Source organism: Aphelocoma coerulescens, chromosome 13, assembly GCF_041296385.1.
Source record: "Aphelocoma coerulescens isolate FSJ_1873_10779 chromosome 13, UR_Acoe_1.0, whole genome shotgun sequence".
Taxonomy (NCBI): Eukaryota; Metazoa; Chordata; class Aves; order Passeriformes; family Corvidae; genus Aphelocoma; species Aphelocoma coerulescens.
In genome coordinates, this window is record NC_091027.1 from 1,284,327 (window position 1) to 1,422,119 (window position 137,793).

A 137,793-nucleotide genomic window follows, 5' to 3' on the forward strand; every position below is an offset into this window, starting at 1 on the left:
ATTTTACAGAGGATCCCCTCCCCAGCCCGGCCAGAGCCGCAGCCGCCTTCACGTGCTGCTGCCTCAGGCGCTGCTCCCGTGCTGGCTCAGGAATGTGATCAAAGCCCGGCTCAGCAGGAATTGTTGCGGGCCTGCTCTGTTTAATCGCTGCCGCTGCGAGCAAAGCTGCCCCTGCTCCTTGAGGGGAGCGCTCGCTGCAGCCCGGGAGGAAAAGAGCCGAGGAGAAGCTGCGCCCTTTGCAGGAGAAGCGCTGGGAGCAGAGGGGAGAGCGGGCAAAGGGAGCGAGAGCAGCGGGGCGGGCGGGGCGGCGTCAGCGGTGATCCCTCCGCGGTTGGGGCCGCATCACAAATAGTCCCTCGGGCGGATCACTCCGCGGTTGGGGGACGCATCACCGCTGATTCCTCCGCGGGCAGGGGCGCATCACAAATAGTCCCTCCGGGGATCACTCCGCGGGCGGTCGAATCACCGCTGATTCCTCCGCGGGCAGGACCGCATCACAAATAGTCCCTCCGGGTGGATCACTCCGCGGTTGGGGACGCATCACCGGTGATTCCTCCGCGGGCAGGACCGCATCACAAATAGTCCCTCCGGGCGGATCACTCCGCGGTTGGGGGACGCATCACCGGTGATCCCTCCGCGGGCAGGACCGCATCACAAATAGTCCCTCCGGGGGATCACTCCGCGGGCGGTCGAATCACCGCTGATTCCTCCGCGGGCAGGACCGCATCACAAATAGTCCCTCGGGCGGATCACTCCGCGGCCAGGGCCGCAGCACCGCGGGTGCCTCCGGCGGATCCCTCTGTTGTAAATGGGATTGTGATGTTGGCTTTTCGCGTGTTACATCATTGTTATGAATGTGAGGTAAAGAAATTCAGCCAAATTAAATTTAATAAAGAAATAGATTTTATTCCGCGGCCACGATGGAGAAAAGCAGCCCCAGCCCCGGGTCGGAGCTGGGTGAACACGCATGGATGGCACTGTTGGAGGGAGCAATTCTTCCTCCTTTTTGAACAAATCACAGGCTAAGGCCAGAATATGAGAACCCTCAGCCCGAAATAGTCCTGATCCTCCTGTTTGGAGTGGAAGGATTCCTCCCCAAGGAGGGTATTGGAGGTGTCTCAGGACTTGTCCAGGCAACACTTGAAACCACTGATACAAGCTTGGCCTTATTTCCCAATCAGGTGTGGTTCTTGGTGTACCTCTTGGATCATTTGGGTTTTCTCAGCACATTAACCCCCAGTTCCCTCTTAAGAGTTACCTTGGTATCACCATGCTTAGATGTTCTAGTCCACTCCTTTTCCAGGAATGCGAAGACCCCCCGTCCTTCCCAAACTGTCACCCAAACTACGGACATTCTACAGCATTACATTACAGAACCTCGGCAAAGCTTTTCTCACATTAAGGAACAGGAAAAAAACCAACATCACAATCCATCCATAACAATGATGGAACATGCGAAAAGCCAACACCACAGTACGTTTACAACAATCCCAGAATCCCAGGATGGTTTGGGCTGGAAGGAGCTTAAAGCCCACCCAGCGCCAGCCCTGCCATGGCAGGGACACCTTCCACTGTCCCAGGCTGCTCCAGCCCCAATGTCCAGCCTGGCCTTGGGCACTGCCAGGGATCCAGGGGCAGCCACAGCTGCTCTGGGCGAATTCTGCCGGGGCCTCCCCCCCCTCCCAGCCAGGAATTCCCAATTCCCAATCTCCCATCCATCGCTGCCCTCTGGCACTGGGGAGCCATTCCCTGTGTCCTGTCTCTCCGTCCCTTGGAAATCCTCTTTCTCCATCTTTTCCTGCGGCCCCTTCAGGCACTGGGCGGCCCCCGCTGGGTCACCCCGAAGCTGCTCCTCTGCCGGCCTGTCCCGGTGTGTCCCGGCCTGTCCCGGTGTGTCCCGGCCTGTCCCGGTGTGTCCCGGTGTTTCCAGGTCTGTCCCGGTCTGTCCCGCTGTTTCCCGGTGTTTCCCGGTCTGTCCCGGTGTTTCCCGCTGTTTCCCGGTGTGTCCCGGTGTTTCCCGGGCTGTCCCGGTTTGTCCCGCTGTTTCCCGGGCTGTCCCGGTGTTTCCCGGTCTGTCCCGGTCTGTCCCGGTGTTTCCCGGCCTGTCCCGGTCTGTCCCGGTGTTTCCCGGTCTGTCCCGCTGTTTCCCGGTGTTTCCCGCTGTGTCCCGGTCTGTCCCGCTGTTTCCCGCTGTTTCCCGGTGTGTTCCCGCTGTTTCCCGCTGTGTCCCGGTCTGTCCCGGTGTCGCTCCCGCGGGTTCCGTGTCCCTCCCGCCGCCGCCAGGGGGCGCCGCGCCCGCGGGAGCGCTCCGCGCGCGCTGCCCACGTGACTCTCCCACCGCCCCGCGGGGAGGGGGGGCCTGACCCGCGCCACGCCCCCTGCGCGCGCGCTCCGCCGGGGTCACGTGGTTCCCCGCGCGTCACGTGATCGGGGCGGCGGCGGCGCGCGGGGGCCGCCGGGAAGCGCCAGGCGGGACCGGGCCGGGATCGGGATCGGGCCCAGCGCAGCCCCGGCCAAGCCGCGGCCCTGCCCGAGCCCTGCGAGCCGCCAGCCCGGCGCCGGCCCGCCATGGACCGCCGGGACCCCTCCGGATCGGCCGCCCGTTTGTGAGCCGCCCCCCCCCCTCCCTCCCTCGGGCCGGGCCCGCCCCGCGCCCCCCCGGCGCTCCGTGACTCGCCGGCGGCTCCTCGGGCCTCATCGTTCGCCGGTGGCGGCAGCCAAGAGATGGTCCGGGCCTAGCGGAGCGACCAGCGCAGGTGAGCGCGGCCGGGCCTGGCCTCCCGCCGGCACCGGGGCAGCGCCGGGGCCGCGCCGTCCCCGCCCCGGGCACTCCCGGCACATCCCGGCACCCCCTGGGCGGCACCGGCGGGCCCGAGGGCGGCATCGGCCGCTCCAGGCGCAGCTCCCGCCGGGACCCGCGGCTTTCCCCGCGCTCGCGCCCCGCTGTGGGGGACACCCCGGGAGGGCGGGGGTCCCTCCCCGGGCAGCGCAACCCGGGGCATTCCCTGGAACGGGGACTCGGGGCGGGCTCGGGGCCGGCGGGGCCGCTGCGCTGCCCTCCCCGCTGATGGGTTGAATCCTGTTCCGGTCATTGGCGTCAGGGCTTTGTTCCTTCCCCTTTGCTCTCCCGGTTTGCGGCCGGAGCCGCTCCGGGATGGAGCGGGCCAGCACCGGCACGGGCTGCGGGGCTCTGGGGGCGGCCGGCGGCTCTGGGCAGCTCCGCGGGGCTGCCGTGCTCGGGGAATTGGCTTCCGCCGGCTGCTGCCGAAGGTCAGCGAGGGAAGAGTCGCGGGTCCGGACACAATCCCGTCCGGACGGAGTGGGTGGCTCTTACGTAAAGCCTCATCCTTGGGGGGGGTTGTGTTGGACTTTGTAAAAGAGCAGTCGCTTAACGTTCCTGGGCTCTGGGCTGACTTTTTTCCTTTTTTGCCATTTTTCGATGAACAAACCAAAGCGAGAAAGTGTTGAGAGGTGTAAGCCGGGTATCGGTGCATTCAGTGCTGTGCCTATGATTCTCTTCTGGAGATGAGCAAGTGGTTCACTGGATTCTGGGGGAGAACTGAGTGCTTCTGCCCAAAGCTCGCTCACAGCCTGGGCAGATGCTGTACAGTGGAAAGGGAAAAGGGGCAGGTGTGGGACCCACTGTCCCCCCGGCTCATCTCTTGCCTTATGACGGCCTTGTTTGGTCATTTTCTCAGGAGTGCCGGTGCTTTGAAGCATTCCCACGTTCCCAGTGCTGGCAGCCAGGCACCCACCTGCCCCTGTGGGACTGCCCAGGCCCTTCCTCAGTGCCACTCTTTGGAATGAGCTGGTTCTGCTGGGGCCTGTGTGTTTATTTGTCACCTGGGCTCCCTCCCAGCTACTGAACTCCTCTCAGGTGTATTCCTAGTTCCTGACATTTCCTTTAAAACTACCGAATTCTTCTCTCAGGTCCCTGGCAAACGGGGCTTTGCAGCCTGGGGGAGTTATTGCAAAACGGGGTCTAGTGAAGTGCTCTGCAGGAGTGGTTGTGCACCTGAGTGGTCATTTAATTGTCTCCTCTAATGAGGGAAACGTGATTAAACTCCCGGTGCTGTGCTGCTGTTGTGTGTCGGCCTCGAGGTGTGAGACAGTCCCGGTGTCACACTGGAGTTGCTCAGTGGCTGTACTTGGACTGGACCAGTGTTGGTCAGGAACAAAAGGGAAAATTTATCTTTTGGCTTTATTAATATCTCGGCTTTATTAATGTGTCAATGTCAATTTTTGTCATTTGCCGCCTCCTGCACAGTGTGTTTGCAGCTCTGTGTGAGAGCAGACTTTCCCCTGTTCGGGAGCGAGACAATCCTGGAATATCCTGAGCCTCGGGGCCGTGCCCATTCCCTGGAGAGCCTGGGCAGTGCCCAGGAGCCTCTGGGGGAAGAGCCTTTCCTGATATCCAACCTAAACCTCCCTGGCACAGCTCCAGCTGCTCCCTGGGTGCTGTCCCTGTCCCAGGGAGCAGAGATCAGAGCTGTAGCCCCCGATGTGTTCTGACCTCACACTTCTCTACCAGAACAAACCCAGGCCCTCAGCAGCTCTTTCATGGTCCTTCCACACCCTTCCCCATCCCCATGTCCCTTCTTTGGATGCTGTCAGCTTTTTCTCTTTTGTATATTGTGGCACCCAGAAGTGCCCCCAGGACTCCAGTACAGTTTAACAGCAATGAAAGAAAACAGTAGATTTCAACTTTGATCTCAAAAGCTGTCTCAGGTCCCTGATACTTCCTCAAAATGTCTTTGCAGTTCTTGCTTTATGACTTCTCTCAAACACTGAGAGAGTGAGACTGAGCCCCTGGGGTCAGTTTCTGTGTGAGAAGCCACACAGCAACCCAGAAAAATAATTTGTATTTATATGTTTAGCATTCTTCCCAGTTCTAGTGAGCTGAACTTGATAAAACATGATAAAACTCCAGTGAAATATGAGTTGGATTTCTAGGACATCTTTTTAGGAAGCTGGAATGTGCAAATGCTTTTGCATGGTTGCGACCCAGCTTTTTAATGAGAAGATGCCACATTTCTATCTGCACAAGCCATAGAGTTTGCTTCCTGGGGGCTTTGTAGGTAAAGAGCTGCAGCAGAAACCTGTCCTGAAGTTCCACTGGCCCATGACAGGGTGGCACTTGCACACCAGTTTCTTCTGTGGCTGCTGGCGGGCGTGTTCTGCCCCAGTGTTTTCCAGCGTGGGTGCTCCCATGTCGGATGTGACTAAGGACATGTGTGACCTGTGCCTTACTGACTGAGACAGCAGCTCCTGGCATCTTCTGATGCCTGGCAGCAGGGCCTCTGTGACCAGGTGATGGTGGAACTGCTGTCATTTTGTCCCCCACTGCATTTTCAGCGCTAAGGAGAAGTGCCAAAGCTGCTCATGACTATTGCTGATGCCTCCCTCCCTTCCCTTCCTGCTCATCCTCTTGGTTTGGGAGTTTTGTGATCATTACTGCTTTTACTCTTTGCTCCAGATCACCAGAAATTTACAGTATTGAGGGCGGAAATACTGAGAGTTGAGTCTTGGGAGCTGAGCCAGGAAAGCAGCACCTCTGCCATGGGCAGATTTGGCACGTGGAGAGAGCTTGGGCAGCTTCCAAGAGGTCCCAGCAATGTGTGTGTGGAGCTGGGAGGAGCATGAGTTGCAGTGTCGTGTTTGGAGTCCCCCTGGGTGAGGATGTAGGAATAGACTGGAGTTTTTGGTGACTGAGGTTTCTTTTCTGTGGCAATAATTGTTCTTGGCCACATAATTTCGGTTTGTTACTCACCTGTGGTTTGTTCTACAGGCCTATTTCCTTTCTCTCCTACTATGGTGTCACAGTTATCTTCAGCAGAGGCTCAGAAATAACTAAACTTGAGATTAGATACTTAAACTTCAGTTTAGAGTAGATAGGCGGAAGAAATCCTTCCCTGTGAGGGTGGGCAGGCCCTGGCACAGGGTGCCCAGAGCAGCTGTGGCTGCCCCTGGATCCCTGGCAGTGCCCAAGGCCAGGCTGGACATTGGGGCTGGGAGCAGCTTGGGACAGTGGGAGGTGTCCCTGCCATGGCAGGGGGTGGCACTGGATGGGCTTTAAGCTCCCTTCCCACCAATACCTTGTCTTCCTTTGCCTTCAGTGTCTGCCTCAGAGTTTGTACCAAAACCAAAGTGAGGTTGGTGTCACCTTCTCTAAACTGGGAGAGCAGATCACTCCAAGCTGTGGGGAGATGGAGAGGCTGTAGGATGGAGAGGGAGCATCTGGAAACGAGTCAAGAAACTTTAACAGATTCCATTTAGCTAGAGCAGGGTTAGATGTATGTGAAATATCTTGCTAACTGTGTTAAACTAAGAAAATAAGCAATCAAGTTCATAGAATTGCAAAACTCAAGATGAAAGAACTCGTGTGGCAGTTATTCTTCTCTTGCAGGATGGTTCCTTCTGTGCAATCACTAATGACTAACGAGACCCTCTGCAGCTTGTGAAATGACAGGGCTGCTGTCAGTGCTTAGGAAATCCAAGTGCACAGCCCCTGCTCCTTCCTTGTCACTGCTCTCGTGAGCGCAGTCAGCCCCAAGTGCTGAAGTTGTGCTGTTCTCTGCCTGTGGCTCTCTCCTGCAGAAATCCAGGTTTATTCTCTTTTTAGCTGCTTGCACTAGATGCCCATATTCCAGCTGAATTAACACTTCCCAGTTTGGAGCAGTGCTGGTGCTCTGAGGTGACCGTGTGCCGTGCTCAGAGCTCGGCGTGGCACAGCTCCCTGGGGCTGGGCCAGTCTCAGACGTGCGGCCAAAATTCCGTGTTCCCTGGAGCTGGGAGGTTGTTTGCCTCATGCACTCATGTCTCATTCGGTGTCTGCCATCTCCCCAGGCTCTCAGACCTTTACTACTCTCCAAGTTTCTTTCTTCAGCTCCATCTTTCAAATGCCTCTTTTCCCTAACTCTGCCATTTCTCCCCAGTGCTTGGAGTTCCTCAGGTTGTCCTGTCTCTTGTTCTTACTTGGTTCATTAATTCTTGCTGATGAATGTAAAACCTGGGTTATTAACTGCCAGTAGCACCAGGTACCAGCAGGAAAAAATATCTCCTTGCACTCCATAGTGTACAAACATGGAATAAGGGAAGTTCTTGCCCTGAAGTCTTGAACTAATTTTCTTCTGTTAACAGCTTATTAAGAGAAATCTTCCTGCTCATCTTTTCATGGAAAACAACACGTCATGAGGCAGCTCAGAGCCCCCTTTTACTGATTTTTTTTTTAAACAGTTCATCTTAGTTTTTATTCATGTCACAACATTTATTGATAAATTTCTTGAATGTGCTGCTTTCATGTTTTATAATTAAACAAATAGAGTGTACTTTTACTAATGTGTAATCCTGTAGTGATCGTGTTTTCCAGGAGAGGCTGTTTTATCATTCCAAATCTCTCCCTATGGATAAGTGTGCTCCTCTGCAGCCCACAGCAGTTTCTCACTGTTTATTCCCAGTGCTAGAACAGTGCTGGGAACACGAAGAGGTAGGAGACAAAAGGCAGGATAATGGTGTGGTTCTCTTCAGTGTGGTTGTTTCTGAAGGATTGATGTTTCCCACATTATTTGCAGTTTCCAGGAGCAGCTTTAAGCTGTTTGTCCTTTGGGCTGGAAACTTTCCTGAGTGTTTCAGCCCAGTGGGTTCCTCACGGAGGGGCAGAAATGAGCCCTGGAATGGTTCCGCTCCTCCTACAGCTCCTGGGGTGGCTGAGGGTTTGGAAGTGTCAGAAAAGGTCTCAAACCAAAGCACATCCCAAAACGTTGAGCTTTTCCAACTCTAACCTTTGCTCTGTGTGGTGTTAAAATGAGAGGGCAGCCAGGTTTTGGTGTCACTTTGTCATCTCCTGGAAGTGGTGCCTCACTGTAGTTGGGTCATACTTCACTTTATTGACAGACATTTTCCAGTTTAAGAAGAAAATAAAGGATGTTTAATTTGCAGAACCAGACATTGGGAAAACAATGTTTGTGACCAGTAACAAGTTAAACTCTTGAGACAGAGGAAACTCCTTCTGCTTGTCCTTAGCTGGGATTCTAAGATTTCACCGAGGTAAATTGTTCCAGAGTAGATATTTCCCTCAACAGTTGGTTCCTGTGGAAATTTCACACCATTGAACAGTCATTCAACTTTTCACTTCATTTTCCTTTGAAATTCCTAATGTTCACTTTCCTTGGTGTGATCCTGTTGAAGGTGTCTGATTTTAAATGAGTATTTGATATTTATATCCGTTGTCTGCTATATTTTTATATAAATTATGCTTCAAAATGCTGTGTACTCGCATGTATTTCCCCATTCATGCTGACATTACTATAAAAGCTCAAACCATAATTGTCCAGATTTGTGCATTCACATGGAGGTTTTTTTGTTTCTGCATTTAATTTAATTTCCAAAAGACGTTAAAGAGATTTCAGTGATGGAAGTGCTTAAATGGTTTTAATCAGGCTTTGATGTGCACAAATCATTAAAGCGAGGAGGATGAAGAGATAAGAGTCCACAATTCCCTTTGTATGGTTTGGCTGCAGAGGAACTCACGGAGGAGGAAGTGTTCAGGAAATCCCAAAGGCGCAGGAGCAGCGACAGGACAAGGGAAAACAGCCTCAAGCTGTGCCAGGGCAGGTTCAGGCTGGATATTGGGAAAATTCCTTCATGGAAAGGGCTGTCCAGCCTTCCACAGGCTGCCCAGGGCAGTGCTGGAGTCCCCATCCCTGGAGGGGTTTGGAGTGTGGAGGTGGCATTTGGGGACTTGGGGCAGTGGGAATGGTTGGACTCAAGGAACTTGGAGGGCTTTTCCAACCTAAACAATTCTATAATTCTGGTTTTCCCACAGAGAAGGGGAACAGCAAACCAAGAAAAGCTACATCAAAATGGGAATTTAGTCTGTGTGATGTCATGCATTTCGTGGGCAGAGGAATAACCAGAGTTTCTGTGGAAAAAAAAAAATAATTTGAGAGCTTTGCCAACCTAACTTTCCAGTGTTGCATTACAATTAGCATAAGCATTTCCTTATTTAAAGATAATTTTAAAATTGTTTGGTCAAAATCCAGATTTGAAAACATGAGCCATTAAGATGGAGATTTCAGAAAATTGAATATGGGAAACAGGTTGAAGAACTTAAAAGAACATGTTGTAACTTTAGCAAGTTGTCCTGTGCTTTGGCATACATTAAATCAACCTAATGAAAATTGCTGAATGAAAAATACTTGATTTTACAAAGATCTCCTAATATTATTGTGTTTTTGTAACTTCAAGAAGCACAAAGATTGTCCAAGAGGAGATTAAATGGATTGAGGTAGTGATATTTTCCCTGTTTCCTGGGGCTTTTTTTATGTTCTGAGTGATCCTCTATGGAACAGAGCTTCCTGATTGTGTGTTTTGAGGAGGTTTTTATATTTTGGGGTGAGGTGTTGTGTGTGTTTGACATTTCCCATTAAATGTCCAGTTCACCTCTGACTGGTGTGGAGCTGCTGGAACCCCCCCTGGCTGTGGGTGAAAAGCACTGTGGCCACTTGGAATATTGGTTTAAATTCCCTGGTGAAGTTAGGGATCTCTAGTTAATCAATTTATTTTTTAATTAATTAATTAGGATTTTATATTAGCCTTCTGATGCCAATAGGATAAATTAGCATCATATTGTAGCATTGATTTGCCGTGGTGGAAACTGGTGTTTGGTGTAGACCAGCCTTTAAAAGATAAAGGGTGAAAAGATTTTCCTGGAGCAATTGCTCGTGCTGAAAGAGCTCCACTAATTACATTTAATGAGCAAAAAACACAGGTAAGGACTTTGCACTGTGACACATTCTTAGCCAATAATTACCAGAAATACGTTTTAATAGGAGAGAGTTTTAACAAGTAGTCTTCAGCTTAAATTTGTTAATCACTAATAACCTCCTAAAAGACAACTTTCTTCGGGTTTTTTCTTCAATTTTTTTTCTTCAGCCTTCTCTTTTTTTTAGTGGAAAAAGTTGCATTATTTCCTGGCCACGTGAAGCAAGGTCCGTGCTGAATTGGCATTCAAAAATGTTTTTGTTTGTTTTTCCTTATTTATTCAGAGGAATGTTCAAATCCATCCAGTCAGGACTTGCTGACAAACTTGATGCTCAAGATGGTCAGAAATGGGTGTGGTTTAATCTTCGTTGTTATTTTAGAGTATGAAATTTGGATCTCATTAGCTGCTCTAGTGGGCTGATTCCTTGCTATACAATTTATTTCAGTGCATTATTCAAATTTTGAAAAATTATTATGTGTGACTCTCACTATAAATAGTGAGTCATACTTTAAAAAAACTTAATTTGAGCTTGTGCTTAGTAGAATTCCATTAATTGAACCCCTAACGAGGGGTGTCCATCAGTGCCTGGTGCCTGCTCAGCTGCAGCTGGTTTGCCCAGCACAGCCTGGGACCTTTAGCAGTTCTCACCATGGAATTTCTGTGGCACTTGGAAGCAGTTTTGGCTCTTCCAGAGACGTTTCCAGGCTCCAGCTCTGACCCAGCTCGGTGTGAAGTGGCCTCTTGCATGAAGGGTTTTGAAACTCAACTAAATTTTGAGACAGCTTTTGCAATGGTTCTTGTGTTTGTCTTTAACTTCGTGCCACAAAAAGCTGAACTTCTTTTTCTGGTGGCAAAACTCACCAAGTCTCACTGGCTGGAAGTGAAATGTGGTGTTAGAATTCTGTGTTATGTAGTTTCATGGCTTTTGGTTTAAGGCCACATCCAGAAAAGTGCAAAAAGTTGTAAGAACTTTGGGGGGGAAAAACCCCAAACAGCATCATTATGGGAAAATATGATGTCATTTATATTAAAAGAGTTTGCACAGCTAAATTAACATTTATCAACTGTTTTCTTGAGGTAAAAGATACTACACTAAATGTGCTGTTACTCAGTGGGGGCAGAAATATTAATGTTTCTCTCAATCTGCTCAGGGGGATTATAAAGTACAGGTGGCATTTAGTAGGTAGGATGAAAGGTGAAAACTTTCCAACTTTTTAAGCAGTGTTTGTTTGGAAGCACAGCACATCAAAGCTGTGGCTTTCCTGCTGCATTTCAGCTTCCCTCTGTAGATGGTTCTGGGCCCTTCCTCTCGCTTCCAAGTTTTTTTGCTTTGCCTGCAAATCTTAAATGCTCCTGTTCCCTAGGTTTTTCCAGAGTTTTTAACTAGTCTGGGCTCTCCTCTTCAGTGTGTTTAAGTTTAAAAAGAAAGTTTGAAGGTACCAGGAAGCATCCCAGGTCTCAGAGCTGTCACATTCTGACAGCAGATTTTAGACAGGTAGGAAACGATGCTGAGTTTGGCAGACTCTTTGCATACAAGTTAGGGCTGAAAACTGGGAGGGAAAATTCCTATTTTCACTTTCCTGATACTCAGAATTGTGGATTTTGTGAAATCTTCAAGCCGTGAAGCAATCCTGAGGCTGCTGCAGCTGCCAGCGGGGAGCACTGGCCCTGTGAGGTTCAAGCCAGCACTCTTGAGCAGATACTGATGGTGATACACTGGTGATCATTTAGAGAACACACGGATGCTGACGTGCATCCACTCCGGTGGGTTTGGTGCTCGCCCTCCAGTTGTTCTGGGAGCAGCCTGGACACAGCTATTTCCCTTTAGGCCTCTCAGTTGTTCTGTGGCTCACCCCGAGTGGTTTCCCACGGTTCTGAGGAGAGTTAAATCATTGAAAGGTGAAGTTTTTAATTTTGGTTGCTCTGCTGAGCTGCTCCCCAGCACCCTTTCCCTCACAACCACGCTGCAGAATTTTTATCTCAAACCCTGGTGTTCAGCTCAGTGAGTGATGCAGCACAATGAGTGAACCTTGGTCACGATGGGAAGTCCAAGATGAATGTCTTGTGAGACAGTGCAGACAGATGATCTTGCACTGAGGCTGGAGGAAGTGACAGTTAAACCAGGGTAAAGTATCTGATAAAATTTTTCTCTTTTTCTGTAGTTGAGATGGGAGAAGGATGTGAACCTCAAATGTGATTTTCCCTTTTGCCTTTTCACTCCTGGTTTAGGTGGCACCTCATTAAATCCTTGTCTGCTATTTCAAATCTTACACAGAGCAGATTTATCAGAGAATTTCTGTCAAGTGAATCTTTTCTTAATCCTAATGCCACAGAGTTCATAGCACTCAAATGTAATGATGTCTTTTATGAAAGTAAATTAATGTGAGGAAGTCAGAATGATAATAGCCAGATTAATGTTAGATGTCTGAATAACTATTGCTTAATAAAATCTAAATGCCAATTGTCTTGGCTTCAAAGTTTAAGCAGATGAACATGTAGGCACAGGAATTGGGTTATTAAGTTTCTGCCCAATTAAAGGGCAGAAATTTGTTGGGAAACTGTACTGGAATATGCTTTGGTTAGCCTGTGTGGACATGAAAGGAGTGCATGGAAAAATGCTGAATTTGTGATGGTCCATCTTTGCACTTGGGGGAATTAAAAACTTTCCCAGCGATGGAGAGTGGAAGGGATGGGGAGGATTGTCCTTGGTGGAGTGGGAGAAGGAACTGGGCTGAAGTTGGCTGAGAAGAGATTTAAGTGGGAAAGAAAAGAGTGTTCCTGGTGGATGGCTGAGCTCGAGGTCAGTCTGCACTGCTGGGCTGCTGGTTTGGTGATCTCCTCAGCTGTGGGGTATCAGGGCAAGGAATATCACTGCCTGGTCAAGAAAGTCCCCTGTTCCTCAGAGTAGTTTTGGTATTGCAGGATGAAGCAAATAGAAATGCAAAGGCTTGGGAAGGCAAAGCTTCACAGCAGCTTCACTTCCCTCTCCTGGCTCGGGCTGGCTCTTGTGGCACGAGTTCACTGAGGCTCCTGTGTCTTACCCGACCAGGAATCCTGACCGGGCGTTGGGGTGGGTGCAGAAAATGACCATTTTAGTGGCTTTGTGGTCTCATGGTGTTAATCCCCGAGGTTCTTCTCCTCTGGGTCGGGGATGGCTCTGTGGCATCACTGTGGGATCTGTGGTGTCTCCCAGGGTGGAGCCTGGGGACAGAGGGACAGTGGGTGGAGGAGTGACCCTCCCTCTACTCCCTGTCCGTGGAGAGAGGAGGAGGGAGCAGGGAGCTGTGCTGTCGCTTCCTAGGCTTTCCTGCTCCTCTCCCATTGCTGAAGAGACAGGACAGGAAGGAGGGACTGATGTCCTTTGAGCAGCTCTGCTCTCTGCAAAGGAAGAGAGTTGGGAATTAATTTCTGTGCTCATCAGGGAGGGGGGACCAGGCTTTTTCCCTCCTGTGTGGTACTTCTGCACAAAAATGAGACATTTAAGATGTGTGGTTGTGCATTTTTAAGGTCCCTTGAGTATTATATCAAACCAGTCTTGTGAATTCTTGGATATAAACAATTTTAAGCTGTTTTAGTAGTGTAATTTAAAAATGGACTTTAAAATGGTTTTAAATGAGCTGCACTGCAAGTGCTGAAGTTACAAATGTCCTCCTTAACTCAGCTTCTAAAATCCACTTGCTGGGGGTTCACTTTCACCTTAGTTCTTTTACCTTACCTTGGCAGGAGGAGAGGAACTGGCTGATTTTTAAGGTCCCTTCCGACCCAAACTCCATTTCTCCCTTGCTTCTGTGTGCTGAATCTCATGCATGATGAATGATGCACCCAGTTCTCATCTGGACTTGTTAAATGAAATGTTACACTTGCAGAGCCTCTTTCTAAAGGATTCCCAAGTCCTTTTCCAGTGGTTAGTGTTGAGTTACAAATGATCACTGTAATTCTTTTATCCACCATCGCCGTGTGTTGGCTTCTCAGGTGGAAGATGCTGGCTGATCCTCAGGTAACCTGATATGTGAGGGATGAAGGGGACTCAGGCAGCTAAAACCGAAGAGCAGGATATAATTACTTGCTCCATCACTTGACTGAGACGCTGGAATTAAGGCCGTGCTCCCACAGAAAGTGCTGTGGAATTTCTCTCAGCTAACGGTGGTGAAGGATTTGTGCTGCTTTGTCTGGGGAGCAGCACAAGTCCAGGCAGATCATGCTTGGTGGGGATTTCTGGGTGCTCCAGAGCTGAGTGGGAAGGAGAAGTGCCTGCAGCAAACTGCTGGCTCTGCCCTCCCTGGGAGTTCTTGTCAAACATTAACCAGACCTGGGCCAACTCAGTTTTTTATTATTTTTATTTAAAGCTCTCCCACCCTCAGTACGGACAAAGGAGTTCCCAGACAGCTCTTGGGGCACTTTATGTTCTCCCTGTTGAATGTGCAGCAGCATTCCTGATGTGAAGGATGGGATAGAAACGTTTGTGTTGTAGGAATGGGAAACATTTGTGCTTCAGTTAGTGGTGAATCACTGATTTATATTTGTGTCCTATTAGCAATAGAATCGCATTTGAATTGTATTCCCAAGAGCTCAAGTGAAACCTTGGAAGGAGGGAGAAGGAGCTGTGGAAAAGTTCATTCTCATCGCAATAGCTGAGTGAGGTGATGGCTCAAGGCTTCCTGTGCAGCCTCACCCTGTGATACCAAGTTACTGGGGTAGAATTTTGGAATCCTGGTGGTATCACAACCTTTCCTTTGGTGGAGCAGATCCCATGTGCACCAAACCAAATCCCCCTCTCTTGGCACAGAGCCTTTGTGTTGTCAGAAGGTGAGGGACAGAAACAGAAAACTCCATGCTTTTGAGAAATTGGCTTTTTTCTCTGTCTGGACAAATACAAAAACTATTAGAATTCTATGTAAGCTCTTGTTTTTAGTTGTGTTCCCTATTTCAGTTATAAAACTCTGAAGATGACTCCGCTGCTTCTGTATTTGCACCATGGTCATCATGGTCATGCACCATTTGCATCGTGGTCATTCTTTAAACCTATCCTGGAGAATCGTCCTGTTTGTGCTTTTTTGGGCAAAGCTCTATTGTTTTAATAGGAAATGTTATATTTTTTTCTGCATTTTTCTTCTTCACCATCACGTAGAAAGTGGACGTTAAGCTGTATGTACACTTCTATAAGTAACTCTGGGTGACACCAGGGCACGTTCCTCTTTGTGTGTCGGTGTTTTTGTGCTAATTTTGTTGTTGCAGGGCAGTTATTTTTCAATGTCTCCCTTTTTAAACAGCTCCTCTGGGAGTGCATTTGTGCTAGCTGACAGAGTAGCATTTTAGGCTCGTGCACATGATTTTAGGGCAGGATTTGTGGTGATGCCCTGATGCACAAGCTGGGAGAAGTGTCCTGTGCCAGCTCCTGAGATGCCCCTTGTTCATGGTAAAAGGAATATTTTAAGTAATTAACAGGCGTCTTTGGATGCAGCATTAAGGCAGCTTCAAGTATTTTTAACTGCCTCCTGAAAACATAATTCCTTATTACAAGCAGACTTTTCAGCTCTTTTTCCCCTTCCTTCTAAGAAAAAAGGGTGAACTCATGGGAGCTGAGCGTGCCCCCGCAGCTGGGTGTGCCCCGCACAGAGCTGGGATCCTGCACGTTCCCTCTGAGTGTGTTTATCCTTCGTGGCCAAATGTTGTCAAACAGAATTGGGGTTTCATCGCAGCCAATTAACCAATTAACTGTTTGATTCCTCTTGCTCATGAAACCAGTTGAGACTGAAGAAGCCCTCGAGTTAAATGAGGGTGTCTTGAAGGAAGTGGAGGTGTTGTAAGCAGGCTTTGAAGACGCACTAATGGCTGGGTGAGGTGTGGCGGGGTCGGATCCCTTTGGATGGGCTGTGTGTGGAGGGTTCCTTGGGCCAACCTTCTCCTTTGATGGTTTTGCCTCACAGTGTCTGGGGAAGATGAAGAGATGCTGCTGGTGCTGAGCTGGAGTGAGGACTTGGGTGCCTGATGTGGTTCAGGGGGGTAAGAAGGGTTTGGCCAAGGTCCTCTTTTAACAGCTTTGCCAGGAAATCTCAGGCAGTGTGGGTATGTTGGTTGGGGTTTATTTTTAGTCTGGAGTTGTGGTCCAAAAGTCCCAGAGCTGGGATGTGCCCCCTGCCCGGAGCTGAGGGAGTGGGAGGTGGGAGGCAGGAGGAGAAGGCAGCACCAATGCTGCCATTTCATACCACAAGTTACACATCCAAGGTGAAGGTCTCTCAAACCAAAGCCACACCCTTGTTGGATTAGGGATGAGCAGAAATACCAGCTGGGATTTAGGAAGAGGTGGGAAGGAGAAATGAAAACTGTGTGTCTGGTCTCGGTGATGCGAGGACGCTCGGCAGTTGATGTGCTCGGGGCGCCTGGAGCAGCAGTGACTGCAGTGCAGTGATTCCTGGTGCTTCAGGAATACACACGGGGAGGTTGGCTCAGGAGTTTCTGTGAATCCCCTGCTGGATTTCCTGCTTGCTTTCAACTCTTCCTATTGAGCTGGAGCAGAGGCGTGAGATGTGAAGGGTTGGTTTGCAGGGAAGTCTCAGACACAGGGACTGTGCAGGGTACAGTGGGACACACTGCAGGAGGAGTGACTCAAACCATGGAGAGCTCAACTTCCTAAAAATGGAAATACTCTGCTTTAGGCCTGTTTTCTAATTTCTTTTTTTAATTTTGGAACTTCTCTTTTCCCAGATGTGGAAACTAAGATGACTTTGGCCCTTGCTGCAGGGACATTGTTCTGGCTCCCTCAGCCGGGCTCTGCTACTCATTCACGCTTTAGCTCACACCTCCTGAGAAAAGGGGAATTTTAGCAGGATCATCTTGTAGGCAACAACTCCTTCATCTTCCCCTTCCAAGTCTGTGCAGGGAGGGAGCAGAGGTGCTGTCCTTGTTCCCAGAGGATGGGGTAGGGGTGATGGGACCACTACATTTTAGTGGATATTAAAGGTTTATTACAACTTCAAGTGTTCTGAAAACTGAACTTCTGCAGTTTCCTACCTGCTGGAGTTACTTACCAGCGGTGCTGATCAGCAGACAGGTCTTGGATATCTGCCTTTCAAAGTACCTCTTCTTGCTTTTCCTGAGCATGGGAACGTTTCCCTTCTGGTAGGCTCGTGGCTGTGGAAGATGTGGGTTTGAATGGGAAGTTGTCTGAAGTACAGAGCTAAGGAAGCCCCGTGAACTTCCTCTATTTACACATTTAATGCTGGTGTGATTTTAATGGCCTCATACAGGTTCAAGGCACTTAAAATAGCTCTGTGTGGAGATTGGATGATTAGATACAAACAAGTCTAACTTGTATCACAGTCAAACTATTTGCTTTAATAAAAAAATGTAAAAGAGTTAAAAAAACCCATACCAAATCCCCATAAATCAAGGTGACTCCCCATGAGGGTGTTTATCATGTACTGTGTTACAAAAGGCTGGGGAGAAGTGGTTAAAAGTGTCATTAACTGGTGTCTTTCTGATGATTAATTTTACATTGACCTGGGCAGGTACAGCCAGATCAGCTCTGGGTTTGCACCAGCTCAGATCTCAAGTGAATCTTTGCTGTAATCTTCCTTTTGTGTGGCAGTGTTGGTACAAATGCTAGGTACTTCAGTCCTAGAGTTACAGGAAATGTTGATGCAATTTTATAAGATGATGCTTGTCTCTGTAAAAAATAGTGAAGGTCTTTGTGAATATTTAAGCCTCTGTTTGGAAAACAGAGATGTAAAACTCTTTGCTAAGATTATAATATTCTGGATGTATAGCTGTATATAATCCTTGATCTTAGTGTATTGGTGGGAATGAACCGTCCAAAACCAGAGCATTCCTATTCCCTGCTTCAAAATTTGCCTTTAATAGTAAATGCCATGGACTCAGACTGTTCCACTTGGCTTTAACTGATCAGTGTCTATAATTAAATCTGATATTTATCTGTGTTGAAATCCTACATATGTAACAAATTGGGCTGCACTCTCAAGAATGAGCTTTTTAAGCCTCAAACTTATAAAACAAGTTTGTCATCAATGCCAGAATGATCCCTGGAGTTTGCTGGCCACATTCCAGTGCCCAGGTCCCTCTCTCAGCCTTGACAGCCACCTCTTGTTACATGAGTTCAGCAGGTTACAGGAGAACTGGAGAAAAAAGTGATTTTTCACATCAAATGTAAGTTGTTGTATTCGTGGGTTTGGTATCAGCACGGAGCTGGGTTGTGCCAGTGCTTGTGCCTTGTTTGCAGTGCAGGGAAATAAAACAAACCTGGTGCCTTAGAAAGAAGCATCTAAGATCTCAGCTTACACCCTGGGTTTAGTCTGCTTTGGGCAGCCTCTGAGCTTTCACTGCTTTCAGAGCAATAGACAAAATGAAGCCAAATGAGGAAGAAATGTAAGAGGTTAAAATGTTATTGAGGTGAAAAGACTCATGTTTTAAAAACTGAGTGATGGGTTGAAGTTTCCTTGTTAAGAATACAGTGGCTGGGTTTGCACGGCTTTCAGAGTCATGCTCTAGCAAATCATTATTTTTAATATTCAGACAGCTGTCTAAAGACATGAAATAATGATTTTCTAAGCAGCCCAACATTTTCATTTTAGATGTAAATTATGTGGAAGAACATCAGTTTCTTTCCTGGAAGCACCTATTTTACTTTGTGCAGATCAGTAAAGAACATTTCTAAATCTCTTGATACAGAGTTCAGCACAAGTTGTGGCTTCCCCATCCCTGGAAGTGTCCCAGGCCAGGCTGGACAGGGCTTGGAGCAGTCTGGGACAGTGGGAGGTGTCCCTGCCCATGGCAGGGGTGGCACTGGATGGGCTTTAAGATCCCTCCCAACCCAAACCGTTCTGGGACTTGATGTTAAAGGAGTTAGTGGCACCTTATTTATCATCTCATTTTGTTTACTCCTTTGTGTCCCTTTATTCTCTTGTTGCAGTTTCAGTCCCAATGCTGTGTCAAGCTCAGAGGGAATCTTTTCCAACTCTTGTGTGTATGTGTTTTGCAAGAATTTGACGTATTTCTTATAACACAAGCAGCAAGACCAAACTGTAAAGGAAAATTTGTTGAGAAGGGGGATTTGCAGGTTTTGAATCTGCATTTTTGCAGTAGGAGGATATGGTCCAAGGCAAAAGGTGCAATATTGCCAGAACTTCCCTGAAATTACTGCTTTGAGTAGAAATGCCTTTTGGGAGTCAGGGAGGGAGAGGGACCTGGAAACCACATCAAAGCTTGAGGTTAGAATATGTTGGAGAATGGGTGCCAAAAAAAGGTATGTCAGCACCAAAAATAACCCTAATCTACAGGAGAAGTTAAGCACTGAATGGGTGGGGGGATGGCAGAACATCTGGGGGAGAGAAGGTATTTTAGAAAAGAATTGGAGATGTTCGGCGTGGGCTGGAACCGAGATGACTCGAGCGGGTGAAGTGGTTTGAAATAGTTACTTGCCTGAGGACTTGGTGGATTTTTTTCAGGGTTTTTTTTTTTTTATTGCTGCATAAAGTTTCCCTGTTAGAAGCCAGCTGTGGGTTGGGGGTTACAGTCCTTTGGAAGCGGCTGAAATTGGGACAGTTTTGAGGAGTTGTGGCCCTCAGGGGGTTCTTAACAGAGCTCATTCTGTGGCCAAACAGGGCCAGGGGCTGCCTGGGAGCACTTGGATCCCTTCTTTGGGCACTCTCATCCATCCCCTGGGCCCTCACATCCCTCCTGTTCCCCTCTGTGATCAGGACTGATCTTTTTGCTTGTAGCAACATGAACCGTGAAGACCGGAATGTGCTGCGTATGAAAGAAAGGGAAAGGCGAAATCAAGAAATTCAGCAGGGTGACGAAGCCTTCCCACCCAACTCTCCTCTCTTTGCTGAACCATACAAAGTGGTGAGTTCCTGCACCTCGGAAAAATGCAGGTTTTATAGCAGAAATCATGTGCAAATTCATATTTCATATTTATTTTTATCCACGTTCTTTTTAAATTCAAGGCTCTTATGGCAACCAAGGGTTTAAGCAGGGCTTGAAAATAAAGCTGGACAGTCACAGCTCCACTGGGATATTTAGAGTGCTTGGGAAGAGGAGGAAGCTTTATAGGGAGTGAGAAAAAGGAAAATAAAACCATCAAATTATTTTCCTTCCTTCACCTTCTGTACAGTGACTCAAAACAATTCAACTGTCCGTTGTGTGATGCCAGATTGCCATTTTGAGGGTGCTTTAGCCTGTTGCTAAACTTTCTAACCTTTCATCAATGCAATCCAGACCTGGATAAGTTCAGGAAGACAATGTTTAAATAGGAAGTTAATTTTAAATGCTAAAAAAAATTTAAATTTAATTTTTAATGTCTGGTATGACAGAATTATCCATGCTAACTAGTACTCCAGTGGTTTGTGTCTGATATTTTAGTTTATTTTGAAGGAGTTGATTCTGTTAGTGATCTTGCACAGCTTTCAGCCTGTGCTGGGTTTCCTTCCAGGTTGCTTTGCTGAACAGAACTGGAAAAAATAACCTAATTCTGGAATAACTAATAAAATATTATTTAAGATTTTAATTACGTAGCTCAAAACTCACTTTGAGAGCAAACCCTTCCCTTGTTGCAATTTCAGCTGGTTTGCAAGAAGTAAATCATGACTGAAAACTCTTCCTTCAGGAGGAAAGTTGAGAAATACCTGGTGGTTTTTTTATTCCTGTCCTCCCATCACTTTCTTGTACTTGATAACGAAATTCCACGTGTGAAGTTAACCAGAGCTGGTTGGGATGCATGAGGGAATGATCCAGGATCCCAGATCTGGAGAACAAAATGGTTATAGAAGAAAGAACCCTTTTAACTGTGTGCAACAAACATTGTGCCAATATAAATACCAATTAAAAATGACTTACGGGGGTGAGGTTAAGTTGATTTTATTTTACTGCTAATTAAAACCTTTTAGGACTGATGCATTCTGTATTAGAGAAATTACAGTCTGTAAGGTGACAGGAGCCATCTGCAGCTTTGGAACTTGCATCCAGCCCAGCAGTGCATTATTTGATTGTTGCTGGTTCAGCTCTTCCTGCTGCTGAATTTTTATTACGTTTCAGGGAGTTAAATAGGTATTATTACATTTTTTTAATATGTTTTAGGGAGTCAAATTGCTGCTTTAAGAACTAAAATTCAGAATTGGAAATGCTGGCAAAGAAAGAGGTGGATTCTAGCTGCAACTCAGGTTAACTGCGGTAGTTACCAGATCATTTAACTGCAAGCGAAGTTGTGATGGGTTCTGAATCCTGATTTTTGTGGCTTGTTGTCCCAGACCAGCAAAGAAGACAAGCTGTCCAGCCGCATCCAGAGCATGCTCGGTAACTATGATGAGATGACGGATCTCATCGGGGACCGGCCGCTCCAGAAGATCGTCGCCATTCCCAAGCCCTCCGTTCCCGCCGCGCCCGATGACAAACCCGCGCCCGGCTTCTTCGGCGAGCAGCGGCACGGCGCGGGCTCGCACCAGAGCAGCAAATGGACCCCGGTGGGGCCGGCCCCCAGCACTTCGGCCCAGTCCCAGAAGCGCTCGGCGGGGCTGGGGGGGCACGGGCAGCGCTCCGGGGGCGGCGCGGGCGGCGCCGGGGCCCGGCACGAGCGCGACTCCTACGGCGGCGGCCGCAAGAAGGGCCAGCACGGCTCGGAGCACTCCAAGGGCCGCTCCGCCAGCCCCGGGAAGCCGCCGGCCGTGTCCTCGCTGGGCTCCGGCCACTCCAGAGCCCACGGCAGCGACCACCACGGCAAGGACCACCAGCGCTCCAAGTCGCCCCGGGATCCCGACCCCAGCTGGGACTCTCCCTCCCGCGTGCCCTCGTTCGCCAGCGGGCAGCACTCGAACCAGTCCTTCCCACCCTCACTAATGTCCAAGTCCAGTTCAATGTTACAGAAACCCACTGCCTACGTCAGGCCGATGGATGGGCAGGAATCCATGGAACCAAAGTTATCCTCGGAACACTACAGCAGCCAGACCCACAGCAGCGGCGTCAACGAGCTGAAGCCCAGCAGCAAAGCGCACCTGACCAAGCTGAAAATTCCTTCTCAGCCACTGGATGTAAGTTGCCGGCTGTGTCCTGCCTTCTTCAATGTAAATCCCCCTGGGCTGGGATTTTCCAGCATCTCCGAAATCCCAATTTGCCTAACCCAAATGGAGTTTTTAGTAAACGCTGTGTTTTTGTTACTCAAAGCACCTTCACCTAAGCTGTATTTTCAGTTGGGAGCATGCAAAAGTAATTATTTTTGTCTTCTGCTTCTTCCATGCAAATACTGGGGTTTTTATTAAATAAAGGCTGAGGCATTCAGAAAGGCTTACTTAACCCTAAGAGGCCAATTTTCATGGAGTATTTCTGTAGTCAGGAGTTAGGGAAATAGTAGGATATCCACAAATATTTTGACATTGTTGTTCCTGGGAGCCGAGTTGACTTAGACTTGTTGATACAATCTGCCTGTATTGGATTTTCTTTTGAAGTGAGTAGCAATTACTAGATGTGATTATTATACCTTCGCACCAAATTGAACAGGATGCACAACTTTTTATCAGTTGTGCTGGATATAAAATCCTGTTGGGTTAACAGCTTTGAGGAGTTTGGTAATTCCCAAATCATTAAGACACAGACTCTGACTCCAGCTCACAAGGAGAGTGCCTTTCCTAGTAATAAAATCTCATTTCATCTCCTGTCTAACTGCTTGAATCATGGTAGCCAGACAAAAGCCCTTGTTCCTGGGATGTCAACAGATAGCAAAGTAAAATCCAGGACACAGGTAAGGAAACCTGAAATTACTTTATTTGTGAAGACTTGCCACATCAGTGCTGATGCCCTGAATCCTGTAGTAGCTTTGCTTCTTTCTGCTTGTGGCAGCCAGGGATGCAGAAGATTCATAGTTTGGTAATTATTGCTGTTCCTGGGATCACTCTGGGATGAGTGTTTTACTTGGGAATGCAGTTTGTCATTCCTGTGCATTCACAGTCCTGCACTTGAATTCAGATATTATCCTGGGGCTGCTTCCAGGAAATGATTGAAAGCTGGGATTCTCTTTGCCCTCTCTACAAGTTTTTAATATCACTGACTGCCTGTGATCACTTTAACTGTCAAGTGAAAAGTAAGAGATTATTATCACAGTTTTATAGATGTCATGTATTTGCTTTTCATAACTGAATGTGACTCATGCCGTAAAAACATGGATCTATCTGATATTAAAATTGATGAAAAGAGTTAGCAAGGGCTGTTTGTGTCTATGTAGAGTCAGTATGAGTCACAATAGGGATTAAAGTTTGTTTTTAACTGTTTGTAGTCCCTGGAAGATTTGGGAGATGTTAATTTTGAGTTTTGATTTGCAGGCATCAGCCTCTGGTGAGGTGAGCTGCGTGGATGAAATCCTCAAAGTAAGTTCTCAGTGCTCTTGTTCATCATTTCTTTGTTGAAAATGCAACCATTCCCAAGGAGGGGGAAGGACTCTGCTGTTCTCAGAGCCTGTCCAAGTGCAGATGGTTGCAGGAGGGCTCTCCAGTGCTTCTCCAGCACTGGGACACTGGGCCAAACTGAGAGCAGAGCTGGGTGTTGCAGTGTGCACATCATCTCCTGGAGATCCTCACTGCATTCCTCCTCCCTGGGAACCAGATCCACCCATTTCTTCCACCAAAATACAGTTTTTAATTTTGATATTGTAGATTACAGTTAATGCTTTGCTGCCCCACAGCAGAACTTTCCCTCTCCCCTACCTGGGTGGTTTTCCCCAGTCCTTTTACCCCTCCTGTGATCCCCGGTCCTATGTCTGCTCTCACAAAAGGATCATCAGGTCCCTCTGGAGCATTTCCATGGCTTATTATTTCCTCTGACCTTCAGTGCTTCATGGGCGTTGGAGATGCTCTCAGAGAATACCAGGCACTTTCATTCCAGCTGCAGGAATTTGATTTCCCCCTTTTCCTCAAACTCTACAGGCTTCTCTTTCCTAGGATTCTTCTTCCCACACACTCTGAAGGGATCAGACTCTGACTTGCACTGCAGTTTATCTTCAGGCCAACCAAGTTGATTGATTTATGCCTTGCTGCTTGTTATTATGTCATAACTCTCTCTTCTTGTGGGTAGCAATTTAACATTCAGGTTTACATGCAAAATCTTTATTGCACATTTGGGAAATTAAGATTTGAATATAAAGCTGAGTGAAGGGTGAGCAGTGAACTGAAAATGGAGAGAATCCAGACTGCAAGATGAAATCTGCTTTATTTTGTTAATAACTTTCCTTTTTGTTTTAGGAGATGACCCACTCCTGGCCTCCTCCACTGACTGCCATCCACACCCCCTGCAAAACTGAACCCTCCAAATTCCCCTTTCCAACCAAGGTCAGTGCTGAATCAAACTGCTGTTGAAAAAGTAACGCCTCTTAAAGATCAGGATTTTGGAACTCTCACATTCAGTTCTGTATAATCTGGGTTTGTTTCAGTGCTTTGTCCCTCTTTATTTTTCTTCACACCACCTGTCAGTAGTGGCCTTATGAAAAATGTCCTTGGTTTTCCTCTGCTTTGCACAGACAGTCTGCAGGGTTATCTGTCATACAACTTGCCTTTTAAATTTTTGTGTGATAAATTCAAGCCTTCAAACTTTTGAAGCTTAAAAATGCCTTTGAGCCCTTTCCCTAACAGGGAAATGCTTTGCACCATTTTGTGTAGAACCACGTGAGTTTCCCCCCATGTAGCAAAACAGAGGCTGAATGGTAAATGCTGAGAAGTTTAAAAGGGCTTTTCTGCATAAACTGAATTTTCCTCTTAGTTTTGAAGTCCATTAATAGTGGTATGAAATCTTTTTACATTTCCAATTACAAAAAAAATTAAGACAGTTTAAGAATCATGTGTTTTGCTGAAGAAATCACTCATTCCAAAAGATCCCCTTCCCAACTTCCTGTGTTCTTAAGGACTGCTGAAGGGTTTAAGCAATTAATTCCAGAGAGAAATCCACCTCTGCTGCTGCTGACAGCACAGGGCACGTGTCCAGGGGAGCTGCTGGAGCTGACACCTCTGAGGAAGGAATTCTCCTGCTGCCTCCCCTGAGGCTGGGCCTGGCAGCTCCAGGGTTCCAGGGCACTGGGAATTGTTTGCCTTGAAGAGCAGCTCTGCAGGATCCTGGAAACCCAGGATAGGCAGGGGAGGCAGCTGTGGGTAAAACCCAGTGTGGGGAGCTGACTCACCCAGGAATTCGTGGTCTGGTTCCTGGGTCTGCTGATTACCAGTAAAAGATTTAACTCAACAACGTGATTTTTCTCCAGACTCAACATCTGATGAATTGGGGTGTTCCACCCCTGACTTGGCAGAGCTTCAGAGTGAAGAAATTGCACTGTTTGTCCTTTAAAAGTTACCTTTGTAGTAACTCAGACCAAGCTCTCTCTGACCAGCTGCTGTTCTAGACACCACTTGCAGCTCTTCATTTCCTGTTTGATCCAAATTGCTCCCCAAAACAGGACATTTGACAGAATAATTTTAAGAAGACTTTCTCACTGAAGTCTCTACTGTCTTCTCTCTAATCCCATTATTTTAAGTGAATGCTTCGACATCACCTTCCCTCAGCCAAAGGTTCCAGTCCCTGTTGGAAGGGCACATCCACAAATCTCCCCCAGACTGTTCTGAGTTCAGGTTCTCATGCTGGCTGGATATCCCAGAGCCAGAGACAGCCCTGTTGTCACCACCTCTGTGTCACCTGTCCCTGTCTCACTGCATTTTGCTTCTCTCCAGTATCAAAAAACAGAGAATTTACCATTCAGTTCTGGGCTTTACTTTGGAAGGCATGCCTAGAAATAAATCCTGTTGTCTGTTTTGCTAGCATTAGATCAATATTAATCTTGCAAATATTACTTTTAGTCAGGGTTTATTTGTGTGTTACATAAAACTGTCAGCCTGGAAATAATTCGTACCTTTTCTTATAAGGAAAGAAATTCCACACCTTTCCTCATCAACAAAGGTCCTTATTCCACTGCTTTGAGTACTCATTCCTGAACCTTTAGGGAGATATTTTCCCTTTGCATTTTGGGCACACGTGGCTGTGGGGCTGCTTGGTTTTAGTTTCCCTGGCACTTGACTGAGTTTGGGAAGAGGAAGGTGTGCAGAAATCCGTGTGGCTGCGACACAGAGGCCACGTAACACTGCTCAGCTCTGGTGATGTTTGAACATAAAAGGTGGCTTGTGGAGCTTTTTGAACCTCTCAACCTGGATTGTGTCTCTTCACCCAGTTTGCAAAAAATTCCATTTATGGCTGCTTTGAGTCTTTTGACTTTTTGCCAGCTTTTTTATTTTGTGGCTGCACATCTTAGCCATGGAACTCTGTCAAATTCTCTCTCTGCATCCAAAGCCTATAATTTCCTCTGCCTTCTCCCCTCTGTCATTCTTGGCAGCAGCAGCAGCTTTGCAGAATTCCAGGGAGTTAGTGAGCCATAGGCTTGTGCAGTCTGGGCCCAGAGCAGAATCCACCAAACAAAACACAACAGTGGTTTACTTTAATCAGCCAGTTCTGGTGGAGGAAAGCTCCTTCTCTTTAATACTGTGCTCCATTTATCACCAGTCATCTGCCGAAGTGTTTCACAGCACTCCCCTTGTGGGCAGAGCTTGGTGTGTTTTTCCTGCTCACATAAAATGAAGCTGCCCTTGGTGGACCACTTGATTTTATTTGTCAGACTCCTGGGATGGGATCACTTCCCCTGTGTGTAGGGAGGGAGTAACTCGAAGGAACCCACACTCCTGACTGGGGCCTCTCTGATGACTATAAATATATCTAATAGTTCCCAGGAAGTCTTTGGATCAGAAGAGAAAGCTCCATGGAAATAGGTCAGGGAAAGTTTTATGGATGCTATGGAAAAATGCAGATTCCTGTGCCTTGATAAAAAATGTTATCCTGTGACCTAACACTCTGATTTTATCCGTGGGCTCACAGTCAGGCACTCCAGAAGCACTGGCAATGTTTATGAATGCTTTGAGCAGCGCAGCTGCTGTGGGGAGGGAAGGGTTGGGTTCCAACAGGGGAGGCCTGGCTGTGCCTGCACCTCTGCAGAGGTGGTTCTGTGCTGCACAGCTGAGGCCAGCAGGATCCCCTCAGCCGTCCCTTCCCTGCTGGAGCACACAAACTTCCTGCTGGGAAGTAAAGATGGGATCTGACCTGAGGTTTCAGGTGTTAACTGGGACTGGGCCCCGTTCCCCACAGCCAGGGCTGTGGGATGGGAGTCCGGCCCCGCCGCCTCCCGTCCAGCTGGAGAATTCCTCTCTCCTGGTCTTTTGTCAGAGGTTTTGTTTCCTGCTCCAGTGTCTTCCCTGTGTAACGTCAGTCCATTAGACTTTGCTTTAAAGGGTTTCCTTCCTTTCAGTTGTTTGCAATTTCTTTCTGAAGCAGACCTTTAGAAGCTGCTGCTCTAAATAACCTGGGAGTTGAAAGTAGGGCTTTTTGTTTTAATCTCTGAGTTTCTTAAAGGAATACATATCCCGTAGATGGCAAGGGAGTTGGAAAAAGTTGCGCATCGAGCCATAACACCTCATTAAAGTGCACTTAGCTGAGAGCCAGTGCTCTGCCTCTGAAATGGGAAGTTGACTCAAGCAAGGAATTAGGCAGGTGTGTTCTGCAGAATTCCCAATCCATGTGCTGCTGGAAGGGGTGCCAGTTCCCCATCCCATGCTCCCCCAGTGCTGTGGCTCTGAAAATGTGGAGTTTGTGGCCTTTGTTTCTTTTTTCACTCAGTTTGTTGGTTTGGCTGAGCTGCCAGTGGCAAAAAGCAACCAGGGATTCACACCTGCCTCCTCCTACCTGTGTAAATGATAAAAAATGGATTTATTTTGAAGGAAGTGTGGCTGTTGCTTTCTGCTGAAGTCACAAGACTTCTCTCCATCTTTGCTTTGCTCTTTAATTTTTTTAGATTATTTTTATTGTCCCTTCCTTTCAGTTAGTAAAGATCAGAGGTACTTGAAATACCTCCCAAGGAAATCTCCTTATGAAGTTCCCCATCCACAAAATTCTTGTTCAATGCATTGTTCCATTTTTGAAATACAAAGCTGAGGGAAATTGAAAGCATCTCAAGGGTGCTTTGCTGTGTAAAGCTTTCGTGTGTTTAAAAACTTCCTTCTGTAAATTGCCTCTGTAACCACTGCCTGGCACTGGCTTGGTGTGAGGGAAAACCAGGTCACAGGTGTACCAGGAAAAATGGAATTCATTGTTGAATTGTAGTTCTGGTTTGCCATTGCCAGAGCATGTAAGTAAAATGCGTGTAAAGAACTAGAAATTAAAAATACTGGACTCGATTTGTTTTTCTGGGGCCGTCATTGTCCTCATTTTAAAATGAGGTCAGGAAGGTCCTATTTTAAACAGGCACTCAAGCCTGGAAGGGGGTTTGCAGTGGCTCAGTAGCCTCTGTGTGTTTGTTAAAACAATGGTTTAGGATTTCAAAAAAGTTCATAATCTGCTGTGTCTTGGGAGTCAGAATTGGGGTTTCTGGAATGGGAATACTGAGGGTGATACAAGTGCTAAAATTTGCAAGGCTTTGTCTTTCCTGGCTGGTTTTATAGTAGACTGGGAAGGAATTGTTCCCTGGGAGGGTGGGCAGGCCCTGGCACAGGGTGCCCAGAGCAGCTGTGGCTGCCCCTGGATCCCTGGCAGTGCCCAAGGCCAGGCTGGACATTGGGGCTGGGAGCAGCCTGGGACAGTGGGAGGTGTCCCTGCCCTTGGCAGGGGTGGCACTGGATGGGCTTTAAGGTCCCTTCCAGCCCAACCCATCCTGTGAATCTATAATGTCATCTTTTACTGGCTTTTGTCTGATCTCCTGGAGATTTGGCTGTTCCAGGCTGGAATGCTGTGCTGCCTGCCCAGGCTGGGATTACCAGGGACCCACATGGAGCCTTTGGGGCAGAGTGTGCAGAGCTGGTCACAGTTTAAACCTTACCTTGCCCCCAAAGCTCCTTTGTGGCTGAGAGTATTTTTTGTTGAAAGGTTTTCCCTGTTCCCATTGCTGTGTGTGCCTGGAGAAGGAAAATGACGAGAAAAGAGTTGGAAAGAAAACACTTCAAACAGCAGCAGAGTTTGTGTGTGTATAATGAGCATAAACAAACATCCTGAACAGTTCCTCTCCATCCTAAACACAGAGGAGGAGGGGATTTAGGGAAGTCACACAGGGATTTGAGACTTTCAGCCCTGATGTGCCCTTGGGAACAGCAGGAAGTGGCTGAGGAAGAGGAGTGTGACAGTTTCCTCACCTGGGCTGCCCCTGGGCCCAGAGAAGAATCCCTTTTTTTTGCTTGTTGTTATTTTTTCCCCTTTTCCAGAGATTAAGTGTCATCCATTAGGTAGAAGGAATACCTTCCTTACAGCCTGCTTTTTAGTACCTTAAAATTTCCATTGAAAAAAACCCACTTGTGATCTTTTATTCCCCCAGGAGTCCCAGCAGTCCAGTTTTGGCACTGGAGAACAGAGTGAGTACATGAAACTTCCTGGAATGTGTTGAATGCTTTTGTTGCCATTCGGTGTTCTCAGCATCTCCTCAGATGTCAGGGGTTTTAGGAAATGAGGTTTTCCAGACTGGTCACAGGATGGAGTCTGACTTCAAATTTTCTCTGCTTTCTCAAGTTTTAAGCTATTAAACAGTTGCTTGATTTTTTTTTTGCATTTCTTGGTCAGATCTTGGGAGTTATCACTGAGTTGGAAGGGTGGTATGTTCTAGAAAAAAAAAAAGTGTTTTTAATTGATCTAATTCTTCACAAAATGCCTCTATGTTTAACTGAATTGAAAATAACTGAGTATTAAGCCAAAACACTTTAAAAAACCCAACTCTCTGCTCAGGGACATATTAGAAACCAAAATAGTGCTTTTGCTTTTATTTCAATAGAAAAAGCACATGGCAGTTTCACTGCTCATTTTCACTTTGCTATTTTAAAATCAAGAGAGAGAACTGGTCAAGAACTTCTATCATGTGCTATTATCCTTGAATTTCTTGCACTTTTGGACTTTAGACAAAAGCATCTTTTATTTCTTATAACTGTGTCATTATTTTGAATGTTACTGAAATGAACACAAAACTCGGGTAAATACCAGGTAAAATTGAATTAAATTTGTGCTGTTACCTTCCCAAAGTCCCTCCACTCCCTCTTGAAGTGATTAAACAGCTTAAATAGTAAAAGAAGAATGGTTTATTCTTAGATATTCACAAGCAGCTTAATCTGAACACCTGATACAGTGGGGAATTAAGGAAACAAATTGAAGCTTAATTCCATAATGCTAAACCATAGGCTCACGTTATAGGAGCAGCTGGACTTTGGGTGTGGAAAAGAAGAGCCAAGGTTAATTAAACACAGAGCCAGTTTCCTGTGTCTGTTTGGATTTTCTGGAGAGCTTTTAACAGCCTCAGTTCTTGCTTTTGTTGAGCTGCACTCAGTTATTTACCAGAATTAAAGAAAAGAGAAGGGAAAAAAGCCCAAACTGAAAAGCAGACTTAATCAGGATGTATTCCTGCTGTCAGAATTGGTGTGTGAGCTGGATTTTGGGATGTGGAGGTTCTCATCCATCAGCAGCTGTGTGGGGATGCTGGAGCAGTCAGAGCTCAGCAGATGGATCTGTATCCCATATCCTGCATGTAAAAGGCAATAGTTTCATCTTGGTAGGAGCAGAACAGTTTTTCACAGCATTAATAACAAATTATTGTTGTATTGGTTTAGACAGCAATGATTTAAATGATTTCTCTATTTTCTTGATTAAATTATTTGCTGTATTTGGTGTTTTGCCTCTGTATTCCCTCACTCCCTCAGCCTGGGGGAGGTTGTACCTGGTGTTACCTGGGTGCTGCTCCCTCCTGTCCCCTCCCATGGCCTTGCTTTATCCATCCCTGCATCCTTGTGGCAGCTTTGGGGTGATTTCTCCTGCTGTGCCTGAGTTTTCAGCTGTGCTTTCTTTTCTTCTCCTAGAACGATACAATCCCTCATCCAAAACATCCAATGGTCATCAATCCAAATCGTAAGTGGCTGCTGAGATAACATTGCACAAACAATAGTGGGATTTTAAGAGATTTAGGAAATAGTGTTTGCTAGAGTGTGGCAGTTCTTGCACAGACACTCCAGCATCCTTCTCCTTGGCTGGCAGGAAAAGGGGATCATATCCCAGCACGTTTTTTGGGACAATAAACCCAATACTGCTCACTGGAGTGAGTAAAAAATGCCCCAAGCTGCCTTTCTGCTCCTGTGTTTTCCTGTTAGCTGCCAGGAGAGGAGCAGGAGTTTGGACCTTGGAATTGGCCTGGGAACCAGAAAGGGATCAGCAGGACAGGATGGGATGGGACCTAACAGGCCTTGCAGAGCTGTCAGCTGGAGGTTGCACAAACTCAGGATGAGGAAAGGTTTTATATTGGAGGAGACAGAAAACCGGGTCTGGGATCTTGTGAGGTTTGTTCTGCTCAGTCTTTCACTCCCTGACAAACATTTTGCACACAGACTCAGCAGCACAGAAAAACCCAAAGGCAGCTGGAATGTTCTGCATGGCTGCAGTCCATCTTCCAGACTTAAAAATCAATGATACGCAGTTAAAAGATTGTTTCCAAATAAGTATGCCCATAAAAATAAATATTTACCAGCTGATTGTACATTAATGAGGGTTGTAGACTCTGAAAACTGACTCTGGGTTAGTGATATTCCTCAGGTAACTTTTGTTGGGATGCGCTCACAGGATTCAGCCTGGGGCTTCTGCCACAGAATTGGCAAGATGGAAAAGCACCTTACCTAGGGGAAAGAAATAAAACAGAAGAAACCCCCTTTCATTCATAGAAACTTACAGTCAGTGTCCCAAACCCAGGCAGTTTAGGAAGGTGCTGAGAGGGAACTGTGCTGTTCCCAGAGCTGGGAATGGGAGAACCCCTGAGAACAAGAGGCAGCACTGGACACCTGCTGAGCTGGGATGCAGGAGAAGGAAGTTTAAGTGATGTTTACTGTGACAATACAACTTCAAATATTTTATTTTTTAAAAAGTGATTATCATCTGGTAAAGAAAACCCTTAAAAGGAGATAAATGCATCCTTTGTAAAATGATAGCAGTGACCAATAGTTCAGGAATGAGCTCCTAGATGTTGATGTTCCTGTTCAGATCATCGGTAGAGCAGCTCACTGTGAAACTCAGGAGAGTCACACTTCTAATCCTTTCTCATTTTCTCTCTGCAGATGTGAATCGAACCAGACAGAGTAAGATGTTTTATTCTTATAATCAAATGTTTCCCAATAATCACAAAGGCCCTGTACCCTGCTGTGTGTTTTCACTGTGCTCGTGTATTCTCAGTCTTGTGAAACTGTGTGTGTGACTACCAGCAGTAATTATGGCTTTGAATAATAATAATTAATAATGGCTTAGGACAGTTGCACTGCTGCCACGAGACAGGAAGCAGCCACTGGGGTTGGCTTTCTTTATTCCATTTCAAACACAATTCTTGGCCATTGTGTGTGAGAAGTTGAACATTTACCAGTTACCTCCTCCCACACCAGTAAATTGTGTCAAATTTCCTTTCTAAATTTAACAGAATGGACTCAGGAGCCAAAGTACCTGAATCCTCATTCTTCTCTGAAGAATGACTCAACTCGCCATTCTTAACCATGAAACCTGTGAGTGGTGTCTGGTGGCTCTCACCCACGCAGCCTCTGCAGGATAAACAGTGCCATGTTGAAATCCAGCAGAATGCTTTGGAAATAATTAAAGTACTTGGAAAAACTTGTCTCACTTTCTCCCTTTTCCCTTAGTATGTTGAAAGATGACTTAAAACTTAGCAGTAGTGAAGACAGCGATGGAGAGCAGGTATGTTCCTTGAATCACTTCCCAAAAAACACTGCACCCATCCGTGGGCCAGCCCCAGGCAGGGATCAGTGGCCCAGCAGCAAACTGGGCAGCTTGGCAGATCTGTGATTAAGAAATTGAAATCTAATGGAATGTTTTTAGACAAACCTCAGGTATTCCTAAATGTAATCATGGGGGAAAATTAAAGATAAACCCCTCTGTGTTCTACCATCCCACTACAGAGCTCATGGTGTGAACATCAGTGTGCGTTGGTGCCCTGGGACTGTTTGGGGTGACAGAGGACTGTATCTGTCCCTGAGAGTACAGCTGCACCTCTATTTTTATCCAAAACTCTCTTTTTTACTCTTTTCAGGATTAACTTTGTGCAGCTTCTTCCAGACTGGCACTTCACATGCTAAATAAAAATAGAATGTTTGTGCTGCCCAGTAACCCTCACTGCTCTGGGGTTTCTTTTACTCCTGTTCCAAGTTCTGGTACTTGGTTTTCTTCAGGTGGAAACATGGAGATAATACATTTACTTGGTTAATTCCAGGTACCCTGGGCACCTCAGGAGAATCATTGTGAAATGCTGATTCAAAAATTCAGAATATTAATTAGTGGTAGAAATGGGAACTCTCAAAACTGTAGTCAAAATACAGAGATTTGTGCTGAAAACTTGGAGAAAATAACTCTGCTTTTCTTTCTGTGTAAGGAAAATGCAGATAAATTCAAACTACTGCAAATAACAAATTTTTAAAAATCAAGGGTTCTAAATCAATGTTTTGCAACTTAATGGTATATACAAGCCTAAAATAGCTTCTAGAAGCTTCACACTCTTGTTTTTAATTGCAGGACTGCGATAAGACAGTGCCAAGGAGCACACCTGGAAGGTAGGAATTCCTGGGGGATTGCAGCATAGGCAGCACAGTGGGGATACTCAGCCCAGTCAGCACTCCTGGCTTGGTCTCACTGCCAAAATTCATCTTTGTCCTTTGGCTTGTACTAAAGAAAAAGGTGATGAGAATTTAATCAGTGATTAAATAATATAATACTAAATATATCCTGCAAATGAGACTGACCACTTTGGGAAGGGGCAGCACCCAGAGGCTGTTTGTTTCCAGGCTGAACCGCGTTCACTTACGCTGAATTTTCTCGTGAATGGTGATTAAAATGTTACATTTTGTTTCTTCTAATGAAAGGATTTTAAGGATGTACTTGTGCCTCACGTAATGCTTGGTTCCCCTCCTTTTTGTTGCAGTAATTCTGAGCCTTCCCAGCACAACAGTGAAGGAGCAGATAACTCCAGGGATGACTCGAGCAGCCACAGCGGCTCCGAGAGCAGCTCCGGCTCCGACTCGGAGAGCGAGAGCAGCTCCAGTGACAGCGAGGCCAACGAGCCATCCCAGAGTGCATCCCCCGAGGTAGGGCTGCCAGGGCCTGCCCTTCAGCAGCTTGGCTCTCATCCTGACATTGACAGCACAAAAGTTCAATAAATTCTCACATTGGTGAAAGAAAATAGACCAACCAGCATGGGCTCGCTCGCTGTCAGGCTGGGCTGTTCTGCTGCAGTCCCTGTGGTGGATGTGACAATTCTCTAGATAAGCCCACACTGGATGTTTGATTTGAGGTGGTTTTTACCACCAGTTGTCTGTTGGAGAGCAGAGTTGGATACGGTATCAGAGCCCTAAAACATGATGGCATCAAATATTGCCTGTTGATAGCAGCTGCTCTAGACAGAGGGAAAACTTGTATTACTTGTGCCTGTATTTCATTTATTTATCTCAGGTTTTGGGTGTTACCTGGTGCTTTGGTGTGCAACATCCTACAGCTGCCACAGGGAAAAGATGGAAGAAATGGGAAATATTTTATCTAACTCTTGTTTTTCGCTTTGTTTTTAGCCAGAGCCACCGCCCACAAACAAGTGGCAATTGGATAACTGGTTGAACAAAGTTAATTCCCATAAAGTGTCACCAGCTTCTTCCGTGGACAGCAATATCCCTTCTTCCCAAGGCTACAAGAAAGAGGGACGGGATCAGGGTACAGGGAGTGGGTACACTGATCAAGGTGGATCCAAGGATTCCATTTCTTCTACGCCAGGGAGAGATTCCAAACCCACCCAGAAGGGCTCGGAGAGCAGTCGTGGGAGGCAGAAATCACCTGCCCAGAGCGACAGCTCGACTCAGAGGAGGACTGTAGGCAAAAAACAGCCCAAGAAAGCAGAAAAGACATCTGTGGAAGAGCCCAGAGGAGGTCTTAAAATAGAAAGTGAAACCCCAGTAGACATGGCAACAAATATCCCTTCAAACAGGCACAAGGCAGCCACCAAAGGCTCCAGGAAACCCAATATAAAGAAGGAGCCCAAGTCTTCCCCTCGGCCTACAACAGAGAAAAAGAAATACAAGGCTTCAAGCAAATCTGCCCAGAAATCCAGGGAATTCATCGAAACAGATACCTCATCCTCTGATTCAGATGAAAATGAGAGTCTGCCTCCTTCCTCACAAACACCCAAATACTCTGAGAGCAATAGGACTCCTGTTAAATCTTCCATGGAGGAGGATGACAGCTTTTTTCGGCAAAGAATGTTCTCTCCTATGGAAGAGAAAGAGCTTCTGTCCCCACTGAGTGATCCTGATGAAAGGTACCCACTCATTGTGAAGATTGACCTGAGCCTCTTATCCAGGATACCAGGGAAGCCTTACAAGGACGCCGACGCTGCCAAGACAGAGAAGAAGAGCGCTCCGGAGAAACACGCCCGGGAATCCCAGAAGCAGCCCTCGGACAAGAGCTCCACAAAAGGCAAAAGGAAACACAAGCAGGTGAGGACTCTGGAGACATTTCCCTGTTTTCTCAGCCCTCAGAGCATTGACTACCCCAAAATCCAGGTCACGCCGCAGGGTAGGGACTGCGCCGTGCAGGAGTGGCTTTGCTGCCTTGTGTAGAGCCGCTGGATCATCCCCGTGCTTTTCCAGGAGAGACTGTTGGGATTTTCCTTTGGAAACACTTGTAGGAGTGTCAGCCCTGTAGCCAGAGCTCAGGGAGGTCACAGATCCTGTGCCCCTGAGCTCTGCATCCAGCCCTCTCCTGCCTCCCTGGAACCAGCCCCTGGTGCTCTGCAGGCCAGCTCAGGCAGCTGATCCAAAGGAAAATCCACCTGGAAAAAGCCCCAAAAGTCAGTTTTCAGCTGGATCAGCTCCCTGAGCCATGGAATTGCCTGTTGCTAGGATAAGGGATGAGGCAGGACTGGGCCTAGGGCATGGCAGCAGCAGAAAACATCTCAGGTGCTGCTTTACTGAGAGCAGGGGGTCTCTCCATAATAATAATTAATCTTTTCCAAAAAAGCATTTCACATCTTTCCAACTAGAAGTAAAAAGCAGGAATGGCTGGGGGGCAGTAAAATGGGCAGGAGGAGTCAGTGGGGGAACTGAATAGAGGGAATACTCGTGGAGGGGGGAGTGTGAGAAGTCAATGCTGGTGTAATTTTAAACTGCTTTTTGAAAGCTCAGCAAGGGACACTCTGTATAAAGGGCAAACCTGGAGCTGTCAGATGGGCTCAGAGATCCAGGGAGTCTGGTTTCCATGAATTTAGGGCTGTGAGGCCCTGGGGCAGGGATTCAAAAATCCCTGTGCTGCTCTGGATGTCATTCTGAAAATTCCCCTTTGCCATGTCAAAGGGATCTGACAGCAGTTGGGAGACTTTGTTGATATCTGCAGTCCCAGGATTCTGGGACATCATTCCCAGAGTCATTTGAGGAGGTGGGTCATTGCAGTTACACCAGTTTCCTACTGAGCAACCAAAGTAAACTTGATCACTTGCTGAAGTCAGTGTCATGCAGGAGCCCTGACATGTAACTGCAAACAGATTTATCCTGTGCTCTTCCTAAGATTCCTCTTTTGTCTGGGTAGGGAAATGAAGCGAGAGAATGAGCTGCTTTTGTCAAATGGGAATAACTCTGAGCAGTACAGTGAACAATTACCTTTTGTAGGTGTTACTGTATAACTCCTGCTGTTCCTGGGAATGCACTCACATGTTCCAGTGGGCCTGAATTCCTGGACTTCTCTCTCTTTGGTCACTTTTGCCTTTCCCCACACATTTGGAATTACAGCGTTAAAGATCTGTGCTCTCACATCCAAACCACAAAGCTTTGGCAAGACCAGTTAAATTTAGGCCTTATCCCAGGAAATGGTGGTGGTTAAATGTTGTGAAGCCTCAGGTCACTCTGATGCTTCCTGAGAGGATGGAAACCTGTGTGGGGCAAGGACAGGACCCCTTCCCCAGCCCTGCAGTTTTAGGTTTGTGCTCCAAGCACAAGTGGCACCACTTGATTTTCTACATTTCCTGGGTTTCCTTGCTCACAATTCTCAGGTTTCAGCATCAGTAACAAACCAAAGCCTTTGGGGTTTGTTACCAAATGTTTTATTCTGTGAGGCCCCATTTTCCCCTCTTACTGTATTGTTCCCTCCAGTGCTTGATGAAGACAGCATAGAAATTTACCTTCAAGACCCTGTGACTTGAGGATTAAGTTGATATAAATACCTACTCTTCAACATCTCTGAGCTGACTTAAATAGATTGATTAGATTTTTACCCTTTCCTGGCATTCATCAGACACCTCTTTAGACCCTAGACATCAAATCTGTACCCTGATCCTGCCAAAGCCTTTGGCAGGTTTTCCTGGGATTTCATGCTGATAATTTATCTGTGCTGAAATGAACAACTTGGCTGTTGCTGATTTTATCAGGCTGCCATTTAGTAGCCAGACTGGGATTTTAATTTTGTTCCAATAGCAGGGTCTGGTAAGGGTTTGCTAAGGATGAGCTGCTGCAGACCATGGTTTTGGGGTCTGTATTTAACTGTGAAACACCTGCTGAATGATGTCTCTCAATGTGAAATATTACACATCAGGGATGTGTAAATGTGGATTTTTGCTGGATGTTTTTCTCCTTTGCTTTGCTCAGAACGAGGATGAAAACAGAGCCAGTGAAAGCAAGAAAACGAAACTGGAAGAAAAAGCTCCCTCAGGACACAAGAATTCCAGCAGCAGGGAGTGAGTATCTGCTTTTCCCAGCACTGAGGGTCATGGAGAGGATGGTGTTTGTCTTCCCCCTCTTCTGCTCTCTCCCACCCCAAGTTTTCCTCAAATAATTGGTAAAATTTCATTTTTTTCTTATCCTTCAAACAAATTTACTTCAGAGCTTCTACAAGCAATTGGTGGAAATGAATTTCCATCCCCAAAAACACTGGCCAAGGACAATTGTGCTCCTTAACAAAGTGAGGTGACCCCTCCTGTGAAGGGAATATTTCCTTCCTGGTTTTCTCTAATACACAGTGGGGCTTGGGTTTGGTCTAGAAATCAAAATCTCTGCTTTTAAATTAACCCCATCTGGTAATTCTCTATTTAGCAAGTTTTAAACTGGGAATAAATTCCTGAACTGGCTTTCTTTGGGAAGCTGATGGCATTGAGCTCTGGATCCATGGATTTAGCCTCCCATCTCCTTGGTTTATTAGTGCAAGAAAAGTGTGAGCAATACAGAATTAGCAGCTCAGTACCATTGTTTAGTATGTTATTTCTGCATTCGCCACACTCTTTGCAACACCTGTTATGCCTTTATTTGATTTGATTAATCCACAGGAAAGATTACGTTTTTTCCACTGCTTAAAACTGGTGCAATTGTGTCATGGAAAATATTCCTGTCCAGTGAGCAATTGCCAGATTGCAAAGCTGTGAGAAGCTGCAGCACTTTGGGTGCTACAACTCTTGTTTGGCCGTTCTGAATTAAACAGTGTCTTACTGTTTGTTAGGAAACAGCTGTAGAATGAATGGATACATTTCTAGTTTGCTTTTTTACCTGATATTTGATTTTTTTTTTCTGGTATTTGCTTGGTTGCACTTGGTTGCCAGTGCAGTTCTCTGAAGGACATTTAATTAAATGAAACTGTGATTTTCTAGCCATAATGTGTAGAAATAATACTGATGGGAAGGCAGGAACAGCCAACAGCATCCCTCAGCAGCCAGGTGAGAGTGTCCTGAAAGGCTGTGCTGGGGAAGTTTCCCATTCCCTGGGTTCCAGAGGTTTATCTGGAGCATCTTTCCCTGGAGCTGTTGGCTGGCTGCTGTGCACAGACAGCCTGGCGCTGGCATTGGCTCCCACTGCTGAAATTGGGAGGGTTTGGGGTGGTTTTTCTACAGAGCTGGTGCAGGGGTGTGGTTTTATGGTTAGAACTTGTCTGGTTTTGCCTGTGTTTTCAGGTCAGAACAAATAGAATGGGGAAAACAAGTTCAGTCTGGCTTTGGAGAAACCTATTCACTGAGAGGATTCTTCTGCTTTTCTCCAAAGCTGGGTCTGACAGTAAAAATCTTGGGGGGATGAAAGGTGTTTAGTTTAAGATTTAAAAATCAAACTTCTGTGCATTGTTTTTTTGGGGTTGTTTTTGTTTGGTTTAGTTTTGGTTTTGTTTGTAAAGGCAAGAAACCCAAACCCTGAGTTTGTTCCTCTTTTCCAGGTCTTCAAAGCCAAGTGCTGTTAAAGAAAAGGATTTGCTGCCCTCCCCTGCTGCCCCAGCCCTGCAGAAGGATTCCAAGCAGGAACATGGCTCCAGGAAGAGAACAGTCAGTCAATCCTCATCCCTAAAATCCAGCAGCAACCCAGGCAAGGAGAGCAGCAGTGGCAGCAAGAGCAGCTCCTCTTCCAAGCAGAAGAAGACAGAGGGGAAGGGGTCCAGCAGTGCCAAGGAAGCCAAGGTAAAGGACTGGTTCTGTCCTGATCTTGTCTTTGCTTTTTAGTTTGATCTAAACATCCATTTGCAGTTCAGTTTAAAATACCATTAGTTTGAGATGCACATTGTTTCCTGTCACAGAGCTCAAGTGCCTTGGAAGGCCTTAAATGAGGAGACAACTTGGAGAGAGTGTGGAATAGGAATGCTTATCCTGCCAAATTCCTGTGTTAATGGAGGAATGGGTTTAGTCATCCCCTGGTGACTGGTGCTGCCTGTTTATTGTTGAAGTGGTTCATAAGAACATCACTCGAAAGCTGTCTGCACACTGGAAATGGAGCTGGGAGGCTGCTCTTGTCTCCTCAGAGCAGATACACAACTTGGCCTGGTTTTTAAGGAGAGCAGGAGCTCAGTCCATGCTCAGTGCTGGGATGGGAAGCTCTGGCTCTCATTTTATGACATTGTAGAAAGATTATTTCAGTTCCAGCTCCACAATTTACAGAGCTCTCTGTGGCTGGAGAGGAGAAAACATGGATGGTTATGGAGGTGGTGCAGAAAATGGTTTGTAAGAGATTTTGGTTGGGAAGATCAATGTGATGGAATTTTAAAATATAAATGTCCCCAAGCCAGCTGTTAATCTGTGATACCTTTGTTGTTTTATACTTCAGGTGTGCTTACTCATGCTTTTCTCAGAGGAGTAACTGCTCCTGTGGGGTTTTTTCAAGGCAAAGAAAGAGAGAGTGTTGTTGATCCTCCTCATCTCTGCTAGAGTAGAAAAACAGGATTTAGAAACAGTGCCAGGGGAGGTGGAGGGAGGCATTTCCTGTGCCTGGGTATGTCTGGAAAGCCTTGGCTGCATCCTCCCCCCTGCAGTGAGGAGCCCCAGCCCAGCCCTGTGGGAGCCTCCTGGGAGCCGAGTTCTTCCCGGTGCTCCAGGGCGGCTCCGGCACCTGCAGCCTGTCCTTCCTACACGGAAAGGGGGAAGCCACGGGGGAATTCATCCAACAAATGCTCTTCTTGTAATCATGGCATGGGTTTCCCTTTCAGGAAAAGATCCTGAACAATTCCTCCAGCTGCCCTCCTGCCTCTGCTCAGGCCGCGGAAAGTGCGAAGTCGAGGAGAGCCAAGCTCGTTTTTGATGATAGGTGAGGACAGAAAATTCCCTTTCCATCTGGGGGGCTCTGGATCTCGAGCACAGGCAGCTCCCCATAGAGGAGAGTTGGCATTTTGCTCCACAGAAGGTGTTAACACACCAGCTCTTTGTCAAAGAAAATACCTTGAAAAGAAAATAAAACAAATATTTCACCATCTTGTGCAGACTTGAGGTTTCAGTTGGGCCAGTTCAGATCTCAGCTGGATCTGAAAGCACTTCTTTAAAATCCCTTTCCAGATGAAATTCTGTTTGCACCTGAAATAACTTTCTGGTTAAGAACTTGCTTGAAATACTGTTTGAATTACCTGAAACTAGAGAACTAACTAGAAACTACTTTTAACAATTTTGTCATAGTAGTTAGCTAATTTAACACATTCCTTTAAACAGTTTTATCAGTGTAGCTTGAGTTAGAACAGAAAAAGCTCTGAAATGTGGCAATGTTAAGAAGCTCCAGTCATAAAAGGCCGTGTTAAGTGGGTGGCTCCAGTCCCTAAATCTGTGTCCTCTCTTGCAGGACTTACTCAGCTGATCATTATTTGCAGGAAGCAAAGAAGCTGAAGCATAATGCAGATGCTTTGGTGAGTGGATCTCCAATGCCCACCCAGTGTGTGCCCCTGATCCAGGGGTTATTTGCTGCCTTTGCCATTCTCCTGCCCTTCTGTGCTGGAATTTCCTTGCCCTTCTCTGCTTTCTGTTCCTGAGCTGTTCCTCCCTCCCCGCAGTCGGACAGGTTCGAGAAGGCCGTGTACTACCTGGATGCTGTCGTGTCCTTCATTGAGTGTGGGAATGCATTGGAGAAAAATGCTCAGGAATCCAAGTCCCCGTTCCCTATGTATTCAGAAACTGTGGAATTAATCAAGTAAGCTTTGCAGAGCTCCTGCAGGGGCGGGTGGGCGGGGGGAGCTCTGGGAATCAGAGCTTCGAGGTGTATGAAAGTTTTACCTCCAGCTTTTGAGATCTGTTGTCATTCCCAGTAGCACTGCAGCAGTGACCAGTTCATTCCAGTTGCTGGGGTTTAAAGCATTTCCAGGAAGGTTGAGGTGGATTCTGCTGAGGCTCTTGAAGTCCCTCTACAATGAGTAACCCACAAGGAGCAAAATTATTCTGGTTACTGCTGAGTCAATGTTTTATTCAGGGCTAAGAGATGTTCGTGAAACAGTGGAGACAGCTGAAACTGGAAATTCTGAGAACATGAGTGTTTTGTGAATGATAAATGAAAGTAGTTTTTGTTTAGGGGCTGATCTGCTGCCTTTCTCTGCAGATACACTATGAAACTGAAGAATTACCTGGCCCCGGATGCGACGGCTGCAGACAAAAGGCTGGCAGTGCTTTGGTGAGTGTGCTGGGACTTCCTACAGTGCCCTCGTGCATTTCACACCTTTTATCTACACAAAATGCTGTTTGACACTGAGCTCTTGGCTGTTCCTGAACCAAACACAGCAGATTCCCACTTGGCTGTACACAAAGGTGAAGCTGTGTCTGACTGCTGTGAGTGGGGATGTTGCCAGCAAGGGCCAAGGCCTTGAAACATTGAAGAGTGACAGCAGAAGGTGCATCCTGAGCACTGAGCCAGGGATCAATCAGACTGGGACTGGCTGTGGGGACTGCCAGGAGCCCTGAGGCTGAGGGAGTGGCTGCAGAAGCTGGAGAGGACCAGAACCCTTTGGCTCAGGGGAGGAAGAGGGAAGGCCCTGGGAGAGGCTCAGGGTGTCCTGGCACAGGTGAACAATAAATGAACCCTTGTCTAGGAAGTCACTGGGTGGTGTCTCCCAAGCCCAGCAGCAGCAGCATCACTGAGAATTCCAGTTCCAGGCTGAGGCCCACGGAGCTGTTCCAGTTCCCTTCAGAATTTCAAGGTGGTTGTGGATATTTGGGTTGAGTTACAGCTTGAGAGATGAGCTGGCAGAGAGAACAACATTAAGAACACAGCTGTTGGATCTTTGAAAGTCACTGAGTTGAGATAAACCTGACATTGGTTTTTATCCTGTCTTTGGGCAGCCTACGGTGCCAAGCTCTGCTGTACCTGAGGCTTTTCAAACTGAAAAAGGAAAGTGCATTGAAATACTCAAAAACTCTGACTGAACATCTGAAGGTAATTGCATCTGTATTTCCTTAGAACATTAAAGCCTAATGGTATGAAAGCTCTACATCACTTAAAGTTCCCAAATCCAATTTTCAGACTGCTGCATGTGAACACCTGTTTAGAACTGGACTTGCAGGTGTATTAAAGCTGGGCAGAGCTTTAATAACCATAACCCTGCTGGTCCTGGCATGACAACTCTTTATTAATTTGATCTTCTTTAATAAATGCTGTAGGCTTCAAGGAGAAGGTTGTTTGCAGTGGGATGCTGGCTGGGTTTAGGTAAATTCCTCATGAATTTATCTAAATTTCTGTGCAGCAGATTCTGAAGCTTCCAGCTCTCAATGCTGAGAGGAAACAGGCTCATCACATTCCCAGTCTCTCAGATTTGGGATATCTTTAATTGTTCAATGCCAGTGATAACAGATTCTTTCTATTAAAGGGCTGAAAAAACTGAAGTGTTCCCATAAGGGGCAATGGACTACTCCAATACTTATTTGTTTTGCTAAAATAATCCCTTAACTTTTGTCTTAGCCATCAGTAAAAAAGGATATTTCCCCAAATTTCAGTTTACTGTGATATTACTGAGACCATTACGTGAAAGTACAACTACAACAAATAATTTGGTCAAAAAGAACCAATTAAACAACCAGCTAAAATGTACCTCATGAAAGCATAAACACAAATCAGGTGAAATGTGTCTTTTTCCCCACACAGAATTGCTACAATAATTCTCAAGCACCATCACCTGGTATGGGAAGGTGAGTGGTAAAAGCTGTTTTCTTTATTTGTCAACTCACATTTTTCCTGTGTGCTCGGGGAGCTCAGGGAGCAGCTTTTAGGGTAATTTGGTGTGGATTTTGATCCGTTTTTGTGTAATTATCAGGAGGTGCTGCAGCTCTGCTGGGTTTGTCAGGCCAAAAAAAGGGGCAGTGTGCCACAAGTCACCTATCCCAGGGGGTTTTGGTGTTCAGTTTAATGCTTCTCCCCCCAAACCAGAGCTTTAGTAGTGCTGCAAGGCCAGAGGTTACAAGTATTTGCAGGGTTCTCTGTTCCATAGTTTAGCAGTTACTTCTGCTCTTTTAAACCCAATAATGGACCTCTGATAAATTATTCAATGAGTTTAAGGAGGGCACTTCAGATTTCCATTGTGTTAGCTGCAGTAATGTTATATAATGCAATATTCTGGCACTGGAGTTACCAGCTAGCTGTAATTTTTTTGTTCTTACTCTTTAAGGTTCATTCAAACAATAAATTTAAGATTTTTTTGAACTAAGAGATGCTGAGGTTTGGTAATTAGGTTTTGCAAGCTATAAATAATTGTTGGAGGATCCTCAGCAGTTCCCAGCTTGAGATTTTCATTTGTTATAGGGCAAATCCTGATTTTTGGTGTGTAAAGTGGGAGTGTTTTCCCATCCCACACGCTGAGTGTGGGCAGAGGGATCTTAGGGGACATCTCAGAGCATGATGTGTCTAAAGCTGGTGCATTTCTGCCTTTCCAATTCCATCTTCCCCTCCGGGCGAGCAGCAAACCTGTCGGGATGCCATCTCCAGTCTCTCCAAAGCTGTCTCCAGGGAATTCAGGAAATTACTCTTCCGGGGCAGCCAACCCTTCAGGGAGCGGGTCCTCGGTGACGATCCCGCAGCGCATCCATCAGATGGCTGCCAGCTACGTCCAGGTCACCTCCAACTTCCTCTATGCCACTGAAATCTGGGAACAAGCAGAACAGCTCTCGAGAGAACAGAAAGGTAAGGGCTGCCTCAGGGGGATTGAAACCTCCAGAGAGGGCTGGAACACTCTCAGGCTTTGATTTTGTTGATGGTGCCCTGGGTGCTGAACCTCTGCAAAATCGGGGGGAAAGTGATACCTTGGATTGCAGGGATACCCCAGGCTGGGTGTTGTGGTTGTCAAGGTGGTGCTGGAGTTGTGACATAAAAATCTTTGTTGTGTTTCCTGTAAAATGTTCAGAGGAGGAGGAACTTGGTGCATTTCCCTTTCTGAAATTCTTTCATGAAGACTTCTTAATGAAGTTTGGCCGTGCTTTATTTATTTTCAACTAGCGAAATAAGAGTTTTAGAGGAGAACCAAGAATTTTGGCAATGGTTGAATTGTTTCCAAGCAATCTTGTGCAGAAGAGTAAAGAGATGGATTAGGAAGGACCTTTCTCCTTGACTCCCCCCATTGCGCCACCTCTCCTCACTCCCCTTTCTCTCCACCCCAGCGACTCACGCTGGGAACTGGAGCTTGATGTGGTTACAGATGTGCTCCTTTAACTTGTGTTTGTGCTGTTTTAGAGTTCTTTGCTGAACTGGACAAGGTGATGGGGCCCCTGGTGTTTAACACGAGCATCATGACGGAGCTGGTGCGTTACACCCGGCAGGGCCTGCACTGGCTGCGCCTCGACGCCAAGTGAGGAACCCAACCCAGCCCATTCTTCAGCTGCCTCTGATTCCTCTCCACAACACTGTGTCATGTCAATAAGGAAGACTGCCATAACACATTGCTTAGTTGACACTAAGAGCAAGGAATGCTTTCCCATGTCTCCCATCCTCATCTGTGTTTGTGTTTAACCCCAAATCAGCTGGTTCATGGACTTCTTCAGTATTCCCGGTTTAAGTTATTTAAATATTTGAAAATTATGCTACATAAAAGTTGTAGTTTTGCTGATCTGTCATGGATAGATCATTGGAATTCCAGTCACAATACATGAATAGTCAGTTTAAATCCTATTTATTTTAATTTTTTTAATTTTAATTTTGAAAAGCCCCATTTGGGGCTGATTTTAGCTATTTCTTCTTCCCTAAATTTCCCCTTTTGAGTACTTAGAAATTAAACCTAGACACTTTATTTAAGTACTTCGTGAGCTTTGTTACTCTGTAATGTCTTGTGGTGGTAGAGCCTGTAAAAGGAACTAGGGTTGATAGGTTCTAACGAGTAGGGACACCATACTTCTCATGCCTAATGCCTATGAGTCAACTAATAAATGACAACTACAGATTTATTATTGCAGAATTTGTACTAAATAGAAAAGTTCCAGATATTCTTCTACGTATTGAGATACTTCATTTAAATGAATTATAAAGAAATTTATATGGAAAAATATTTAGCTGGATCTGCCTTGGATTGTTTCCAAGGCAGCTTCAAGCCATCGATTAACACTATAACAATCACAAAACATTACAGTAATTTGCATTTAATGTAACATCCAGGTAATGGTGTAGGAATGACCTTCAGTCCGATGGGTGCGATGCAAACAGGAAAGGCTTTGGAAAAGGACAATCTCGTGCTTTTTTGCATCTCTTCATTTCAAATACCTTTTGTTTCTGTGCTTGTCACTTTTTGACAGTTACGAAGTCGGGGAACTTTGTGGTTCCAAACCCAAGAGTAGTTCAATTCCTACCAGAACCGTCATTTGCATCTTTTCCATTGACTGAGAAACCAGGAATCTTTAGTAGAACTCGAGGTCCATTTTGTCCTCTTAGGGTCTGCTGGGTGATGGACACTACAGGCTGGCAGTGCAGCAGCCACCGTGGGGTGGGAGCAGAGCTGCTCCTGCAGGAAGCACTGTTCTGTGCAGGATGGATGACAAACTTGGCTTTACCCCGTGCTGATGAAGGTCCCATTTGTGTCACATAATGTCCACTCCCGAGGGGCCACTGGGTGCCACAGAGGGCTGCTGGAGCTGCAGGTGGCCCCTCTCCGAGTGCAAACCAAAGTACCTTTCCACGTGAGGTGCTTGTCTGAGTTAAAGGTTTCAAATGCTACTGCTTTCAGTATTGCTTAGTGCCCCCAACATGTCTGGTGTGCCTTATGCCTTACTTTTAGATGAAGATTTTATGAACTGTTTACAAGATGTTTTACAGCAGGACCAGGTATACTGTATGCAGTGGTCTTCTGCAGTACTTGGGTAAAATTCCATTTCCTTTTTCAAAGTCTCGGTGTCTGTCACACAAACTGACTCATCGCGGTGGTCTCCTTCCCCAGAGTCCAACTCTGAATCCTTTGGAGTGAGATTGTGGAATGCTGCTTTGTTTTCTCTCCCATTGAACCCTTTATTCTGTACCAGATATGAACGTGCATGTTCAGGAAAATTATTGCACTAAATTTTTTGTGTAGGTGTAGTTAAGTGCCAAAATCACGGCAACCTCGAGAGAAGGAATAGAATTCTACGCTCCTTAGTACTGCAGTATGTCCTATGGGCTTTAAGAGTTTAGAAGTTTTGCAAATTAGTAACCTACTACAAGGTAGCTGCATCTTCGTAGAGCTTCCTTTGCGTCCCAGCGTGTTTTGTACTTCCAGAAAAGCTTTGCTACGTCCGGATTGATAAACGGGGAACAGACCTGGGGCTCTCCCTGACTCGACTCTTCAGGTCTGTCGGAGCATCCTTTTTATGGAATCACTGTGCAAGGTCACCTTTCTGTTAGTCTTTGCTGTTGGAGACAGAACTCTGTACCCTCAAACTCCCCGCCGTGGGCATGGGACACTGTCAGCCGTGTTTCCTTTCCTCCTCTGAAGTGCCTCGCACACCTCTGACGCTGAGAAATCCCTTGGTAGAAGTTGCATTCATGGGTGGGTTTGTGTGTAGTGCTGCACTAGCCAGCGTGGCTGTTCTTGGCTTGCTCCTTTGTGCACAGTCACCATTGCTGTCAGCAGGAATGGTCTCATCTCGGGGAATTTTTTTTCCTTAACTAGAGTCCCACAAATACCTTTTGGTGTCACGCGAAATTGGCCTCTTGAAAACGCATCGCTTATCCCTAGAGCAGTGGATCTTAGAAATTGGCTTCAAACAACCAGAAGGCTTTTTTTGCATTGTGTCAAAATGTGGACCTGAGCTGGTTGGAAGTGTCCCAGCTGAAGGGTGAGCTCCATGGTGGAATATCCTCTGGAGTGCTGTCCCAGGTGTTGTGTCTGTGCGGGGCATCCGCAGGGGGCTTGGGGATGGATAGGAAATGCCTTGTGCAGCTGGGGCTGGTGCAAACAGATCAGTTCAAACCTCACAATTCCAGAAGCATATCTTAATTTGGGATTGACCCTTGTTTCCAAGAGGAAAGTTCTGTACTTGATCAGATTTTATAGCCAAAACAAAAAAAGAAATACATCCTAGGCTTCCATCCCTCTGCCAAAGTAGGAGGGCTCTGTCCCTGTCCTTGGCAGCCCCCAGCACCACAGAGGGAGTGCAGGTCACAGGAGTGACTAAGGAGGGACTCCCCAATCTTGGCTTCCCAGATGATTCCCTGGATGGGGAATACGTATCAATACATATCAAGACTGTAATTTTAATTCCCTTGCTGATCATGGCCCCAGTTGGTGAATCTTAAAAATGGCTCAATCAGACTAGGCTTGCTCAGCTATCTGTGCTGTTTGACTTTGCTCTCAGACTTGCAGGTTCCAGGTGATAAAGGTGCAAACCATTTCTAATTCCAAACAAATCTTCAGGACACCAGAGTAAACCAGCCCAAGAGTTTTGTTTTGATTTGAATCTCAGCCATAAAGCAGAGCAGATGGACGGCTCTCCTTGGCTTCGATGGCAGTATGCAATTTGTATTGTATGTGTCTTTTAATATATATGTATATATATATGACTCAGTCTGTCCAAAGTATATGTTATACTTGTTTTTAGATTATGGTGCAACTGACTATATTGATATATTATTTATTGAGTGCTGAGTCACCATCTTATTGGTGATAAATATTGCATATTATCCAGGAGTGCAATGTATATTCCTTTAGATTGCTGAGGCTTGATTGCTGTGGTAACAAAAAATGCCCTGAAATGTATTTATGAATGGCCCCAACACACAGAGTCAGAATTTATGGGAATGATGTAGCACTTGCCTGGGGCAAGTAAAATAAAGCCGTAGGCAGAGAATTATGGAGTTTGCCCAAAAGGCAAACTGCTGGAAAGAGAGAGAAACTACCTTTGCTGTATTTAATGTCATTTTCTGAACAGATTTTTGCTGTCACTGCAGTGTTTCTATTGAGGCAGATCCACAAGGGCCTGAGCAAGTCAAGTTTGAATTACCCATTGGGGAGTAAACAGCTTCCAAATTCTTACCTTCCCAACAAATCCTTGGGTCAGGGTTGAAATTTCTCCCTCTGATATGTCAGGGTTCTGGAAAACCCCTATTCCCGAGCAATGAGGTCAGTGCTGGGCATCCCGAAGGACAGGGAGGAGACAGAGCTTTGCTCGCCAACGCACCCAGATCCAGAGCTGTTCCAGGAGGGGTTTCCCAAGCAGGAAGTGTCAGTGGGAATCGTGGTGTGTCCGAGTGTGTGAGGGTTGGTCTGTGGTGCCCTTGGGGAGGGAAGGGGCAGCGGTGCCCCCGGTGCCGCTCCCGGCCGGGCTCCCCTCGGCAGCTCCGGCTCAGCCCCCGGATCCGCTGTGGGAGCAATTCCAGCTGCTGTGGCAGCTCCAGGGAGCTGGGCTGGCGCTGTGGCCCTGCTTCCCCTGTTTTAATTCCACCTGGGAATTTAATTCCCCGTGGCAGTGTACCCATCCCTGGGGCAGTCTCTCTCCCTCTCCCGGGACGCGGCTCCTGGCGCTGCCTTGGCATTCCACATCCCAAACTCTACTCCCAGGACCAGGCATGACTTTCCAAGCACAGTTCCTGACATTTGTATGTGGTCCCCCTTTTAAATTGTTTTAAAAAAATTTTGTATATGGAGGATAAAGTGCTTATATATTTATTAAAAATCCTTTATCTTATTTCAAATTATTATTTGGTGAAGAAGGGGTTTTTCTTTTGGGGGAGGGTTGGGGAGGGGAGGTAACTTTTAACCTGTCACTTATAAATGAAGCCCTGATTAATCCTACAGAAAGGTACTATTAGTAACTAATGGGATGTCTCTGTTTTATGCTTTGTACATGACAAATCCATGTGTTACATTTTGTTTTCTATCAAAAGATTTGGGCATCTGTCTTCAACCAAAACCGGAAAAAAAAATAAACAAACTGTGATTTTATTTGTTGCAATACATTTGAAATTTCAAAGGGTACTTTGGGGCTCAAAATTAGGATTTCTAAGTCAGTATGTGCATTTCACGTAATAAAGCTGTTAATGGTGAGCAAAGTATTATATACTAACTAGATTTTTTCCACATCTGTATAGTATATTCTATGTATTTTGTGGTATTGAGATTATAGAAAGTTTAGTGTCTGAAACATGCGTTTAATGTGTATTTTTAAACAAATTTATGGCAATTAAAATATTTGGAGAAAAGGGTATCACATTTCAATTTGTAAAGATCTTTTTAACTACTGTGTCATTAAAATGCTTTGTACAATGCAAAACTGTAACTGGAGAAACTAAGTTTAATAAATATCAAATAGATTTTCTGTATTAAACTTCCAACCCCCTGCGCTTGTATCTGTTTTGTGGGGCCTTCTCCTCCCTGGAAAGGCATTTTTAGGCAGAATTTTCTTTCCTTGATCCTATTGCTCTGTGAAACAAAAGAAAAGTAGCATTCGATGTGTGTGTCCAGACTTGACTTTTTTTTTTTTTCTGTCTTTCAGCCTCCAAGTCGACATCCAGCAGATCAAAACAGCATTTTGAGCAATTTATTTTAAGACAGGAGATAAGGTCAGTGGCAAAAGTCAGTCTAGGACATATATTTTCAGTAAATTTGATTAGAAGTAATTAGAAGTAAATAGTTTTCCACTTATCACTGGATATATTGGGATATTGGAACTGCTATCAGTATTATCAGTTTGCCTCCCTCTTTCTAACAGGCCTTTATCTGAGGGCTGATAAGAGCTGGATTGGGAGGAGATTGGGAGGATCTACTTCATGCTCTTGCCAGGTGGAAGGATAAGTGTCCAAAGTCTGGCTGGAGCTGAGCCCCAGCTCTGTGCTCACCGTCCACTTTGCTCGAGATACAAGGAAACCAAGCTGCTTTACTGAATATATATTTTAATTCACACCTTCAAATAAATAATAGGAAGCATTACAAAAAAACCAAACGAGCAGGAGATGCAGAGCCCTTTTATTGAGCTTGGCCAGAGGCCTCCTGAGGCGTGGCTGTGGGAGGAGATGCTCTCGAGCTCTTTGAAGTCCTTTTATCAGCACATGTGACAGAAATATTAAATACTCTGATTGCTCGAGGCCCTTCCAGCTCCTCAGCAGTCAATAAATACATCCCAAGTGCGTGGAGCATGGTCAGCAGTAACAGTGCAGCCTCTGGCTTGGTGCCAGCTCACGCCGAGGCCGTGGAGAGGAGGCAGCGGTTTTTCCTGGAAAAAAAAATCCTTCATGAGGCCCTGAGGGCTGGGGCTGCCCCTGCCAGGCTCAGCCCGGGGGCCCAGGTACCGCTCTGTGCCCCTGTGCCAGCAGTGCTGGTTTCAGGCACACTGTGTTCCCCTCAGCTATTCAGTCCTGATTCAGTTCTGGTCTTTGCTGCTGCCCAGGGCTGTAGGCTCATTGCAGTGAAGGGATGGGGAACAGCTGCAGTGCTGTCCATGGGCTCCTTTCTGGCTGTGCCTCCTGGAGCTGCTGTTCCAGCTCAGCTCTGGGTCAGCAGAACCCGGGGATGCATTTCAAACACAGCATAACAGCCCAACCACCCTGTCCTATTTACTTACTTACCCTATTTATTTATAATATAAAATAAACTTATTTAGAATGATATTCATTAATAATAGGATATAGTTACACATTACTGCTATTCACATATAGTAGAAAATGACTGTTTTCTATCCTGTCTCTGAGTGCTGGTGTATGTGTACAGCAGGTGCCACACAAAATCACCTTTCAGTAATTAAGTGATAATTTTAACTAATCAATTTAACTCTATGTAGTTGGACAATTTGCTCGTGTCTAGTGAGAACTAAATAGCTTTTTATATTGTAGTTGTTTTTTAAACTATGAGCTTAAACAATCACCTTAAAGTGATTAATTTAGGGTAAGATATTAATACAGGCTTTTTCACTTTTCATTAGTACATGCTTTAAAAGGAAGGATTAATGGTGTAAGGTCTGTAAGTTGCCCAAAAGCTGTCTGGAGCCCTCTGTTCCCTTTGCCCAGCCAGGTTATTTGGGGTTGCAGTGAAAGGACAGGGGCTGGCACTCAGGAGACCTGGACTCTGCTCTGTTTGCTCTGCTTACTAAAGAGTCTGAGTCTGTTGCCCCATCCCTATTCCTGGTATCTTTTTTTATGCACAGAGTGACCTCTGGATCCCGTTCGGATGAGCCCAGGTGGGAAGTTCCTCTCCATCCCAGCACGCTGAGCGTGGTTACCTGCAGAGCATGGTGAGGCACTCGCTGTTGTCCCTGCACGAGGCTCCGATGGGTCTCAGGGACACCCCTCTCCAGAAGGGCGTCATCCGCCGCTGCCGGGGACTGCGGGGCTGGCTGTGGGGCTGGCTCAGGGACAGGGACACGCCGTGGGTCTGAAACAGAGCAGGGTGCCTGTCAGGATGCGTGGCAGCTGCAGCGCTTCTTTGTTCTGCTGCTGAGGTCAACAGACTTCATTTTAAGTGAAGCACTTGAAATCTCACTGGTTTTCAGATCACAGCACCCTCTGGTAAAGCGTTGCTTGCAGCCCAACCCCAAAGAAGTATGGACCAAAATTAATGATGGTTTTAATCTTCTTGGGAGGGAAGGCAGAATCACTGGCTGAGCTATGGCTCAGTAGCCCAGTATTCACTAGGCAGTAACTCTACATTTCTATGATGCTGAATCCTCTAAAAAGCCCTGCTGTCACCTCTTAACTCCTGCCAGTTGTCCATCCAAATCATAACAGCTTTTATGGACTGCCTATCCTTTGAATTAGCCCTTTGCATAGTTTATTTCAATATTATCTCAGTTTACCTGGCTGAGCAGCAGTGAGCAGAGCAGAAGGGCTGCCATCCCTTTCCACCAGTGCATCTTCCCAGCAGGAGCTGTCACTTGGAGCAGCTGTGGGCGGAGGAGGCACGAAGAGCTCCAGTCAGGACTCCCCAGGCTTTCAGCTACATTTTTATAGACTTCATTCTCTTATCGTTACATCAGGTGCCAGTTATTACAGGACCAAAGTTCGCTTTGGAGCAAGAGGGAATTGCTAAGTCTACATCTGCTGCAGTGATCTGGTTCAAGGCCTGGCTCAAGCTAATGATTTACTCCGCTTCCACTTGTACTTTGGTTAGTTGTGCTGACCCCTTGTGCCAACTGTTCCTTTTTTTAAAGCCCACCTAAGATGTTACCAGAACTCCATGGTCTATTTGTAGGCAAAGAGGGGGGGGCGGCCCAAATTACTATGGTCCAGATCAAAAGCCTTATTTAACTTCTGTAGCTCTGAGTTAGCCAACCAGGGGTAAGGATTGTCTTGCCAAGCTGATTTGGAACAGACAATTGTGCTTTAGATTTGTTTCTCACTCATGGTACATGAAAGAACCATAAGGAAGTTGCTTAAGCTTTTATTTCCAAGCACACAGTGCTCAAAAAGCAGGTGTAACACTTTCCAGCTGGGTTTGGGAATGTAAATTGTGTGATAACTCAGAGAGCTCTCCTCCCAGGAATCCAAAGGTGTCAAAGATAATCATCTCTAGGTAGATAATGAAAGAGGCTGCTCAGGGCTTGTCTGGAGCTGAGGAGCTCTGGTGTGCAGACTGTGGTTTCCCTGGATGAGCCATCTCTGCCCTGAGCCGTGTCACTCACCACCAGGCTTCCAAAGGTGCCAGCAGCTCCCATAGGGATGGAGGGGCTCTTTGTCATTGAGAGGAAGCTTCAGTTTTTCCATTGTGGAGTGAGACTGCAGCAGCAGAGAGAAGTGTTTGAGCAGAGGTGATACCTCATCTCCTGTGTCCTCTGCTTACACACTTGTGCTTGTCCCAGTGTTTGTCTTGCTCCTCCTCACCTGTGGGATCTTGTGGATCTCGTTGGATGGAGCTTGGAGCAACCTGGCCTGGTGAAGGTGGGGGGAACTGCAAGAGCTTTAGGGGCCTTTCCAACCCAAACCATGCTGTGGTTCTGTCTGGCTCCCCCATCTGTCCTATGTGCCCCACATCTGTCAGGTCAAGATATCTGAGATTGCAGAGAGACAAAGAGAATTCCAACTTAACTTGTGTCATTGTGTGCAGGTTTTGGAACACACTGTTTTAATTCAAGTAAATACTTTATAGATAAACTAATAAGTGTATAATGAACTGTGTTTTAGCTAAATTGTAAATACAGATCTGGATGTCACAGGCTCTATTTCTGTGATTGCTTAATATGAAGGCACAAGTGCCAGCGTGGAGGGCAAGTGACTTAGATTAAGATAATGCTGTGATGTCAGATGACTACTCCTTAGCCCAAATTTCACTGGGATTAAATGAAAAACCTTCCCAGCACAGTCTACAACCACTATTGGATTATTCCCTTCCTAGGTTGGTTCTTACACACCTTCCTCTGCCCTATTTGTTTTGCTTCTGTGGGAGGAGGAAGCAAAATTTTCATTATTTCACCTTCCTGGATCTTAAAAAGGGAAGGAAGTGGGACAGTAAATCATGTCAGACAATTAGCTGAACTTTAAAAGTTTATTTTATAATTGGCTGGGAATTTCTCAGTTGTTTTTCCCATGGAGTCCTTTCTTTTCATGCACCTGAGTTCTAATTTCTGCTGTTTCCACCAGGCACTAGTGTAGAACAGAAAGGAGGACAAGGCAGCAGCAGGAGCCCTGACTTCATCCCTGGAGCACAGGATTTGGAATAGCAGCAGAGCCTTCTGTAAGTCATCATCTCTCAGCTTTTTTGGCTGGGGAAGGCTGGTACTCTGTGATGATACATCAGAATTGCTGTGTCCTTCTGGGTCACTAATAGCATCAAACTGTCCCTGTCAGGCAGCAAACTGCTCTGTGCAAGAAACTGGGGAAAAAAGTATAACTGAGCCAGTCCTGTCCCTGCCCACAATTCCTGGAGGCCGGTAAGAGGCCATAGCAGAGATGTGAGAAGAGACACAAAATGTTGCTCTGTTGCCACTTCTGATAGTTACCCAAAAGAGAACAGAAATAAATAAAATGAGTGAAAACTTTTCAAGCACCTTGTTCAGATTCTGAAATGCCCATGGGCTGAACTCCCACTGCTGCAGGTCTGGCAGGAGCCATCCCAGCTGGGAATGGGGACTGCATCCCAGGTAGAGGTGGGCTGGGCAGGGTTGGGATGGCTGGGTAGGGTCAGGATGGGTGGGCACGATCACAAGATGGCAGGGCAGAGTCAGGATGGCTGGGAAGGTTTGGGATGGGGCAGGGGATGGCCAGGCAGGGTAGCAACAGGCTGCTGATGTAGCAGCTCAGTGCTGACCCTGCCCACTGGCGCTGAGCCTGTCCCTCCATGCTGACCCTGCCATGGGACTGACCCTGCCTCGGGGCCGGCTCGTGGCCGCAGTGCCGCTGCCCCTCTGTTTGCATCAGTCTGGCCCCTGGGCCAGGCACAGTTCAGCTGTCTGGGAGCAGGAGCAGGGACCTCATGAGAGCCCCGGAGAGCTGCTGCCCTCCAGCAGAGCTGCTGGGACAACGCAGTTGAGAACCGGGCGGTGACTGAGCTGCCAAGGCACAGCTTCACAGGGGCTGTCACTGAGGGCACCCAGCTCTGCAGCTCTCGGAGGCACGGTGAGCAGGACACCAAGTTCTGAATTAAACATCTCAGGGAGACGGACTTTAATACAGGCAGACAGTGACAGACAAGGGGGAATGGCTTCCCACTGCCAGACGGCAGGGTTAGATGGGATATTGGGAAGGAATTGTTCCCTGTGAGGCCATGGCATACATTTCCCAGAGAGGCTGTGGCTGCCCCATCCCTGGAAGCATCCAAGGCCAGGTTGGACAGGGCTTGGAGCAGCCTGGGATAGTGGAAGGTTGGGTGCGCAGGGGGTGGGGCTGGGTGAGCTCTAAGGTCTCTTCTGGGATAAATCTGCCTCTGTACATCTCTGCCAGCTCACAACCACAGCAGCCAGTTTTGCTCCCCACTTGCTTAAGCTGCCTAGAAAATACCAGTGACCCAAAATGCAGTTAAGTACAGAATATTTTTGGCACAACTTGGGAGCACTGGCTGATTGATTTTATTGCTATTTATGCCAGCCTCGAGCTGTGCTTGGAGGAAACACAAGAGGCTGAGCTCAGTCTTGTGTGCTCTGAGCCCCAAAATACTCCTGCACTGAGCTGTAAAAATTGCATTGCCCCAGCCTCCTGAACTGACAGCCTGAGCATCTTTGTCTTCCTGACAGCCCAGCCCTGAGCACGCGGGGAAACTCACACAAGGAAACGTCATTGCTGCCCTGCAGATAAGATAAACTCCCAGGACAGCTACAGGAATAGCACAGCAGGAACGCCAACGTGTTGCACTGCATGGGGTGGGAGCTGGAGGCAGTCAGTGGAACACTGGGAGAAAAAAATTAGGATAAAGGAACCAGCCAGATGTTCTGAGCTTCCCACAGTGAAGGTGTTTCTGTATTCAGAACCACTGGGTGAATTTGTCACATGTTTAAGTGACTTTACTACCAGCAGCTGCTTTTTAATCATCTTCAGGCATTAAAAAGTTGTTTCTCCGGGCAGCTTTTGAGAAGGTTCTAATGCAGCCTCTTACCACTGATCAGATATCAGAGTGTAGTTAATTGCCCAATTAACATTAATATAACTAGGTAATTAGAATCACAGGATCAGAGAACAGCCCAGTTTGGAAGGGACCTTGACAGATCAGCTGGTGCAGGCATTTGTGGGAAGGGAGCCCAGAGGAGGTTACCTGGCACCCTGTCCAGTCACCTCCTGAAACCCCCAGGCTGTTCCAGGGACTGATTGTTCTCACTGCAAAAATTCCTTTGTTACACAGAGATGAAACCTCTCCTGGTGCAGCCTGTACCTGTTCCCACTCACCTTCTGCCCAGGGCTCCCGTGTAGAGCGAGCCTCCAGCCAGAGGTCAGGGTTCATCCCAAATCCCAAGCCACCAGCCAGCTCATCCAGCTTTAATCAATACCAAATCAGCGAGTGTTTGTTTTTCACAGATCTCAAGGCCGGAGGAAAAGCAGTGGCCAGTGATGGGAAAAATAAAGGGGACAAGGAACAATTTCAAACCAGCCTTTGCTGCACTTTATATTGAGGAATATTTCAAAGAATTATGAAAGCTGGAAGTGCTCTGAGATAAAAACATCCGAGCACATGGAACTGCAGCCTGATTATCTGCCTGTACAGAGAGAACCAGACAAGGGATTTGATGCTCCTCACCTCAAACAGCTCAAGACACGGATTTCACACAGAGTCATGCGGCAAAGTTACAGTTTATTAGCCAAGGCTTATCTCCCTGTTAATCCCCTCCGGCCATGGGAACAAGCACAGCAGGTCCCCAAGGAGTTCCGGAGCCACGTGGTCACTGCTCGTGGTCACTGCTCGTGGTCACTGCTCGTGGTCACTGCTCGTGCTCATAGTCAGCCGGGTTCTTCCTCTTGAGCCGCTCGAACTCCTGCGTCCCCCAGGAATAAATGAGGTAACCAGTGGCCAGGGCTGTCAGGGACAGAGGACAGGCACGGTCAGGGGACACCAGAATGAGGGGACACTGCTAGAAAGGGACTGGAATGAGGGGATGCTGCTCTAACGGGATGATGCAATGAGGGAACACTCACAATAAGGGGACTTTAACAGTGAGGGGACACTGCAGTAAGGGGACATTCACAATAAAGGAGCATTCGATACAACGAGGGGACACTTCTAGAAAGGGACACTGGAATAAAGGGATTTCATAACATGGGGAAACTGAGAAAAGGGGATATTCACAATATGGGGACATCGCAGTGAGGAGACACTGCACCGCGCACAGCACAAAACCACCAGCCACGACCTCCCCCTCAGCCCCGGCAGTCCCCCTCCCCAAATTTACACTGCGAAGGAGGCACAAAAAGGGGGGAATCCCCCCCCGTACTCACGGGGCACCACCTTCAACACCTGGGAGGTGAAGCGGCGGCCCACGTTGGGGAGCCCGTGGGACAGGACACTGGGGAAGGCGCGCTGCTCGAAGGGCGACAGGCTGTAGGTGATGACATGCCGCACCCGCGCCAGGTTCCCGAAGTGCTTCCCCATGGCCGCTGCGTCCCCGCGGTCACCGCGCAATGGCCACCGCGCAATGGCCGCCGCCCGCCCCGGAACCGCCTGCGCGACGCCTTCCGGGGCACCGCGAGCGGCGCTTTCTGTTCGTAATAAACGATAGAGGCGGTGAAATAGGTGGGTGGTAAATCAGAGTTATACTAAAGTGTGTTTTTAACACGCGATTTGTGATAAATGACGTGCGCCAGAAACGGGCGCTGCCCTGAGGGGAAGGGGGGGGGGCACTCACGTGAAGCACCTGCGCCGTGAGGGGAGGGGGGGGCGGTGCCTCAGCGCGGAAACCGCCCAAAAGAAATAATGGAGAAAAAAGACTTTTATGTGGCGATGGTGGAGTTCCGATGAACAGCAGGAGTGGCTGAAGCAGAAAACTGTGGAATTATGGAATAGTTTGCACTGGAAAAGGCTTTTAAAGGTTAAATATCCCGCCACACCCCCCCCGCAATGAGCATCCTAAACAATATTAGAATTGTTAATATAGAATGTATGAGACATCTTCCAAATAATGGAAATTATTATGTATTAGACATCTTCAATATTACTGGAATCATTAATAGATTATATTATAATTATTAGACTATATTATATTCCATATTATTCGAATTATAGAATATATTCGACATCAAAATTATTTAAATTATTATTAGAATAGATGAGAATGGTTAGAATATTAGACATTTTTACCATTTGAATTATAGTAGAATTATTAGACTGTATTAGACACTTTCAGCTTTATTTGGATCATTACAATATATTAGACATATTTACCATTATTTGAACTAATATTAGATTTGTTAGAATATGTTAAACATCAGCATTGTTAGAATTACTATTAGAATATATTAGATAGGTTCAACATTATTGGAATTATTACAACATATAACACATATTTAATATATTATTATTTGAATTATTAGACTATATTAAACATGGTCCCCATTACTGGAACATTAGAATATGTTAGAATTATTGGACTACATTAGACATTTCACAATAATTAGAAGGATTTGTGTCAGGAAACAATGCCATTTATTTTCTTCTCTGGCAGATGAGCAAAGCCAAATCCCCAGAGTTTGAAGGGATGAGCAGGAGTGACACAATCCAAACTCCCCCAACTGCCCACGGTGCTGGGACCAGGAAGGTTTTATGTGACACCAAGATACCGTTTTGAGCTTTTGGTGTCAACCACTTTGATTTCAGCAGTCAGAGACTGAAACCTGGAGCAGGATCCCCACTTTTAGGGCAGATTTGTGCCTGTTGCACCTCCAGGAGCTCTCCAGATTCACCCCAACATGAGTGGGTTCAGTGACCAGGTGAACCATCAAAGTGACACCACACAGCAGCCTCTCAGGAGCAGTGCCTGCCCTGCCAGGCTGAATTCCCAGCCTCTGGAATTGCTCAGGATATAAGGTAGGGGCTGGTTGGGTGGTTGAGTGTAGAAAGTTACAGCATTTATTTATTAATCCATTAGCAAGTCAATGTTAGAGGCTGTTCTGAACAAGTTTTACAAGACAGTGCTGCTCCACAGCCTTTAATAAACAAACAAACAAACAAACATGAAAAATCCCCACTAAAGCTGAGAGGTTTTGTGTGTGAGCCCCAGGTCTAGGAGGAGAAAATAAATCATAATAAATCAATTGCAGTAAGAATTTGGTGTGAAAGCATCTAGAGTCGAGGCACTTGTTACCTACAGTTTCATTGTGAGAGGAAGCAAGGCTGTGGCCCCATATTTCAGAATATTAAACCCATTGAACAGCATTTACATCAGCTCATTTAAGGCTTTTAGAAGCCATTTTTGGGGATTAAGCTTTTTAAACATTTTTTCCTAGTTCAGAAGCCAGTGGCAGTGTGGCTCCAATGGGCAATCCTCTGCCCTCACACCATGGACAGCTGCTCCTTGTTCTTGAACCAAATGAAGCCTCACCTGGTGCAAATTCTTACCAAAATAGTGCCTTAATTTAAATGTTCACAAATTACCCACAGCTGCCCTTAAATTCTTACCCTCCTTTTAGATGAGAAAGCCCGAAGAGTGCAAGAGAAGAAAAGCAAAAAACAACGTGGTAACTCTTTACAGAACTGTGAGGAAGGGTTGTGTCATCCTGCTTGGAAGAGAATGAAAGACCAAGGAAACAATTCTAACATTAAAGGCTTTCTTCTCTTCTCAGTCATTACTGGAGATGTCACACACAAGGTTTCTGCAGAGGCAGAGTAGCAGGCACTGTATGTCAGGGTATGCATGTTAGCCATTTCTTTCTCTTTTTTTTAATCTGTAATAAAGCAGCTTAAAATAGACATTTAGTAGTTGAAACCTTTCCCCCATTTTAAATGCAAAATTCTCCCAATAAAAAGACACTATTTACATTTAATTGCACATTCTAGAAAGGCTGAGTGAGTACAAAAAAATCAGTGCTCTGATGTGAACCCCTTCTGCTAACTCCTTGCTAAATCCCAGCTCCTGGAGTTACAGCAGCACTGCTCAGTCAATTGTAGCTCCAGATCTTGAGAATGCAAAGATAAAACCTGTGTTTGAGAACGCAAACCCACCCCAAAGTGGAGCGAAGCAGAGTCCCCACTACCGGCAGGTGCACTTGGTGGCGATCATGTCCTCGTACTCCTTGTAGGCGATGGAGCCGTCCGGCTCGATGGTCAGCACGCTGAGCGGGCTGTAGGCGGCCGGCACGCACGAGGGCCTGGGCACAGAGGGGTCCAGCCGCTCGTAGATGAGCGTCTGCACCATGGTGTGCACCGGGGAGCCGTAGCGGTGGCCCAGCGCGCGGGGACAGTCCCCCCGGCAGAACTGGGGGCTGTACCTGTGCGGGGCGATGATCCAGCGGTCCCACCGCAGCTGGCTGAAGCTCAGGCGGAAGTTGTGCAGCTCACACTCGTGCTGAGGGAGCACAAATTGCTTCAGATACTCGCTCAGATTGTGAGGTGAAGTGGCTGGTGCTGCTTTTGGATTCTCATTCCTTCGCTGGCGAGAGGCCCTTTTACCCTGGGGATTGCCTTGTCCTTTGTCACCCTTTGGAGGATCCATGAGCGGGCTGCTGCTCTGCCTGGCCCGCGCTGGGCTTTTCCTCCTGTGCCCGAGCGAGCTCCCGCGGTGATAAGCTTGCTCACTGGTGTCATTCAGATACAGCAGAAGGGAAGGGGGAGCCAGTGTCACATTAACAGCATTTTGCAGTTTCGTGCTCTGTTGTGGGTCACCCATCAGACAAGTGAAGTTCAGAGCCATATGAACGTTCCTCCTGTTGGTAGCAATCAGAGGCTGGAGGAAAGAAGTCACATCCATCTCCACCCATTTGCGTTTTCTAACATCAAAGTGCAGGCTCAAAGCTAGAGAGTGGGAAATGCTGGGGCAAACTTGGCTGGAAAAATCATGTTCCTTAAGGGATAAATGGCAGATGCAGGTAATGGAAGAGGAAGTGGGAACAGATGTGTCAAAGGAATAGAGCAAGACAGACTTGAGTAAGTGCTCCAGAGCAGTAACACGATCCAAGTTGAAGAGTAAATCCACTGAGTGAACATCTCCTGCAAAGGGAAACAGATTCCTGTAGTGTTATTGCATCTTATTTTTCCACCTAGACATAAATACTGCTGTAGTTGATAAGTAAAAATGATTCAGCAGCAGAAGAAAACAATTTAGATGCCCTTCCTTACATTTATTACATGAAATTTCTACTTTGGTCAGGGACATAAGAGTTAAAAGTTAAGAAAATAAACACAAGAAAACCCCTGATTATAAGTGCTATTAGGATTCACTTCATTAAAAGAACCAGCACAGGAGGAAGTCAGCTGTTGTCTCTTTAGTGCTGGTGTGGGGGTAACAGGAACTAAACACTCCAGATGATAAAAACCATGAACTCCACCTCAGAGCACTGTTCCTGTGCAGCAGTACAATGCTTGTGTTTATCTTTCTATGTTTATCTGGCTTTCTAGTGAAAAATCCGAGTCAGGAGAACTCAGGTTACCTCAGTAGGATTAACAGCCAAGGATTTCTAGGTGCTGTTGTTGTGACCAGCCCACATTTAAGAAAACCATGGAAGCATCATAAGTTACAGGGTGCCCAGCCATCCCAGTCCTGAGCCCAATTTGTGAGTAATTCTACTCTTCCCTTCAGATTTTGGTCATGATTCTTCTCTAGCAATTGTACCAGACAGGTTCTGGCAGTTTGGTACAATTTTTTTTACCAGTGCTGCAGTTTATAGAAAAAAGCAAAACCAAAACGGGCTGTAGAAGGAAATGTGCTGCCCATTATGCCTAAACATTTTTTCCACTTCTCTTACCTTACTTAGATCTGCTTATAGCTTTTTCTGACTCATGAGCAGATGAGTCAGCCCGGAACACCAGCCTGTCTTGTACATACTACTTGTGGGGTGTTCCCCAGCCTGTGAAGCCTGTGCCTAATGCCATTCAAGGAGAAGTAGGTTATGAAAAACTCCTACAGTTTAGGAGAAGAGGCTCCAGGACTAAAATAGCAACAGCGCTGAAGAAAGGAGGTATTTTTATCTCCTGCTGCCAGCACAGAACGCACAGAAACCCCGTGTAACCTCTCCAGCCCAGGCACCGCACACCTACCTTTCCCCAGGCCCCCGAGGCGGTGCTGGCATTCCCAGCACGGGGTGAAGAGCCGCACCGTGTTATAGAGGCGGCCTCGGTGCGCCTTAGGGATGCCCTCCCTGGTGGCAGACATCCTGTACAGCCTCTTCATGTACCGGAGAGCCCTGGAGTCCGGCTGCAGCCGCGGGGCCTCGCTGTGCCAGCCCCGGGGGCCGCGGCCGTGCAGCACCTTGAGCAGCGGGGACAGGAGGGCAGGGGCCGGTCCCCCTCCTTGGGGCAGCTGCAGCACCGCGCTGAGCTCGCTGGCAGCATCCTCAGGAGCTGCCGAAAACCCGGGGGCCTTCTCAGAGCCCCCCCGGCCCCTGGAGCGGGGGGAGTACTGGGTGCCAGAAGAGAGCCAGGGCAGGCAGCAATACAAACACACGCAAATCCTCCAAGTGATCTCCATGCTCTTGAGGGCTGCAGGTGAAAAAAAGAAAAAAATAACTCCCCTCAAATATTCAAGGAAAAACAAGAGTGCCTCAGCCCCATCCCTTATATAGGTTGCAGCTGTGAAGTGTGAGGGAGGTTTCTTTCTAATTAGAAAGCAAAGAGAAAGATCTGCAGCTGGCCCCTGAAGCCACAGGTTCATTGCAGTTGGGCTAAGCCTTGGCCCGGAAAGCTTATTATAAACGAGATCCTAATTCTGTGTTAACCTTTTTCACATGGGAAATTACAGGCTGGGAGCCGAGTGACAGCCCGCAGAGGGAGCTGGGGAGGCGTTAGTGTTGCCTGGTCTAATTAGTCCTGGTTTATTTGCAGAAATATATAAAGCTAAATATTACTGCCCTTAGCCTTTGGTCTCTTTCCATGTGCTGGTGGAGTCGTTTTCACCAGCTCGGAGCTGAACAACCCAGCCCCCAGCTGGATATAAAGTTGTGAGTTTTTTTAAGGGAGAAGTATAGAGGCTGCTTTGAGAGCATCTTACAGGTAGATTAATTTGGGGTCTATATTGGATGTTCTCCCTCTTGCCTTGGCGTGCTGCAGTGGAAAGCTGAGTTTGCCAAGCTCGTTACTGTCTCTTTCAGCTTCCCTAGTGTATTTTCCTGCCTGACAAGTTCTTGTTTACAAACTGGAGAGCAAAGAAAGCCCTGAAGAATCAAAATTGTGAAAAATGGAAAGCCTGCTGCTGCTACCTGCCCTGTTTGCTGCCTGAGGTGAGGTTTGAGATAACTTGCTGTGCACCAGCTGTGAGTTATTTTTCAGAATTTTTTTATTGCTTCTAAATAAAATAGCAGTTCGGGTTCTTCTTACAGCATCTCCACCATGGGGTTCAGTTGTGGCTTTAAGGTAGGAGTAGGGAAACTATTTCTCATTTTGTTGGTGTCTTGTTTATTTTACATTATTATTGGATATGGTTAAGGTGCAGGTCTGGTGCTACAGACTCCAGAGCAGGGGGGCTGGAGGTTTTTTGTAATTGGGAAATACAAGTCATTTTCAGAAATCCTTTCTTGTCTAACTATGTTACTTGGCATCAAGGCAGGGGCCAATTGTGGTGAGTCAAAAAGGTTGCTGAATTTACTTTGAATTAGAAGGTACATGGAACAAAAAGAAAAATCCCAACCTTTACACAGCATCTGCTCAGTGTTGGCAGTGGCTCACTGGTGATTGGGCTGGTTCCCACTTCCGTCTTCCTAAAATAAGCTCTATTTATTTTTATCTTAATGGGTCAGGGCTGCAGCTCCTAGGCAGAGCTAATGGTCTCAAGGGCATCCTTTAAGTTTAAACAGGGTTTTGACTCATTTTTATGGGGCTTTTTGGAGAGGGACAATCACTCTCTGTAGACTGCTTACAGATTTTCAATCTGCTTTTAGGCAGGGCAATAAAAATTACTCAAATCACCATCCCACACTAAGTCTGGAGGCCTGTTGGGTGGAAAAATGCTTCTTCCTTCCCCTTAGTATCTCCCAAAAACCCCAAAGCACTGACACTTATCTTTGGTGAGAGGCACACTCCCATTGTTATTGCTGGATTTTTAGGCTGCCTCCAACCTCTGGGTGAATTTCAGCTTTTCTGGCATTTGCTGAATGATGTCATTTGATTAAATTGTCGTGGCTGCAAGGTCAGTACCTAGCAATGAAACCAGTGAGTGCTCAGAGGTAAACAAGGGGAAACCCTTCCAGGCTGGGGCACAGCCCTGTCCTGGGCTGGGAACTGATGGTCACCCACATTTCGGCACTCCCAGTTCTCCCCCTCAGCACATGCACAGCAGCAGTGATTGAACCTTTAGGTGGCTTTGTCCTGCAGGATTAAGGATGGCAAACCAGATACATTTATATAGAAATAAATGATTTATCATGCCAATGATAAGGCTAAAAAAACATTAAACAGTATTATTTGCTACCTAGTATGCGTAGCTAGAACTATTAGTATAGTACAGTGCACTATTTTTGAAACAGAATTGAAACATTTATATTAAAGCAGTTATATTGAGGCAATTATACTTAAGATAACAAAAAAAATTAACTGGAGAATGGTGTTACTCACCCAGACCAACGACTGTGAGCAAATCTCTTTGGCTCAGTCCTGAGGAGTGGCCTTGAGGGGTGTCCCCACTGCAGGGAGGAATCACCACACACAGTCCCCGAAGGGTGTATAGGAAAACCCTCTGTTAAAAAGTGGGCCTGGGCTGTCAGTCAGATGTGTCTGGGCCAGCTGTGCCAGCTCAGCGCCTCTGGGTAAGGTGTCAGTAGCATCACTTGTTTGTTCCTTTATCAGGCACTTTATCATCTGCCACATCTTCACCTCACTCTCAGGGTATTGAACTTTGGGATCAAGGAGTCAGGCTGATTTTAGCATTATTCACCCCAAAAGCAGCATGAACCCCTTCTCCACTCACTGACAGCTTTTCAAGCAGGGCATTGTTTGAGTTGTTCCACCTCCACACCAGGCAGAGCATCCTGAGCAGGGACTGTGCCCCCAGCCCATGCCTGTCCCTGAGCCAGTCCCCCTTCTCCGGGACCCTGGGGACACCACAGGGGTCACAGCACCAGAGGCTTCTGCTAAAAAGCAGCACTGAGGGGACAAGATCTGCTGTAATGTCCCCTGCGATGTCTCACTGACACAGAAAGCACTGAGCACGAGTCTCAGGCTGCTCTGCTTCTCTGTGCACGGGCAGTTTGTTTATTTAACAAACTGTGCTGCCAGGTGTTCTCAGCAGAGCTGTCTGGGACCCCGGTGGAGCCTGGCCTGGCCCTGCAGCACAGACAGATTTTCCATCTGCCTGGCAGGAGCTTCCCAGCAGTTTCTCCCCACGCTGCTGAACTAGGTCAGGCTCTTGCTGCCTTCCCCATGCTGCAGACCTGGGCACAAAATCACCCCAAACTGTGAATTCCCTGCTCCTGCCTGAGGCTGCCTGGCAGGATTGCTGTGTGTCCAAGCATTCTCTCATCCCTGGCTCGTGTCAGGCCCATCTCAAAGCACAGCTGCCATGGGGCAGCAGCAGGATCAGCGGAAGAGCTTTTCCTTTTCCACACCATCCGCGTCTGAGGAAAGCACTGTGGCTTCCCAGGCCTCTCCGACCGGCACCGCAGCAAAGCCCCCGGGAGGCTTTCCCCTGGTTGCCTATTTCACATGCAGTGCCTTGAGCCTTTTGGCCCACACCCAGGCACAGGGGCCCAGCACGAGTTCTGCGTTCCTACAGACTTCATGGAAACAGGCAAAAAGTGAGAATTCCTGTCTGCCCAATGTCCAGAGCAGTGTCTGGGTCTGTCCCAGCTGTGCTCACCCCAGTGCTAGAGGGGAGTGGGCTGCGGCAGCCAGAGCTCTGCAGCCGCATGGCAGCTTTTCTAAACCAGCCCTTTTCCCAGGGAAATGCAAAGCTGATGATTGTTTGGGAAGGGGGGTTGTTCTCCAGGAGGTTGTTCAGTGTCAGGGAGCTGGGGCCGGGGCGCTGGCTCTGCAGGAGCTCTGTGGGACTGTGAGCACAGCACGAAAACAGCCCTGTGCTTCCTCAGCCAAATGTTCCCAGTCCTCCCAGGAGCATCTAAAGCAGCCCCAGCTCACAAAGCCAACTGTGTACAGGCTTCATTTTTATGTTATATCCGTTCCCACCAAGTGCCAAAAGCAAGCACAGGGGAAAGCTTAAAAATAAACCACAACAGCTCTGGGAAGGATGAATTTGGGCAGAGCAAGGAATGACAATTCCAGCATTCTCCCAGTCAGCTGATGTTCTGCACTGAGCAGAAAGGATTTTCTGGCTGCAGAGCCGCAGGGCAGGGTTTGGAGCCCTGCCACCAGGCACATGCCTGTCCCACACCCCGTGCAGGATCCTGGCAGGGCCAGAGCAGGAACCCACAACCAAAGATGGTCCATACCAACCCTGGCAGCATCCCAGAGCATCCTGCTCCAGCCTCAGCCACTGCTCCTGCTGTTCCTGCCTTATCTGACGCAATTGCTGGGGGGTTGTAATTACTTTCCAAGCTTAAAACTAAATCCCAACCCTTTCCCAAGACAGAAGGATTCCTGCCCTGCCATCCCCATAACAAAGTTGTATTTCATAGTGCACATCATCCCGAAGAAGTGCTGAGGTACAAATTTGCATTTGCAGAGCTGCTGCTTCATGACTTTGTCCTTAAATTCAAGCCTGGAGTGATTTGAAGTGAGTTTCCACCCCCAGAACAAGATTTTCTTCCCTCTAATACTCCAGGATAAAGTGTCAAAGTTGTTCCCCAGTTGGATCAGCGTTACCCATTCCCTGCTTGTGTGAGCAGTGACTACAGCAGGGAGGGGCAGCATCAACCAGAGATGATCCAGGCAACCCCTGAGCCTTTCTTCCAGGACTGCAAGGGAGAGGGAGAAAGGGAAAAGCTCCCCAAGCATCAAGAGCTTTCCAGCCACATGTGCATAAAAATCTCTTCCCGTGCCACGTGACCGAGGCAGAGGCTCAGATCCATTACACAATAATAAAAATATGCCTTTGGCAACGTGGAGCCAAAGTGGAGCTGCTGCAGGGAGCTCAAACTGCGCACAAAAAGAAGTAAAACGGGAGTAAAAAGGTCCAAAGTCAATCCTGCACAGCCATCCCAGGACCTGCTGCGGCAGGACGGGGCTGGGGATCTGCAGCAAAACATCTGCCTGAAGTGCTGGGGGCTGCCAGCGCCTGTCAGGATCTCACTGAGGAGATTAGGCTGGTGAGTAGATCCACTTTTCCTTTTTCTGTCTCTCCCTCCTCTTAACCTTAACTTTCAAAACTTCCCAAATAAGGTCTAAGTCACTGAGCACTCAGGTTTCCAAAGCCTGCACAGGAATCCGTGAAGGCAACAGTTGCCAGTTAAAGAAATAACACCATGAGGGAAACATTCCTCAGCCTTTGCTGGGAGCTCCCACCTCCTTCAGCCTGTCCCTGCACTGGGCAGCTGCCCAGACGGGTTTGAGCTCGGGGCTAGGAAAGGTTTGGCACAGGAATTCCCGGTGCTTTTGCTCCAGGAGAGGAAAGGTTTGGCACGGGAATTCCCGGTGCCTGAAGCCAAGCGAGCGCTGCAGGTTGAGGACAGAAGGTGCATCCTCTGCTTTCCCTCCTTTGCTTTGTGCAGCAGCAGGGAACAGATCAAACCCCTGCTGGTGTAAGTGCTTCCCTGGCTCGTATCAGTTAAATCCACCCCTTTCAGCTGCTCTCTGTCACTGCTGTCACACCTGATTTTGCCTAAATCAGCCTTGCACCCAAGGGCTCCTTCTGCTTCCACCCCAGGGATGCTGCAGGGCAACCTCCAGAGGTGAGAATTAGGCTCATGGGGATAATGATTATCTTGAAGAGTAATTATGACACCTTGAAGTACACTAGTGAGGCAGAAAGATGGATGTCTTGTTTGAGAAAGCCTCGAATATTAAAAGGAAGTAGAGAAGAAAGTCACGGTGTTCACTCACTGCTGGATCCCCTCATCCTGCTCCTGCCTCCCTGCAAGCAGCAATTCCCCCAGGGTGTCCTATTCCCACCACCACATGGCACAGGGTGACTTTGCTGGCCAAAAAATCACCATCCAGCCACTGCATGTGCCACCAAACCCCGCATCTGGCAACCCTCAGGGATTTTCCTCTGGGATTTCAGCCCAGCTGCCCTGGAAGCAGCAGAAAGTACAGCTGGTCCTGACTCTTCCAGGCAGGATCTTTTCTTACAGAAACACCTCTTTAATGCACAACAGGCATTGGGCATGGCCCAAAGGTCTCTAACCCTGGTGACAAAGCCATTGGTTAAAATGTCATTGGAAAATCAGCCCTGCTGCTGCACAGCCTCCTGTGCCGGGCTGGCTGCCCACACTGCAGAGAGGGGAGATGCTGATCTGCTTCCAATTTGCTTTTTGGAGCTCATCGGACCTTCTACATCGAGGAACAGTTTTCCTTTTAAGGTGGAACAGCATGAGGTTTGTTCTCTTTCAAAAAGATTTCTCCAAGAGGTTATTTAGAGATCCTCTTGTGGACGTGGGGCTGCTTTGCATCCCACACACGTTGCTGGGATATGGGATGAAGCGTTCTTGTGGAGCTGTTAATTAACACCAGCTCGGGAGCTGTGCCAGAGCACAGCTCCAGGTACGTGGATACTCCCCACTTATCCAAGTGCTGCTCCCACTGACCTCCCAGCCTCGGGGAATTTTGTTTGCCACTTTTTATCCCATCAGGTCAACGAGCTGGGTCTCAAGGGAACAGGAGTGATTATGGTAAGAAACTTTCAGAGGAGGATCTGCCCTCCCACCCTCTGCTCCTTCTCGCACGTTTCTTCTCCACGTGAGGCATTCCCAGCTTTTTTCCAGGTTAAGCTCCACAATGACATTTTTCCCTGCCACAGCTTGGGAGTGTCATCCACCTCCAGATGCCTCTCACTTCTCTGCCCCGTTCAGGGGTTCCTGGGAAGCAGGGATGCAGCTTTCCTTGTGATCTCCCACTCCACGGGCATTTGAACATTTTGTTTCCCTTTTCATGAGCTCAGAAGCCTTCATTCAACTTTCCACATGAACACTGGGTGGTGTTTTCCATCTCACAAGTGCATTAACCCAACGCCTTTCAGCAGCAGCAAAACAGAGCTGAAGAACCAAAGGGCTCAGCAGCCAAATCCAGCCCTGGATCTGGTTTGCATTTCCCTCTCCTCTGCATGTTCTTAATTATAATATCACAGAACTGGGGGCTCCCACTGAGCATAAATATGTAGGATCAGCTGGCTGGATTTGGAGCATCTAAATATGCATTTCCACCCCTCAGGAGCCGAGAACAGGATGAGAGTTAAGGCCAACATGGAATTTAGCCAGTGCTTTAAGCATCTTATTTCCAGTGCAGGAGTTGCACAAAACAGTACTGAGGAGCTGCTAAATCTGAGCTGCAGTGGGGAAGGGGATGAGACTCAGCTCGTAGGAAAAAGGCCTGGCCCAAATCCTGCCCAGCCTATCTGAGTCCTGCTCTGCATCACACGATGGGCTTTGTGCTTTGAAGAAACCCCAGCGACCCAACCACGGGCAGGTCGTGCTGGGGACACTCACACCAAACCCTTTCCCCTTCCTCCATTCCCCTGGTCCCAAGCAGCTGCTTTCTGCACCCCTTTGCCATTGCTCCTGGTGCTTTGGGGGAAGAGAGGCTCAGGGAGCAAAACAAAATGAGGGACGGACACAGATACAGGCTTGGAGAAGAGTAAGTTTGATAAAAATATTGGTGTGACCTAGAAAACTCCATGAGCCAAGTCCTTGGAATCACATCACACCAAAGCAAGCAGCTCCCCCACCCTGCCAAGAAAAGCCAAATTATCTCCCATTTTCATGCAGATTTCTTCACCAGCCCATGCCAGTGGTGCCCACACGCTGCTCCCACGTCCCGTCTCCTCCCCACAGGCCGTGCCATGATCTCTGCTGTGCTGCTCCTCTGGACTGTGCCCTGCGTGGCAAACCACATCCTGGGGGGCTTTGCCAAGCGGGAGCTGCAGGGGGATGCCCAGCTGGCCTGCAGCCTGCCAGGGCCCCCCGGGCCCCCCGGACCCCCCGGCGTGCCAGGGACCCCAGGGACCGTGGGCAGGATGGGCTTCCCCGGCAAGGACGGCAAGGACGGCCAGGACGGGGAGAAAGGCGAGCACGGCGATAAAGGTAAGAGAGAAGTGCTCAACACAGCAATGGAATGGTGGAAGCTGTGGTGCAACAGCCCCTTCACAGCAACACCTCATGGGAAACTCCGCCAGAATTCCCTCTGTCCCCCCTCCAAATGGTCCCACTCGTCAGAGGGGCTCCAGACTCACACCATGTCCTGACAGCTGTGTGCAGCTTCTGTTGGCTTCATTTTGTGACACGGTGAGGTTCACCCTGTGCTGATCAAGGCTCTCCAGAGGAGATAAGGAGCTGGCCTCTGGTTCCCGCTCCCAGGAAAACCAGAGCCACGTGAGAAAAGGAAGGACCGGCTGCCCAGAGCACTGTAACAGGACAGGCACTGGCCATGCCGGACCTAATCCAAAGCAAACAACAGCTCGTCTTCAGTCCTGAGGCGGGGCTGAGCTCTGGATGCTCCCGGAGCCAGGAGGCAGCAGGAGCAGCCCTGTGCGGAGCAGTGATTTCCCTCTGCCACACTAGAGAGCACTCCTGCCTCAGCAACGCCAGCGAGCCCAGCCTGCGGCTGCCTCCCTTCTCCCACCCCCAAACCGGGAATCTGGAGAGCAGATTTCCAGCCACAGCTGCGTTTCGATCTGCTCTTGCTACAGCAGGTCAGGAGACACCGCATAAATCCTCACGATTTTGCTCATATCAGATGATGCCACCGAGCAAGAATCACTGCCAGCCCAGCTCCCTTTGCATCTCAAGGCAGCCCCTGCCCCCTGTGTTCGCTGGTTCATCCCCCAGCTAGGCTGGGCTTTTTACCACGTCTAGGTTTACTTTTGCCTTGTTTTTAAACAGTTTCATGCTAAATGTAAAAAGAAAAGCAAAGTAAAAAAAGAGACATGAGATCAAAGGTACTCACCTGCTCAAAGCAAGGCTCTGAAAGCTTCACAAACCCGCCCCACTCTGTAAAACCCAAACATTTAATGCTTGTTCTTTAATTCCTCCTTCTTCTCAAGCGAGCCAGATACTGGAACCAGAGTTCCCCTGTTACCACACCAATTCCCTGCCTACCCCGGGTGGTCAGTCCGGACAGACGTCCAGCCCCAGGTGGGATTGCATTGGGATTCTCACACCAGCAATGGCTCCCTCCTAAATTAAATCCCTGCTGCAATGCTCTAACCCCCTTCCACCCACTGTATCAGCTCTTTCCCTCAAAACTGATAAGGAAAATTGATAAGGTCATTTGTCTTCCAGGTCCCCAGGGCAGAACAGGAAACCCGGGCAAGCCAGGCCCGAAGGGGAAAGCAGGAGCCATTGGCAAGGCAGGGCCCCGGGGGCCCAAGGGTTTAAAGGGCAATCCTGGGAAAAACGGGGCCCCGGGGAAGAAAGGGCCCAAAGGGAGCCAGGGTGACCCTGGGCTGCCGGGGGCCTGCAGCTGCAGTGGCAGCAAAGCCAAGTCTGCCTTCTCCGTGGCAGTGTCCAAGAGCTACCCCAGGGAACGGCTGCCCATCAAGTTTGACAGGATCCTGATGAACGAGGGAGGACATTACAACGCTTCCAGTGGGAAGTTCATCTGCAGCATCCCCGGGATTTACTACTTCACCTACGACATCACTTTGGCCAACAAGCACTTGGCCATTGGCCTGGTCCACAATGGCCAGTACCGGATCAAGACTTTTGATGCCAACACTGGGAACCACGACGTGGCCTCTGGATCGACCATCCTGGCGCTGAAGCAGGAGGATGAGGTGTGGCTGCAGATCTTTTACTCAGAGCAAAATGGGCTCTTTTATGATCCCTACTGGACAGACAGCTTATTTACTGGATTCTTGATTTATCCTGACCAAGATTATCTCAATGAGGTGTAGGATGAGAAACTATGGGAAAAAAATAGGAAATGGGCCTTGGTCCAAACAAAGTGTGGCCTTGCATGAGACGTGTCTGGGATTATCAGATGATTCCACATTTGCCTGTGGGATTATCAGGTGATTGCACCCTGTATTGGCTATTCAGAATTTACCTGATGTCATCAAGCCCACTGGGTACCAGATTTCAGCAGCCTCGTGAATGTCTCCATCCCAAAGCCACCCCCATTATGTATTCCATGATCATTCCAACATGCCATGGACATGTAACTCAAATGCTGGTGCAGAATACTTTGGTTATTACATGGTTATAATAAAGCATGAAACCAACAGTGATTTCCTACAGCTGAGCTGGGCAGTGCCACTGATGCTGGAGATTGTGTCACTGGGCCTCCTCCCCTGCAGCCCAGCACGATCCTTGCTAATGGAATTAGGCTTTGCCAGCCAGTTCAGAGCCAGGAATTTGTCAGATGGAATTCTAAAGGTCCATCCCAGCCCCATCAAGGCAGTTCTAGCAGCAAAGGCATCTGGTGTGCACAGGAAGCGATTAAAAGGTCTCATTTTTAAGGTCCAGGGCTCCTCTCAGGGCACAGACTGAGCACCACTGGTGTCCCTCAGAGCAGAGAATCAGAGTCACAGAGGGGTTTGGGTTGGAAGGACCTTAAATCTCATCTTGTTCCACTCCTGCCAAGGGCGGGGACACGTTCCCTGGATTTCAGCCTCATCTCCCAGTGCTGGGGTCCTTCACAAGTAACACTCAAGAGTCAAAGCGTGAACCTTCCCTGCAGAAACAGCAGGACTGCAATGAGGAAATAGGACTGTATTTACAGCTGTAAAACCTTAAATGTCTTCTAAGGTTAAGATCAGGTGTTGGCAGAAAGAGAAAACCCTGCTGGCAGTGCAAGACACTTCTAATGAATCATAAACTGACTTTCTCTTGCTTTCAAGCCCCTCCTTTTCTGCCCTCCAAGCAGGAATGGGGTAAAAGACTTTCACCAGGTCTTGCATTTTGATGTAGGTGTTGGGCAGAGAATTGTCCTTCTGCAGGCAGAAGCTGAATGGAGCCTCTGTTCCGTAGGTGGGAGGTAGGAAACACTGGAATATGCCAGGTGTGCATCATCCCCTGAAACACCTGCACAACAACCTTTAGTGCTTTGCTGCATCTTCTGACTTTTGCACTCTGATTTTCTGAGTGCCTGTCAGACATTTAGGACTGGGGTAAGCATTGTAATGAGGATGCTTGTAATACCAAGAAAGAGACAAAGACAGAACTTTAATTAATTTATTTTATTGTTGGCTTTCAGAGCAGTGGAAGAGACTGGCCTTGCTGCCTTAGGCAATCTTTTTGCTGGTCCTTTTGTAGACTACACCAGAAGAAGTAGAAATCTGGAACAAAGAACAAACCAAAACTTTGGTTGAACAGTGTAATCAGAACTCAGGGGTCCAGGGGAGCAGCCCTGGGCATGGCTCAGAGCCTGTTCTTAAGACTTTTATCTAAACTTCACATTTTAAGCCTGCTGCTCTTGAGGTTTTTCTTTGTTTTTTAGGAACTGCCCTGGGTCTGTGAGCACTCACCTCTACCAGCTTCCCCCCAGAGATCTCTGCAGTGTGGCGGTAGTTGGGGAAATCAGCTACAAGTTTCCCGTCTTCCATTTTGACAGTTGCCTGTAAGAGAGAAAGGGTTCCTGTTGCTGGGATTGCTGGAATTCTGTTACTGGATATTCTGTAAACACCTGCACACCTGGTGCTGGAAGTTTATGGGACTGAGGTTGTGTGTTGCACCTGTGGCCTCTTGCACAGGGCTAAAATCCGTGGGCTTTAGTTCTTGAATGTTCACAATTTAAACAGAAAAATGTTCATGTACCAACACCTGCAGGGTCCAGATCTCCACATCACTCATTAACAGCTCTGAAAAGGGTCCTGGCAGGCAGCCCAGGAATCAGGGATGATGGAATCAGGGAATCCCAGGATGGTTTGGGTTGGAAAGGCCTTAGAGCCCCTCTCATTCCACCCCCTTCACTACTCCACACCTTCACTAGGCCTGACACTGCTCTGCTTTTCACCCTAAATCCAAATCCACCTGAGGCTGTGGAGCTGAAGAGCTCAGGGAATTTACCTTGAACTTCTTGCCCCCCATGGTCTCCATGTCTGCCTCCTTGCCCACGGTGAAGCTGTTGGTGGTGGTGTGGCCTCCCGGGAAGTGCTGTGTCCAGGTGAAGTCATTCCCGTTCTGCACCACCTCAGTCACGATTTTGCAGTTCCTTCCCATTTCAGCCTTGTCACTGGGGAGACCTTAATCAACAAAAACAGAGAATTTATCAAATCTAAGCTGAGTTTGAACTGAAGGATGGCAGTGGTGTGTTTGTTCTCAAAGCATCTGATTTGTGGTTCATTTATTATTTTTAATTTTTTTACAATATCAAAGCTCTGAGTTGAAATTACTGGTGTAAAGAAAGATATTGGTACATTAATGCATTTGCTAAAATAATAATCTTGATTTCTTTTCCCTGAGAAAAAATACACAGGAAAAATATATAGATACAAAGGACATAAAATATTCCCTTCTCCTTAACCTACACATGCAATGCTTGGAATTTAATGCTTGGGCCTTTGTATTTAGCTGCACATACCTATTTTTATATTTGCTCTTGCTCTTTAAATAGATGCACATGGAATCATGGAATCATGGAACAACTTGGGCTGGAAGGGACCTTAAAGATCATCCAACCCCCTGCCACAGGCAGGGACACCTTCCACTGTCCCAGGCTGCTCCAAGCCCCAATGTCCAACCTGGCCTTGGGCACTGCCAGGGATCCAGGGGCAGCCACAGCTTCTCTGGGCACCCTGTGCCAGGGCCTCCCCACCCTCCCAGGGAACAGTTTCTTCCTAATATTCCATCTAAACCTGCTCCCTGCAAGTTTGGATCCATTCCCCCTTGTCCTGTCCCTCCATCCCTTCTAAAGAGTCTCCCTCCATCTTCCCTGTAGCCCCTTCAGACCCTGCAAGGCCACAATTTGGTCACCCCAAAGCTTTTCCTCTCCAGGCTGAACAATCCCAGCTCTCCCAGCCTTTTCCCAGTATTTTATCCAGTCCATGCCCTGTGCCCATCCCAGCCAGACTCACCAATCTTCTGCACAAAGGCATCGTAGTTCTCGTCGCCCTCGAACTCGTATTTGCCTGCGAATGCCATTGTTCCCTTGGGACGTGCCTGGGAAGGTGGTACAGCAGCTGGATCAGAGCAGAATGGATCAGATGGGCTGAGCCCTGGCTTTATAGACCAGCCCAAACTCTCAGCCCACCTGGCCCACGCCCCTTGGAAATAGAGGTTTATGGCCCCTGTGAGTCACTCATCGATGCCATTGACCTGTGTGAGAACCAAGGTTATCAGGCAATTGTACATCTTTGCCAATAACCTGGAGATCAGCAGGAATCGAGGCCAAAAACTCAGTTTTCATTTTAGTGCAGGTTTAAACAAAATGGTGTATTTTTACTTTTAAGATTTCACTGGTTTTGCATTCAGGATGGAATAAAGATAAAATAAAAATGGACCATGCACCAGTTCTCAGCTCTGCAGAGAAGGACCTGGGGAAACTTCTGGCACCACCAGGGTTTCCTTTGCACTTTTGATTTAAAAGTGGCTGTAAAATGACTCTGACTGTCCAGAAAACATATTTGACACTGAGTTTGTTAATTAAAACTCCTTCAGCTTAATCCCAAGATTGGTGAACTCAGTGAAAGGAAACTTCCTTTCCCAGCTGGACCTCGCTGCTGAGGCCCCACCTGTAAAGAGCAAAGCAGCACTAGCACAGGAAGCAGGGCAGGGGTGGCACATCCACGGGAGCCTCAGTCCTCACTGCTGTGCTCCAGAGGGACCTGCACAGCCTTGGGAAGGAGGTCCATGAACTCAAGCCATAAACTCTCCCACTCACATAAAACTTGCAGGGGACAATTCCACTGGCAGAGTAACACCCCAGGGACCTTGGGAGAGCGATCAAACTGGATAAGGAGAGCAGCCCAGTCCTGTGTAAAGGGAAGGGGATAATCAGATTATAGGAACAGTACTTGAGCTTTTATGCTCCCTGTCCATAAAATCGGATTATATTGATAACTGTTCCATGATGAGATATAAAAATGCTGACAGCTCCTAAAGTCTCCAGCACTCAGACAGGGGGGAAGGTGGTGGGCACAGAGCCGGGGTGAGTCTGTAGCTCAGGAAATTCCCAAGGAGTAACTGTTTGACTGGGTGGGTCACCCTTGCCACACACTGAGCAGTTTATTCACCTCAGAGGAGCTGGGCACCACCCTGTGCTTGGGAGAGCAGGTGACGAACACCCATCCACACCACAAAGAGTTAATAAATGATAAAAGTGCTGCTCTGCCTGGTGCTGGGGGTCAGCATCACTCAGAACAGGGCCTGAGCACAGATCAGGCCTGGGCCTGTCTGTGCAGTTTTTAGCAGGCGCTGAGGATTTGCACCCCTGGTTCTGCTCTCTTACCCTGAAACAAATCCATGTTTCCATTCCTGTCTTTTCTGTTATAAAATGAAATGAAATTCAATGGAGTCTTTGAGAATGCAGAATGTCACTAAGCAATCCTCCAAATGTGGAGTCAGGACAAAGTTTATTTCAAGAATAAAGGAATTGAGTCCCTCTGACTTTACTAAAGTGACTTGCACAATCCATCAGGTCAGGCATCCAAGCCCCTGTGTCTTCATTTCCAACTAAAACCAGCTGGAGCTGTGTCAGGGAGGGTTAGGTTGGATATCAGGAAAGGTTCTTCCCCCAGAGGGTGCTGGGCACTGCCCAGGCTCCCCAGGGAATGGGCACGGCCCCGAGGCTGCCAGAGCTCCAGGAGCGTTTGGACAGCGCTGCCAGGGATGCCCAGGGTGGGGCTGTTGGGGGGTCTGGGCAGGGCCAGGGGTGGGACTGGATGATCCCTTCCAGCTCAGGATATTCCATGATCCCATGATACAATCCTGCTGGTTACAAGGAGCAGTTATGCAGAAAAGCTCAGCGCTGTATTTGAATGTACCAGGATGATGTAAATTCCAAGTGTGCAGCATTTGGAGACAGTGAACAGGAATAAGTTGTCAGAGAAGTAAAACTCTTGTGGAAACTCATCCCCAAAGGAAAAGGTCATCCGAAGTGAGCAGTGAATTCCCTCTGCCTCCCGAGTCAGCTGCCTCTGATATGCAAAACAGCTGAGTCTTCAAATGCTGCTGGGAACAGAGGGAGCTTTAAGGAGCCAAATCAAAGCCTTGGGTATCTTTACTTTGAGAATTTACTTGCACGAAATCATAAATACCACGTTTTTGCATTCCTTTTGTCTGTGGAGCCCCTCTGCCCTTGGGTAGCTCCCAGCAGCCTCCCAGGTTTATTAACCTTTCAGGAGAGTTGCAGAAAGCCGGGAAGATTCACTCGGAGACAAAACGGGGATGAGGGAGGTAATTCCAGCAGTGACTGAGGCAGGCAGTGCTGGGCTTTGAAGTGCTTTTAGAGCTGGGTTGCAACTGAACTGGGAGTACGGACTCAAAATATCAGCGGGAACTCTCCAGTGACCACGAAGTTCCCTTTAATGACTCCCTCCGAATGGAACCTGCTGGGGAAAGCCTGCGAAGCCCTGAACCAGCCGTGTCTGGCAGTTCTCCGGCAGCCCTCCCTAGGAAATGGTAATGATTATTAATTCCTCTGGTACTCAGAGTAATCATTGCTAATGAATTCAGGATGAGCTCATTTGGCCTTAATGTGCTGGGTAATTCCAGGGGAGTCCTGTTGCGCTCGGCCTTGTTAAGTGCCCGTTTAGTCTGGTCCGAGGTGTTGCCGCTCTCCGGCCCTGAACAGCAGAGAATTCATCACCAGGATGGGGCTGAATTATTGAACAGCTTGGACAGAGCTCAAATACTGCTCAGAAACGCCCTGCCAGACTCCACAGGTGACACAGCACAGAGCCTGTCCCTGCCCCAGGCAGGACACGGATCTGCCTAACAAAACCAGGAAAAACAGGAGCTCACCAAACATTCAGAGACACCTGCAGGGGAGGAAGGCACAGGACTTCCAAAACCCCTGTACTTTTGGAGACTCCCTAACAGAAAATTCAATTATTTCATGTGACAATACTCTATCGGGAGACCCTTCAGTCTGCCTGGATCTCCAGAAAGGAAATTTCCAGAAAACAAGACAAAGGATTCATTCAGGCTGCACAGGCTAGCAGAGTGTCTGTAGGAAGGGCTTGGATCCCACCGGTGTTCCTGATCTCCAAGTGGAACCTCAGGGAGACTGCTGAGGTCTGGGCTGGGAATTACAGAGACAGAAAACTAAACCTGGGGGAAACGTACCTGATACCACAACTTCTTGGGAATTTAACTCCCTCCTGTCTCCAGGATTCTTCCCTTTAATAAGTTATCCTGTAGTAAGTGTTGTCAGTGGTATCCAGTCAAATGGGATGGGGGTGGACAGCAGAAATGGGAATTATCTTGATTTTTAACAACTACAACAGAAGACTTGAATTTTGTTAAGCCAGTTTGGATTTGTGTATCCTGAAAAGGCACAGGAACACTAATTTTGGCTGCTCTTGATTTGGGTCCCACAAAACTGCTCAGATTCCTTTGAAGTATCATTGGATTAAGAGCCACTGTGGAATAGTTTGAACTCCAACGGTTTTAGTCTAATATAGACAATATTTCAAAGGTTGCTAAAAAGGAAGATATAATTCAACTTTATCTGCAGAGTCTTCTGGTCAAAAAAACTGAGTTAAAATCCTCCCTCTCTGGATTTCTTATCTAGAAATATATAAAGTTCTAATAAAGTTAATAACTGACAGCCCTAAAGACAGGAATCATTGCAACTCTTCTGGACTTTTCTGAGCAAACCCCAAAGCCACCCCCTTTATCTATACAGTTCATGGGCTATGCTGTAAAGATTTTATTACTTGATAATATCTGTCCTTGCTGACACATCAGATAACACAGCTCCAAAGGGAGCTTATCCTCCAGGGAATCTAACTGGGATTTCCTCATGTGGCTGTGGCTTCCAAACCCCCTTCCAGAGGAATCCTGCTGTTCCAGAGCATTCCCTCAGCTGTGCTTCCCGGAGCTCTGGCAAAGGGAACATTCCATTTAAACACTGCTCTTTTCTTTCTCTGAAGGCACCTCTGGTTTGCAGTTGACCTTCTGGCATTTCCAAGTCCCCTCCCCTCTGTGTCACCCTCTGAAGCCTTTCCTGCTCCCCCTTCCCCTGCAGCTCACCTGGGAGAAGGCTCAGGCGGGGCAGCACCTGCCTGGAGCTGGGGAGAAACCATTTGAAGAAGGATTTGATCTGAAAGAATCTCAAAGGCAGACAGGAGAAACCAATATTTGAGTGAATTTTTCTTGTGCCAGGGCAGCGTTTAGCAAGCGTCCCACTGAAAATACTGATCCGAGTCAAGTGTGCAGGGACAGACAGAGTTTGAGCAGCAGAGGATTCCTTTCCCTGAAATACAAGAAAAGCCAGTTTTCTTTGCACAGAAAGCCTCTTCTGGGCCTCAGCTCTGCTTTGATGTGTGTGATTCACAGCAACATCTCACTGCATACTTTCAGCTCTTTGGAATTGTTTATATTGCCTTAGATACATCTATCAGGAGAAGAAAATACACTTCTGTGGCAGAGAAAATACACACATTGCACGTGCCATTCCTTCCCCACCTCCACACCAAGCAGATCTTTGCATCTCCTTGTTCCAGGAACTGCTTTTATTACATCTGGTGTCCCTCTTCTACAGTTTGATTTATTCCTGAGTTGCTCAGCACTGAGTTGGCTCTTATTAATCAAACAACATTGATGGGAAAGTGGGAAAATGGACTGGGTTGGTAACAGCTGTGATTTTCTCAAACCCTGGAATAACCCACATTTCTCTTAAAGATTCCTTCCAGAATCAGAAGAAAAATCTGGAAAACACTTCAAAATCTGAACTTCTACTTAAGAGTTTCTTTACTCCAGAGTACCAAAGAACAGCTGTTTCCCTCCTAAAACCCTCAGAAGTGCCAGATTGGCTCAGTTGGTCAGAACAGGCTGCTGAGAACACCGAGTTTGTGGGTTCAATGCCTGTATGGGCCATTCACTTAAGAGCTGGACTTGATGATCCTTGTGGGTCCCTTCCAAATTAGAATGCTCTGTCATCTAGAAATTTGTGTATTTTTTAAAACTTGATTTTTAATCTGAACTTGACTTTTTCAATGGCTCAGACTGGTAACACACAGATCATTCACAGAGTGTTCAAAAGTCTGGATGCTCAGCTCAGTGACTGGACAGGAGTCAACTTCACAAAATTCTGCTTTCTTGGGCACAAAATGCTCTTGCAAAATCTGCTTTTGAAAAGAATTTGCGTCCAGAAGTAATGCGGGATCCTGGCTGTCCCTGTGGCTCCCCTGGTGGTTCAATAGCAGCAGGATTTGTCATAGCAGCTGCATTTGACATCCAGGTGAGCTCACCTGTGCTGGCCCACAGCACCATCCAGTGCCAGCTCCGTGCTGCTGAACCCTCCTCTGGCAATTCCAGGGCCAAAGCTGCAGCTCTGTCCTAAAAGGCAGGAGAGGAACCAAAATACCTCAGCTGTCCCTGCATCAGAACTGGGGTTTGTGTCACATTCACAACATTCAGGATCACAGGATCACAGACTGATTTGGGTAGGAAGGACCCTGAAGATGCTCCATTTCCAACCCCCTGATGCACAGGTCTGGTTGCACAATGTGGATTTTGAAGCCAAAGGGGAAGCTGTTGGTTTTTGTTGATCTCAAACCCCTCAATCTGCATTTCTACAGAGCTCTTCTACCAGTGATCTGTACTCAGGGTCTGTTTATATCCTGTTTTGGGGGGATTCTTATCTGCCCTGTTGCCACCCAGTACTGTTTGCAAGCCAAGCCTCGCTAAGACTCTTTGGCCAGGGCACTGGGATCTTCTGAGCCCCAACCTTTGGCTGCCTCCCCCTCCTCTTCCAAATAAAACCTTGCAGGTTGTTGGTACTCCCTGCTGTTCTCTGCTGGCACAGGGCTGAACCAGGGCCAAACCCAGGATCTGTTTTCCCTCCCCTCCCAAAGCTGGGAAGCAGCTCAGGGGTGTTTGGGCTGTGTGTCCCTGCATGAAGGAGGAGTTCCCACAGGGGGAAGGGAATGAATCCCTGCAGTGGCTGTTGGCCATGGAGTGATGCTCACAGGGGTGGGAGCAGCAGGAGAGGTTTGTCCAGCCCCTGTGGTTAAGGACGGGGAAAAGCAGGAAGACACATGGATGGGAGCTGCAGGGAGAGGCTTCCCATCCCTCCTCTGCTCCTGAGGAAGGGGGACCCAGCCAGGATTGACTCCAAGGAGTCAGCACAGCACACGGGGTCAGGAAGCAGCTCCGTGTCCCTCCTGCCCTTCCAGCAGGAGCCCGCCCAGCAGAGCCCAGAGGCTGCAGCTCTGCCCACCCTGGGAACAGGAACCCCAACAGAGCGAGACACAGGGAATGCTGCAATCCTTCAGCACTAATTTGGGGTCTTGCTTGAGAAAAAATCCTCCTCCTGCAACAATGGCTTTGTTCTGAGAGGTTTGGTTTTGTCTGGTCAGTGCCTGCTCTTTTAAGTCATTGTGACCTACATACAGAGAGGATCCAAATAAAAAATTAAAGAGAAAGAGCTCTCTGTGACACTGCCTGGCTGAGGCAGCCCTGCAGTTTCATGGCCTCTGGATATAACTCAGATATGATAATATGATAACTCCAATATGAGTTGATATAAATTTTGTATGGTTGGGGTTTTTTCTTCATTATCATATGAATGTTTAAATATGCCTCTTCAAGGAAGAGTTTACCCACTGAGTGGAGGGATGGACACACCCTCACTAGTGCTGTTATCCTGATAATATAAAAAACCAAGCCTGGAGCTGTGCCTCTGAATCAAATCCAGGACTGAGTGCAGGGTGACGTTCTGGGAGCTGACACCTCGGTTACCCTGAGGCCCAGGTTCCTGTGCCAACACACAGCACAACAGCTTGGTTAAAATAATTTTCCCCAGGACACTGATGAGGTTTGGATGGCACAAGAAATTACTCTGGAGGTGTGGAATTCAAGCCCTGCTCTAACTCACATTTAAATCAGGATTAGTGGGACCATGGCTCCTGCTGACTGCTCATTAAGCTGGGTGAGATCAGTTTGGGATCAGCTCAACTCCCAGGAGCTGCAAACTGATTTCATAGCCCAAAGGTCTGTTCCACCTGGAATAAGCCAAGCTCTGGGCTGAAGCAGAGCTGTGCTGCTGCTCCAGCCCATGCAATCCCTGCCACAGCTGGCACCACTTGAGAAACAAGAAAATACCCAGGGACTGAGGTGCCCTGCAGGATCCCGTGCTCGGTGCCCTGTCCTGCAGGGCAGGGCTGTGTCAGGCTGATGCTCCTGCAGCAGGGTCTGCACAAAGCAGGGCAGCTCCCCCAGCCTGGCACCTTTCCCTGCCCCCAGAGAACAACAGGCATTTCAGCCCAGCCAGGGGAAGCAGCTGGCTGGGGGTGAAGGCAGAAGCAATTAGAGTTTAAGGGGATCAAACAAGCCCTCATCACTCCTTGTGCTTGGGGCTGCAAGGCCAGCTTGAAGCCACCTCGGCTGCTGATTGTTTTTTTGACAGGAATTGCTCCCCAAACAGTCATGTTCACTGATTATTTGTCTCCTCCCCTCTTCCCCTGATTACAGCCAGACTGGGACATCCCTGATCCGCATAGAAATTAATATTTGAAAAGCCAGGGCTGTCCTCCAAGGGCCCTGTGCACCATTAGGCCTCCAGATTTACTGCCCCACCAAAGGCCAGGGGGGTAATGAGGCAGCAGCAATGGGCTACGAATCAGGAGAAAGGAGCTCAAAGAAAGGGATTTGCCTTGGTACATTCCTGACTGTAAATTAAAATTATCACTGAGGTCCTGCCTTTATATGAGGAATTTTCACCTGATTTTGTAGCCCCACTCCCAGAGCCTGCTCGGGAGAGCCTGTAGCAGCTCCTCTTGACTCAGCAATGCCCTGTATTGCCTATGCTGATGAACAGGAAGCATCACCATCCAAACCCACATTTAAACAGGGCTTTTGCTGTGTCACTGTGGTGGATGAGGTTCTGCTGTTTCCTGGCTCTCTGCAGGAGAGGTTTTCCCTCGGTGCTGAGCAGTGAGTGCTCCTTGTGGGCCCTGCCAGGAGCACAGATTTGCCCAGGACTCTGGGGGAAGCACTGGCATTAATTGCAATCTGTGCACCCAGGCTGATCCAGCTGCAGCAGGAATGCTAATGAATGCCAGGAATTGTGTCCTCCCTGTGGAAAACATGCCCCAGCCTCAGCACCTCCCCAGCTCTCTCCTGCTGACAGCAGAGCCCTGCAATCCAATCTCTCCAGCCTGGGCCCACTGGGGCACCTTCTCTCCCACTGAACCATGGAGAGATCTGTGGTGCTTTGTGTCTCCGTGTGCTTAACCCTCGGAACTGACTCATGTTTTCCCTCATTTGGGAATGATTCCAGAACTTCCTTTGGCCTGACCACATCTGACTCACCCTGGGTGACTTCAGAAATTCGAATCAAATTGAGATTGCGGCAGAAAAAGCAAAACTAAAGTCAAATTGTAACTACTGATGTGACAAAGTATTCCTGCCTTCAGTCTGCAGGCAGAGGAGGATTTATCTGGTCTGTCACTGGTCCAAGCTGCATCCACCAGCCAATTTGATTTGATTCTGAGGGAAAAATATCATGAGTAGCATGAATCCCTTTTATATTAAATTTATCCCCTAGAGCAAAACCCTTTGCAATGACAAAAAATTCCCTCTACCACAGAGATAAAGATTTCCAAACCCCACTCACACATGGATATGAGCCCATGGTGAAAACCCAGAGCAACAGTTTCACATTTCCCAGATACAATGTCCCAGAGAACAGTGTCTTGAACTGCAAAGTGCTATTTTGTTTGAAAAGCTTACACAAGCATTTAAACCTTTCCTATTTCATGCAGGAGTCAGTTGCCAAGTCTGCTCTGTGCCTGCAAGCACAGAGGAGTACAGAGGATGCTTTGTGAGCACTGATTATATTCCATTTACCAAATTTTAAACAGCACTGATTTTTACATCTTTCATTCTTCATCTCAGAGAGGACAGGAGATTTTCTCCTTCCTCCTCTGTTCCTTCCTACACAGAGGAGGTGTTTGGCTGCTTCTCTGCAGAATCCTGACAGAGACTTCCCCATTCTCATTAAGGGATAACTTGATTCATTCCTGGTAATTCTTTTGGGATCCAGTCCCTGACCTTGCATTGTGTGATTCACCAAGGGAATTTCCTACAGAAATGTGTCCCTTGACAGGTGCAGCATGAAATTCCAGATTTCAGAACATTTTTGTCATTCTAGTGGATGCCACAGCAGAACAGAGCACCCCAGACCGAGGCACAGGAGGTGGAGAAGGAACACTCGGTAAACACCCAACTGCCACTGCCATCAAAGCAATCCCATGTGCCAGAGGGGCTCTGATATGAATTATCCAGAGTGCAAACCTCCAAACCACAGGGGGTGAGCCCTGTGTGAGGGGCAGATTGCTTGCAAACAGTAGTTGTAATTCTCAACCTTTTCCTCAGAACAACTACAATTACATGGTACCGTTCATTTGTTTCCCTTTACAGTTTTCCATCCATTTTTATTCCAAAAGTTAGGCTGAGCCTAAACAGAGCAACCCTACAATCTTGCAGCAGAGCAGTCATTACTGGGTGCTTCCTTTTCAGCATCAAGTACCTCTGTTGTGGTTTCACTTCTGTATTTTCTAAACTAGTATGAACTGTGCCTGGAAAATGCATTTTTAAAGAGCATTTCTCAATGTTTTGGAAGCCTAACCTTGCCTATTACCAAGAGAAACAACCACTCACTTCCAACCAATTGTTCCAGCGAACAGATATAAATTTAGGCTGGCAGAGGTCTCTTTTCCCAGCAGAGTTTGTGCTGCTCAGCACAGTGGTTCAGCAGCAGTGGGGAAAGAACTGTTAAAAATACAGTATTATCCAGCCCCAGCAGCACATCCTGGCACTGCAGCTTGGGCCCTGCTCTGTGATAAGCCCCACACGGGGGATTAGATTAGGGCAATACAGAGAAATGCAGCGTGGCTACACCAACACATTTCCTCATAAGGGTGGTGACACAATCATTAAAGGTTTGCATTTTTCTTTTTATTATTTGCTGAGGGGTGAGTGGGGAGAGTTTCACTGGGTCAGCTCTAGAAAGAAGGTCAAAGGCAAGATCCAGCCCCTGATCCCAGGGAATGCAGTTAGAAGCACAAACAATGCTTCTCATCAAGATCGGTTCTAATTACATTCATCCTCTGCCTTTGGAGCTGCTAACAGACAGATGTGCAGGAGTCACAGCTGAATGACCCCTGACAGAGATGTTCTCATTCCTGGCTTTTGTCACTTTATGGACTTGTCTGTGACAGGACCAAGGAAAAGGATTTTGTAGAGTTCCCATTCTGACTGCATCACCCCAACTCTACATTCCCCAAAACTCTTGGACAAGCAACACTTACTGTCTTTTTGTACAGATTACCACCTCTCCTTATCAAATCTCTCCTGTCAATCATCTCTGCCGTGGGTTTGTGGAGCAGCTGCCAATCACTGACCCTGCCATCACAAATCCCAGTGGTTTATTGATTCCAGTATCAGAGCCACAGCCTGTTTTGTTCTGGAGATGATGGGATGTTTTCTCCATGGCCTGAGTTAAAGAGAATCTCTGAATGAGGGCAACACAATTTCCCAACCGTTGACAACCCTGGAAATGTAACAGAGCAAGCTCTTGGTGTGAAGGATTTGTTCTCTTGATGTGCAAGCCCCTTGCAAATGGTGTTTATCAGAGCCAGAAGCTACAAGATTACTTCAGAAGACAAACTAAAAACTGACCTGACTTTACCAAAGGAAGTGACTTCCAAAGGACCATGCTGGGATTTGCTGCTGAGCTCTGACAGGAATTCAGACTGAGCTTGCTGACTCCATAAATTGATCCTACTTGGAATTAGATTAGGAAAGGGTAAGAGAAGATGCCTACCAGATATCCATAAAATACAGGGATACACTTCTTGTTTGCAATACACTTGGCATAAGAGGTTCCACAACTGAAACTCTACAAGAAACCAGAACATGAGACAATGACAAGAACAAAGGTCTCTGAGAGAACACAAGGTAAAATATCGACTGAGAGCAATCTGGGAGTTTATTTCCTTATATATTCCCCCTCAATCCCTGTGATATTTTACAGTAATAACAAACTTGTCCTTTTTATTCATCACTAGGGTCCCTTCATTATTTTTATCCAGAATGCAAAGATACAGAAAGCAGACAGGGACACACAGAGTCCAAGGTCTACTTTCAAAATCAGAAGAGCTGAAAATACTTGCCTGTGATGACAGCACTTCTTGACTTGGTAAACTGAGCACGTCAGATGAGGCCTGAGGAAGTAACAAGGTGGATAAAAGGGAACTCTGTGGAAAGACAGAGAGAAAAATGAAATAGAGAGACAAAGAAGGGATGAGAACCAATCATCCAGCAAAAGGTTACCCCCAAAAAGTAAAGGAAAAAGAAAGTCTGGCATTGAAAATTGCTAACTGCAAGTTTTTATTCTCATTTTAGGCAGAGAATAGAGCATCTGATAAAGAGATGCAATGTGCAGGTCAGGCTCAGAGACATTTGCATACACAAATGGGCCATGACCTCTGCAACTGCTCTTGGTGCTTTTGTGTGTGAGTGTTTGCAGCCAGCACGAGGGACAGACTCATCCTCGGTGGGACTGGATTAAAACATCAGTGGGATTACACCAGGAATGAACATTACCCTGAATATCCTTACAGTGATGTGATCACGTGGCATGAGAAGCTCCCAGCTCAGAGTGGCTTTGCTCCCACCCCTCCCAGGAGAGCTGCAGACCTCAGGAAGACCTGGGACTTATTTTTTGGGTTGGGTCAGTTGGGTTTGACTGAAAGCCAAACTGCATGGCAAGGCTGAGCTTTCAGTACTTTTGCTTTTTAAGCACGACTTAAAAGTTGATGGCATTGTCATTTACATCCCGCCCCTGCCTTTGGAACAGCTTCAAAAGTATCACAAGAGAGCAGAGGGACCCACGAGAGTGTGGAGTCCCAGGCTCTGCAGTGTCTCCATCACAGACTGTGAACTCCCAGGAAGATCCATGTACAAAACCTACAAGTTCTGAGTGACACGGAAGAGCAGACAAGGACGTGAGACAAGAGTTACTTGGTTTTACTCAGGTAAACCATGAAGGCAAGCTGGCTTCAGGAGGGACAGCCTGTTGGAGGCACTTTTGAAATCTCCCTGGAAAATCCCACCATACATTTGTTCTCTTGTGGTGACCGCCTGCAGTGCTGGGCTCTGCTCTGCAGCCAGTCCGTACCTAATTGTTGCATGTCAGACAGTGTTGAGCTGGAAACGCATTTGTCTCCACCAGTCAATTTACTGAAATCCATCCAATTGGTTAAGTCAAACAATTAGCAAGAAAGCTGAATGACTCAGTAACTCTTCATTTAAGGAGATAAATTAATTTTTAATTTATGGAATAACCAGATGCATCTGAAAGCCCAGTTTTCTTGTCCTTGTGTCATTGTCAAGGATAACATTTAGCACTTACACAACACTTCATCCTCAAGTTGTTTTTAAACCTTCACTATAATTAAACCACATCACTCTTGTGTGAATGAAATGTTATTGTCCATTTTTCACAGCCAGCAGAGCTGAGGCTCCACATAAGTGCCAAGGAGAAGGACACAGTGTCACAGGCAGTTGGCAGCTGCTCCTTCAGCTCGGGAAGCACAAAGGATCCAAATGATTACCAGTCAATCCATTTCCTCTATTGTCCTGTCTCCTTGAGCTCTGTCAGCACCAAACCCCGATGAGAACAGACTGTGTAGGATTCCCACTTCTCTAACTAGGGTGTTTTACCCTTCCTGTTATTCCTGTTTGAAATAGGATTCATCTCCAGGGACCACAGGTGAGGAAAAGCCACACCTCACCAGCTGGACACTCTTTATGTAAACAGAGCTTGGCTGCAGATGTAGAATAACCTCAAAAACACCACAAGGAACAAAAAAGTTGCTCTAATATTTATGGCTAAAGAGACTTCTGTAATTTCTCAGAAGACTTCTGTGAGAAATTCTCTATTAATTACCAAGCTGCCTTACCTACAGCTGAGTTTGGCCTCCCAATCTGTCCTGGCTCCAGTGGCAATGCCCATTTTACCTGAATGGAGAAACCCATGGAGACACAGTGTGGATGCCACAGCACCTGCAGCTGCACAGGCTGCAGAAGGCACAAACCAGTCAGATCACAAGACAGGAAGTACCTTCAGACTCCATTTCCTTACAATTACGAAGTGTGAGATGCCAGCAGTGAGACAGTGCCAGTCCTTCACCCCAAGGGCTCAGAATTAGCATTTTTTAAAGCAACCCCAACTATGGAAATCCATTTCAATCAATTCTCCATATGGACATTAGGTAAAGCCCCACTCATTGACTTCATCTCTTGTTCACAAGAAATGTAGCCCATAATTGACTTTTCAGATTGCAGGGCAGAATTCTGGGGCACGTGTGCCTGCAGTGAGGTTTCCCAAATCCTTTAATGCTCATTCCTAATCCCAACAAAATGAGCTCCGTGTTCATATGGCCACAGAAATCAGTTACCAACATTACAGGAAGGACTGATGATGTTCTCACCCCAAACCAATTTTCTGTAGTAATTCACTAACAAATTTCAATCCAGCTTAAATATAATTAAAAAGAGCATTACTTTCCTAACCTGTTAGAGGAGCTGTGAGTTTGCAGCACACAAGCAAGACCCAGTTTTACTTTCAGTTCATTTGCCTGTATCCCTCTGCATTGCTCACCTACAGTGGTTTTCACCGGTTACACTTTTTCTTTTTAACTTGGAAAGCCTTGAACATTCCCCACCGGCAGACCATGCCTTGAAAACGCTGACTGGTGGATTTATCAGCACTGTGTAAAGCTGTGAACACTAAACCTGACTCGGGGAGGGTTTGGTGGCCTTGCCCGGGGTCACAGGAAGCCGCTGTCACTGTGGCAGCCACAGGAAGCTGCTGTCACTGCAGCTCGGATGGAGCAGGGCAGCAGAGCTCTGTGTTTGTGCAGCACAGAGCCTGCAAAGGCTGCAGGGAGGATATAAACCACATCTTGGAATGTGGGGAGTCCCAGAGCCTCAGAGGGGCTGTTGGATCCTGCTCTCCAAAGTTCCTCCACCCCAGTGCAGGTATTAGCAGAGGGATCTGCTGTCCCACCAAGACACTACAAAGCGTCCCTATAAACTCACACACTCCTTCAGAGCCCTGTGTGCCCACACTGAGACAGATCAGCTGCAGCCGGGACAGCACAGGGAGCTTGGACATCTCCAGCTCCCTTGGACACCAGCAGCACCACAAAGTCCAGCCCCTGGGCAATTCCCAGGGCAGCTCCTTGTGGAGCCTGCTAACACAGCCTCACTCCGAGGAAGCTGAGGGAAGTTGCAATCACGGATTTGGCTTCAGTGGAACCCTGATTAGTCTCCATTTATGAATATTGCTCCTTAAAGCTTTGCACTGGTGGTGGCTCTTTCATGGCAGTGCAGTTCCAGTGAACTTGATGCCCAGAGAGTGATGTTCCCACCATCCAGCACCTAAAAACTCCCCACCCCTACCCCAGCAGTTACTACCTGAAGCACGCTGATGTGCTGGGACTGTTCACACTTCCAGAGTGGAGTTTCATGACAGAACAAATCAACACCACTAATGCTGAGTTTAAAGGTTCCTGTGTCCCAGATCCCTCTCACGTCCCAGCTTGCCCACGCAAACAATTCCTTCCCCGTGGGTGCCGTGCACACAGCTCCAGTCAGATCTGCTGCTTCCCCACATTCCCTCACTCTCTCCACCCAAACTCAAAGCCTCCTCAGCTGCCCGTCCCCACAATTTACTGCAACACATCTTTATGGAGCTCGGCATTTTTCCTGCCTTCATTTTAATTGTTCTATTCCCTCTGATTGTCTCTGTTCCTCTCTGTAATTTATAGTTTCTTCTCCCCACTTCTGTTCTTCCTGCCACTTGCTGAACACAGAGAGACTTGTTTTATTTTACAGAGAGTGTGCTAGTGCAATCTATTTCATTAACTTAATTCGTTTTATTTTGGCAGTTTCTAAAGGTTCCAGGATAGAAAAAAGACTCCAACTATGCCAACCACTATGCAGACCAGCCACTGTAAGGCAAATCCTGTCTTAAGGAGATTACAGGTTAGATTTGAAATAAATAGAAATTAAATGGTGATCAAAGGTATTTGGGATGCAAAAAAATTATATAGGGAGGGCATTTTGTTAAATTTACGAGTTCCATCCTGCATCCACACACCTGTGTCGGTGTGGCTGAATGTAAGGGTTACCAGTGGTATGATATTTCTGTGGGGCATTATTCTGGGATACAAATGTCCTTATTTACCTCTTTTTAAAAGCACACACAGCACCTTTCAACAGTCAAAGGAGCCGTGTATGTTTTATTTTGATCCCTCAGTAGGGTCAAGCACATAATCTGCTGTTACTGCAGTGAAGCAGAGAGCAAGCCATACACCCACTCTGTTCCCTATGGAGCACAGGAACTGCTGGCAACTCCAGGGGATGTAAAACTCAACAATTGGCATTTAAATGGCCACTGTCTTCCACAAGCAACATCTGCTGAAAAGGTGCATTCCAGCAGAAGACTTGCAAGAGGAAATCTTCCATTTTATGCCCATCCTTCACATAAGTCCGAGCTTAACATAAGGAAGAGCCTGCTGGGCTGAGCTGTTGGATCTGAGTGTCCCATCAGCTCCAGGGCTGAGTAGTTTTAGTTTCTTTCTGTGTTAGTCGGGAATTTCTTGCAGGCTCAGGATTTACGGCCTAGTTCTCTACTCAGCAGTCACAGGGAAGGGAACCAGGGCTGAGTGTCCTGAGCACAAACAGAGCAGTACGGAAATACCCTCACAAGATAAAACCTCTCTGCTTTTTAGCAAGGGCCACGACCCTTCTGGCCTCCCTGCCTGAAAGGTGGCTGGAACTTGGCTTTTGCAAACTTCTGAGTGCAAGTGTCTGTGAAGCTTTTGAGGTGCAGAATCACAGAGCGGCTGCTCCATCCCTGGGAGTGTCCAAGGCCGGGCTGGATGGGGCTTGGAGCAACCCAGTGTAGGAGAAGGAAAATATTAACTCATTTTCTTCCCTTTCGACGCTGCGTTTTCCACCTTTACTTGATGTGCCTAATTCACGTTGTTTAACACTTTAAAGTGCCGATTTACCTCACAAAAGGCATCAGTCCCTCTGCCTTCCGCACATATGGTGAGGGCAACAGGAGGGTCAGACAGTGATCTGTGGTGACAGGGACAGCACCCAGGGAATGGCTGGAGCTGTGTCAGGGAGGTTTAGGTTGGATATCAGGAAAGGTTCTTCCCCCAGAGGGTGCTGGGCAGTGCCCAGGCTCCCCAGGGAATGGGCACGGCCCCGAGGCTGCCAGAGCTCCAGGAGCGTTGGGACAGCGCTGCCAGGGATGCCCAGGGTGGGATTGTTGGGGGGTCTGGGCAGGGCCAGGGGTGGGACTCGGTGATCTCTGTGGGTTCCTTCCAACTCAGAATATTCTGTAATCTTTCCTCTCCCCAGTGTCACCTCCTCAGTGCCCCCCCTAGCACGGGGACCAGCAGCTCCCCTGCCCGCACTGTACAACGCAGAAGGCAGCGCCGGGCTGTGCCCCGCAGGGCGAGCCGCTCCAGGGCAATCCCACGAGGGGCAACTTCATCCCCACGAGGGGCGACCTGACCATGCTGAGGAGCGATGCGACCCCTCTGAGAGGCGACCCGTCCCCCTCATGGCCGCCCTCCCGCCCTCGCCATCTTCCCCCGCGCGCTGCCCGGCCCGCAGCAGACACTGGGCACCGCCAATCACCGGCCCCCCTCGGGAGCGACGCCTCCCCCCGCCAATCAGGGGGCGAAGCAGCCGCACAGGCCCCACCCCTCCCCTCAGCGGAGGCCTATAAAGCGCTAAGCCACGCCCCCTCTTCCTTTTCCCGGCTCTGCACTGAATGAAGCCCCCGCTGGCCAACGAGAAGTTCCCGCAGCTTTGATGGACAGGTGCGCTGCCTAATAGGAGCGCAGCATTGCGGCGCGCCCGCCAATAGGGAGCCGCCTGCGGGCGCGGGGGGCGGCCCTCCCTCCCCGCGGGCCGTGGCCGTCGCTCCCGCTGCTGGAGGGAGGCGGCGGAGAAAATGGCGGCCATGGCTGCGGAGGCGGCGGCGACTGCGGCGGTGCCGGGGGACGGCGGGGCCGGTGAGGCCGAGCCCGAGATGGAGCCGATCCCGGGCAGCGAGGCCGGCGCGGACCCTCTGCCCGCCGTCAGCGAGGCCGTGGAGTCGGCGGTGCCGGATGGCGAGGAGGCCGACGGCGGCAAGGCCGAGGAGCCGCCACCGGTGCAGCGCGCCCGGAGCCCCGGCGGGACTCGCGAGCCGGACGCGGGAAGGACGGAGGAGCCGCCGCCGCCGCGCAGCCCGGGGGTGGAATCGCCGCGGGCCGAGCCCCGCGCAGCGCCCAGCCCGGGGTGCTCGGAGCCGCCGCAGCCCTGCCCGCCGCCCGAGCCGGCCCGGGAGCCGCCGCAGCCCTGCCCGCCGGCTGCCGGGGGCTCCGCGGGGCCCGGGGAGGAGCCGCCCCGGCCGGAGGAGGAGGAGCCGGATGCTGCCGCCGCAGCCGCCGTGGAGCCCGAGCCGGCGGTGCCCGCGGTCCCGGGCGGAGGGGAGGCGGAGGCGCCGGCGCTGCTGCCCGGCTCCGAGGTGCGGGTCACCCTGGACCACATCATCGAGGACGCCCTGGTGGTCTCGTTCCGGCTGGGAGAGAAGCTTTTTTCCGGGGTCCTCATGGACCTCTCGAAAAGGTGAGAGCTCGGGGGGAGCCGAGCCCGAGCCCCCACCCAGCGCCGGGCCCGGGAGCGCTCCCGGAGCCGCCGGGGGCGGGATGGGGGCGGCCCCGCCGGGACCCTCGTGGTCTCCACAGCTTCCCTTCCCTCCCATCCCATCGCTTCCCATACCATCCCAGCCCTCCTTGGTCCCGGTCCGCCCCGGGCCAAGCAGCTCCTGCCCCCGCGTCCTCCCCGGGGAGCGGAGCAGCAGCTCCCGAGCATCCTTCTCCTCCTCCTCCTTCTCGACCCTTTCAGCCGGGGGTGCGCGGGGTCCCCTCCCGCCTGGGGAATGGGAAAACGGGAGAGCCGGGAGAGGGGCGAGCACATGGGCACAGCCTTTGGGCTTGGCCGGGATTCCCAGGGCCTGCAGCAGCATCCCTGTGTGCCGGGAGAAGCACCCCAGCACAGAGCTTGGCGTTTATTCCGTCTTTGTACAGAACAGCCCCAGAGATCTGATTGCCCTGTTCGTTCGGGCTTACATTGCCTAGGTAACCCTCTTTTTCAGTACATACTATTTCCCAGAATAATGGTTTTCCAGCTAGGCTGTTGCAGTTATTAATTAGTACTGATTGCTCCTTGTATGCGATGAACGGGGTGAAGTTCCATGGTTCTTAAACCCTTGTGGATGGGGGGATTTTTATGTGTCACTGAATAACTTATCAGACAGCAGGGTTTGGGGTTTGCTTTTTTTCACTGCCTTTCAATAGTGAGAAGCTCTTTGGAGACCAGAAATCGTGGTATCTTACAAACAATCTAGGTTCTATCAGCAGGTGAAAATACTTCTTCATCTTAGTGGTTATTTCCTAGACATGTAAGGACTCTGCAAGTTTATGAGAGGAAAGTGAAATTTAAGCAAGGTTATTATTTAAAATAATCATTATGCAAAATACGCAGCACTTTCCCTCCCCCCCCCTCCAAATTTAAGCTGTGTGTGGACATAAGTCTTTTATCACTTTTTATGTTGTTAGTAGCTGTTCAGCAACTTCCTGGAATATTAATATTGTCAGTGCTTCCTGAAAGGAAAATTGTGGGGACCAGCACTTCTGGCTTGGGCCTCACTGTGTGGTTGGGGCTTGACACAAAAGGCCTTGTCTGAACCCCAGGTTTTGGATAATGTCATGGAATGAAGTTTTCAGTCTGTCAGTTGATGAGGTGTGAAATACTAAGTAAAACCGCATCACTTGGAGGGTTGAAACAGTGTGTCAGAGCAGGGCAGGAGGTGACACAAATGAAGTGTAATCCTGGGTAACACCAGTTCTTTTGTAGGTTTGAAGTTGTCCCAGCAGAATGCCATGGTTGCCCTGGGCAGGAGGGTAACAAAGTTTCAGCTTCCAGGAGTGCAGGAAAATACCAGCTTCTCCTTTCTCCTGGAAGGGATCCTGTCCTCCTAAACACACCCGTGTTTTCCCAGGTTCTTGTGCACTGAGGAGCCTCTGGCACGCAGCAGATCTGCAGCCCTTTGCAGCAAAATTCAGTTTGCAGGCTGGCTGCTGCTCCTGTGCCTTGGGGGAAGCATCCCCAGCCTCCCTGGGTCCAGGCACAGCTCCTGGGACAAACCTTTGCAGTGGCAATTGTGGAAAAGCCAGACAGGAAGGCTGGGGCTGTCCCTCCCAGGTTCTCTTTGCAGTGGAGCCATTTATCCCTTCAGAGGTGCTTTTACATGGAAATCAAGAAGGGGAAATTTAAATTTGCAAGGCCAAGCTCTACAGAGGGCCTGGACAAGAACCTTATGTTTTGAGACATAAGGTCTGTAGTATTTGGCTGGTGACAACAAAATGTTGGTAGATAACAAGAGTCTCTTACCAGATGTCTCAGACAGGAAATGCAGTGGAAAACAAGCTCTAGAAACAGTCTAAGAACCTCCTACCTCTAAGAAATGGAAGCATTATCAAAAATAAGTGTTACTTGTATGTCCAGCAATTCAATTTTGCCACTTCTGTGGTGGCTGACAGGTGGTATTGTTTAGGTGTCAGCTTTTCCTTGTATCTGTTTATTTTTGTTGGCGGTAGCAGCACCTGGACTTGCAGAACATGAATATTTTTCATGAACTTCCTTCTGTATCTGTGGCAGGCCCCGGAGTTCTTGTAACAAGTTTTTCCACTGGACCAAAAAGAAAAAAGAAGGGCAGGGTTAAATGAAAACCACTTAAATTCCATGCATTTACATGACAACGCTGGGATTTCCAGCATGGGAGATGAGTGGTTGCTGAAATCTGTCTCATTCAAATGCATGGGAATAATCTCACAAACTTTCCTAATGCCAGAGGGATCAATATTTTAAGACTGACAGTTCTTACTGAGTAAAAGTGACAATTTGTGTTAGAATTTACTCATTGAGTAGCTTCCAAGAGTGGCTGTGTTCAGCACATGCTAATGCTGTGTTCACTGTACGCTCAGAAGGAAATAATTCCTATTCTTTTTTGGATCTTATTTTCTCTTTCTCCTCTGCATTCTCCAGAGCAGTGGAGGTGCTACTTCCATACAGCACTAAGGAGAGCAAGTGACTGTTTTAAAAACCTGTTCACTGGACTGTTTTTAGTCTTCTCAAGTCATGTTCTGAATTACTTGAACTCCACAGTGAAAGAAAAGCAAAAATATCCCCATACATTTGTGACTTTAAAGAGTTTTTTGGCTTTTTTTTAATCTCTTTTTCTATTGTTGAGATGATGCCCTGACTTTGCATTTTATTCTCGGTGACTTTGATATGAAGTCAGTGATATTTGTACGAAGGGCCTGATTCCCTCTCCCACGCCTGTAAACGGGATGTCCATTTAGAAGTTTATGCCACAAGCCCCTGAGTGTTCAGTGGACTTTATTCCTACATTTATTTGAGGTAAGGAAGCATTTCCCTCATTTCCCTGCCTGTACCAATGGCAGTCTCCTGTACCTGCTGCTCAGGAAGTTTGGAAAATCAGCAGAAAACAGGAACCCACCTGTCCCTAGTGCCAGATCCATTTGTTATGCAGTAAATCCTCATTTGGAGAGGAGCATGTCCCCACCTTGGTTAGTCTGAGGGCTCAGTGCACAAATTAAGAATGTGTTCCTACTGTTAAACTTCGTTAGTGCTGCTGCCAGTACCTGGTAAGTGCTTTACTGATGCAGGGGTGAGATTCTGCTGGGGGCTCCTGGGGTGGATGTGCCTGATGGAGTCCTGATGGGAGAGACAGGGAATGCAGCAGCCCTCACAGCAGGGAGAAATGCTTGGGCAAGAACTCAACATGTCCAGGGCTGATCCCATGGCATGGGCAGCAGGAAAGGGGGGGTGAGAGCCCACCTGCAGAGCTGCTCCAGTCCTGGGGCCCAGCACAGGAAGGAGCTGGAGCTGCTGGAGCCTGGTCAGAGGAGACACCAAGCTGCTGAGGGTACTGGAGCACCCTCCCTATGGAGATGGGCTGGGAGAGCTGGGAATGTTCATCCTGGAGAGGAGAAGGTTATGTGGAGACCTCACAGCCCCTGCCACGATCTGAAGGTGCAGGGAGGCTGGAGAGGGAACTTCATCAGGACCTGGAGTGACAGGACAAGGGGAATGGTTTCCCAGTGCCAGAGGGCAGGGCTGGATGGGATATTGGGCAGGAATTGTTCCCTGTGAGGGTGGGCAGGCCCTGGCACAGGGTGCCCAGAGCAGCTGTGGCTGCCCCTGGATCCCTGGCAGTGCCCAAGGCCAGGTTGGACATTGGGGCTTGGAGCAGCCTGGGACAGTGGAAGGTGTCCCTGCCATGGCAGAGGTGGGACTGGGTGGGATTTAAGATCCCTTCCAGCCCAGCCCATCCTGGTTCTGGGGGGTTTTAAATCCCTGTGAGCTCCTGTACCCAGCATTGCTCACTCCCTGTTTGCTGAGGGGCAGGAGGTGTCCATTGCACCTGCTGGCTCAGAGTAAATCCTGCTCTGCACCTGGAGGAAGTAGGTGGGAAGGAAACACCTGAGAAGTATAGCATTTGTAAATCTTAAAATACAGGATTAAGAAGTTGTGGTTTTAGTTTGTTCTTCTGGAGAAAGGATAATTATTTCATTTTTTTCCCCTTCCCAAAGCTTAGGGAAGAAGGGGGATTAAATTTATGTTCTGTTGTTTTGCCAACAGTCAGGACTTGGCCTTTTTATTGCTTTTTCATTTAACTAAAATTTTCCTTCTAAATCTGCAGATGGGAAGGACATGTGTCTTGTCTTCTTCTCTAAACTAGTTCCCTTCTGACTTGTGTGTGTTCATAATAGTTCTTGAGGGAGCAAGAGGGAGCAAAAAGTTGTTTTGTGCCCTAAAAGCCTTAGTTAGATATCCAAAAGATATGCAGTGTGTTCCTAGTTGACATATGTTTGAAATTATGTCTTTATTGGGCTTTGTTTATGGAAGATAAGGAAGGACTTCCTGCACCAAGGTGTGCATGAGCTGTATGATGAAAATAGACTTTTATAGGTGGTTTGTAATCCTTACAATCCCAGAAGCAGTTTTCAGGTACAGCACTCACTCTTGAATCCTGTGCTTTCCCCAGTTTGTTAATTCAGCTTCTGCTGCAAAAGAATGATGTGAAAGGAATCAGCAGAGGCCTCACTTGAAAAAACATTGCACATTTCTCCCTGCTTTCATTTAGTAACCAGGGACAGCATGTGCTCATCCTTATCTGGGGAAGGACTGCGTTTTGTAGGAGGCCTGATGTTCTGTGATGCACATTCTCAGCAGTAAAAAAGTGTCTGTGACTCAGAGTTGTGTTTTGGTTTATTTTATAACTTACTCTCAGTTCCCAAGGTGTGCCACACCTCGTCACCTGCCCTCTTTGGGAGTTTCTCAGGAGCCCAGAGGAGCTTGGTGAAATTCTGGCATTTGAGGAACAGCCCCAACACTCCTTTGACATTTGTTTGATTACCCCCAGAACATGGGAAGCTCCAGTGTGATGGGAGTGTGGTTAAGAGAGTAATTCAGGTGTCTTTTGCTTGTGACTGACAGAGGTTTTATTGAAGGTGTCAAATGTAGCCTCACTTAGAGGGTAAGGTTAGAATTGGGGTCTGGATTGGGCCTCAGAATCTCCTTTCCTGTAGAGATCTGTGGTCTTCAGCTGTTCTTTGTTGGTCTGGGATGTGGCAGATGATGGTTGATCTGTCCTTCCTTGTGGAATTCTCTGTATTCCAGCAGCATGGCTTGTCCTGGCTTTCTAAGGGTTGCTTGACCTGGTCCAAGGTGTTGAGGCAGAGCAGGGGTGAAATTTTCAGTCTGCTTTCATTTTGTTTTCTGTTTTGGGACTGATGAATCTTTGCCATCTTAAATTCATCCATTATTTAATGGCATCATTCTCTTCCATGTGTCCTGGGTCTGGCATATGGATGATCTTTAGGAGTATATTCAAGGTATTTTATGTTAATAATAAAGTTTTGCAAGTGTAATACTTCAAAATAGATCACAGCAAATGTATCAGTGAAGTGTCTACTTCAGAATGCAACTGACAGCTAATAATGGCAACAGATATAAAAATTAAGAGATATTTCAGTTTAAACAGACCTTCAGCTTTATGGATGTGCCAGTAAAGTTATGGTAGTTAATGGAAAGCCTCAACTCAAAGCATCTTGTCTTTTCTTTATGTTGTGCTGTTCCAAAAAGTCACTCTTGCTGCAGTCCTTTGCCATGTGTTCAGAGCTCTCAGTGAAATGTGCATTTTCTAGTCTATTTAGCCTGGTGTTACGTTGCTCAGGAGGTGAATAAACCCTGGAGTTGATTGTCTGGCTTCTGGGAGTGCTTTTTTCAGGAAGGTGCCTGCATTTAAAGCAATATATTCCATCTTGTGTTTTATCACACCAAGTAAATCCTTCATTAAAAATAGGTTGTTGCATAATGTGTGTTTTCAATGCAGGTTATTTTGAGGAGTTCTGCAAAACTTTGTGTTCAAATAGCTATGATCTAAGTGTGTATTACATGGAATGTTATAATTTAAACCCTCAGTTTAGACGCATGAGATACATATCCATAGCTCTTTCAGTGTATTATTATACTCCTGGAACTTCCATCCATGCAGTAAAAATGGCTTCAGTTGTTGCTGATCCTGGCTTTTGCAGAGCCCCAAGAATGATCTTCGGTACAAGAGCGATGCAGAAAAGGTAACAGGAGATTTCTGCACTGCCTTGGTGGTGAAGGCGAGTTTTGATCAGTCATTTACAACAGACTTAACACTTTGAAGTCACTGTGCTTTGCTGACATTTGTTCAGTGTGTTCACTGACAAATGGGAAACAGTTCTGAACCTTCTCAGTGGCTTCTCTCCTTTGGCAGAACAAGGGGCTTTTCATTTCTCTTCCTTTTAATAGAGAAGTCAGACATTGGAGGCTAAAGATGAGAACTTAAAAGTTCAGGTGCTAATGTAAAACCCTTTGCCCCAGGGTGTGTTGTTTATGTACTTTGTTTATGTACATACAGTCATGAGTTAAAATGGGATTTGTTCCTTATCTCTCATGGTTGTTTCTTAAGAAATACTCTTTGACTGTTCTGTTTTGCATACAAATGGAACAGTAATATGCGTTCATTGGAGTAATTCTGCTCCAGGATTTAGAGAAAAGAGTGGCTTTACTTTCCTTAAAGTACTTAAGTTTTTATGTCTGTAATCCAAAACTCTGGCTTTAAAATGACTGAGTTCTGGGTTTGGTACCCAGACTGGTTTTTGGATGCCACTGCTGCCTATTCATTAACCTGCAGCTGGCAAACTGGAAGTGAAGCCTCCCTGTTTTTACCCTGTTTCTGTCTCTGCATACCCTGGTCAATTGAAAGCTCCTTTCAGTGTAAATATTGTTGCACTGCCAGAATTGACCAGGCTCTTAGTTCAGTCTAGGTCCTGGTACCCTGTTGCTATTTATGTCTCCAATGAAAATGTGCATTGCAGTGGTATCTACAGCAGAAGTGTGATCGATCCTGCTGATTGCCCTGGTTACTTGAAAAACCTCTGAGAGATGAATTTGATACAACAGATGTCACCCATCCTCTCTCAGAGGTGCATTTTCAAGGCAGGTGAGAGCTGGGACACCTTTGCAGGAGAGGAACTGGCACCGTGGAAAGCTGGCTCTGGTTCCATAGGTAGGAAGCAGCAGTGCACTGCTTCCCAGAGCTTGCACCGACAGTGAAGTACCTATTTCTGAGTTTTCTAGTGCTTCAGTTTTAGATCCCCATCCCCTGTCAATGAATCCTGCCGTTCCTTGGAGTGTGATGGTCTGAGGCAGAAGCGTTACACGAGTCAGGAGTGGGCTGGGCAGGCAGCAGCTGGAACTTGGGCACCAGGGAATTTTTATTTTAAGCAAACAGTAATTGCAGTATATCTTTAGTTTGATCCAGAAAAACCTATTCTTGAAATCTTGTGGGGTCAGGTGATACTTGGGACCAAGATATTAAAAAAAGTATTTTATTGTTGGAATAAAGACAAGGCAATTCCTTGTAGTACTTAAACCTGCAACATGTGACAAAAGGAATGTGTTGGGAGTCTCACTGTGGGGTAACTGAAATGGTTTCTCTTCAGAGCTGAGCTGGTGCCAGCCAGTGACTGATGGGAGAATCAGTAAATGTCATGATACAGCTGAGCTGTGTGTCTTGGATTTTTTAAATTTTGTTTTATGTAGATGCCTTTTAGTCCTTCATCTCTGTGGCAGATGAACCAAATGCTTTTGCAGCTTTTCTGTCTAACTACTAGTGCAAGTAACTAGTTCAGCCTTGCAGCTGGTGTGACAAAAATTACTCTGGTTGTATGAGAAGTATTGATCTTCAAGGTCCACCAACCAGGTGTGTGAAAATAGGGCTTGAAATTCTGCTACATGCAATAAATACTTGTGCTTGCTGCAGAACTAATTACATGCTGTGTCATGCCTTGTCCTGACGAGGTTTAAGATCATGTCTTAATTCTGCTGCTTCTCTTAGGAAAAACAAATCCCTCTTTTCTTACCTTGTTCTTTGTGCTTTTTCTCTCCTGTATCCTTTGCTGTTTCACTTGGAAGTTTTTCTGCCATTGTTTTCTCTTCTTCATTTTCATGTCATTCTTCCAAGTTGCTGGAGAACGTGATTAGCCAGGGAGGAAACAGAGATAATCAAAAACTGCTTGTAGACACAGTCTGCTGTTGGGTGAGGCCAAGAGAAGGCATACTACACTGAGCTGTTGGAAATAATGTTCAGTCTCTTGGCTTCCCAAATATATTTTATCCTGCAGGTGGATTGTCTTGACTGATTGTATGTTTTGTATTAATACACCATTTACAGCAATAGTGCTGTACAGAACTGGCACAATAGCCATGACTGCTCTCTGCTTCCCCAGTTCATTAATTTGTAGGTGGACAGGGGTGGGAGATTCTGGTTCATTTTTAGAGCAGTACCTTTTGTGAGGGATTCTCTGGCTTCAGGGATTCACTCTGGATTGGTTTTGTGTCTTACTGAAGCAGGTTTGCATCTTGGATAGAAATTCCCCTTTGTGGCTTCCTGTTCTTCAGTTCTGGCCTGTGTTTTGTGTTTGAAGGAAAGGAGAGTGGAAGGTGCAGAATGAATCTTTGATTTCCTGGCATCAGGCATGTGCTGAGCTTTCCATTGTGCCTTTGGAGTGCAAATCGTGTGCGCTTTGCTGGTGAGGCAAGGGAACGAAAACCTGGGAAAAGAGAGATGAAATGCTTGAATGGGATTCTTCTGGAAGCCCTTGCAGTCCTCTTCATCCACCTCTTCCTAGTGACAGCTAATTGTGCTTCATTTCCTGACACAGCATCACATAAATGCCCTCTGGGAGAAGGGCTTGGCTCTGGGCTCTGGGAATGGCCTGTGAGGGACTGGAAACGCAATTCCTGGGGCGCTGAGAGCAGCTGTGAGGGATGTTTGGGGTGGGGGGGGTTGCCCATTTGATATCCCACTCCTGTCTAGTTCTGCTGTTGTGCTCTTTGGGATTGGAATTTGCACAGCAGAGATCTTGCCCTGTCTTGTTTTCAGCTCTTACCACAAATTAACTTTTTCCCAAATCCTCTAATCTTAATCAGGTGGTGAATGATAGGATCTGGATCTTGTTTTCTTCTAGAAGCTGAAGGTCTTGATGCAAGTAACACTGAAAATATTGCTAATTTAATTACTGTCAGCTGATAGTTCCTTTTAAAGCCCTACTTGGAATTGAGTGACTTGCTCACAGTCCTTTGTGGAAGGAAAAGTATTTGTGGAAAAGCAACTTCTTTACCCTTGATGGACTTGTGGGACTTGTGGGAATTTAGAACTTAGTTATGAGCGAGTCCCTTGTGGTTTAATACCAGACTATAGGCTGAAAAATGTCTGTATGAGCTGCTGAAGTGCAAACTGGGTGGATAATTTAATCACAGGTGGGTTGATTGCTTCAATTACAACTTTAGATGTAGAAAGAGGCTTGTGATAAGCAAAAGGACAACCAAGTGATGGCTTTTGTTGGTGACACTAAAGAACTGTCTAACATATGATGTCTTTTTTCCAAATCCAATTTTGAGGAAACAAAGGCAACATGTAGGCACTTGTACAAAAAACCAGTAAATAAACTTCAGTTCAATCAGCTGGGGGGGTGTTGCTGTTGAGCAGCCACAGTGCAACACAAACCTGTGGACAGATTTTGGGGAGTTACTCCCTTGTCCTCATCTAGAGCAATTCCAGTCTGGAGAAAAGGAGTGAAGGGTTTAAAATCTTGTTTGCTTGTGGAACAGTGAGGAATGGTTTGTACTGAGTTGAAATAAGGGGGGGTTTCTGGGAGAAATTCAGACTGGGCTGGGGAGTTTTGGGCTGCAACGCATCAGATGCTGAGCTTTTATGGCTGGAGAGTGGTGGCACTCCCTGTTCACTGCAAGGATTTAGGCAGCCCAGATTTGTCTCTGTTAAATCTGGAACATTCATCCTTTTTTGCTGTGCTAAAAATGGAAAAAAAGTTCTGAAGATGCCTTCACATAAAGTTGACTTAGTATGGAAAATGAGCTTGGGTAGACTGGGAGTTGTTGGGGTGAGTTTGTATATTTATAAGCATTTTCTAGAAGCATAAAGTTAATTCTTTTGCTGCTGCCTGGGGGATATTTTTGTTACATTTTCAGGGCATCCTGTTGATACGAGAGAAACTGAAGCTGTGCATTTTTTAGTCGCTACCATCTTCATTTTGGTGTCTTGCATTTTCAAAGCTTCCCATAAGGCTGGATATGAAGCTTTCATTTCCCTGGGATTCATGGTTTTCAAATGCTGCCTACCTAATGCAGACAGGTTTTCAAATGCTTTGTGATAAACACAGCAAAAATTCCCTCAAAACATTGATTTTTTTTTTTTTTTCCCCTCTCTCTTTAAGGTTTGGCCCCCATGGAATCCCTGTGACCATATTTCCTAAAAGGGAGTACAAGGACAAACCTGAAGCCATGCAGCTCCAAAGCAAACCATTCCAAGAGGAGGCGCAGGTGAAGTGTGAGGCCAATGCTGCAGTCCCTGATGACTCCTCCCTCACGCAGCCATCAGAGCCCAGCATAGCTAAAAGCCTTTGGACTTCTAAACCACCTCCTCTCTTTCACGAGGGAGCACCATACCCTCCTCCTTTGTTTATCAGGGACACCTATAACCAGTCAATACCTCAGCCTCCACCCCGGAAAATCAAGCGGCCCAAGCGGAAAATGTACAGGGAGGAACCCACTTCGATCATGAACGCCATCAAACTACGGCCCCGGCAGGTCCTGTGTGACAAGTGCAAAAACAGCGTGGTGGCAGAGAAAAAGGAGATCAAAAAAGGTGGCAATGCAAGTGACTCTTCCAAATACGAGGATAGTAAAAAGCGAAGAAACGAGAGCGTGACTACTGTGAATAAAAAACTTAAGACTGACCATAAGGTGGATGGAAAAAGCCAAAACGAAAGCCAGAAAAGGAACGCTGTGGTCAAGGTTTCAAATATTGCCCACAGCAGAAGCAGAGTAGTTAAAGTTTCCGCACAAGCAAATACTTCAAAAGCGCAGTTAAACACAAAAAAAGTTCTCCAGAGCAAAAACATGGATCATGCAAAAGCTCGGGAAGTCTTGAAAATGGCCAAAGAAAAGGCACAAAAGAAGCAGAGTGCAACCTCCTCTTCCAAAAATGCACATTCAAAGGTCCACTTCACGCGGCGTCTTCAGAACACCAGCTCAGGGTCCCTCCCGCCCCGATTGCGCCTAAAGCCCCAGCGGTACCGCAACGAAGAAAATGACTCTTCCCTCAAGACAGGACTTGAGAAAATACGGAGTGGCAAGATGGCAACTAAGCCCCAGTCTCGCTGCTCCTCCACCCGCTCAGCAGGTGAGGCCCCTTCAGAAACCCAGAGCCCCTCAGAAGGCCCCGAAGAGGCCAGCAGTGAGGTTCAGGACACGAGTGAAGTGCATGTAACTGTTGATCAGGATGAACAGCAGACACTGGGCAAGAGAGGCAGCAAAAGCAATATAACGGTTTACATGACCCTTAATCAAAAGAAATCTGACTCTTCCAGTGCATCAGTTTGTAGTAGTGATAGCACAGATGATTTGAAATCCACCAACTCTGAGTGTAGCTCTACTGAAAGCTTTGATTTTCCTCCAGGCAGCATGCATGCACCTTCCTCCTCCTCCTCCTCCTCCTCCTCCTCCTCCTCTTCGAAGGAAGAGAAAAAGCTCAGTAATTCCTTGAAAACAGAAGTCTTTTCCAAAAACGTCTCTAAATGTGTCACACCAGATGGCAGGACCGTATGTGTAGGGGACATTGTTTGGGCCAAGATTTATGGCTTCCCTTGGTGGCCGGCCCGTATCCTTACCATAACTGTGAGCCGCAAGGATACCGGGCTGCTGGTGCGCCAGGAGGCTCGTATCTCATGGTTTGGCTCCACCACCACGTCTTTCCTTGCTCTTGCACAGCTCTCCCCCTTTTTAGAAAGCTTCCAGTTGCGCTTTAATAAGAAGAGAAAGGGTCTGTACCGCAAGGCCGTCACTGAGGCAGCCAAGGCTGCCAAGCAGCTCACGCCCGAGGTGCGGGCCCTGCTGACGCAGTTTGAGACGTGAACGTGGAGAGTAAGGTAGGCAAGAAACCTGGAGGCTCCACCAAATCCATAGCCAGGTTAGAGAGAACTCCCAGGAAGGATGTGGCAAAGTCAGAAGTTGCACTCGGTTGACTGCTCTTTTTATACGAGACTCGTGCCGTGCGTAGCGGTTCTTGACGGTTAAATCCAGTTGAACATGCAATCAAAATTAGCCTAAAAGTGAGGACTTCGGTATTTTTCAAGTGAGAGTTTTTTTAGAAGAGAAAGAAAAAAAAATAAAACAAACCAAACCTCCTCAACCACCCGATGCATAGGAGCCATAGCCTCAGCTGGAAGGCAGCTGATTTGCAGGGAATTTTTTAGTAGTTTCTGCCCAGTATATAACTAGCTCTGTGTGGCCAAGGGTTGACACGAGGGATGAAAGTAGTAGCTGTGACTTTTTTGTTTTATTAGGTGGCCCATCAGGGAAGTGTAGAAATGTAAGCCTTGTCTAAATGGTCTTTAAAGATTATTTTTAACCAGTCTCTAATGGATTTAGTCTGGCCAGGCCCAGTGGGTTCAAACTCCCCTCTCCGGGCGGCGCGTCCCGAGCGGGCCGGTTTAAATGGCATTGGAGACGTGCTCAGAGTTGTAAGGAAGAAGAATTTTAGTGACTTAAAGACCAGATTAAATGGGGTTTTATCGTAGTGACCACTTAAACACTCAACCTTTCTATGCACATGGGGGCACAACTAAATCACTTCAGGGTCGGAGAAGTCGAGGGATGCCTGTAGCTCTAAGACAAAGCTGAGGAGGCCTCAGTGTTTGGGATCAAGGGCTGTTAATGCTGCATAGGTGTGAATCATTCTGGTCTTTCTTCCTGAAGAAATCTTTCAGGCCATTTGCCTGGAGGTTTAGCTTAAGAGAGGCTTTGTTTTGAATGTGTAAATAATCAATTGCTGAAATTGGTCAGATTTTCTCCTGACTGGTTGTTCCTAAATTCTTAGGATACGTCCTAGTAAATTACACTTTGTGAATTGTCAGATGTGTAATTGTTGCATTTTGGATGTATCTAACTTCCTTTTTTTTTTTTCCTTTTTTTTTTTTTTTTTAATATTTCCGTTTAAGGTATCTGTTTGCAGGTCAGAAAAATGAGAATATGTAATTGTGTAATGCTCTGAAATGTAAAAAAAACAAACTGTAAATAAAATTGACTAAATCTGAATTATTTGTGTGTGTTTCTCAAAAAGCTTTGAAACAAATCCAGGATGTCAGAGTATTTTATCTGTATGCCGGATTTAGAGGACACCCTTAAAAAGTAAATTGTCCTTTTTCATGCATTCTTAAAGATTAAGTGCTTGATGTAAATACTATTGGTATACTTCAGTCTTAATTTGGAGATTATAATTACCTGTCCCTTTTGTTTCAGAACCAGCTCTGTAGAGGGCTTTCTGGAAAGTTGATTAAATTTCTCCCTTAATTAGCTTTTGGGCCATATATCTGAGTAGAGACTGTGGATAATGTCATTTGTACAGTGGGGAATGTTTTCAGTTTCCATCTCAGAGCCAGTCAGAGCCACTCTCCACTGCCACTCCAGCTTTTCTTGCATGGTTTTTGCTCAGTATTGGGGCATTTTCATGCAATGCACTTGACTTTTTTTTTCTGTGAGTTTGGTCCTTACCTGACCATGTGAATTCCTGTGTCCTCCAACCCATTCCTGCTTCAGCCTTGCAATGCCTTGTGAAGAGTCTCCTGGTGCTCATCCCAAAGCAGTTCTCATCCTGGTTTTTCCAGAATTGTGACAGGTGTAAAAATTTAAGCTCAGACTGAAATTAAACAGACAAGAAAATGGGGGCAAGGATTTAATCATCAAACCCTGAAAATATTTTTATTTAAAGATTTAATTTCATATGTTCATGATACTGTCTGGTCTTGCCAAAGCATTCAGTTTCTTTTTACCTTTATAAAATTAATTCTGTCGTGCCCACAGTACTATTGGAAGTCTAAAATGTCAAACACATGGCTGTTCAAATTTTCCTCAAAGTGACAGTCATTAATTGCTAATTAAGCTTCCAAATATACCAGCTTTACCTTGGCATTCTAACAGTTCCCAAAAAGCCCCACTGGTCAATGCTTTTTGAATGTGATAAACACACAATTTATTTCATTTAAGAAAAAGAAAAAATTGGAAAAAAAAAATCTGTTTCACTTCTCTGTATTCTCTCCTGCAAACAGAAACAGTTTCTTTAAGTAAATAAGCTGTATTTTGTTATTAAAGCAAACTGCTTTTTGGAGTCACGAACCCACGTGAGGTGAGTCAGATGTCTGCACCACTTCCTTGAGGTCTAGAAGCTCAAGTGAACTGGTTTTAAGTTAGTTGTTCTAAGCCAAGTAGTGGCAAAGTCAATATTGACATTGTTTTTTTTTTTTCTTTAGAAGACCTGGAAGCTTTGTTCTCTTAATTTATATAAAATTAGAATAGCACTGTAGCTTACATAGGCAGAGTTTGCTCAGGTGTTCACTTGGGGGAGCAGCAGGTATGGGAGGGCTTCCTTTAGGTGGTTTTATGTTCAAAGAACTGTTAATGGAAGGCATTTAAAGTCAGTTTTGATTTGTAGCTGATGGGTTTTCAGTTTTTCCTCAGTTTCATAGTGAATGTGCTGTGTCTCTGCAGACTGAACAGGGCTCCAAACAAATAATTAGTTTTGTTAAATTATTTTTTTACAACACCATGTTACAGCAAGTTGGAAATCTCCTCTCCATACTCGTCCCTGATTTTCCTTTAACTGCAAAGGAGCTGCTCCTGTGGATGCAGCAGAGTTTCCAGGGGCTGGGCTGGGCTGCTGGAGAGCCTGGCTCAGGCAGGCACAGGGGGAGAAGAGCCTTGGAGGCTGGGACAAGGCTTGGGGCTGCTTTAGCTGAACTGCAAACCCCCCTTTGATGTGCCTGTGGTCCCCAGCAGTGCCTGGTCCTGCAGCTGGGACAGCCCCGAGGCAGAGGTACTTTCCATGGCTTATCCATGATTTATCCATTGCTCCCACCAGGATCACCTGTGCTGGTGATCGATCCCTCAGGCTGGGCCAGGGCAGGCTCAGGGTGGACAGCAGCAGGAATTTCCCCATGGAAAGGGTGCTCAGGCCTTGGCAGGGGCTGCCCAGGGAGCTTTGGAGTGCCCATCCCTGGAGGTGCCCAAGGAAGGGCTGGAGGTGGCACTCAGGGCTCTGGGCTGGGGACGAGGTGGGCATCAGGCACAGGCTGGACTTGGTGATCTTGGAGGTTTTTTCCACCTTCAGACCTTCTGTGACTCTGTCTTCATAAGGCAAACAGCAGTAGAGAGTGACTGTTATTTTTCCATCAGTTTCATGGGATAAATTGCAAATGATGCTTTTTTGACTTGATGAAATTCCTCGGTGTGGTTGTTGGATATTTATGGCCTGTCAGTTTAGGGGAGAATGGGACAGGGCATGATGAGTTTCTAGTATAGGTGTTCTGTTCCTCTGAAGATCTTCAGCTGCAGTGAAAATGCTTTGGGAGAGAGGGCAGTTATTTCAGAACTGAGATTTCTTTTCCCAGAGGTGTTTGAAGGTGTGAGGCTTCAGGAGCAAAGCTGGAAGCAATGGGAAATGCTTGTGTGTCTCTGAAGTGGAGCCATGCAGGACATTGAACAAGTATTTGTTACCTGTCTAATTAGAGTTGTAACTTTGTGTTAACCCTTCAGCCGGATTATCATCTCTGATGATTTGATATCTCTTTCAGATACTGCTGTGTTCTGTTTGGAGCCTACTGAACTACCCTGGCGTGGGGTTTGTGGGGGAGATTTAGGTCTGTGCAAGGCCGAAAATAGTATTTTTTTGGGCATGTTGTAAAATACCTTTGGGTTCTTTAACATAGTTTCTAACTGTGATTAGGATTAAGAGTAGCACAAGTGAGGAAGGGTAAGAGTTGCTTTTTGCATTGCTAGCCCTAGGCCTGGCTCTGTTTAACTCTCCCTAAGTCCTGATAGTGATTTTCTTTCATGTCTGCTAAAAATGTCAGAGTAGAATAGGAACGTGAATTTTGGAAAATAAATGTTAGTAGCTCATTCTCAGCATCATCATCTGTCCTTCTGCCTGTTTTGTGCAGTCCAGTGAGAAAACAGAGCTGCTTTCTTGGCTGAGGAGCAGTTGAAAAGAGCAGACTGATAATCAGGGAAAGGCTGTTTCGGCCCATCTTTTGCTTTATAATTGTGTTCCAATAAATGCCTGCAGGAATAGCAAATTCAGGCAGTGCAGGGAGGTCCCTCACTGATCTGTGGATAAAGACTGAGCTGGGAGGGACGTGCACTGAGCTCGAGCCTAAGGGGCTGGATGGCAGTGTGTGGTGGCACAATCTCTTGGGTACAATGACTAGGACTGTTTAAAAAGGCAATTTCTCCATAACTAACAAACCTTTTGACCATGGAGTGACCAGGGATCACCCACATTTAACACTGAAAACTTGTGTAGCTGCCAGCTGACTGAAGATCCATTAGATTGGGCTTGAGAGATGGGGATGGGAGTATCCAGCTTCAAATTATCCTTAATCCCTAATGGAAAGAGCCTCTGTTGTGATCCTGGTCCTGACAGTGACAATGGCAGTTCCCAGTCAACATTTAACCCCCTCCAGCTGCTGCTCTCTGTGACACCTTTGGATTTTAGTTTAAAGAGTTCCCTCTCCCCTGGCAGTGTGTCCATAGTGTGTCTGTCTAGGTAGTTAACATCCCCTGGTAGGGTGGCTGTTCCCTTCTCTTCCCTGCTCACCATCCTGGCATTTTCAGGCACCTGGTCTAGTCTGACCTCAGTGGTAAGAAGTGTTTGTGGTCATTTGGATGGGTTTTACCAAACAGCAGCAATTCCTCCCCAAGTCAGAAATATGTGATTATTGGGGTTTAATTGTTGGATCCTAATAGCAGGTTACGATTCCCTATGATTTACTCATACATTTCAATCTGTATTACCTGGGATGTGGATACAATCCAGACTGCCATTTAATTTAATTTATGATTTTTCTTCTTAAATTTAACAGTGACACAAGTGCCCTTGTGTAAGCACAAGGCAGAGCAGCAGTTCCCAGGCAGGGCTCTGGTGCCAGGGAGTTGGTGACTGGTTTGCCATCCTGCTTTTTCACTGCATGGCTTTGCTGTTGCTCCCAGATGGGGCAGTTTGGGAGAACTCCCTGTGTGCCAGGCACCAACCACTGAGGGGAACTCGGATCCACAGCTCCGTGTTTCCCCCAGGAAAAAGCAATTGGTGTTCCTGGCAGGAGGTGGGAACAGCAGGAGCTGGAAAGAGGATGTTGTTGAGAGACCAGGGCTTTTGGACTTTAGAAAACCTGAGCCACCTTGCACATCCAATAGGGAGAGACATGGGAGCAAAAGGGAAAAAAATAGTGTGGAATAACCTGGAAAAGGTGACTCCCTGTGCTTGTGCCTTGGGATGTGGCATCTTTGATCTCCTCTTCCTGCCTGCCCGTGGCCTGAGGGGAGAACTTAACAGCAGCCTGCAGGTAGGAGCTGGCTCAGGGAACAAATCAGGATCCCCTGGAGCAAGTTTGAATCCGGGCTTTGCTCTTCAGTGTGTGAAAAATGGATCTGGGGGTTTATTTGGGCTGTGTTTGACAAGTTACTTCCCAAATCAGGACCAGACACATTTTGAACAGCTGTAATTCAGTTTCTATGCCAGTGATTCCGTTCCTGAGTGCAGGGGAGGAAGAGAGGACTGTGGGAACTGAGGATATTCCAGGTGTGTCAATCCCTGTGGGACAGGGACAGAGGCACAAGGGAAGCATGGCTCTGTTGAGTTGCAGCTAGGACAGGAAATAATACTGAAAATGAGGCAGGGAGTTGAAATGAAGCGCTGGAATATTGATTGCATTTGTGATAGTGAAACTCTGCGTGCTGTTTGTGTAACTGCAGGCTTTGAAAAACAATGGATCAGGCTGAGCTCTGCCAGGAATGGGCTCAGTGCAGCCGGGAATGGGAGAGAACAGATGATGGATCTGTCCTGTCACTTTGTCATTAGCAAGGCTGATTTTGGAAAAACAAAATCTTTGTAGAAATATGTCTCTAACGGAGGATTCTGCCCTCTGTGTCCTGGTCACATCCTGCAGGAATCACACTTGGAGCAATGCAAGTTTGATCTGAGGGGACCTGCACTGCCCCTCCTGCCAGGGGCCTCTGTGCAGCCTCCTGCTTGGCCGATGCAATTTATGTAACAGCAACTTGAAATCAAGTTGTTCTTCAGAAAAAAACAGATCTAGGTCAGTTTTCATGTTTGTTTACAGATGTTTTGGGTGTCAAATATGCAATATGAATAAGGAATGGTCTCCTACATGCCAGGCATGTGCTGGGAATCTCTGCTTTGAGAGGCAAGTGCTCGTTCCAGCCCTGAGATTCTATAACAGAATCACAGCAAATTCAGGTGGCAGAACTGTCCTTGCCTCCCTTTAACAGGTGCACAAAGGGGGAGATGGGACTGGCTTTGTCAGTAAAATAAGCAGATACAATTCCAAGCAAATATTTGCTTAAATGCTAATTTAGCATCATTTTTTATTTAGCAACATGTAGGATTTTTGTTTGGCTTTAGGAAACGCTGGGGTTTAATTGCACCTCTGCAGTGCTTCAGGATTTTAAAGCACGTGGTGCCGGTGTGGGTAATTAGTGGCTCTGGTGAAAAGGAACTAAAGCCACAAAAACTGGATTTTTCAAAGAATTTTAGTTAGTTTAGTTAGAAGTTTAATTAATGAAAAAAAAGTCTTTTCTTGAGGTATTTCAAGTGTTGAGGGATTTAGGAATAATCTCTTCTGATACATTTATATGAAAAAACTGGGTTTGGCCATGTTTTAGGAATTCTTGATACTGTGTCATGTATTTCAGGGAATTAGGCACATAACGGGAAGAATGTGTTGCTACTCTTTGTGTTCCTGGTGGCTGAGGCCCTGCTGCTGGAGGGCTGTCTGGGGCTGGAAAAGAAGGAAACAGTTCTTGCTTTTAGTAGTTCATCGTCTGGAAGAGCAGCCTGGTTTCCCTCTTCTCCACTGGCTACAAATGGAATCTGCAGCAGGAAAATGGGAGTTTTGTGCCTTCTGTTCCATAGTTTTGCACAGACACAGCATTATCCCCCAGGAAGGTGCATAAATGTTACTGTAACTACTTAAATTTGGGCTCATGGCCTTGAGATTTAATCCCTGATGTGCTGCTATTTTTGCTTCCCTTGTCCTTCTGGGGTGCCTTTTCTCCCCTTCCCTGGCTGCCTGGTGTCCTTCTGCCTTTCCTTTGGAGATAAAAGCCGGGACTTTCAAAGGCAGTGCTTCTCTGTGGACAGCAGTGAATACAGGGATTGAGAACACGTTCACATGGAAAAATCAGAATCCCCATGGCAGTGCTGGCTGCCAGGAAAAGGCCATCTGAGCTGAGTTCAGCGGGACAGGAAGGGAAAGGCCTGAGTTGTGTCAGTGCCTGTCCTGACACACATTTTTACCTTGTTCTGGGGTAGTCCTTAGGATGGCTCTGTAGGGAAAGGTCTGGAGCCCCTGGAATGGCTGAGGGAGCTGGAAAGGGGCTCAGCCTGGAGCAAAGGAGGCTCAGGGGGGACCTTGTGGCTCTGCACAAGTCCCTGACAGGAGGGGGCAGCCGGGGGGGTCGGGCTCTGCTCCCAGGGAACAAGGACAGGAGGAGAGGGAACGGCCTCAGGCTGGGCCAGGGGAGGCTCAGGGTGGACAGCAGCAGGAATTTCCCCATGGAAAGGGCGCTCAGGCCTTGGCAGGGGCTGCCCAGGGAGGTTTGGAGTGCCCATCCCTGGAGGTGCCCAAGGAAGGGCTGGAGGTGGCACTCAGAGCTCTGGGCTGGGGACAAGGTGGGGATGGGGCACAGCTTGGACTCCATGGGCTGGAAGGGCCTTCCCAGTCTGGGATCTGTGTGATCCTGGGATTCTGTGTGATTCTGCCTCCAGCAGCTGAATGAACCTGCTTCACAGCAGAGTCCAGCCTGCTGTGAGCTCACTGGGGATCCTGGGAGAGCCGTGCCCTCAGCCAGGCTGAGCTGTCACTTCCCCACAAACCACGGATCCCGCAGGGAGTGAATGACCCTGTGGCATGACTGATAAACAGGCAATGGGCTGCACTCAGGAAGGTCAGGGAATTCAGTGCCACAGACACTGAGCTGACAGAGGCAGTCAGCTTTTCAGTCACTGTACCTGGGGAGCACAATCTCCATAGAATCCCAGGCTGGTTTGGGTTGGGAGGGACCTTAAAGCTCATCTATTCCACCCCCTGCCATGTCAGGGACACCTTCCACTGTCCCAGGCTGCTCCAAGCCCCATCCAACCTGGCCTGGGACACTGCCAGGGATCCAGGGGCAGCCACGGCTTCTCTGGGCAACCTTTCTCTACCCTCCCAGTAAGAACTGGTGGCTGACTGGTGATGGTTCATGCAGGGCTCGAACTTGGGCTGTTCCTGTCTGCTTTATAATAATTTATTCCCGTTCTCTGGAGTAAATGGGAAACACAAGCAGCCATAGGAAAGAAACACCATTAGCAGGTTTATAGCTCAGTGTTCCCTCAGGCACTCGGCTCTCGTGTGTGGAAGGGCACTGCAGGGTCAGGTTTAGCTTTGTGTTGTGAGCTGCCATCAATGTATGGATTTTGTGAATTAATCTCCCTGCTTCCTGAGCTGTCTTTAAATGTCTTTACAATTGGAGTTCTCTCTGGATGCTGAAACGGGGTGAGATGTAACAGATTGGTTTGGTGGCTCCTCCTCAAAGCCCAGCCCCCAGAGGAGTTTGCTCACTTGTGTCTGTCTTGTGATAATGTCAATCTATTTTTTGTCTTCTGCACACAATGCACAAAGCAGGTGAGCCAGTAACTTTTCTGGCCACCTCAGCTTTTGCTTTACCTACTTTTGCAATATGTTCTGGAAGACATTTAACCATGTTCCCTTTCTCTCCCCTTTTCAGCTCAGAGACACTAATGACCCGCTGTTTTTATGGAACCTCACTACACTGCCACGAAGAGCACCAGCTCATCAGGACTGAGAGAAATCTGAGACTGACTTGTCCTATTTTTCCTCTGAAATCTTCACCAAGTAGTAAACATTTTTTTGAAGGGGAAAGGGGGTAAAAGATGTTAAAGCTCCCCCTCGCACCGTTAGGGCACCTGTACCTAATGTACATTTTCCTTAAAATTTAAAAAGATGTTAGGAAATATTTTATAAAACTTTTTTGCAATAAATGACGCATGAAATTCTGAAAGACTCTATGACACATGCAAGGAACCACTTGAATTGTTAGGATGAAGACTCACTGCAGATAACTGGGGTTTTTGTAATGTGACAGTCACGTTTGTATGTTTTGAGAGGTGCCAGTGACGGAGCCAATTTGCCTGGGAAGTTGACTGTAACTTTTGAACTTTTCTTTTAATTCTTGACTTTAGCATTGCAATTTTCCATTCTCTGAGGCTTAGTTAGTATTTAGTGCAGGTGTTAGCAGAGCTGTGATCTGTGATCAAAGCATGTCCAAACCCAGTTGTATTGTGAAATATGAACAGTCCTGCTATTTGAGACCAACATTTCCCATAGAGGTGATGGAAAGGACAGTGACCACAAACTCCATGGATCTCTGTTTTATGGGAAAGCTCCTTCTGTGTGAATATGGTTGCATTTTATTTATGCTGTTGTAACACTTAGGGAATTGAGGGTTGTGGAATAACCTTGAGAGGGGCTACGAGGCAGAGAGCAGCATTTTGCTTATAATCCTACAACAGGATGGGAATCATGAATGGAGAGTGATTCAATGGGATGGCATTTCTATTTCAAATCATGGGTTATTTTTTTCTTTTTGACATAAATATTTTTCAGATAGGTAACTAGTAGAGAGCAAAGGTTTTATTAGAATTTCTGATGGCTGTTGATCTGACTTGCGTTGACTTCTTTGAAAAGCTGTAAATCAAAAAAAAAGAAACCCACTGGGTTTTATCCATTTTATTCCCCTCCCACAAAGGTCTTGGGTAAGACTGACTTCAGTGGAGCTTGGGAATGCTGGACACGCTGCTGAAATCTTGAGTTATTAAATATTAATTTATTTGTCACTAATTATTTCCATTGTGTGCACACTGTCTCAGCAGAACCATTTCTTTAAAGTTCTTAGCAGGGGATTTATTGTGTAACCTGGGAAAATAAATATTTGTTTTGAAGAGATGAAAATGTGCACATAATCTACTAAAAGTCAAATTTCTGTTTCTATAGAGATGAAAAGACTTGTAGGAAACTCTTTTTCTCCTTACTGATATCCTGATTCGATTGGAGAAAATAGAATGTCTTTGTCTGGATCGTTTAAAACCAGAGGGACTTTTCCAAGGGGCCTCTGGGTCAGCACAAAGACAATTTCTTCGTGTCTGGAGCCTGAATGAACCACATGGAATTTGAAGTTAGGACAACTCTATCATTGGCAACAGGTTTATACTTGTTAAACAATCGGAGAGGGGGAAGTGAGAGGCTGGGACAGGCCCCCAAATCCCAGCCAGGCCCGTCAGGGATTCACACACTGAGTGTGTGGCAGCTTGTGCTTTGTGCTGGTTCAGTGTCTGCTTTTCAGAGCTAAATTCTTTCTTTATAAATGCAGAAATTGAATATTCACTACCTACTTTTTAAAAACAGCCTGTACAATGCTGTGCAGTGCGTTCAAATTGTACCATTTGCCATAACGATTTCATCATAAACGACAAACTTTTTTTTAAATTTGGATGAATATTTGTTCTACAGTGCTTTTCCTTTTCACCAGTGGAAGAGGCCCAGCAGTCTGGTCCTGCTCAAGGCCTGAGATGCGACTAGAACTGAAAGATTGAGACATGTGAATGAGGAAAGGGGTGACTTGGTGCCGGGTCTGTGCCAGCCTTTCACCTCTGCTTGGATTGACAATGGATGGGGGCTTGGCCTAGTCAGGTACATTTTCCCCCAACCCCCCAAAAACCAAACAGAAAAGCCACCAAACCACATGGCACAAACCAGTTTCTGCTCAGGAAAAAGGCCCGGGACTGTGGTGGCAGGGTTGTTGCACATGGGATTGAGGAGTGCCTGCTGTTGTTTTGGAAGCCGGTAGTGCCTGGCTGTGCCCCCGGATCTCCCAGGGCTCTCCTTCCCTTCCCTCCCCTCCCCTCCCCTCCCTGAGCACAGCAGCTGAACCAGGAGGGATTAACCCAAGGGATGCAGGTGTGCACTGGAGAGTATGGGTATAGAGCAAATAGCATCCAAGGGAGCTCATGTCTGCCTTGCTTTTCCCAGCATTGCGTTGGAAACCACATTTTCATTTGGAAATGAAATTGTCAGGGATATTCTAATGAGAGTGACAGTAATGTATTGCTTTTCACTTTTTTGCTTTAGTTGCTTAATATTTAAGCTTTGCTCCGTGCTACCTTCTTGTCTGTATATTGAATGGTCACTATGCCTCTTTCATTTTGTAGACTTGAACGAGGAAAATCTGATTCACCCTTTAAGGTTTGCTGAGAAGTAAAAATGATAAAGAATGTTGTGTAACATTTATTCAAATAAAGCCTTGATTTTTTTCAGTGCTCTTTTAAAGGGAAATAATGTTTTGATGTCTTTAACTTTCTTGCTTTATTAGTCCTTGATCCCAAGGCCTTTGATTTATGTCAAAAGTGGTTTTTCTGGATTAAACAAAGATTAAACTGAGGTTGCTGGTATTCCATCACATGGGCAAGTCTCTACCTAACCTCACCTTTCACAGTGGCTGAAATATCCCAAGCCATGCTCAGCCAGCTGGATGCTTCCCACAAGCAGTAGGAAGAATTGTAATTAGCAAGAAAAGATGGTGTGGTAGAGACAGATCCAAGGAAGCTCTGGTGGCTCTGCCACAGTCCCAGGAGGAGGAGGGGATGCCATGGGAAGGTGCTCCTGCCCTGGCACATGTGGTCCTTGGGCTGGTTTTTATGGAGTTCTCACAGTTTCAGACAAATCTTGCCCCCACAGGTAAGTGTAAGAGGAGGTTTCTCCATTCAGGGAGGAATTTTCTTGTCCTGAGCTGTGTTTCCTTTCCCTGGAGCAGGGATCAGGTGGTGCAGGGATCAGGAGCGGTAACTCCTATTCTGGAGCTCCATCCCACTGCGCTCAAAGCAGGGCCATGCCAGCAAGTATTTCTCCAAAATATCTGGTGGTGTTGGGTTGGTGCTTGGACTTGATGATCTGAAAGGTCTTTTCCAACCTTAGTCATTCCATGATTCTAAGGAATGGCAGACTGGAGTTGCACTTTCCCATCAAGTAGAAGGCCGCATTTATACACATTTTTTTTTACTTGCATTTTTGTTACTGTGAAGAAAGATTCCCTGAGTTGACTTGAGCTCCTGGGCTAAACAAAAAATAATCTGCTTGAATAAACTTGATTTCTACGAAGTTCTGATTTTCAGGAAGCATTGGTGGTTTTATGGCACAGAATGTTTTTATGGCACAGAGGATGCCAGGAGCTGGTGGGTCACCCAGAGGTACTGACCCTGCTGGGAAGGGGTTGTTGCAGTGACTTCTTGTTGATAATCAGGAGTTTTTCCCCAAAACTGAATTAACTGTGAAGTGCTGCTGTTGGCTCAGCCTGGGATGCTTCGGAAGCGCTGTGACGAACACCCACATGTGGCTGTGGCCCGAGCACAGCTCCAGCAGATGGTTTTCTTTTCCTTCTTGGTTGTTTCTCGTTCTGTCGGGGTTACAGAAACTCCCATCCCTTTTCTCTCATTATTCCTTCAGCCTTGCAGCAGTTCCTCTTGAATTGCCGATCCTCATTAGGCTGGGAAATCCTGCTGAAATGTAATTGCTCGCTAATGGCTTTTCCTTTGTGACACGGCGTTGGCAGCAGCGCTGTGGGGACGGAGCCACGAGAGAGGTTGGCCGGGCAGATTTCAGAGCTCTGCAATTACTCCGTGGATTAATCCTCACTCCGGTGGTTGGCAAAGGGATAAAGGTGACCCAAGTGAGGCCGGGCCCACACAAGGCCCCTCTAATGGCACTTGCTGCTGCCCCGAGCATCAAAAGGGCGACGCTTAATGAGGGCAAAAGTGCAGCTCTGGCACAGGGGGTTTGGAGAGATTCCCATCCAAAGTGTCAGGGATCAGAGTTTAGATCTTGCAGAGTGACACCAGCAGGGACATTCCTGAAGGGAATGGTGGCTCGGTGACAGTGACGTGGTGAATTCACACTGTCATACACTGGGGATTTTGGAACATTTCGGGTGAGGCCGCTGGGCCTGAGGGGCTTCCGATTCCCTCGGAGCTCCCTGGGCTCCTCTCCTGCTTTATGGAATATGTCAGGCTGCCAGGTTTGCGTGGAGAGGCCCTTCTGTGCTTGAGAACTTTATGGAAAGCTGGGACTGGCCCAGGCTGGGAGGATTCCGTGGCAGGTGAGGTGTGTTTGGGTGCTCAGAGCTCATCCCTCTGCTCCAAGGGAAGCAGTGCCAGGGCCGAGCCCACCAGGGCAGAACCAAGCCCTTGGCACCAATCCCCCTCGCTGCCGTGGTTTCGTGTCCTCCTCCCTTGTCCTTGCTCCAGTTGTTTTGGGATTTGTTCTCCCAGTCACATTCTGCAGGCAGAGCAGGGAGCCAGGAAAAGGCTCCTGTTGTTTGCTGGGTCACACTGTGGGGTTTATTCACATTCCATATCCGGCTTTTATGGTTCTGCTCCTGTTTTTCCCTCGAGTGTCTCTGTGCTCTTTGTTTGGCCTCCCTTGCTGGGTTTGCAGCACAAGCCACGGGTGCTCCACGCTCGGCAGACTGGACAGCCCTGCAGAGGTTTTTGGTGTGTTCTGCATTTGGGGTAAATATTCCAAGCCCAGGAGGGGTAGTTCTGATTTTGAAATCCAAATTTTCAGCTGAGCTCTGCATCTTAAGAGCTTGGGGACTGGAATTTCTGACTGTGGTTGTCTTGGTCATTAAATATTAAGTGAGGTTGTTCCTGCTGGAGGGCTCATCCAAACACTGAAGGCTCTGAGCTGTCAGGGGAAGAGGGGCTGGGGGCTCCAGAGTGTTCAGGGATGGATACTGGACCATGCTAAGGATAAGACCCCAGGAATATTGGCACTGATGGATGTGGATGATGCTTCTGTGATTCACTCACTTGGCTGTGGTTGCCTTTAAAAAGGCAGCATTGGGCATGAGCTGTGAGAGCAGGATTGGGGGGGTTGGGCTTCACACCCCTCTGCATTAACACTGCAGGATCCTGTCAGGAGCCATCAGCGGCATCTTGGCTTGGAAAACCTGCTGCTGGCTCCAGGTTCCATGGCCTCAGCTGCATTCCAGCTGGGAGCAGGGACACAAACATGTGTTGGGGCACAGTGAGAGCTGTCGCTTCAAGGGCAGCTCAGGGCTGGAGGTGTGGGCAGGAAATCTGTGAGCTCCCAGCCTCCTCCTCTCCCTAAGTTCCCAAATACTGCAATTCTTCCTCCCTCAGACAGAGAAGTGCCCCACGATGGAGGGTCACAGCCAAAGGAGCTCGTGGAAATAGGATAAATGCAATTAGAAAAGCCCTGGCCCCGCTGCCTCTCCAGGGACCTGCTGGGCACTCAGAAATACACTTAGGAAGCTCTTCCAGCAGCCACCGCCCAGACGAAATAACAGCATTTCCCCTTCTTCCTGACATCCCTGTTCCTGACATCCCTGTTCCCTGCAGGGAGGGGGGTGCTGCAGTTCACTCGCCAGAGACAGGAGCAAAAACCCACTGGCCAGTGTGTGCTTACCCCAGAAGAAGAGGCACAGCTCCCTCCCGGATCCTTCCCAGCTCCTTAGCTGCCAGACGGTCAGTCCCTGGGCAGCAGCTGCTCCTGGAGCTGATGGACACCAGGCAGGCAGTCCTGGCAGCCTGGAGCAGAGCACAGGACCCAGCCAGGCCAGGAAAGGCAAACCTAATCCTGCTGCATCCACTTAGAGAATGCAGGATTTGTAAATTGTCTCCTCGGGAAAGAACCGGTGAGAAATGTGCAGTTCTGGGGACTCCAGGCTGCAGCTGCAGATGGTTTCCAATCAGGAGATTCCCACTGAACGTGCAGAATCAGGAAAAAAGGGAGTTTATTTTAATTTTCAGTTGATTTAGGGCCTTTAATCTTTGTCAGGGTAGGCAGTGATGCCTCTGGCTCAGTGCCACGATTCCTGTGCCAAGGGCTGCCCAGAGCCCCCCCAGCAGCGACTCCCCAGCAGTCACAGCCCTGCCTGGGGTGGGAAAAATGAAGTTGCTGAGCAAGAAAATGTTGGGATTCATCCAAACAGGGAAAGCTTGTGAATGAGCAATGTATGAATGCTGCACATTAAATGTGCCCCAGCGCATCTTTGCCCATGTTGGAGAGGAGGCACTGGGATATAATTGGTTCTTGGCTGCAGCAGTAATCCCTTGGGAATAACACAGCTAATTAAAGCCTAGGAACTGGTGACCAGCAGCTTCTCTTCTCTCTCTGGCTGGGGCTGTGCTAATCAGGGGCAGGTAGATCCCAGGAAGTTTTGTGCTAATCAAGGAGGGAAGGATTGGGCTTCAGAGCTTGGTGCTTTGTCAGATCCTGAATATCCCAAGGGATGAGCTGGGGGGGATTTTGGATCCCGCTGGGCAGGAGGGATCGGCCGTGCTGGGCCTGTGTCAGTCCCATAGACCCTTCCCTGGAGTGGCCTCCAGCTGCCTCTCCCTTGGGGCTGGGGCTGTGGGAGACACAGCTGAAGATGTGAACTGAGGAGCTGCTTTTTTGGTATTTTGAGAGATGTTAAATGCTCCAGATCTTTGGTGGGATGGAGGGAACTGCAGGTGTTCAGCTCCTCTGAGGGCCAGGCCCTGGGACTCACAGGCAAGACCTGGAATGAGCTGTTCCAGGCCAGGTTGGATGGGGCTTGGAGCAAAGTGGTCTCTGGAAGTTGTTCCTGGTCCCTGGAAGGTGCCCCTGCCCATGACAGGGAGTGGAACTGGATGAACTTTTATGTCCCTTCCAGCCCAAACCATCCTGGCAATCTGTGACTCTCTGAGATCTAAACCTCAGCCCATCTGCAGCCAAAAGGATTAAAGTCTCTGAGAGAACAGAGAAGTGAGTGAGAACCTTTGCATAAGACAGATAAATCCCAGTGTCAGTTCTGGTGTCAAAAAATGGAAGGTCTGAGCCACAAGTGTTATGGAAATCCTGGAGGGAGTTCTTTGGAGGGTGAGACTTAACCCAGCTCATGGACAAGACCAACATTCCCTTTATTTCTGTGCAAACGCCTCAGGGGAAAGGCCAGGTACTGAAAGGTTTTGTGTTTGGCAGGCAAAGGAAGGAGGAACAAAGGCGGGAGCTGAGGATGGACAGTTCCAGCTGGAAAAGAGGCACGTGCTGGTTACCAGGAAGGTGAGTAACTGTTGGAACAGCTGAGCAAGGAACTGTTTGGTTTAAGAGCACTTATATTTAAAAGATTATGTTTTGTAGAAGTTTTTTCCTATTAGAGGTTGTAAATCCAGCATGTGTGACTCAAAACTCGCTGGCACTCCCTGAGCTGTGGCCAGTGGCACCAGGAGGAAGCACCAGTTATTCCACTGGTGGCAGCTCTGAGGACTAGTTCAGGCATAAAAAACCACTTAAAAATCAAAAGCAAAATAGATGCACTTGTTCAGGATTTGGACAATGCAAAAGGACTTTCAATTAATTGGAATTTTGCCTAGAGGAGAACTTGCTGTCGTGGCAGATAAAACCTGCCAGAGGTTTCTGGTCCAGCTGGAGAGTGGCACTGAGGAGGGAGGGATGACCTGGAGGTTTGAGTCCTCAGTACCAAAGTGCCCAATTCCCAGTGACTTTCACACAATCCAATTAAATTACAAACACTAATCAGCCACAGTCCTGCTTCCTGTGCCCTTCCCTTCATTGGAAAACTACAGGTGCACATCAGGCATCCTGCAGGGGAGTTGCACAGTGATTTGATGATGTGTTTGCACAGCAGGTAGGAAATTCAAAAGCTTTGTTGTGCTTTTATTTCCCAGAAATTCCCCAGCCTCCAGCCGAGAAGGAATATTTGCAGCTCCCCAGGCCTTCAAAGAGGTGAAGCAGGAACAGAGAGGAAGAACAGAACTCGTGTCCCTAAAGCAGCAAGTTGGAAAAGGCCACTGGTGTAACTGGGCACAAGAGCCACCCACGGGTGAGTGACACTGCACACACTGTGGGTAGGGACAGAAACCCACTGGTCAGAGCAAGGAAATACTAAAGAATAAAAAAAAATTAAAATTGAAAGCACCCGAGGTAGTTCTAAAGTGGTTCCATTTTTGCACATGCCAGGGATGTGCTGGGATGTTGCAGGTGAGTGGAACCAGGGCCAGCTGGTGATGCAGGGCTGGTGCTGGGGCCTGACAAAGCCCAGGTGCCCCCTGAGCCCAGCCCTGCCCTGCCCAGGGCTCCCTGCAGCAGCCTGGACACCTCTGCTCTGCAGTGCAGTGTTTTAGGGAAGATTATTAACATTTCTACTAATCCCAAGCCACTAGGCCTTCCCTGCAGAGCTTGGCTCAGGCAGCAGAGATTTCACAGCTCATCAGCCCCCCGGGCCCAGCTCTAAACTAAAACTAAACTAAAAATGCAGCAGGACAGAGTTTAACAATCAAAAAAACCTTTCACAGCTGCAGAGACAAAAATGACATTAAAGCACCAAACCCGCCGTGCCTGAAAAGGCTCTTCCTTCCAGTGAAAGGCTGGAGCTGCTGAATTTCAGACACACAGAGACTTCCTGAAATGAATTGGAGATGACACCCAACAGCCAAGGCAGCCACTGCTAATTATTTAATTAAATCATGTACTGAAATCTGCATGGAGACAACTGCAGAATCTGCCTCCACTGTAAACACTTCAGCACTGATAAAACCCAGGAAAGCAGGAATTACAAAAGGTACCTTCTCCAAAACTTGAATGAACCACCACAACAGAACACAGAAATGTATCTATACATATATTTATATTTATATCACAGTCTGGTTTGGGCTGGAAGGGACCTCAGAGATCATCTCATTCTATGAACATTTCCAAGTCCTCAAGGTCCAGTGACTGTGCAGACCTTTTGCAATCAACTCCTGTGGATCCCTGCAACATGAATGGATCTCAGACAAGCACATTTCATTTGAAGGTACCTTTATGAGGTGCATAGATACAGAGGGAGGCACAAAATGTCATTGTTGCCCTCAGAAAAACTCATATCAAGTAAACAAACTGCTGGAAGGGTGGCATGGAGTGAAATTACAATACTGCTGCAAGCAGGGCCAAAAAATCCCAGTGACTGTCCTGCAAGGTGTTATTTGTGGGACCTTTAACAACAAACCCATCTTGGGGAGAGCTCAGCCTGGGCAAGAACCTCACAACCCAAAGAGCAGAAGTACCAAGCCTTTATTACAAGATCCAGAATTCCAGGGCAGAGCTGTGTCCAGTGGTGCCATCCCACCCAACTGGGGGTGGGGGCAGTGCTGCTGCTGGATTTCCCCATTCCCAGGACATCACCAGCCTTTGTTCCAGCCTCTGGATTCCCCTGAACTGCTGCTACCATTGTGCTGCCAGCACTGAGTGGGCCAAACCAAGGAACTGCCTCTTGGAAAAGCCAAACACTGCAAGGGAAGGGGGAAAAAATTAAAAAAAAGAATAAATCACACACTGGACACAGTTTTCACTATGAGAAGTCAAATGAGTTGCTTTACATCCACATTGCAAACAATTTCACAAGCTGGGAAATGAGTTTGTTGAGTCTCCTCTTCCGCTGGGGGTGGAGGGTATTGGTTTGCTGGGTCCTGGCATGGGCTGCACAGTGCCACACTGAATCCATGTTATCTGTTGTTGTTGGGGTTTTGAACAAAATTGATGGAGTAGGAGCCAGTGGAGGAGTCCTGTTTGACCTGGAAGTTCTCTGTTGACAGGCCAAAGGGGCGCAGAACCAAATTGCCCAGATCCTTCAGTTTGTCTGCAAAGACATCCCAAAAGAACATGGTGAGAGCTGAGCAGAGGGAAAAGTGCCATGGAATTACACCCAACTACACAGCCCAGCCCTGCTGATTTATCCATCACAGGTAAATCCTGGGGAAATCTCTGCATTTGGTTAATATTTAGGCTCTTAGCAGGAATTAAAAATCATTGTTAAATATCCACAGGGTATGAGAGTTAATAAAGTCCTGTCAGTATGTGGATCACATGTGATTTCTGACTCTGGAAAATGCACCTTGCTACAGCTGTAAGAGGGGAAGGACAACAAAAGGACATCCTTTAAAAAATCATATACAGGAATTACAGAATGGATAAACTGAAACAGGAAGCAGAGGTAACAACTTCACTGCTGGCTGAATACAACCCCTGGCATGACAACACCAAGGAAGAAGATGGTCAGTTTTCCAAGAAAAACATTCTTTTCCTCCTGGTTTCAGTGCAGAATTGTAGATTTCCCAAAGAAATAGAAGTTTGGACAAGTTGAAGCTCCCCAGCACAGCATGGATTTGGGGCTTTATGATAATTCCACCAGCACATCCCAGATCACCTTCCTGCTCTCTCCCTCCCCAGCCAGGCTCTGGGGCAGCCACACTGAATTAATTGTTAATGAGGCAGAAGAAAGCCTTGGCTTTTCCGGGCACTCCAGCCTGGAGCTGCTGCTGCTGTCCTGGCACACACAGAGCCAGCATTGTAGGGAAGCTCTGTCTCCTCCTCCCCCAGCTCCTTTCAACCCTAAATTAAGGGCTGTAGTGAACTCCAACCCCCTCCCAAAGAAAAGCTCCCTCAGAGCCTGTGCTGGGAGGAAGGAAAAGGCACCACGTGGAGCTGGGACTCAGCTGCAGAGGCTGCCCAGCCTCCAACGCTCCCTGTCCCCAAGCAGGGTCACCATCTCCTCCCTCTGCCCTTATTCTCACACATTTTGCTCTTTTTCTTTCAAACACACTCTGTTTATTTTCCACCTGCATACTCCAGCACAGTCAGGTTCTTCACCAAAGCAAATATTCAGGGGTTAACAAGAAAACAGAACTGTAAAAATCAATTTAGGGCTCAGAAGTCTGTGATTCATTACTCACCTAAACTGCAATTTAACACCCTATTGAAAGAGGCAGATGCAGGAAAAGATTACTCACAATTTACATTAAGATGTAACAGCCAAAATTAATTGCTATTCAGTCTTTCTGGCAATAATTCTGGTTTAGCTGCTGGTGTTAATGTGGGGTTTGGAAGTTGAAAAGCTCCATCTTGCTTGTGTAAAGAATTCTTTTGGTGAAAAGACATTTCCTGATGAGGTCTCCTCTCTGTGTGACTTGTTATATTACCAACATTTTTAAGCAATTAAAAGAGCAAGGGCAAATCTTTCTCCCTTCCCTAAATGGTAAATGAGGGGTGAACTGAAACTGTAATTTGGCTCTGGTTTAACTATTTAAACTCACCTTGTGCAAGGGTTGGGGTTTAGCAGCTCAGCTGCAAACACAACATAGCTGTCAATACAGAAAACCAAACCAACCAAATGCCATAATTATTTAGGCACAAAACCTAATAAATATCCTTGCTGATCTCAGGTAGCTGGAAAAATCTCTTTTTGGCAGGAAGGCCCAGGTGAGATGCTCTGGCCCCCAAACTGCTAAAACCATTCCAAAGCTCCCCTCTCCTCACACCCTCTCCCCAAAGGAGTGGTCCCAGATATCACAATAATTATAAAAGTCTCTAAACAAGACTGGAAATCGTTGGCTTTAAGGAGAGAAATATAAAAGCCCCCCAGAAAATGGTCACTGTTCACATCCTCAGTCCCTGAGGCAGAGGATGCTCATGGAAGCACAGAGGGAAAGAACCACTTGGATTTCAAAGCTCCTTCCCAAGGCTGCTCCAAGTCCAGCTCTCTTTGATGTGAATTCAGGGGTCACTTCATCCTGAGCAGACATCATTGGCAGCTGAGCTGATGGAAAACATGGAATAACTGAAATACAAATGTCAGCCTTGGAAAAGGGAGATCCTTGAGGGGACACAGCACAAGTGGACTTGGCTTGGCCACAAAGCAGGGTTTTTCTGGTGACATCAACCTCAGCAGTCACATGGGCCAGCACTTGCACACAAGGAAAATCCAGCCAGGAATGTGTGCTCTGGGATATTTACACACAAGCACTGCACAAAGGGTTCAGCTTCTGACAGAAACAAGCTGCAGCCCTGGGAAACAGGAAGCACACTTGGGAAGGAGGAGGATGCACTCCATTTATCTGGGTTTGTTTGTGCACAGCTCCAGTGTTGTGACAGTGGGAGACGGTTGGGCAACCCAGGGCTTGTTTGAGTTGAAAGAATAAAAGCTCAGCAAAACCAGGACAGGCCAATTCACTGACTGAGGATCAGTTCAATATCCAAAGGAGCCAAAGCACAAACTGGGACATTGTTCCTAATTTCAGTTTAGTGTCAGTGCTCCTGGAGCAGGCCCGGCCTGGAACCCTCAGGATGCCTCTGATTTGCTGTCCTGGAACCCAAAAGTCTGGAATACAACCCAGGCACCTGAGCTGCCCTGTGGGAAGGCAGGAATGTCCCCCTGGCACTGTCCAGGCCCAGTCAGAGCAGCTCCTGGCGCTATGCCACGAGCCAGGTCCATCCTGGCAGTGGGAAATGCCATCAGAAAGGGTGGAAAAGTGGCAACAGCTTCAAACAAATTCACTGCACAATGAAACAATCCAAAGGAATCTCATAACCACCACATTCCATTGAGTTTCTCATCTCCCACTCCTTCCAGAACTCCCACCTAAATCCCCTCCAGGGCTTTCCCCTGACCTCAGCCAGAGCTGCAGCAGTTTGCAAACCTTGGGAAGCGTTTCCTTCTCCCTGGGCAGCTCCATGGCATCACCACTGCCTCCCTTAACAGCAGCACACAGGGCATCTGGGACACTTAGGAGAAGGAGCTGCCCACATTCCTGACTTCATTTCAAGAGAGTGTTTTATAGAAACCCCTCAGTTTGTGTGACCCCAGAGAGCTCAGGCAGTGCTGAGCTCAACCCCCCCCTGCCCTACTGCCACCATGTCATTGTCATTTAACCACAGCTGTGACCATCCTGTCACACATGAGGCTGGGGATGAGCACAGGTTCTGTGCTGTCCCACCCTGCTCTCAGTCTGGCTCTCTAGCTGTTTGAACTCCTTGTGTGACATCAATGAGAAGGGATTTCTCTCTCCAGAATCCCAACAGAAAGTCTGAACTGGTTCCCAAAAGCCCAGTTCAATTCTGAAATCCCAACTGCCACTTTTAAGGTATTAACACTGTTAAAAGAGATCCCATCTAGTCTGACATCCAGGAAAAAACCAGCAGAGCAGAACTAGGGTTGGATTTACTGTTCCAGTCAAATCCCTTGTGATTAGTGAGGCCCTTTAGAGTTCAGCAAAGATCAGGAATTATTTTCATATTACTTTGTGCTGAAACCCATCCCATGTCCTACCGATGGGCCTGATCCTTCTGGAGATTTTCTGCATTTGTCATTTATTTATAGCCCTATCACCCTTAACCTGCTTTATTTAGGGTTTGTTCTCAGCACAATGGGGGAAGCAGACTCTGATCCTGTAAAGCTCTGCAAAACCTCACTGACACTCTGCTAGGTCAGAGCAGAACAAAGCCAGAGCAAATCAGAGGCTGCAGAGCAGGAAAAGACATTACAGAAAAATATCAGCATAAGCTGAAACAGTTTCTTCTTCCCAAATATATCAAGAATCAGTGTGAAAGACAGGCTGAGTTTGTTTACCCTGATTTTTTGCAGAACAGGCAAACACTGCCTTCCCCTTCCCACCAAACACTGCCTTAGGAAATGTAATTCCACTCCTGGTGCTAACCCTGGGGAGGTCCAATTCAGCCTCCAACCAAACAGCAATGAAATGCTGAATAAATCAAGGCAAACACGAACACCTGGAGGTCTCTGGGCTGGAAGTGCTACAGAAATAATCACATTTATTTCTTTAGCCCCCAGATCAAACATCCCCAGTTATTCCAGCTGGGGGAGTTCCTTCAGGTACAGGTTTAGAGAAAGCCCTGGTTTATCCCTTTTATGAGAATGTTTGCTTTGAGGGTTTATTTGCAGGGAGAAAGGGCTGAGCAGTTGGCCTGGGTCAAACCATTTTCCCCAGCTCTTGCATACATCAATATGAAATTGTTTCAGAAGGTTTTAAGTTTTCTTTCTTTAAATAGAACTAATGGCCTTTCCTGCATGGAAGAATTCCTTGTCTCCAATTTACTGTAGGTGAAACCAAGCAATTGAGAAATCAGAAGTTTTGTTTAACACTGAACAAATATTTCCTTTCAAATTTACCCCCTTTAAATTTTATACAAGAGATTTTTACTCAGGCCTTTTTTTCTAGCAGATTATGAAGATTTTTATGGAAGTACATGCTACTCACCCAACATTTCCTTCTTTAATTTTTCATTCCTCTCCGCAATTTGCTGTGGTAATCTCTGTGGAGAGAGAGAAAAACTGGAATCAGAGCCCTGTTTTCAATAATAGTCCCATTTTGGACATCAGCAGTGACAGACACACAAATCCTGACGTGCAGTCCCTACTTCAGACTCTGAACACTGCTAATCCAGAGACTCAGCATTTCCCACTCCAGGAATGTCTTTATGGACACCTATTTTTATCTGGTGTCTGTGATACTTATCCCAAAGTACAGCTTCTTCTGGGAAATCACTTTATCTGCCCTAAAATCCCTCAAAACCTGTGTGGAAGCTGAAATTCTCCCCACAGTTACACACCTGTGAAAAACCAAACCTAAGCATTGCTTCCATATAATGAAACTTTCTGGGAAAGCAGCAACAGGGATGATTTGACCACAAACCATGATAATTCCAAATTGTTTAGTCTGGCATTGAAAAAGTCAAAAATAATGGAGGATTGAAATCAGAACCTCAGCTCTGCACTCCTGAAATACAAACAGTGCTCAAATATTGGAGCAGGTACCAAATCAGGAATCAAAGAACTGTTGTGCATTTCATATTTTAATCTGTCATTTAACAGGGTCATGACATTCCCTAGAGCAGTGTGAGATCATTCCTGTGGGCAGGGAGGAGGAAGATTTGCTCGAACTGTGAATGAAGCCAATTTGCAGATTTTCTTGAGGCATCATTTTCACTGCCAGTGAGGAGGAAAAGATTCTGTGATATTCCTGCAAAGCAGAGACACTTTTACCTTAAAACGGAGCAAAGCTTCTCAGCCTCCTCCAGGTTAGACATGTAACCAGGTATGGGGAGTCAACAGCTGAAACCTGGGGGTTTGTATTATGAAATTTAGAGATTTATGATGAATATTTGAAAAGTGTAAAATTATAGCTGTCAGGATTTCCTGAACAGGTTTTCAAGAAGGGAGTTTTAAGCTTCAGTCTCAATAGTTTGCTTCTCCCCTCAAATGTGACAAGGACCAGCTCAAGGCAGAACAGACCAAATCCCAGTGCAGGGTACACTGAGGGCATTTTGTCCAAAGGGTTCTGCAGCCAAGGGCTCTGCCTGGCCAAGGGAGGTCAGGCAGCAGGAGCAGGGTGGAACCCCAAGCTCTGCACTGCCCAGGCACAGGAATCAGGAATAAACACTGAGCTGTGAGCTGTGCCTGAAGGATGGCCAGAGGAGCAGCAGCACTGCTGGAGATTCCCTTCTGGGGCTGGGCAAGGGCTCTGCTGTGGGACCATCAGGGGCACAGTCCCTGAGAGAAAAGCATGGCTTTGCAGAGGTACAAGGACAGTGTTTGTACTTCCAGGGGTTCCAAACAGCCTGGACAGAACCAGCCAACTCTGAGGGTCTGACTCAGAGTCCTGGATTATCCTGAGTGAGAAGAGACCACCAGGATCACCCAGTGCAGCTCCTGGCCCTGCCCAGACACCCCAACAATCCCACCCTGGGCATCCCTGGGAGTGGTGTCCAAACTCTCCTGGAGCTCTGGCAGCCTCGGGGCCGTGCCCATTCCCTGGGGAGCTGTTCCTGGCCCAGGGGAAGCCCCAGCCCAGCTCCAGAGGCTGCAGGTCCTTTCTGGGAGCTCAGCTGTTTAATGGGGTCACCCCTCACCACCAACAGCAATCACACAGTTAAGCAGAATATTTTCTGCCATCAGTGCAACTGATCCAGTCCCCCAGGAAATCATTCCAGGCAAGGTTTCTTGCCTAATATGCCATAAAAGCTGTTCCTAATCTGTCACTTAACACCACAGTGTGGGGAAAAGGGGGGCAGAATCACCACTAATGATTTATTTTCCCAAATGGAGACTTAAAACAATTAAGCCTTTCAAAAAGATTTTTGTAACAATGCATTCAGAGTGGGCTTAGAGACAAATTTGCAGGTGATGCAAATGATTTTTTTTTTGTCTTTCAGAGGCAGAATTCATTGCAGGTTCACTGATATGAAGCTGAACTAAAATAATGATAAATAAGTTAGGTCAAAGGTCACTGAAAGGCTTAAGCTTACCATGCAAGCTTCTCTGGCTTGATGAACTGATTGGTCTCTTTCTAGGACTGCCTTATAATCTTCCAGAGCTTCATCTAATTTTTCTGTTTTTTCATAGAGTTCTGCTCTCCTCAGCAAAGCTCTGACATAGTGAGGGTCTAATTCCACAGCTGGAAAACAAAACCAAAGCCCAGGGTTGTACTCGAAACATTTCTCCACCCCTCAAATGAATTCTGAAGTGTGTATTACATTTATAAGCTGTCCTTAGAATGTAACTCAGGATCAAGCAGAGGCACAGCTTAAAGCTAAGTCAGAACTCAGAAACAGCTGCCTGGGACAGTCTCAGGATCATGTTTCGTTTAATGTCCACTATCTCTCACAGATGGAAGTGATTTATGGTCACAAAGCTTTAAATGTGCAATCCTATCCATGCAGGGACCCTAAGTGATGCTACAGAAACTTTAAGGATCTGCAAGATATTTCAGGTTTTGTGTGTTTAGAAAGTGGCTATTATTAGATTGCTGCTAAAGTTAAATATCCCTCCAGACACACACAGCAGGGAAAATCAGTCTTGCCATGCTTATCTCAGTTCAAGTGGAGACAAACTCCAGGAGAATTTCTGGAGCTCTTCTGAATTTAATATCGAACAGTCCAGATTGGGTTGGGAATGCACAAACAGTGATTTCAGCTCTCTGAGCTGGCAGAGGGGCATCCTGACTGAATCTCAGCTTTTCCCCTCCTCATTCCCTTGGCAGCCAGGGCTGTTTGCAGTAGCAGTTCAGACTGAATGCTAAACTCAGCAGTAACCTCCACATGGTAATTCCTCAAGAATTCCTTCATCCATTTTTCACCACAGAAACAGGGAATGTGAAAGATTTCACCTCAGAAAGAGGGACTATGAAGGATTTTTCACCACAGGAAGAGGTCTGTCCACTTTATACTTCCTGGCCCATTAAAATGGTTCTGGGGACAATTAAATCTCGGATTATCCAGGTAAATATTCCAGTTTATCTTCTGGGAAGGACAAAGGCAATGCCACAGTCAGCAAGCTGCAGGTGACTGAATTGTTCTGCTGTGCTCCAGTCCCTGGGGAGTGTCAGGCCCTGGCAGCTGAAGTCTCCCTGCTCAAAGCACATTGATTCCCTCTGAGCCACTGCAAAATCCAAGGTGTTTTTCAGAAAGCAGCAGCACCAAAGCCAGGCAGAGCCCCAGTGAGAGAGGCCAGGGAGGATTTGGTACCTCCAGGAGCCCTTTCAGCACACACAGCCTCCCATTTCTGTGCAGGCAGTGCTGGCACACGGCCACTGGATTAGTTCTCTGATTGGTAATTTGGATTTTTTTCCCCAGCTGTCACAGGGAGTTTAACAAACACTCGAGGGTGGGTGAGTGGGCGGAAGCAATAAAGCAAAGCACAGCTGAACTGATTCCACCAGAAGGTGCAGAGAGAGAACTGCAGGGCAGGAACAGGGGAACATAAGCCCTGGTGACAAAGCAAAAGCTGTGCAGGAAAGGGACTTGATAATGCTTTTAACTCTATACAGCCTCACAGTTCTTTGGAATCTGGGATTAAACCAGGATTTGGGGTGAATGGCAGGTGGAAGTGGGCTTGAAATCACAGGTGTGGGAAACAGTTTCCATAGAAAAGACTTTCCTATCAAAAACAAGCATGAACTGCAGCCTTATGGCATGGGAGAATAGAAAGTAAATTACTGCAGACAGGAAAGGTTTGACAGACATTTTACAAAATAAGTAATACAAATCAGGTGTTTTCTGTTCAATTCTTTAAAGACCCTTATGCCTAAAATTACAGCTCTGCAGTAAAGGCACTAAAGGACACAATTTCTGTATAAAAATCTGGCACGAGGGCAGCACAGAGAGAAAAAAGTACCTTTGGTGCAGTCAGTCAGGGCAGCCTCTGTTTTGTCCTAGAACACAGAATAGCTTTGTTAGACTGAAGTCATATTTCTTCATGTCCTCATCCCTGGAGGTGCCCAAGGAAGGGCTGGAGGTGGCACTCAGTGCTCTGGGCTGGGGACAAGGTGGGGATGGGGCACAGCTGGGACTCCTTGGTCTGGGAGGGCTCTGATCACAAATGATAATTGCATTTGTCCCAGCCTTAATCCAGTGTGACACAGAATAAAACCAACACTCACCTGTTTCATTTTTGCAGCAGCTCTGTTTGAGAACAGAACAGCCCTGTCCTTCTGGAAGCAGGCTGGGCATATCTGCAGAGCCTTGGTGTAGGAGTCTTCTGCCTCTCCATAGTCTGCAGAGCAACAGGAAAAACCCAAACCAAACCATTTGTTTCAAATCACTGAACCCATGGCTGAAGTTCCTTTGGAAACGTTTCTCAATATCTGGTGATATTACACCAGAATCAGTAGCTGCTCTCAAAGAACATTACTAAGTACATAAATACAATTGATTATTTTAAAGTTGACTTAATTCTGCCTGTAAAAGCAGAAATACACTCCTGAGCTGAATGCAACTAGTGCAGCAGGATGTGGATGTAATTCTCATCCCTGAAATTGTTTCCTTCCATTTGAGCAGAGGTGGAATCCCTTTGGATGAAGTGTGTCCCTGACCTGTCACTGCCCCGTACCTGCTCAGAGCAGCTGCAGGGAGGTTTTATGGCCACATCATCCTCAGTGACTGACTTAAATGTCAGAGGGCTTGTCAAGGAGAGGCCAGGGATGAGACTCCAGCAGGTGCCTCAGCCAACGCTCCAGGCCTGTGGCTCTCCTGGGCTGAGCAGCTCCCTCCTGCCCTTTCTGATGCCTTCCAGAGCTGGAGAACATTCCCAGGATTGTGTTCCCTTAGGACACGTGGCACCTCCAGCCTCTGCCTGGTCTGCAGGGCACACAGGTTCCTTGGCTGTGTCCTGCTGACTGAGGGAAGCAAGAACCTGCATTTCCTGCTTTCTCTGGGGATCCTCCACCCACAAGCAGATTAAATCAAAGGTAGGTGTCAAAACCACTTCCCCCCTTCTGCTTGCTCATTAAAATCCAGGTACAAAGGTACAAGGCAGCTACAGAGCCCCAGGTCCTCCATCAATTCTAAGCACAACCATCAGCCCAACTCAGAGCCTGGGGGAAGCCTTTTTGATGGGTAAATGAAGCCCTGACACTTGGAAGGCAGTCCAAAATCCATGTTTTTGTATGTAAGCACTCAGCTTTCATGGGAATCCCGCTTTAGTATCCAAATCTTTGGGATTTAAACAGCTCTAAAGGAGGCCTGGTATCTCCGTCTCTTCTCTAGAGCTGGAAGAAAAATGAAAGGGGTGATAAAATTCAACAAGGATGGTGTGAGATCTTCCTCAGGGTTTTCTGCAGCACCACCACGATGGCTCAGTACTATTCTGGGATTCTCTAGCATCCACACGGTGTTCAAAGATGATCAACCCACCTCCTTTCTTGAAGTGCTCATTTCCTTTCTCCTTCAGCCCTTGGCTCTCCTTCCTTCTTTTCTACAAAAGAAAAGACAATGTCTCAGAGTATTTCACTGAAATGAACAACTAGGTCAGCTGCAGTTCCAAATAAAGTATGGAAGGGAAGCAGAAAAAAACATAACCTGAACAGTTTTAACTCTACCAAGATCTGCTTGTAGACCCTGTGACACGAAATCATTCTATATGCATGAAACACTGGAGTGTAACAGCATGGCAATTAAAAAGCTCTACTTCACAGACACCAGGATGCAGGGAGAGCATCCATGGAGAATTCCATGCTTTAAACCAGTACATCACCTTTTAGCTGGCTGTTTGCTTCTCCTTTCCAACTCCATTTAATTCACTCACTGCAGGTCAACTATGCAGAATATATTTGAAATGTAAAGTCTCAAAAGTTTTGCTTGAAATAATTCCACCTCAGCGATTCCAGTTACATTCAGAGATGCACAAGGAAAAGGTCCAGGGTGAGAAAGATCTCTGCCCTGCAAGATTTCTCAGGCAGAGTGAGTGAACCCCCAAACCAGGTTCTTTGTCCAGTGAGAAATGCACATGTGAGCAGAGCTGTGTTTTCAACCATGAACATCTTGGCACAAGGGGAGGCCACGCTCAGGCTCTCAGCCTGTGACACAGAAAACTCAGGATGTCACCGAGCCATCCCTTCAACCTCCTGACAGTGCTGCCATTCCTGAAACAAAGCAGGGAAAGGCAGGAACATCACAGAGCTCAGGAGCCGTTCTGTTATACAAAAACCATCGTTGGACCACTGGTTTTTCTCCCAGCACACAAAGGACTTCAATGGAGGTGTCTGTAAATGACAGATCACTGAGCAATTAAAAAGCCAACAGTAGGAAAAGGAGCAGTTTCCTTTCCTGCAGATTGTGTGAATCAAGGATTAATGCAATTATCAATATCACACAGAACATCTCCTTGGAAACAGCTAAATATAGTACAGTGTGTGGAGCACTGCAGCAGCTCCCAGCTATGCCAAGGAGCTGACAAACACTTCAAAATCACAGGTTCTTCCTCCTGCTTTTATTGGCTTTGCAAATTGATTCACCTGACCATCGGCACCACCTTGAGAACAGACCAGGTTCAATGGAAGGACACTGAGCCATGACACAAAATTCCACAGCAAAATCTCATCTGACCCCTTTGATACATGCCCAGACCATCAAATTTGTTCCCATTGCCTATTAAATAGCTTTTCTAATACCCATTACTCCTCACATGTTAAGGAAACCCCACAAAACACAGGGCAGACAAACCATATCCAATTATTCAGGAAGTGCTCAGGAAGGCCTGACAAACCCCCCCAAGTCCTTCCACAACACCCCAAAGGACTCAGTTGGTGCTCTCTAAACATGAACATACAAATTCCACACTGCACAAAAATCCCAAGTTCCCTGTGTAATGCAGGACTCTGCTGTTCAGCACAGGGAATGTGGAACTGCTACACCTCAATTTTTGAAGGATCAGACAGAAATTCCTGCCTGGACCCCACAAAAAGGCATTTTAAAATCATCTGCAGTGCACAGAGTGAAAATGATCCCAACATTTTGTGGCACTGAACAAAGCAGCCCCATCTCAGCACAGAGCAAGCCTGAGATGAAGATCCTGCTGGAAAGATCTCCACAGACAGCCCTCAGTGAGGGAAGGGCTGCCTGAAACACAAACCCCACTGACTTCATTGCTCATGACCTATTTAGAAGTGGCCTTTCAGTGCCACGAGCTGATTCTCTGCTGCACAGGGTTCAGTTACAGCTCCACAAGAATGAAAGGATTTTTATTATGAACACAACTCCAGCATGCTCACACCAGTCCTCAGGCAGAAACCCTGAAATCAAGGGATGCTGGATGAAAAGTTTGACCTGCATGATCAACATTTTGTTTCATTTTATCTGAATTATAAAAAAAAATTACATGTTTACCCTAATGATGCATTAAATGCTAATATAAAAAGTGATATGCAGCAAGAAAGCTTTAGAAGAAAAAGCTTTATATAAAAAAAGGAGTAAAAGGAAAAACAACAAAGCAGCACTTTTAAGAGCTCTGTGTATGATTTTGTAATTTATTCAGCTCCCTGCAAAGCAGCAATGGTTCAAAACCTGCATTTCCAACATATCCCTGGTTTATGGGTTTAACTTCTAAACTGAGTGTCCAAAGTGTTTTTAAAAAGCTGAGTCTGTAGGGTACCTCCTGCACGTCGATGGATTTGCATTTCAGGTATGACTGATCAAGAAGCAACACATAAAAGCCAATTCCTCTGGCTTTTCCACAAAATGTAACTGCATGAAAAATGGATGAACCCCTCACATGCTGAAGACACTGCCCTGCAAAGCCGGCTGTGTGTGAAACAAATACATTATTTATTCCTCCATCCAGACACTCCTTTAAGAGAAATTCCTAACACAGAACAGGGGAAAGGCAACTCTTAGGGCTGAATTTCCATTTAAGCTGCACTGCTCCAGAGGAGGCTGGGAGAACCTGCTCAAATCCAGGGAAAAACCCCAAAGCACTGCAGCCCTGAGAAGAGCCAGCTCTGCCCTGAGGATGGGGAACTCCAGCTCCATGGGCACCGTGGGGTGAGTGGGCAGCAGCTCCCCGGGACTGACCAGTCCAGAGGGAAAAATCCCAAGTGACTCGTGAAGGGATTCGCACGATGTCCCTCCATGGCCCAGCAGGCTGGTCCAGGACATGGGTTCAGTGGCTGCAGGGCAGCTGCCCTTCCTTCCCTCCCAGGGAATTGGGTCAGCCTGAATCCTGGAATGCTGTGCCCAGGAAAAGCCATCCTGGCCTGCTCTGTGCCCTGGGGCTGCTCACACACAGCACTGGTGGCAGCCACAGCTCCCTAGTTTAGGGTTTTCTGCTCTTCAATGGCAGCAAAATCTGAAGGTTTGGGGTTTTTTTGCAAATTTTAGCTATGCAGAGATGGCAAATTCCATGGCAGGCACTGATTTTGATGTGGTTTAAATATTTTTTGAAGTTCTGAAGAAATAACTGCATGTAACTGGTGATGATTCTTACAGGATCTGATTAGAAATGTTTAGATTTGGATACTAAATTCCAATCCCAGACTCAGGAAAAATCAGTATTTAACCCAAACCTGCCTGGCAAAGCCAGGGGTGCTGGAGATTATCTCAAATCATGACAAGGGACAGCTGGTCTTGTGACAATGAAGTACAAACCTAAATCACACACAGCCCGTGCCCTCAGCTGCTCTGCCAAAACACTCAGGGTTAACAGAAAAGCATGATATAAACTAGAACAAAAGATATAAATTCTATTTATATATTGAATATAATTTTATTGTAATAAAAGCATTATTCTGCTATTAGAGGAGACAGCAACCTACACATTCCCACTGTTTCCTTGGGAAGTGAGCAACACAATAAAAGTGCTGGAAGTGATATCCTTGAGCAGCCAGTGGGAGCTGAAGGAACAACACCCTCAGTTTGTGACACTTCCCACAACATTTCCTCTGGCTGTTCCTGTGCTTGGATTGATCCCTTGATTTCCCTTTGCTGGGAACTGTTCCTGGCTCCAGCTCTGGAGAAATTCTATTTACACTGAACCTGCCACTCACAGCCCCTTGGGAAGGTCACCACAACCAGGGAATTCAAAATTCCTGGAGTTCAGAGGCTGCACAGAAACAGGAATTCAAACAGATCAGGGATACATTTTTCAGCTTCCAATCCCACTTCTCAGTCGTTTGTTGGCAGTTGTCTGCTACCCCCTGCAGTTTTGGGAAGCTACTGCTCTATCCTGCATCCAAGGATCTGCATTTCCGTTTAAGGTTGGAGTCACCCCAAAACCCCTTTTTTAAATCTTGAGAAGTGCCAAAGCTGCACTTGGGAGGTTCCAGGGCAATGGCAGGGATAGACCTGGCCTGTCCCTGCTCCCTGGGATTCCATGGAAAAAAACTTTACTCTTTCTACTGCCAAATCACCAAATTCCATGAAATTGCAAGCAGCACTTGCAGACACAGGGAAGGAGGTCACAGGCCTCCCTGACAGCTCCAGTTAAGCCCAGCCTAAGTGTGCCTCTTCCTGAGTGACAACAGTGCCATTCATCCTTGCTGCTCCAGAGGCAACAGCCTCGGGCAGGGAAAGTGGAGCTGACCCTAAATCCATCAGCACAAGTGGG

General features: G+C 47.2%; 8 protein-coding genes and 2 long non-coding RNA genes across 19 annotated transcripts in view; 5 read left to right on the forward strand and 5 right to left on the reverse strand.

Annotated features, from left to right (window-relative positions):
• The first annotated feature begins 2,636 nt into the window (after window positions 1-2,636).
• Window positions 2,637-51,795, forward strand: AFF4 (ALF transcription elongation factor 4). Of its 2 annotated transcripts, XM_069028597.1 has the most exons (23): window positions 2,637-2,756; window positions 19,498-19,624; window positions 21,025-21,801; window positions 23,086-23,130; window positions 24,001-24,087; window positions 29,142-29,178; window positions 30,664-30,712; window positions 31,906-31,926; window positions 32,476-32,530; window positions 33,362-33,399; window positions 33,768-33,930; window positions 34,408-35,325; window positions 37,465-37,553; window positions 39,011-39,248; window positions 40,268-40,365; window positions 40,888-40,951; window positions 41,096-41,232; window positions 41,635-41,706; window positions 42,372-42,465; window positions 43,171-43,214; window positions 43,982-44,202; window positions 49,968-50,034; window positions 51,612-51,795. In XM_069028597.1, the coding sequence occupies exons 2-23, from the start codon at window positions 19,502-19,504 to the stop codon at window positions 51,700-51,702; spliced, it is 3,528 nt and encodes a 1,175-aa protein (XP_068884698.1). In that variant the 5' UTR covers window positions 2,637-2,756; window positions 19,498-19,501; the 3' UTR covers window positions 51,703-51,795. The 2 variants fall into 2 exon arrangements, with proteins under 2 accessions (XP_068884698.1, XP_068884699.1); XM_069028598.1 differs by lacking the exons at window positions 49,968-50,034; window positions 51,612-51,795 and adding an exon at window positions 44,749-49,923.
• Window positions 50,348-52,408, reverse strand: LEAP2 (liver enriched antimicrobial peptide 2). The gene is made up of 3 exons (XM_069028603.1): window positions 52,260-52,408; window positions 51,687-51,838; window positions 50,348-50,684 (listed from the first exon to the last, which is right to left on the reverse strand). Exons 1-3 carry the CDS (start codon window positions 52,314-52,316, stop codon window positions 50,648-50,650), a joined length of 246 nt encoding a protein of 81 aa, XP_068884704.1. The 5' UTR covers window positions 52,317-52,408; the 3' UTR covers window positions 50,348-50,647.
• A 72-nt stretch (window positions 52,409-52,480) lies between these two features.
• On the forward strand, window positions 52,481-54,437 carry LOC138117931 (uncharacterized). The gene is made up of 2 exons (XR_011154920.1): window positions 52,481-52,568; window positions 54,040-54,437. It is a non-coding gene; the product is annotated as an uncharacterized lncRNA (long non-coding RNA).
• A 454-nt stretch (window positions 54,438-54,891) lies between these two features.
• Window positions 54,892-56,569, forward strand: LOC138117932 (uncharacterized). Its single transcript, XR_011154922.1, has 3 exons — window positions 54,892-55,014; window positions 56,231-56,317; window positions 56,404-56,569. It is a non-coding gene; the product is annotated as an uncharacterized lncRNA (long non-coding RNA).
• Window positions 56,570-56,657: 88 nt separating this feature from the next.
• Window positions 56,658-57,510, reverse strand: UQCRQ (ubiquinol-cytochrome c reductase complex III subunit VII). The gene is made up of 2 exons (XM_069028602.1): window positions 57,319-57,510; window positions 56,658-56,899 (listed from the first exon to the last, which is right to left on the reverse strand). Exons 1-2 carry the CDS (start codon window positions 57,470-57,472, stop codon window positions 56,805-56,807), a joined length of 249 nt encoding a protein of 82 aa, XP_068884703.1. The 5' UTR covers window positions 57,473-57,510; the 3' UTR covers window positions 56,658-56,804.
• Window positions 57,511-58,538: 1,028 nt separating this feature from the next.
• GDF9 (growth differentiation factor 9) lies at window positions 58,539-62,584 on the reverse strand. Its single transcript, XM_069028599.1, has 2 exons — window positions 62,069-62,584; window positions 58,539-61,021 (listed from the first exon to the last, which is right to left on the reverse strand). Exons 1-2 carry the CDS (start codon window positions 62,496-62,498, stop codon window positions 60,066-60,068), a joined length of 1,386 nt encoding a protein of 461 aa, XP_068884700.1. The 5' UTR covers window positions 62,499-62,584; the 3' UTR covers window positions 58,539-60,065.
• Window positions 62,585-62,710: 126 nt separating this feature from the next.
• Window positions 62,711-72,856, forward strand: C1QTNF2 (C1q and TNF related 2). The gene is made up of 4 exons (XM_069028600.1): window positions 62,711-63,019; window positions 63,118-64,151; window positions 66,639-70,149; window positions 71,347-72,856. Exons 3-4 carry the CDS (start codon window positions 69,744-69,746, stop codon window positions 71,958-71,960), a joined length of 1,020 nt encoding a protein of 339 aa, XP_068884701.1. The 5' UTR covers window positions 62,711-63,019; window positions 63,118-64,151; window positions 66,639-69,743; the 3' UTR covers window positions 71,961-72,856.
• Window positions 72,857-73,229: 373 nt separating this feature from the next.
• FABP6 (fatty acid binding protein 6) lies at window positions 73,230-75,497 on the reverse strand. The gene is made up of 4 exons (XM_069028601.1): window positions 75,081-75,497; window positions 74,074-74,249; window positions 73,533-73,622; window positions 73,230-73,343 (listed from the first exon to the last, which is right to left on the reverse strand). The coding sequence occupies exons 1-4, from the start codon at window positions 75,145-75,147 to the stop codon at window positions 73,290-73,292; spliced, it is 387 nt and encodes a 128-aa protein (XP_068884702.1). The 5' UTR covers window positions 75,148-75,497; the 3' UTR covers window positions 73,230-73,289.
• A 16,677-nt stretch (window positions 75,498-92,174) lies between these two features.
• On the forward strand, window positions 92,175-123,807 carry PWWP2A (PWWP domain containing 2A). 8 transcript variants are annotated; one of them, XR_011155123.1, is made up of 5 exons: window positions 92,175-92,877; window positions 103,173-104,140; window positions 121,107-121,187; window positions 121,814-121,968; window positions 123,719-123,807. XR_011155123.1 is itself a non-coding variant. In XM_069029375.1 (3 exons), the coding sequence occupies exons 1-2, from the start codon at window positions 92,219-92,221 to the stop codon at window positions 104,869-104,871; spliced, it is 2,358 nt and encodes a 785-aa protein (XP_068885476.1). In that variant the 5' UTR covers window positions 92,175-92,218; the 3' UTR covers window positions 104,872-104,885; window positions 113,797-114,824. The 8 variants fall into 8 exon arrangements, 6 of the variants coding, with proteins under 6 accessions (XP_068885476.1, XP_068885479.1, XP_068885475.1 ...); XR_011155124.1 differs by lacking the exon at window positions 123,719-123,807 and adding an exon at window positions 122,441-122,830; XM_069029375.1 differs by lacking the exons at window positions 121,107-121,187; window positions 121,814-121,968; window positions 123,719-123,807 and adding an exon at window positions 113,797-114,824 and having other exon boundaries at window positions 103,173-104,885.
• Window positions 123,181-137,793, reverse strand: part of TTC1 (tetratricopeptide repeat domain 1) — a 20,145-nt gene continuing 5,532 nt past the window's right edge. The window contains exons 3-9 of one of the 2 annotated variants that reach the window (XR_011155125.1): window positions 133,608-133,668; window positions 132,356-132,468; window positions 132,091-132,127; window positions 130,224-130,372; window positions 128,177-128,231; window positions 123,503-123,762; window positions 123,181-123,412 (exon numbers count right to left, since the gene is read on the reverse strand). Coding sequence is in view for 1 of the 2 variants with exons in the window: in XM_069029380.1 (XP_068885481.1) it covers window positions 123,629-123,762; window positions 128,177-128,231; window positions 130,224-130,372; window positions 132,091-132,127; window positions 132,356-132,468; window positions 133,608-133,668 (549 nt within the window). In the remaining variant the exon portion in view is untranslated. Of the gene's footprint in view, window positions 123,413-123,468; window positions 123,763-128,176; window positions 128,232-130,223; window positions 130,373-132,090; window positions 132,128-132,355; window positions 132,469-133,607; window positions 133,669-137,793 lie in introns of those variants that run through there. The other variant, XM_069029380.1, reaches the window with a different exon arrangement.

Excerpts from the sequence above, each read along its gene's own strand:
- AFF4 (XM_069028597.1), top strand. The coding sequence starts at position 19,502 with ATGAACCGTGAAGACCGGAATGTGCTGCGTATGAAAGAAAGGGAAAGG. Across the intron at positions 31,927-32,475 it reads TGTGAATCGAACCAGACAGA|TATGTTGAAAGATGACTTAA; the intron begins GTAAGATGTTTT and ends CTTTTCCCTTAG. Across the intron at positions 44,203-49,967 it reads GCTCTCGAGAGAACAGAAAG|CCTCCAAGTCGACATCCAGC; the intron begins GTAAGGGCTGCC and ends TCTGTCTTTCAG.
- LEAP2 (XM_069028603.1), bottom strand. The coding sequence starts at position 52,316 with ATGCACTGGTGGAAAGGGATGGCAGCCCTTCTGCTCTGCTCACTGCTG. Across the intron at positions 51,839-52,259 it reads GCTCACTGCTGCTCAGCCAG|ACCCACGGCGTGTCCCTGTC; the intron begins GTAAACTGAGAT and ends GCTCTGTTTCAG. Across the intron at positions 50,685-51,686 it reads TGCCTCACCATGCTCTGCAG|GAAAAACCGCTGCCTCCTCT; the intron begins GTAACCACGCTC and ends TTTTTTTTCCAG.
- UQCRQ (XM_069028602.1), bottom strand. The coding sequence starts at position 57,472 with ATGGGGAAGCACTTCGGGAACCTGGCGCGGGTGCGGCATGTCATCACC. Across the intron at positions 56,900-57,318 it reads GGTGTTGAAGGTGGTGCCCC|CCCTGGCCACTGGTTACCTC; the intron begins GTGAGTACGGGG and ends TGTCCCTGACAG.
- GDF9 (XM_069028599.1), bottom strand. The coding sequence starts at position 62,498 with ATGGAGATCACTTGGAGGATTTGCGTGTGTTTGTATTGCTGCCTGCCC. Across the intron at positions 61,022-62,068 it reads CCTCGGGGGCCTGGGGAAAG|GAGATGTTCACTCAGTGGAT; the intron begins GTAGGTGTGCGG and ends TTCCCTTTGCAG.
- C1QTNF2 (XM_069028600.1), top strand. The coding sequence starts at position 69,744 with ATGAGCCAAGTCCTTGGAATCACATCACACCAAAGCAAGCAGCTCCCC. Across the intron at positions 70,150-71,346 it reads AGGCGAGCACGGCGATAAAG|GTCCCCAGGGCAGAACAGGA; the intron begins GTAAGAGAGAAG and ends TTTGTCTTCCAG.
- FABP6 (XM_069028601.1), bottom strand. The coding sequence starts at position 75,147 with ATGGCATTCGCAGGCAAATACGAGTTCGAGGGCGACGAGAACTACGAT. Across the intron at positions 73,623-74,073 it reads TGGGGGGCAAGAAGTTCAAG|GCAACTGTCAAAATGGAAGA; the intron begins GTAAATTCCCTG and ends TCTCTCTTACAG. Across the intron at positions 73,344-73,532 it reads CTGGGGGGAAGCTGGTAGAG|ATTTCTACTTCTTCTGGTGT; the intron begins GTGAGTGCTCAC and ends TCTTTGTTCCAG.
- PWWP2A (XM_069029375.1), top strand. The coding sequence starts at position 92,219 with ATGGCGGCCATGGCTGCGGAGGCGGCGGCGACTGCGGCGGTGCCGGGG. Across the intron at positions 92,878-103,172 it reads CTCATGGACCTCTCGAAAAG|GTTTGGCCCCCATGGAATCC; the intron begins GTGAGAGCTCGG and ends TCTCTCTTTAAG.